Below are 144,179 nucleotides of genomic sequence, written 5' to 3'. Positions count from 1 at the left end.
TGTTTGATCAGGTCCTGGTGCTTTCTCAGGTCCTGGTGCTTTCTCAGGTCCTGGTGTTTGATCAGGTCCTGGTGCTTTCTCAGGTCCTGGTGTTTGATCAGGTCCTGGTGTTTGATCAGGTCCTGGTGCTTTCTCAGGTCCTGGTGCTTTCTCAGGTCCTGGTGTTTGATCAGGTCCTGGTGTTTGATCAGGTCCTGGTATTTGATCAGGTCCTGGTATTTGATCAGGTCCTGGTGCTTTCTCAGGTCCTGGTGCTTTCTCAGGTCCTGGTGTTTGATCAGGTCCTGGTGTTTGATCAGGTCCTGGTGCTTTCTCAGGTCCTGGTGCTTTCTCAGGTCCTGGTGTTTGATCAGGTCCTGGTGCTTTCTCAGGTCCTGGTGTTTGATCAGGTCCTGGTGTTTGATCAGGTCCTGGTGCTTTCTCAGGTCCTGGTGCTTTCTCAGGTCCTGGTGTTTGATCAGGTCCTGGTGTTTGATCAGGTCCTGGTATTTGATCAGGTCCTGGTGCTTTCTCAGGTCCTGGTGCTTTCTCAGGTCCTGGTGTTTGATCAGGTCCTGGTGTTTGATCAGGTCCTGGTGTTTGATCAGGTCCTGGTGCTTTCTCAGGTTCTGGTGCTTTCTCAGGTCCTGGTGCTTTCTCAGGTCCTGGTGTTTGATCAGGTCCTGGTGCTTTCTCAGGTCCTGGTGTTTGATCAGGTCCTGGTGCTTTCTCAGGTCCTGGTGTTTGATCAGGTGCTGGTGTTTGATCAGGTCCTGGTGCTTTCTCAGGTCCTGGTGTTTGATCAGGTCCTGGTGCTTTCTCAGGTCCTGGTGTTTGATCAGGTCCTGGTGCTTTCTCAGGTCCTGGTGTTTGATCAGGTCTTGGTGTTTGATCCGGTCATGGTATTTGATCAGGTCCTGGTGTTTGATCAGGTCCTGGTGCTTTCTCAGGTCCTGGTTCTTTCTCAGGTCCTGGTGTTTGATCAGGTCCTGGTGTTTGATCAGGTCCTGGTGCTTTCTCAGGTTCTGGTGCTTTCTCAGGTCCTGGTGTTTGATCAGGTCCTGGTGTTTGATCAGGTCCTGTTGTTTGATCAGGTCCTGGTGCTTTCTCAGGTTCTGGTGTTTGATCAGGTCCTGGTGCTTTCTCAGGTCCTGGTGTTTTCTCAGGTCCTGGTGTTTGATCAGCTCCTGGTGTTTGATCAGGTCGTGGTGCTTTCTCAGGTCCTGGTGTTTGATCAGGTCCTGGTGCTTTCTCAGGTCCTGGTGCTGGATCAGGTCCTGGTGCTTTCTCAGGTCCTTTTGTTTGATCAGGTCCTTGTGTTTGATCAGGTCCTGGTGCTTTCTCAGGTCCTGGTGTTTGATCAGGTCCTGGTGCTTTCTCAGGTCCTGGTGTTTGATCAGGTCCTGGTGTTTGATCAGGTCCTGGTGCTTTCTCAGGTCCTGGTGTTTGATCAGGTCCTGGTGCTTTCTCAGGTCCTGGTGCTTTCTCAGGTCCTGGTGTTTGATCAGGTCCTGTTGCTTTCTCAGGTCCTGGTGTTTCATCAGGTCCTGGTGCTTTCTCAGGTCCTGGTGTTTGATCAGGTCCTGGTGCTTTCTCAGGTCCTGGTGCTTTCACAGGTCCTGGTGTTTGATCAGGTCCTGGTGCTTTCTCAGGTCCTGGTGCTTTCTCAGGTCCTGGTGTTTGATCAGGTCCTGGTGCTTTCTCAGGTCCTGGTGTTTGATCAGGTCCTGGTGCTTTCTCAGGTCCTGGTGTTTGATCAGGTCCTGGTGCTTTCTCAGGTCCTTTTGTTTGATCAGGTCCTTGTGTTTGATCAGGTCCTGGTGCTTTCTCAGGTCCTGGTGTTTGATCAGGTCCTGGTGCTTTCTCAGGTCCTGGTGTTTGATCAGGTCCTGGTGTTTGATCAGGTCCTGGTGCTTTCTCAGGTCCTGGTGTTTGATCAGGTCCTTGTGCTTTCTCAGGTCCTGGTGCTTTCTCAGGTCCTGGTGTTTGATCAGGTCCTGTTGCTTTCTCAGGTCCTGGTGTTTCATCAGGTCCTGGTGCTTTCTCAGGTCCTGGTGCTTTCACAGGTCCTGGTGTTTGATCAGGTCCTGGTGCTTTCTCAGGTCCTTTTGCTTTCTCAGGTCCTGGTGTTTGATCAGGTCCTGGTGCTTTCTCAGGTCCTGGTGTTTGATCAGGTCCTGGTGCTTTCTCAGGTCCTGGTGCTTTCTCAGGTCCTGGTGTTTGATCAGGTCCTGGTGTTTGATCAGGTCCTGGTGCTTTCTCAGGTCCTGGTGTTTGATCAGGTCCTGGTGTTTGATCAGGTCCTGGTGCTTTCTCTGGTCCTGGTGTTTGATCAGGTCCTGGTGCTTTCTCAGGTCCTGGTGTTTGATCAGGTCCTGGTGCTTTCTCAGGTCCTGGTGTTTGATCAGGTCCTGGTGTTTGATCAGGTCCTGGTGCTTTCTCAGGTCCTGGTGCTTTCTCAGGTCCTGGTGTTTGATCAGGTCCTGGTGTTTGATCAGGTCCTGGTGCTTTCTCAGGTCCTGGTGTTTGATCAGGTCCTGGTGCTTTCTCAGGTCCTGGTGCTTTCTCAGGTCCTGGTGTTTGATCAGGTCCTGGTGCTTTCTCAGGCCCTGGTGTTTGATCAGGTCCTGGTGCTTTCTCAGGTCCTTGTGCTTTCTCAGGTCCTGGTATTTTATCAGGTCCTGGTGTTTGATCAGGTCCTGGTGCTTTCTCAGGTCCTGGTATTTGATCAGGTCCTGGTCTTTGATCAGGTCCTCGTGCTTTCTCAGGTCCTGGTGTTTGATCAGGTCCTGCTGCTTTCTCAGGTCCTGGTGCTTTCTCAGGTCCTGGTGTTTGATCAGGTCCTGGTATTTGATCAGGTCCTGGTGCTTTCTCAGGTCCTGGTGTTTGATCAGTTCCTGGTGCTTTCTCAGGTCCTGGTGCTTTCTCAGGTCCTGGTGTTTGATCAGGTCCTGGTGCTTTCTCAGGTCCTGGTGTTTGATCAGGTCCTGGTGTTTGATCAGGTCCTGGTGCTTTCTCAGGTCCTGGTGTTTGATCAGGTCCTGGTGCATTCTCAGGTCCTGGTGTTTGATCAGGTCCTGATGTTTGATCAGGTCCTGGTGCTTTCTCAGGTCCTGGTGTTTGATCAGGTCCTGGTGCTCTCTCAGCTCCTGGTGCTTTCTCTGGTCATGGAGTTTGATCAGGTCCTGGTGTTTGATCAGGTCCTGGTGCTTTCTCAGGTCCTGGTGCTTTCTCAGGTCCTGGTGTTTGATCAGGTCCTGGTGCTTTCTCAGGTCCTGGTGTTTGATCAGGTCCTGGTGTTTGATCAGGTCCTGGTGCTTTCTCAGGTCCTGGTGCTTTCTCAGGTCCTGGTGTTTGATCAGGTCCTGGTGTTTGATCAGGTCCTGGTATTTGATCAGGTCCTGGTATTTGATCAGGTCCTGGTGCTTTCTCAGGTCCTGGTGCTTTCTCAGGTCCTGGTGTTTGATCAGGTCCTGGTGTTTGATCAGGTCCTGGTGCTTTCTCAGGTTCTGGTGCTTTCTCAGGTCCTGGTGCTTTCTCAGGTCCTGGTGTTTGATCAGGTCCTGGTGCTTACTCAGGTCCTGGTGTTTGATCAGGTCCTGGTGCTTTCTCAGGTCCTGGTGTTTGATCAGGTCCTGGTGTTTGATCAGGTCCTGGTGCTTTCTCAGGTCCTGGTGTTTGATCAGGTCCTGGTGCTTTCTCAGGTCCTGGTGTTTGATCAGGTCCTGGTGCTTTCTCAGGTCCTGGTGTTTGATCAGGTCTTGGTGTTTGATCAGGTCCTGGTATTTGATCAGGTCCTGGTGTTTGATCAGGTCCTGGTGCTTTCTCAGGTCCTGGTGCTTTCTCAGGTCCTGGTGTTTGATCAGGTCCTGGTGTTTGATCAGGTCCTGGTGTTTGATCAGGTCCTGGTGCTTTCTCAGGTTCTGGTGCTTTCTCAGGTCCTGGTGTTTGATCAGGTCCTGGTGTTTGATCAGGTCCTGTTGTTTGATCAGGTCCTGGTGCTTTCTCAGGTCCTGGTGTTTGATCAGGTCCTGGTGCTTTCTCAGGTCCTGGTGTTTTCTCAGGTCCTGGTGTTTGATCAGCTCCTGGTGTTTGATCAGGTCCTGGTGCTTTCTCAGGTCCTGGTGTTTGATCAGGTCCTGGTGCTTTCTCAGGTCCTGGTGTTTGATCAGGTCCTGGTGCTTTCTCAGGTCCTTTTGTTTGATCAGGTCCTTGTGTTTGATCAGGTCCTGGTGCTTTCTCAGGTCCTGGTGTTTGATCAGGTCCTGGTGCTTTCTCAGGTCCTGGTGTTTGATCAGGTCCTGGTGTTTGATCAGGTCCTGGTGCTTTCTCAGGTCCTGGTGTTTGATCAGGTCCTGCTGCTTTCTCAGGTCCTGCTGCTTTCTCAGGTCCTGGTGTTTGATCAGGTCCTGTTGCTTTCTCAGGTCCTGGTGTTTCATCAGGTCCTGGTGCTTTCTCAGGTCCTGGTGTTTGATCAGGTCCTGGTGTTTGATCAGGTCCTGGTGCTTTCTCAGGTCCTGGTGCTTTCTCAGGTCCTGGTGTTTGATCAGGTCCTGGTGCTTTCTCAGGTCCTGGTGCTTTCTCAGGTCCTGGTGTTTGATCAGGTCCTGGTGCTTTCTCAGGTCCTGGTGTTTGATCAGGTCCTGGTGCTTTCTCAGGTCCTGGTGTTTGATCAGGTCTTGGTGCTTTCTCAGGTCCTTTTGTTTGATCAGGTCCTTGTGTTTGATCAGGTCCTGGTGCTTTCTCAGGTCCTGGTGTTTGATCAGGTCCTGGTGCTTTCTCAGGTCCTGGTGTTTGATCAGGTCCTGGTGTTTGATCAGGTCCTGGTGCTTTCTCAGGTCCTGGTGTTTGATCAGGTCCTTGTGCTTTCTCAGGTCCTGGTGCTTTCTCAGGTCCTGGTGTTTGATCAGGTCCTGTTGCTTTCTCAGGTCCTGGTGTTTCATCAGGTCCTGGTGCTTTCTCAGGTCCTGGTGTTTGATCAGGTCCTGGTGCTTTCTCAGGTCCTGGTGTTTGATCAGGTCCTGGTGCTTTCTCAGGTCCTGGTGTTTGATCAGGTCCTGGTGCTTTCTCAGGTCCTGGTGTTTGATCAGGTCCTGGTGCTTTCTCAGGTCCTGGTGCTTTCTCAGGTCCTGGTGTTTGATCAGGTCCTGGTGTTTGATCAGGTCCTGTTGCTTTCTCAGGTCCTGCTGCTTTCTCAGGTCCTGGTGTTTGATCAGGTCCTGTTGCTTTCTCAGGTCCTGGTGTTTCATCAGGTCCTGGTGTTTGATCAGGTCCTGGTGTTTGATCAGGTCCTGGTGCTTTCTCAGGTCCTGGTGTTTGATCAGGTCCTTGTGCTTTCTCAGGTCCTGGTGCTTTCTCAGGTCCTGGTGTTTGATCAGGTCCTGTTGCTTTCTCAGGTCCTGGTGTTTCATCAGGTCCTGGTGCTTTCTCAGGTCCTGGTGTTTGATCAGGTCCTGATGCTTTCTCAGGTCCTGGTGTTTGATCAGGTCCTGGTGCTTTCTCAGGTCCTGGTGTTTGATCAGGTCCTGGTGCTTTCTCAGGTCCTGGTGTTTGATCAGGTCCTGGTGCTTTCTCAGGTCCTGGTGCTTTCTCAGGTCCTGGTGTTTGATCAGGTCCTGGTGTTTGATCAGGTCCTGGTGCTTTCTCAGGTCCTGGTGTTTGATCAGGTCCTGGTGTTTGATCAGGTCCTGGTGCTTTCTCTGGTCCTGGTGTTTGATCAGGTCCTGGTGCTTTCTCAGGTCCTGGTGTTTGATCAGGTCCTGGTGCTTTCTCAGGTCCTGGTGTTTGATCAGGTCCTGGTGTTTGATCAGGTCCTGGTGCTTTCTCAGGTCCTGGTGCTTTCTCAGGTCCTGGTGTTTGATCAGGTCCTGGTGTTTGATCAGGTCCTGGTGCTTTCTCAGGTCCTGGTGTTTGATCAGGTCCTGGTGCTTTCTCAGGTCCTGGTGCTTTCTCAGGTCCTGGTGTTTGATCAGGTCCTGGTGCTTTCTCAGGCCCTGGTGTTTGATCAGGTCCTGGTGCTTTCTCAGGTCCTTGTGCTTTCTCAGGTCCTGGTATTTTATCAGGTCCTGGTGTTTGATCAGGTCCTGGTGCTTTCTCAGGTCCTGGTATTTGATCAGGTCCTGGTCTTTGATCAGGTCCTGGTGCTTTCTCAGGTCCTGGTGTTTGATCAGGTCCTGCTGCTTTCTCAGGTCCTGGTGCTTTCTCAGGTCCTGGTGTTTGATCAGGTCCTGGTATTTGATCAGGTCCTGGTGCTTTCTCAGGTCCTGGTGTTTGATCAGTTCCTGGTGCTTTCTCAGGTCCTGGTGCTTTCTCAGGTCCTGGTGTTTGATCAGGTCCTGGTGCTTTCTCAGGTCCTGGTGTTTGATCAGGTCCTGGTGTTTGATCAGGTCCTGGTGCTTTCTCAGGTCCTGGTGTTTGATCAGGTCCTGGTGCATTCTCAGGTCCTGGTGTTTGATCAGGTCCTGATGTTTGATCAGGTCCTGGTGCTTTCTCAGGTCCTGGTGTTTGATCAGGTCCTGGTGCTCTCTCAGCTCCTGGTGCTTTCTCTGGTCATGGAGTTTGATCAGGTCCTGGTGTTTGATCAGGTCCTGGTGCTTTCTCAGGTCCTGGTGCTTTCTCAGGTCCTGGTGTTTGATCAGGTCCTGGTGCTTTCTCAGGTCCTGGTGTTTGATCAGGTCCTGGTGTTTGATCAGGTCCTGGTGCTTTCTCAGGTCCTGGTGCTTTCTCAGGTCCTGGTGTTTGATCAGGTCCTGGTGTTTGATCAGGTCCTGGTATTTGATCAGGTCCTGGTATTTGATCAGGTCCTGGTGCTTTCTCAGGTCCTGGTGCTTTCTCAGGTCCTGGTGTTTGATCAGGTCCTGGTGTTTGATCAGGTCCTGGTGCTTTCTCAGGTTCTGGTGCTTTCTCAGGTCCTGGTGCTTTCTCAGGTCCTGGTGTTTGATCAGGTCCTGGTGCTTTCTCAGGTCCTGGTGTTTGATCAGATCCTGGTGCTTTCTCAGGTCCTGGTGTTTGATCAGGTCCTGGTGCTTTCTCAGGTCCTGGTGTTTGATCAGGTCCTGGTGCTTTCTCAGGTCCTGGTGTTTGATCAGGTCCTGGTGCTTTCTCAGGTCCTGGTGTTTGATCAGGTCTTGGTGTTTGATCAGGTCCTGGTATTTGATCAGGTCCTGGTGTTTGATCAGGTCCTGGTGCTTTCTCAGGTCCTGGTGCTTTCTCAGGTCCTGGTGTTTGATCAGGTCCTGGTGTTTGATCAGGTCCTGGTGTTTGATCAGGTCCTGGTGCTTTCTCAGGTTCTGGTGCTTTCTCAGGTCCTGGTGTTTGATCAGGTCCTGGTGTTTGATCAGGTCCTGTTGTTTGATCAGGTCCTGGTGCTTTCTCAGGTCCTGGTGTTTGATCAGGTCCTGGTGCTTTCTCAGGTCCTGGTGTTTTCTCAGGTCCTGGTGTTTGATCAGCTCCTGGTGTTTGATCAGGTCCTGGTGCTTTCTCAGGTCCTGGTGTTTGATCAGGTCCTGGTGCTTTCTCAGGTCCTGGTGTTTGATCAGGTCCTGGTGCTTTCTCAGGTCCTTTTGTTTGATCAGGTCCTTGTGTTTGATCAGGTCCTGGTGCTTTCTCAGGTCCTGGTGTTTGATCAGGTCCTGGTGCTTTCTCAGGTCCTGGTGTTTGATCAGGTCCTGGTGTTTGATCAGGTCCTGGTGCTTTCTCAGGTCCTGGTGTTTGATCAGGTCCTGCTGCTTTCTCAGGTCCTGCTGCTTTCTCAGGTCCTGGTGTTTGATCAGGTCCTGTTGCTTTCTCAGGTCCTGGTGTTTCATCAGGTCCTGGTGCTTTCTCAGGTCCTGGTGTTTGATCAGGTCCTGGTGTTTGATCAGGTCCTGGTGCTTTCTCAGGTCCTGGTGCTTTCTCAGGTCCTGGTGTTTGATCAGGTCCTGGTGCTTTCTCAGGTCCTGGTGCTTTCTCAGGTCCTGGTGTTTGATCAGGTCCTGGTGCTTTCTCAGGTCCTGGTGTTTGATCAGGTCCTGGTGCTTTCTCAGGTCCTGGTGTTTGATCAGGTCTTGGTGCTTTCTCAGGTCCTTTTGTTTGATCAGGTCCTTGTGTTTGATCAGGTCCTGGTGCTTTCTCAGGTCCTGGTGTTTGATCAGGTCCTGGTGCTTTCTCAGGTCCTGGTGTTTGATCAGGTCCTGGTGTTTGATCAGGTCCTGGTGCTTTCTCAGGTCCTGGTGTTTGATCAGGTCCTTGTGCTTTCTCAGGTCCTGGTGCTTTCTCAGGTCCTGGTGTTTGATCAGGTCCTGTTGCTTTCTCAGGTCCTGGTGTTTCATCAGGTCCTGGTGCTTTCTCAGGTCCTGGTGTTTGATCAGGTCCTGGTGCTTTCTCAGGTCCTGGTGTTTGATCAGGTCCTGGTGCTTTCTCAGGTCCTGGTGTTTGATCAGGTCCTGGTGCTTTCTCAGGTCCTGGTGTTTGATCAGGTCCTGGTGCTTTCTCAGGTCCTGGTGCTTTCTCAGGTCCTGGTGTTTGATCAGGTCCTGGTGTTTGATCAGGTCCTGTTGCTTTCTCAGGTCCTGCTGCTTTCTCAGGTCCTGGTGTTTGATCAGGTCCTGTTGCTTTCTCAGGTCCTGGTGTTTCATCAGGTCCTGGTGCTTTCTCAGGTCCTGGTGTTTGATCAGGTCCTGGTGTTTGATCAGGTCCTGGTGCATTCTCAGGTCCTGGTACTTTCTCAGGTCCTGTAGTTTGATCAGGTCCTGTTGCTTTCTCAGGTCCTGGTGTTTCATCAGGTCCTGGTGCTTTCTCAGGTCCTGGTGTTTGATCAGGTCCTGGTTTTTGATCAGGTCCTGGTGCTTTCTCAGGTCCTGGTGCTTTCTCAGGTCCTGGTGTTTGATCAGGTCCTGGTGCTTTCTCAGGTCCTGGTGCTTTCTCAGGTCCTGGTGTTTGATCAGGTCCTGGTGCTTTCTCAGGTCCTGGTGTTTGATCAGTTCCTGGTGCTTTCTCAGGTCCTGGTGTTTGATCAGGTCCTGGTGCTTTCTCAGGTCCTTTTGTTTGATCAGGTCCTTGTGTTTGATCAGGTCCTGGTGCTTTCTCAGGTCCTGGTGTTTGATCAGGTCCTGGTGCTTTCTCAGGTCCTGGTGTTTGATCAGGTCCTGGTGTTTGATCAGGTCCTGGTGCTTTCTCAGGTCCTGGTGTTTGATCAGGTCCTTGTGCTTTCTCAGGTCCTGGTGCTTTCTCAGGTCCTGGTGTTTGATCAGGTCCTGTTGCTTTCTCAGGTCCTGGTGTTTCATCAGGTCCTGGTGCTTTCTCAGGTCCTGGTGTTTGATCAGGTCCTGGTGCTTTATCAGGTCCTGGTGTTTGATCAGGTCCTGGTGCTTTCTCAGGTCCTGGTGTTTGATCAGGTCCTGGTGCTTTCTCAGGTCCTGGTGTTTGATCAGGTCCTGGTGCTTTCTCAGGTCCTGGTGCTTTCTCAGGTCCTGGTGTTTGATCAGGTCCTGGTGTTTGATCAGGTCCTGTTGCTTTCTCAGGTCCTGGTGCTTTCTCAGGTCCTGTTGTTTGATCAGGTCCTGGTGTTTGATCAGGTCCTGGTGCTTTCTCAGGTCCTGGTGTTTGATCAGGTCCTGGTGCTTTCTCAGGTCCTGGTGTTTGATCAGGTCCTGGTGCTTTCTCAGGTCCTGGTGTTTGATCAGGTCCTGGTGTTTGATCAGGTCCTGGTGCTTTCTCAGGTCCTGGTGCTTTCTCAGGTCCTGGTGCTTTCTCAGGTCCTGGTGTTTGATCAGGTCCTGGTGTTTGATCAGGTCCTGGTGCTTTCACAGGTCCTGGTGTTTGATCAGGTCCTGGTGCTTTCTCAGGTCCTGGTGCTTTCTCAGGTCCTGGTGTTTGATCAGGTCCTGGTCTTTGATCAGGTCCTGGTGCTTTCTCAGGTCCTGGTGTTTGATCAGGTCCTGGTGCTTTCTCAGGTCCTGGTGCATTCTCAGGTCCTGGTACTTTCTCAGGTCCTGTTGTTTGATTAGGTCCTGGTGTTTGATCAGGTCCTGTTGTTTGATCAGGTCCTGGTGCTTTCTCAGGTCCTGGTGTTTGATTAGGTCCTGGTGTTTGATCAGGTCCTGGTGTTTGATCAGGTCCTGGTGCTTGCTCAGGTCCTGGTGCTTTCTCAGGTCCTGGTGCTTTCTCAGGTCCTGGTGTTTGATCAGGTCCTGGTGCTTTCTCAGGTCCTGGTGTTTGATCAGGTCCTTGTGCTTTCTCAGGTCCTGGTGCTTTCTCAGGTCCTGGTGTTTGATCAGGTCCTGTTGCTTTCTCAGGTCCTGGTGTTTCATCAGGTCCTGGTGCTTTCTCAGGTCCTGGTGTTTGATCAGGTCCTGGTGCTTTCTCAGGTCCTGGTGTTTGATCAGGTCCTGGTGCTTTCTCAGGTCCTGGTGTTTGATCAGGTCCTGGTGCTTTCTCAGGTCCTGGTGTTTGATCAGGTCCTGGTGCTTTCTCAGGTCCTGGTGCTTTCTCAGGTCCTGGTGTTTGATCAGGTCCTGGTGTTTGATCAGGTCCTGTTGCTTTCTCAGGTCCTGCTGCTTTCTCAGGTCCTGGTGTTTGATCAGGTCCTGTTGCTTTCTCAGGTCCTGGTGTTTCATCAGGTCCTGGTGCTTTCTCAGGTCCTGTTGTTTGATCAGGTCCTGGTGTTTGATCAGGTCCTGGTGCTTTCTCAGGTCCTGGTGTTTGATCAGGTCCTGGTGCTTTCTCAGGTCCTGGTGTTTGATCAGGTCCTGGTGCTTTCTCAGGTCCTGGTGTTTGATCAGGTCCTGGTGTTTGATCAGGTCCTGGTGCTTTCTCAGGTCCTGGTGCTTTCTCAGGTCCTGGTGCTTTCTCAGGTCCTGGTGTTTGATCAGGTCCTGGTGTTTGATCAGGTCCTGGTGCTTTCACAGGTCCTGGTGTTTGATCAGGTCCTGGTGCTTTCTCAGGTCCTGGTGCTTTCTCAGGTCCTGGTGCTTTCTCAGGTCCTGGTGTTTGATCAGGTCCTGGTTCTTTCTCAGGTCCTGGTACTTTCTCAGGTCCTGTTGTTTGATTAGGTCCTGGTGTTTGATCAGGTCCTGTTGTTTGATCAGGTCCTGGTGCTTTCTCAGGTCCTGGTGTTTGATTAGGTCCTGGTGTTTGATCAGGTCCTGGTGTTTGATCAGGTCCTGGTGCTTGCTCAGGTCCTGGTGCTTTCTCAGGTCCTGGTGCTTTCTCAGGTCCTGGTGTTTGATCAGGTCCTGGTGCTTTCTCAGGTCCTGGTGTTTGATCAGGTCCTTGTGCTTTCTCAGGTCCTGGTGCTTTCTCAGGTCCTGGTACTTTCTCAGGTCCTGTTGTTTGATTAGGTCCTGGTGTTTGATCAGGTCCTGTTGTTTGATCAGGTCCTGGTGCTTTCTCAGGTCCTGGTGTTTGATTAGGTCCTGGTGTTTGATCAGGTCCTGGTGTTTGATCAGGTCCTGGTGCTTGCTCAGGTCCTGGTGCTTTCTCAGGTCCTGGTGCTTTCTCAGGTCCTGGTGTTTGATCAGGTCCTGGTGCTTTCTCAGGTCCTGGTGTTTGATCAGGTCCTTGTGCTTTCTCAGGTCCTGGTGCTTTCTCAGGTCCTGGTGTTTGATCAGGTCCTGTTGCTTTCTCAGGTCCTGGTGTTTCATCAGGTCCTGGTGCTTTCTCAGGTCCTGGTGTTTGATCAGGTCCTGGTGCTTTCTCAGGTCCTGGTGTTTGATCAGGTCCTGGTGCTTTCTCAGGTCCTGGTGTTTGATCAGGTCCTGGTGCTTTCTCAGGTCCTGGTGTTTGATCAGGTCCTGGTGCTTTCTCAGGTCCTGGTGCTTTCTCAGGTCCTGGTGTTTGATCAGGTCCTGGTGTTTGATCAGGTCCTGTTGCTTTCTCAGGTCCTGCTGCTTTCTCAGGTCCTGGTGTTTGATCAGGTCCTGTTGCTTTCTCAGGTCCTGGTGTTTCATCAGGTCCTGGTGCTTTCTCAGGTCCTGTTGTTTGATCAGGTCCTGGTGTTTTCTCAGATCCTGGTGCTTTCTCAGGTCCTGGTCTTTGATCAGGTGCTGGTGCTTTCTCAGGTCCTGGTGCTTTCTCAGGCCCTGGTGCTTTCTCAGGTCCTGGTGTATGTCAGGTCCTGGTGCTTTCTCAGATCCTGGTGCTTTCTCAGGTCCTGGTCTTTGATCAGGTGCTGGTGCTTTCTCAGGTCCTGGTGTTTGATCAGGTGCTGGTGCTTTCTCAGGTCCTGGTGTTTGATCAGGTCCTGGTGCTTTCTCAGGTCCTGGTGTTTGATCAGGTCCTGGTGCTTTCTCAGGTCCTGGTGTTTGATCAGGTCCTGGTGCTTTCTCAGGTCCTGGTGTTTGATCATGTCCTGGTGTTTGATCAGGTCCTGGTGCTTTCTCAGGTCCTGGTGTTTGATCAGATCCTGGTGCTTTCTCAGGTCCTGGTCTTTGATCAGGTGCTGGTGCTTTCTCAGGTCCTGGTGTTTGATCAGGTCCTGGTGCTTTCTCAGGTCCTGGTGTTTGATCAGGTCCTGGTGCTTTCTCAGGTCCTGGTGCTTTCTCAGGTCCTGGTCTTTGATCAGGTCCTGGTGCTTTCTCAGGTCCTGGTGTTTGATCAGGTCCTGGTGTTTGATCAGGTCCTGGTGCTTTCTCAGGTCCTGGTGTTTGATCAGGTCCTGGTGCTTTCTCAGGTCCTGGTGTTTGATCATGTCCTGGTGCCTTCTCAGGTCCTGGTGCTTTCTCAGGTCCTGGTCTTTGATCAGGTCCTGGTGTTTGATCAGGTCCTGGTGCTTTCTCAGGTCCTGGTGTTTGATCAGGTCCTGGGCTTTGATCAGGTCCTGGTGCTTTCTCAGGTCCTGGTGCTTTCTCAGGTCCTGGTCTTTGCTCAGGTGATGGTGCTTTCTCAGTTCCTGTGTTTGATCAGGTCCTGGTGCTTTCTCAGATCCTGGTGCTTTCTCAGGTCCTGGTGTTTGATCAGGTGCTGGTGCTTTCTCAGGTCCTGGTGTTTGATCAGGTCCTGATGCTTTCTCAGGTCCTGGTGCTTTCTCAGGTCCTGATCTTTGATCAGGTCCTGGTGCTTTCTCAGGTCCTGGTGTTTGATCTGGTCCTGGTGCTTTCTCAGGTCCTGGTCTTTGATCAGGTGCTGGTGCTTTCTCAGGTCCTAGTGCTTTCTCAGGCCCTGGTGCTTTCTCAGGTCCTGGTGTTTGTCAGGTCCTGGTGCTTTCTCAGATCCTGGTGCTTTCTCAGGTCCTGGTCTTTGATCAGGTGCTGGTGCTTTCTCAGGTCCTGGTGTTTGATCAGGTCCTGGTGTTTGATTAGGTCCTGGTGCTTTCTCAGGTCCTGGTGCTTTCTCAGGTCCTGGTGTTTGATCAGGTCCTGGTGCTTTCTCAGGTCCTGGTGTTTGATCAGGTCCTGGTGCCTTCTCAGGTCCTGGTGCTTTCTCAGGTCCTGGTCTTTGATCAGGTCCTGGTGCTTTCTCAGGTCCTGGTGTTTGATCAGGTCCTGGTGTTTGATCAGGTCCTGGTGCTTTCTCAGGTCCTGGTGTTTGATCAGGTCCTGGTGCTTTCTCAGGTCCTTTTGTTTGATCAGGCCCTGGTGTTTGATCAGGTCCTGGTGTTTGATCAGGTCCTGGTGCTTTCTCAGGTCCTGGTGTTTGATCAGGTCCTGGTGCTTTCTCAGGTCCTGGTGTTTGATCAGGTCCTGGTGTTTGATCAGGTCCTGGTGCTTTCTCAGGTCCTGGTGCTTTCTCAGGTCCTGGTGTTTGATCAGGTCCTGGTGCTTTCTCAGGTCCTGGTGTTTGATCAGGTCCTGGTGCTTTCTCAGGTCCTGGTGCTTTCTCAGGTCCTGGTGCTTTCTCAGGTCCTGGTGTTTGATCAGGTCCTGGTGCTTTCTCAGGTCCTGGTGCTTTCTCAGGTCCTGGTGTTTGATCAGGTCCTGGTGCTTTCTCAGGTCCTGGTGTTTGATCAGGTCCTGGTGTTTGATCAGGTCCTGGTGCTTTCTCAGGTCCTGGTGCTTTCTCAGGTCCTGGTGTTTGATCAGGTCCTGGTGCTTTCTCAGGTCCTGGTGTTTGATCAGGTCCTGGTGCTTTCTCAGGTCCTGGTGTTTGATCAGGTCCTGGTGTTTGATCAGGTCCTGATGCTTTCTCAGGTCCTGGTGCTTTCTCAGGTCCTGGTGTTTGATCAGGTCCTGGTGCTTTCTCAGGTCCTGGTGTTTGATCAGGTCCTGGTGTTTGATCAGGTCCTGATGTTTGATCAGGTCCTGGTGCTTTCTCAGGTCCTGGTGCTTTCTCAGGTCCTGGTGTTTGATCAGGTCCTGGTGCTTTCTCAGGTCCTGGTGTTTGATCAGGTCCTGGTGTTTGATCAGGTCCTGATGCTTTCTCAGGTCCTGGTGCTTTCTCAGGTCCTGGTGTTTGATCAGGTCCTGGTGCTTTCTCAGGTCCTGGTGTTTGATCAGGTCCTGGTGCTTTCTCAGGTCCTGGTGTTTAATCAGGTCCTGGTGTTTGATCAGGTCCTGGTCTTTGATCAGGTCCTGGTGCTTTCTCAGGTCCTGGTGCTTTCTCAGGTCCTGGTCTTTGCTCAGGTGCTGGTGCTTTCTCAGTTCCTGGTGTTTGATCAGGTCCTGGTGCTTTCTCAGGTCCTGGTGCTTTCTCAGGTCCTGGTGTTTGATCAGGTGCTGGTGCTTTCTCAGGTCCTGGTGTTTGATTAGGTCCTGGTGCTTTCTCAGGTCCTGGTGTTTTCTCAGGTCCCGATCTTTGATCAGGTCCTGGTGCTTTCTCAGGTCCTGGTGTTTGATCAGGTCCTGGTGCTTTCTCAGGTCCTGGTCTTTGATCAGGTGCTGGTGCTTTCTCAGGTCCTGGTGCTTTCTCAGGCCCTGGTGCTTTCTCAGGTCCTGGTGCTTTCTCAGATCCTGGTGCTTTCTCAGGTCCTGGTCTTTGATCAGGTGCTGGTGCTTTCTCAGGTCCTGGTGTTTGATCAGGTGCTGGTGCTTTCTCAGGTCCTGGTGTTTGATCAGGTCCTGGTGCTTTCTCAGGTCCTGGTGTTTGATCAGGTCCTGGTGCTTTCTCAGGTCCTGGTGTTTGATCATGTCCTGGTGTTTGATCAGGTCCTGGTGCTTTCTCAGGTCCTGGTGTTTGATCAGATCCTGGTGCTTTCTCAGGTCCTGGTCTTTGATCAGGTGCTGGTGCTTTCTCAGGTCCTGGTGTTTGATCAGGTCCTGGTGCTTTCTCAGGTCCTGGTGTTTGATCAGGTCCTGGTGCTTTCTCAGGTCCTGGTGCTTTCTCAGGTCCTGGTCTTTGATCAGGTCCTGGTGCTTTCTCAGGTCCTGGTGTTTGATCAGGTCCTGGTGTTTGATCAGGTCCTGGTGCTTTCTCAGGTCCTGGTGTTTGATCAGGTCCTGGTGCTTTCTCAGGTCCTGGTGTTTGATCATGTCCTGGTGCCTTCTCAGGTCCTGGTGCTTTCTCAGGTCCTGGTCTTTGATCAGGTCCTGGTGTTTGATCAGGTCCTGGTGCTTTCTCAGGTCCTGGTGTTTGATCAGGTCCTGGTCTTTGATCAGGTCCTGGTGCTTTCTCAGGTCCTGGTGCTTTCTCAGGTCCTGGTCTTTGCTCAGGTGATGGTGCTTTCTCAGTTCCTGTGTTTGATCAGGTCCTGGTGCTTTCTCAGATCCTGGTGCTTTCTCAGGTCCTGGTGTTTGATCAGGTGCTGGTGCTTTCTCAGGTCCTGGTGTTTGATCAGGTCCTGATGCTTTCTCAGGTCCTGGTGCTTTCTCAGGTCCTGATCTTTGATCAGGTCCTGGTGCTTTCTCAGGTCCTGGTGTTTGATCAGGTCCTGGTGCTTTCTCAGGTCCTTGTCTTTGATCAGGTGCTGGTGCTTTCTCAGGTCCTAGTGCTTTCTCAGGCCCTGGTGCTTTCTCAGGTCCTGGTGTTTGTCAGGTCCTGGTGCTTTCTCAGATCCTGGTGCTTTCTCAGGTCCTGGTCTTTGATCAGGTGCTGGTGCTTTCTCAGGTCCTGGTGTTTGATCAGGTCCTGGTGTTTGATTAGGTCCTGGTGCTTTCTCAGGTCCTGGTGCTTTCTCAGGTCCTGGTGTTTGATCAGGTCCTGGTGCTTTCTCAGGTCCTGGTGTTTGATCAGGTCCTGGTGCCTTCTCAGTTCCTGGTGCTTTCTCAGGTCCTGGTCTTTGATCAGGTCCTGGTGCTTTCTCAGGTCCTGGTGTTTGATCAGGTCCTGGTGTTTGATCAGGTCCTGGTGCTTTCTCAGGTCCTGGTGTTTGATCAGGTCCTGGTGCTTTCTCAGGTCCTGGTCTTTGATCAGGCCCTGGTGTTTGATCAGGTCCTGGTGTTTGATCAGGTCCTGGTGCTTTCTCAGGTCCTGGTGTTTGATCAGGTCCTGGTGCTTTCTCAGGTCCTGGTGTTTGATCAGGTCCTGGTGTTTGATCAGGTCCTGGTGCTTTCTCAGGTCCTGGTGCTTTCTCAGGTCCTGGTGTTTGATCAGGTCCTGGTGCTTTCTCAGGTCCTGGTGTTTGATCAGGTCCTGGTGCTTTCTCAGGTCCTGGTGCTTTCTCAGGTCCTGGTGCTTTCTCAGGTCCTGGTGTTTGATCAGGTCCTGGTGCTTTCTCAGGTCCTGGTGCTTTCTCAGGTCCTGGTGTTTGATCAGGTCCTGGTGCTTTCTCAGGTCCTGGTGTTTGATCAGGTCCTGGTGTTTGATCAGGTCCTGGTGCTTTCTCAGGTCCTGGTGCTTTCTCAGGTCCTGGTGTTTGATCAGGTCCTGGTGCTTTCTCAGGTCCTGGTGTTTGATCAGGTCCTGGTGCTTTCTCAGGTCCTGGTGTTTGATCAGGTCCTGGTGTTTGATCAGGTCCTGATGCTTTCTCAGGTCCTGGTGCTTACTCAGGTCCTGGTGTTTGATCAGGTCCTGGTGCTTTCTCAGGTCCTGGTGTTTGATCAGGTCCTGGTGTTTGATCAGGTCCTGATGTTTGATCAGGTCCTGGTGCTTTCTCAGGTCCTGGTGCTTTCTCAGGTCCTGGTGTTTGATCAGGTCCTGGTGCTTTCTCAGGTCCTGGTGTTTGATCAGGTCCTGGTGTTTGATCAGGTCCTGATGCTTTCTCAGGTCCTGGTGCTTTCTCAGGTCCTGGTGTTTGATCAGGTCCTGGTGTTTGATCAGGTCCTGGTGTTTGATCAGGTCCTGATGCTTTCTCAGGTCCTGGTGCTTTCTCAGGTCCTGGTGTTTGATCAGGTCCTGGTGCTTTCTCAGGTCCTGGTGTTTGATCAGGTCCTGGTGTTTGATCAGGTCCTGGTGTTTGATCAGGTCCTGATGTTTGATCAGGTCCTGATGTTTGATCAGGTCCTGGTGTTTGATCAGGTCCTGGTATTTGATCAGGTCCTGGTGTTTGATCAGTTCCTGGTGCTTTCTCAGGCTGTAATTCCTCAATTAGCTTCTTAACCCTGTTACAGTTAGAATGAGATCTGGCAAGTCTGGGATATTGCTGGGGTCTAAAGTGGGGAGCTCATTCAAATTTTCCCTTGTAAGCACACAGCAAAACTGCTGGTTAAGTGCCTGTGCTTTGTCTTCAGCAAGAGATACAACGTGAACCCTGGATGACAGAGAAGAAATTCCAAAAACTTCTTGCCTTGTAGATTTAATAAAACTCCAGAAGGGTTTGGCGCTGTCACTCTTTAAGCTCTCACCTATTACCTCATTAACGTACTGATGGTGAGCTTTCCTGATGTTTATATCAGTAAGTCGACACGAGGATTTGAACTTTTGCCGGTCTTCACTATGACCGGATTTCCTAGTTTTATTACAGAGTCTTTGTTTTCTACGCATTGCACGCTGGGTGGGCTGGTTTACCCCTGGTAAGTTGAACCTGGAAGAGCTCATTTTAGTGGGGACATACTTGTCAATTGCTGCTTGAAGGACCTCTTGGAAGTTAGACCAAGGAATATTAATACTGACCGATGCTAGATATTCCTTAGCTAGTGACTAGTCGAAATCACTAACAAGTTTTGCAATTCCATTAAAATCTGCTTTCCTGTACAAAAATATTTTCCTTTTGGGGGGGGGGGTTTAATTAATTTCACAGTGAGCTTTGCATTCACAACAACAACATCATGCTCGCTAATCCCTGCAGTGACATGGTGATTTACAACTAAAGCTGGATTTTGACACAAAACATAAGCCCAGTATGGTACTTCCTCTAGTTGGATGTCTAACAATTTGTGTCAAATTAAAATCAGCTACAATATCAAGCATTATTTTACTGACTGCTACATAACTTCCCCCTTGGCGGACAATACTGCTGTCCCAATCCACACTAGGCAGATTAAAATCTCCAAGAAGCCAAATAGATGCTGATTGAGGGATTTTTGAAAGACACAAATCCAGTTCCTTTAAATAATCAACATCAGATGATGGAGGGCTATAGAATGCTCCAACATACACCGGTTTTAGGCCTTACTATGTGAGTATTTTACACTGCAATAAACACTCCACCATGGGAGCTAGACTTCCTGTCTTTCCTAAAAACCTGGAAGTAGGAGGGAAAGATTTCTCCCGAAACAATATTGTTGTTGACTCAGTACCAACTATTATGTCAGGGTTTTCATCGTCAATCAAGGCTTGAAAATTAGCTTTCTTTGCTTTCAAGCTCTGACAATTTATGTTTACAATTTTTAAAGTCTTAAACTTCTGTCTTTGTAGATCTGAGCCACTTCCCTTTAGTTTTAAAGTTTGGTGTGGATGCCTTGGTAGGGGATCCAATATCTGGGGAGATATTTAAGTCCGACTCTGACTTTGAGGGATCTGAAGACTGAGATGTGAGCAAATCGATTCTATTACGAGTTTCACTATTATCACCTGTGAAGAGGGAGTCAAAGTTGGCGAGACCACAGTTACAACAGGTCCAGGAGTAAGATGGATGCTCTACTAAAATCTTATAAATCTGTTCATTCATTTCAATGCATGCACGATGAAACCAAAAATGACAAGTTTCACACTCAATTGCTTGCTGCCCATCCTTAGCAGCTTTGTTACAAACCATACAAGGAAATTTTGGCTGATACGGCCCTGGATTTAAATTGATGTAATTTGCGAGAATGAGTATATAAAGCACATAAGCCTTTGGTCTAGAAGTCAGAAGCATGTTGTTCATCTTATTAATGCAAATAGCATTGATAGTAAAATGGAACGAACTCACCTGATCCACCGGGTTGGTGATTGTAGTCAGTAGTGGTTTAGCCCAGTGTTCAGCAAAATGTATGTGTGGCACTGACAGTGATGTGTAGTTTAGAGTTCTATTCAAAAGCAAAATTCCGATCCCGGTAAGCAAGGAAAGTAGAAATTCTCCACGACCACGGTTTCTCATCACACTATCCAGATTTTCCACTGCACATGCTAAATCCATGAATCCACAATAATACACACAAGGCACGGTATCCAAGATGGCTTTCAGAAGTGTGAAAAATGCGAAATCAAGTCCAAAAATTTCTACCAAAAATACAGCTAAAAGTGCAAAAATGCACAACTCAGCTAATGCTACAGTTAATAAAAACATCTAAATGACTAAAAATCATAATAAAAGTCATGAATCAAAGTTAAAAAAACAGGAATAATCCTGAAAAATGGAGAGCCGAAACAAAACACATCCGTTCACACCGGTGTGGTGTGGGCTTCTGACGGGGATGGTTCTGAGGAGGCGATAGGTGAAGATAGGTGAAGATTAGGTGTTGCTCATTGATTAGAGAGTTTAGGGTAAAGGAATTCTTGGGAGGTAGTGTGGTGAACTACATATACCTGTCTGGACACGCCCCCCCTGCTGACTGCTCCTGTGGCTCCTCCCACAGACCCCTGTATGAAGGCGATTGGAGGCACTGCTCCTCCCTCAGTCTCCAGGATGTTGTGTGATGGTCTCTTGCTGCTGATAGTGCACTCTTCCAGCTAATAAAAGCCTATCTCTCACCTCATGTCTCCAAGAGTTATTGATGGTGCATCAGGTAGTGATCTAATATGATAGAATTCACCCTAAAGTCAGATGTATCAGTGTCATATGGAGGAATAGGAATTAAAGAGGACTGAAAGGGGAGCTGGCCAAAATAGATTGGAAAATAATCCAATCCAATCAAGGATGATGCCAAAGCCGCAATAGCTGGAATTTCTGGGAGTAATTCAGAAAGCACTTGGGATATATATCCCAAAGAGAAAGAAGTATTTCAAGACAAGATGACACAAGTGAAGTCAAAAGCTACGTAAAAACCAAAGAAACAACACATAATAGAGCAAAAATTAGTGGGAAGTTGGAGGATTAGGAAACTTTTAAAAATTAATAAAAGGCAAGTCATAAGACCATAAGGCATAGGAGCAGAGTGAGGTCATTCAGCCCATCGAGTCTACTTCGCCATTTCATAATGGTTGATCCCAGATCCCACTCAACCCCATAAATCTGCCTTCTTAATATACCCTTTGATGCTCTGACCTGTTAGGAAACTATCAACTTCCACCTTAAATATACCCACAGACTTGGCCTCCTCTGAGGCCTGTAGCAGAGTATTCCACAGATTCACTACTCCCTTGCTAAAAAAACCTCTTTACCTCTGTTCTAAAAAGTCATCCCTCAATTATGAAGCTATGCCCTGTAGTTCTGGAAACCCTCAATCATAGGAAACATTCTCTCCACATTCACCATACCTAGTCCTTTCAAAACTTTGTAGGTTTCAATGAGATTCCTCCGCATTCTTCTAAATTCCAGTGAATACAGGCCTAAAACTGCCAATGCTCCTCAAAAGCTAACCCTTTCATTTCAGGAATCATCCTCGTGAACCTCCTCTGGACTCTCTCCAATGACAACACATCCTTTCTGAGATATGGGGCCCAGAACTGTTGACAATATTCCAAGTGCAGCCTGACTAGCATCTTATAGCATCATCTCCTTGATTTTATGTTCTATTCCCCTTGAAATAGATGCCAGCATTGCATTTGCCTTCTTTACCACAGACTCAAACTGTAAATTAACCTTCTGGAAGTCTTGCACGAGGACTCCCACATCCCTCTACACCTCTGATGTTTGAACCTTCTCCCCATTTAGATAGTTGTCTGTACTATTGTTCCTTTTACCAAAATGCATTATCATACATTTTCCAACATTGTTTTGTCCATAAATCTGCCACATTTTCACCCATTGTTCCAATTTGTCTAAGTCATGCTGCAATTGCATTGCTTCCTCAGCACTACCTACCCCTCCGCCCATCTTTGTATCATCTACAAACTTTGCCACAAAGCCAATAATTCCATTATCCAAATCACTGACAACAATGTGAGAAGTAGTGGTCTCAATACTGACTCCTGAGGAACAGTTCTAGTCACCGGCAGCCAACCAGAAAAAGCCCTCTTTATTTCCGCTCTCTGCCTCCTGCCTGTCAGCCATTCCTCTATCCATGCCAGTATCTCTCCTGTAACGCCATAGGAATTTATCTTGCTAAGCGGCCTCAGGTGTGATACCTTATCAAATGCCTTCTGGAAATCTAAGTAAATGACATCCACTACCTCTCCTTTGTCCACCCTGCTTGTTACTTCCTCAAAGATCTCTAACAGATTTGACAGGCAAGATTCCCCTTCATAAAAACCATGCTGACTTTGACTTATCTTATCAGGTAGGTGGAAAGACAGGTAGTTTTGAGGAAGTAAAGAGGCTTCAAAAGGACTTAGACAGATTAAGAGAATGGCTGACAATGTAGCAGATGGAAAACAGTTTTGGGAAACATCTGGTCATGCACTTTGGTAGAAGAAATAAAAAGTAAGACTATTTTCTAAATGGTAAGAAAATTCAAAAATCTGAGGTGCAAATGGACTTGGGAGACCATGTGCAGGATTCTCTAAAGGTTAATTTGCAGGTTGACTTGATGGTGAGGAAGGCAAATACAATGTTAGCATTGATATCAAGAGGACTAGAATATAAAAGCAAGGATGTAATGTTGAAGTTTTATAAAGCACCTTTGAGTTCTCAGTTGGAGTATTGTGAGCAGATTTGGGCCCCTCATCTAAGAAAAGATGTGCTGACATTAGAGAGGGTTCAAAGAAATTTCAGGAAAATGAACCTGGGATTGAAAGGCTTGTCACATGAAGAGCATTCAATGGCTCTGGGACTGTATTCACTGGAATTCAGAAGAATGACAATTGACCTCATTGAAACCTATCGAATGTTGAAAGACCTTGATGGAGTAGATGAAGAGAGGATGTTTCTTATGGTGGGGGAGTCTAAGAACAGAGGACACAGCCTCAGAATAGAGGTGCGTACTTTTAGAACAGAGATAAGGAATAATTTCTTCAGCTGGAGAGTGGTGAATCTGTGGAATTTGTTCCCACAGGTGGCTGAGGGGGCCAAGTTAATGGGTATATTTAAGGCAGAGGATGACAGATTATTGATTAATCAGGGGATGAAGGGATACTGGGAGAAGGTAGGAGATTGGGACTGAGACGGAAAATGGATCAGCCATGATGAAATGCGGAGCAGAATCAATGGGCCAAATGGCCTAATTCTGCTCCTATATCTTATGATCCAACTGAAATAACTGGGTCCAGAACACACATACTATTATGACTCAAGTATTCCTTTTATTTTACTTGTACCAAGCAGAACAGCATGGTGTCTGTCACCCACACTGTTCTGAACAGCAAACTGCTATTTTTATACAGAATTGGCTTATCAGTTACGGATATTGACCATTTAGTAAATTTCACTGTATGTGTTTGAATTCCTTACTTGCAAGATCAATTCCCTTTCACAACAGAGGTGTTAAAATCATGAAAGTTCAAGCTGACAACCAAAGATATTTTGAAGTTAGTAAAACGATTGCTCCTTAGTTGTTAGGTATGTTTCACATCCTTTTGTTATTTCTATCTCATCTTTCTCCAGCAGCCCTATTGTGTAAAGGAACACCATGTTTTAGGATGGCCTTTCTCAAAAAATCTCACTGCAGAGGTCTCCATTGTCTGGCATGAGTCCATATTGTCGCACTCAGCCCCATGTATCTAATTTGTAGTAAACAGAGGTGCTTAAAGTAATCTCACTTCTAAGATCTCACTTGACTACAACTGCCCTAGGGTATCCTTGCCTGGACTTGTGTTTAACCGCAAACGAGAAAACCTGCAAATGCTAGTAATCTCAGCAGTCTTGCAGAAAGGGTTTCGGCCTGAAACATCATCTGCACTCTTTTCCATAGATGCTGCCTGGCTTGCTGAGTTCCTCCAGCATTTTGTGTGTGTTGCACCATGTTTAACTTTTGCCTTAATGAAGCCTCCATACCTAGCCACCCAGTTATTCTTAATATACCTATATCCTGCCTGCTATCCCTCCCAATTTCCCTCTTAAGTGTCCTCCTACACTTATAGTTATTGAGGGACTTGCTTGCTCATGATTGCATAAACCCAATGCATGCCTCCTTTTTCTTGACCAGAACATCAATATCTCTTGCAAACCATGGTTATTTTAATTTGCCAGCCTTGCCCTTCACCCTATCAGGAACATACTGCCAGTTAAATCTTATTATAACACTTTTAAAAGCCTTCCATTTGCCAGTCATGGCTGGTCTCACCCAATTAACCTCTGCAAATTCCTGCCTTACGCCTCCAAAATTGACCTTTTTCCAGACACATCCTATTTATTTCCATAACTTTCTAAAAACTGGTAAAAATATGATCACTGGACCCAAAATGCTCCCCACTGACACTTGTCAGTTGTCCTAGCTCTTTCCCTAAGAGGGAAATTGCACCTTCTCTAGTAGGACCCTCTTCATTATATTTTAGTAGGAAAGTTTCTTGGACAAAAATTCCACCTTTCCATGCCTTTTGCACTATGGGACTCAGCACAGGAATAGGTACTTGAGCCCACTATGTTATGCCAAAGTAATTAAATTAGTAATAAAAAACCCAACTCAACTCATCTCTCTTGCTTGCTGAAGTCCATTTCCCTCCATCCTCTGCATATCCAAGTGTCTGTCTAAGAGCCTCTTGAATGGTTCTATCATATCTGCCTCCACCCCGGACACCCCCACTCTCTGTAAAAAATTACTTGCCCTACTTCTCCTCTGAATTAACCCCTTTCACTTTAAATGTATGCTCTCTAATATTAGACAATTCAACTTTCAGAATAAGATGCCTATCTGTACCTTTCATAATCTTATAAACCTCTATCAGATTTACCCAGTCTATTAAACAAAGCAAGTCTTGTTCACATAACCTCTAAAGCAGGCAGCATCTCAGTAAACTCTTCAGCACCCTTTGCAAAGCCTCCACATCCACACTATAATAGGGAGATAAGAACTGACTGTAATATTCCAGATGTGGCCTAAATAGAGTTTTATGAAGCTGCAACATAATTTCCTGACTCTTGAACTCAATTCCTTGACCAATAAAGGCATACATGCAACATGCCTTCTTAATCACCTTACCAGCCTGTGGAGGGCCCTTCATGAAGCCATGGACTTGGAGTCCAAGATCCGTCTGCACATCAATACAGCCATTACAATCCGTTCTCTCTTGATGTTTGATCACTCAGTTCAATTTATTCATTTATTATCACATTTGAAACATACAGTGAAATGTGTCATTTGCATTAACAACCAAAACACCCAAGGATGTGCTAGGGGCAGCCAGCAAGTGTCACCATACAATCCAGAGCCAACACTGACTACCTGTAATGCTTGGCAGAAACACATAGAATGCAATAAAAGAGACTACAACATGCAACAGGACAACAGCAGCAAAACAAGTCTCTTTCTTTCCTCTAACCCACCCACAAGGGCTGTCTTCCAATCCCAGGACCCAGATATCCTTTGTAACCCATCCATACTGCCTTTGAGCTGGAGCAAAGCAAAAAAATCTGCCATTTCTCCATCCATATCCCACTGTGTCCTTTGGCAGTCTTCTATACCTTTCACAACATCACCAAGCTTTGTGATGTCTGCAAACTTACTAACCCACCTATCAGCATTTTCATCCACTTTATCTAAATATATGCCAAACAGCAGACAGCCCCTTACAGATCTCTGCAGAACACTACTAGTTACAAGCCTCCAGTCACAAACTGCACTAAGTGGGAAAAAAGTTAAAGAAACCTTACCATACCTCTGCTTAGCCCTCAGTCACTGAAGATGCCTGAACCAAATTTTCTTCATAGTCATTCCAATACCTTCTTTAAACTTTCCTTCCTCACCTTAAACACATGTTCCCAATAGCATTTTGTTAAGCAGTGATGAAGGGAAAGATGTGGAAAGGTTTAAAGGGAAAGATGTGGAAAGGTTTAAAGGAATAAAAGTATATTGAGTAAAGGTTGCTGCTCAGTGTGGACACTAAATGGACAATATACATAATGAACAGTATTTGCAAAGTTTTTCAGTGAAACCCAATTTCAAATGCAAATTTAACACGTAACATTAGTACAGTAACTCCTAGGCCAAGTTGTTTGTGAAGTGAGAAGACAGGATATTTTTAATTCAATAAAGAATGAAAAAAATCAGGTGACATGAAAAATGAGTCTAAAGGAGTTGAACTTGTCAAGAACAGAATAATCTCTGTATGATCTGAAATCATTCCACTTAAACCTAATGCTGTTTGAGTCACATTTTGAGAGAGTACTCTTGACCCAGATACCTACACACTGGAAGTCCACATTCAAAAGTCATGTCAACTTGGTAACTCCTCTAAACCAGGACTTCTGCACAAATTCCAGACATTTGTGTGAAAGCTGGATTTGTGACATGCACCACATTCTTCTTCTGTGTTAGTTGTTTTAAATTAACATGAAATTGAATTGAGTGTCCAAACAAATTAAAGAGTTGCTGTGGAAATTCCTGCTTTAAAAAAAGTACAACCAGAAACTTGCTAAGCTTCTGCAGTCCGGAGTAACTGAAAGTTGGCAAGAATTTCCAAGGAATATATAGCTACAACATGACATAGCAATCCTCCATTTCTTTATTCCTATTTTGTGCTGAAATCCAAGGAATACAAACATGTCCTAAAGAAAGCATTGGCCCAAAAATATGGACTGTTTATTATTTCCAGTGATGCTGCCCGATCTGCTGAGTTCTTCCAGCACTTTGTGTGTGCTGCTTTGAATTTCCGGGATCTGCAGAATTCTTGTGTTTAATATAAACATGAATTGTAAGTTTTCCAAACTTATTTCTCACAAATAATTAAACTGAAAAAAACAGAACATGTCAAAAACACGTAGCAGATCAGGCAGTTTCTGTACAAAGAACGACTGCAGCTTTCAAGTGAAATGTTAGAATTCTGTTCCTATCTCCACCGATGCTGCTGACAACAACCGGAATTTCTAACCGAAACTACTCAGTTTTCACACGTTGTTGTGTTTGCTGTATTGACGAAAAGTATAACAGGATTCACTCACAGGAGGAAGACTGTCCCCTTTCCTAACTTTTAGGCATTCGGTCTCCTCCGATCGCTGTGGAACCAAGAATTCCTGGTTAAAGGAGATCAGACCACAATGGGTGGAGTTTAATTGGGGTAGAGATCGGTGTGGGAGAATCCGTACTATTCCGAGCAACAGACTGGAGCATATCAACGGGTCGGCCAGGATGCGTGCAGGAAGATTTTTCTCCTTTTAATGCCCAGACGTGCCGATTGCTTGTCCTGCCGCCGGTGAGTAGACACACCCAGGCTGAGGTGCGCTCGCAGGAAACGGCCCATCCCAAGCAGGAAGAACCTTATGCCCGCCGTTTCCGTGGGGTGTTGGAGTCGGACCAGCGCCTAGAGTCGAAGCAACGACCATGCTCGGTGCAGCCGTCTGCCTTTTGCTGTTACTGGCCCGGGCCGTGCCCACAGGTGAGCGAACCCGTGAAACGTGGGTGGGTGTGTTGGGGGTTGTCCTTTGTGACAGTCTCCAGCTGGGCGGTGGGTGAGGGTGGTCACACAACAATGTTTCAGTGCGGGAAGTCGGCCAGGGTGCTGGCCTGGATCTGCAGGTCACGGTCCTGCACTACACACACAGGGACTATGCCATTCGGAGAATGGTTCCGGCTGCCTCTCCCACCCCTCCGAATGGGGGTCCCAAATCCTTCCGTCTGTGTGACGTCTCTTTCCCTTCCTCTGCTCTGCTTTGATGATTTCTCCAATTACTGTGCATTTGTCCGCTGGATCGCGGTCTACCGACGTTTCTTCATCGTTAATACTTACATACACTTCAGTAAAGCTTTACTGGATACATCCCCATACCCCAGGACAGAACCCGTGTTCCAGCGCACGTCCCCATATCCCCAGCTTATCCAATCTTTCTCAATATTCCAGTCCAGGCGACATCTCTTGTAGCTTATGTTGACTCTCTAATGTAGACACATCTTCCTGAAGTTAGGTGAACAGACTTGAACAGTTAGTGGTAGTCCTTCGGATTGGAAGAAGACACGCTGTTTGCAGTTCACCTGTGAACACGGAGGTGGCTCTGCAGTCCCAGTCTGGAAGCGCAGAGTCTAGCGCAAGAGGGGCACTGGAAGTCCGTTGTTGTAATTGTGGCTGCTGTTCTGTGACGCCGCTGACGGTTTTCGGCAACGCATATCTTCAAAACTGGTGTAGGCTTCATAGCACAGGGCTCGCCAGCGGGTTCTGCAGCTTCAAGTTCCCTTGGCTGGATGTCACAGTAGGGTTGGGTTTCCTTCACAGCGTCTTTGCAGCGCTTGCATGGACGACCTTGAGGTCTCTTTCCGGTCTCCAGTTCACCATCGAGCAGCTGGTGAGGCATACGGTGGTCGTCCATTCTCATGACGTGTCCCACCCACCGCATCTGGGCTCTGATGATCAGGGACTCAATGCTGGTGGACTCCGCGCGATCCGAGACCTCGAGGTTGGAGACACGGTTTTGCCAACGAATGCCAAGGATGGAGCAGAGGGCGCGCATGGGAAATTCCTCCCGTTGTTTGATGTGTGTGGGTACAGAGTCCAGGTCTCACATCCATATAGAAGAGAAGGGATGACCACAGCTCTGTAGACTTTCAGCTTTGTGGAGATGCAGACGTTGTGTTGATCGAGCACTCTGGTACCCAGCCTCCCCAGAGCCTGGCTGGCCTTGCTGATCCTGGAGTCAATTTCTTTGTCCAAAGACCCATCACTGGAGATGATGCTCCCCAAGTATTTGAAGGTGTTTACATTTGTCAGCTGGGTGTGGTCAACAGTGATTTTTGGTTCTATGGGGTTGATGTTTGGCACGGGCTGGTGAAGTACTTCAGTCTTGTTCAGACTGATAGTCAGGCCAAAGGGCGTAGCAGCATCTGAGAATTTGTTCAGCATCAACTGTAGATCACTGTCTTTGTGTGCCAGGAGCGCACAGTCATCAGCAAAGAGGGTTTCGTGAATGACTGTATGGAGGCACTTCGTCCGAGCGTTCAAGCAGCGAAGGTCAAAGAGAGAGCTGTCCAATCGGTACCTGATGTACACTCCCTCCTTCAGACCTTGGACAGCATGGACAACATACAAGTGAAGAACAGATTGAACAGGACTGGGGCTAGTACACAGCCCTGCTTCACCCCACTGGAAATGGCAAATGCAGCTGACGTATCACCACTGCAAAGGACCCGTCCTGTCTTTCTGTCGTGGAGAGGCTGAATCATCTTCACGAATTTCCTCAGGCATCTGTACCGTCTCGGGATGATCCAGAGAGCCTTCCTGTTTACAGCGTCAAATGCCTTTGTCAGGTCAATGAAGACAGAGTAAAGAGGCTTGTTCTGCTCGATGACCTTCTCCTGGACTTGCCTCATGGCAAATATCATGTCTACGGTACTCCATTCTGGCCGAAAGCCACACTGCACCTCTGAGAGGTTCCTTTCCGAGACAGTGACAAGTCTGTTCAGGAGAATGCGGGCAAAAATCTTGCCTGCGATGGACAGCAGTGAGATACCCCTGTAGTTTCCGCAGTCTGATTTGCTTCCCTTTTTGCAGAGAGCCACGATGAGGGCATCGCGGAAGTCGTCGGGCATCTCCTCTGTGATCCAGATGTCTCCCAGGATGTCTTGGAATGCCTGTAAGGCGTTTGGGCCTAATGCTTTGTAGATATTGGCAGGAATGCCATCCTGCCCTGTTGCTTTATTTGAGTTCATCTGCGAGATCACTTTCTTGATCTCATCAGGCCTAGGTCATCCAGGACTGGCTGCTGAGGGATCTGATGTAAGACATCAGGATCAACTGTACACGGCCTATTGAATAGGTTCAGCCCAGCGGTTTTTCAGTCCTTCCTGGTCTTCGATCAGGCTCGACCCGTCAGATGACAGCAAGGGGGAGCATCCTGATTTAGAAGGACCATAAACTGAGTTTATGGCACTAAAGAACCCTCTGATGGCATGCAAGTCTGCATCGCATTCCACCTGCTCAGCCTTTCTCTGCATCACTCGTCCTGCATTTCTCGCAGTTCCGCCTGTACTTCGGACTGCAGGTGTTTAAACTTGTCTTTCTTTGAGACAGATGATGGGTCATTCTGCCAGCCTGCAAAGGTCTTGTTCCTGGCCTGAAAGGCTGCTGAAATGGTCTCATGGTTTTCATCAATCCAGTCTTGATGCAGTCGGGTTTTCAGTCCGAGTACAGTTGTTGCAGTCTGCCTGATAACATCTTTGAATTGTGTCCACTTTTCAGAACAGGTTCCCACAAGTGGTGAGTTGCCAGAGAGTTTTTCATTAAGTACATTTTGAAAACGTTGGACTTGACCTGGGTCTTGCCATCAGCCGATGTTGAATGACACTCTGACAGTCTTTGGTTGCTTACGATGCAAAAGAGCTAAGTGCAGGTTGAGGACCGACCGAACCAGCCTGTGATCTGTCCAACATTCAGCACCTGTAGATTTTCAATGTTCTCACATAGAAGATAGAAAACCTACCGCACAATACTGGCCTTTCGGCCCACAATGCTGTGCTGAACATGTACTTACTTCCGAAATTACCTAGGGTTACCCATAGCCCTCTGTTTTTGTAAGCTCCAAATTTCTATCCAGGAGCCTCCTAAAAGACCCTATTATATCCGCCTCCACCGCCGTTGCCGGCAGCCCATTCCACACACTCACCACTCTACGTAAAAAAAACTTACCCCGACATCCCCTCTCTACCTATTTCCAAGCACCTTAAAACTGTGACCTCTCGTGTTAGCCATTTCAGCCCCGGGAAAAAGCCTCTGACTATCCACACGATCAATGCCTCTCATCATCTTGTACACCTCTATCAGGTCACCTCTCATCCTCCATCGCACCAAAGAAAAAAGGCTGAGTTCACTCAACCTATTCTCATAAGGCATGCTCCCCAATCCGGGCAACGTCCTTGTAAATCTCCTCTGCACCTTTTCTATAGTTTCCACATCCTTCCTGTAATGAGGTGACCAGAACTGAGCACAGTACTCCAAGTGGGGCCTGACCAGGGTCCAATATAGCTGCAACATTACCTCTCGGCCCTTGAACTCAATCCCATGGTTGATGAAGGCCAATGCACTGTATGCATTCTTAACCACACAGTCAACCTGCTTAGCAGCTTTGAGTGTCCTATGGACATGGACCCAAAGATCCCTCTGATCCTCCACACTGCCAAGAGTCTTACCATTAATACTATATTCTGCCATCATATTTGATCTACCAAAATGAACAACCTCACACTTATCTGGGTCGAACTCCATCTGCCATTTCTCAGCCCAGTTTTGCATCCTATCTATGTCCCACTGTAACCTCTGACAGCCCTCCATACTATCCACAACACCTCCAACCTTTGTGTCATCAGCAAATTTACTAACCCATCCCTCCACTTCCTCATCCAGGTCATTTATAAAAATCATGAAGCGAAAAGGTCCCAGAACAGATCCCTGAGGCACACCACTGGTCCCCAACCTCCATGCAGAATATGACCCATTACAACCAATCCTTGCCTTCATATTAGCCTCTCCAAATGTTCATAAATCCTGCCTCTCAGGATCTTCTCCATCAACTTGCCAACCACTGAGATAAGACTCACTGGTCTATAATTTCCTGGGCTATCTCTACTCCCTTTCTTGAATAAAGGAACAACATCCACAACCCTCCAACCCTCCGGAACCTCTCCCGTCCCCATTGATGATGCGAAGATCATCTCCAGAGGCTCAGCAATCTCCTCCCTCGCTTCCCACGGTAGCCTGGGGTACATCTCATCCAGTCCCGGAGATTTATCCAACTTGATGCTTTCTAAAAGCTCCAGCACATCCTCTTTCTTAATGTCTACATGCTCAAGCTTTTCAGTCTGCTGCAAGTCATCGCTACAATCGCGAAGTCTTTATCCATAGTGAATTCTGAAGCAAAGTTAAAAAAATTCATTTAGTACCTCCACTATTTCTCCGGTTCCATGCACACTTTCCCATGGTCACACTAGATTGCTCCTATTCATTCACGTCTTATCTTCTTGCTCTTCACATACTTGTTGAATTCCTTGGGGGTTTCCTTAATGCTGCTCACCAAGGCCTTCTCATGGCCTCTTCTGGCTCTCCTAATTTCATTCTTAAGCTCCTTCATGCTAGCCTTATAATCTTCTAGATCTCTATCATTACCTAGTTTTTTGAACCTTTCGTAAGCTTTACTTTTCTTTTTGACTAGATTTTCAACAACCTTTGTACATCATGGTTCCTGTATCCTACTATCCTTTCCCTGTCTTATTGGAGTGTACTTATGCAGACCCCCACACAAATATCCCCTGAACATTTGCTGTATTTCTGCTGTACATTTCCCTGAGAACATCTGTTCCCAATTTATGATTGGAATCTGTAGTGATCAGATTGTGGTCTCAACCATTTTGGCTCTCCTGTTCCCCCTCCCCCCCCCCCCTCACCCACCTCCACCTCCACACCTGGCGTAAGTTACAGCATATCTGGGGATATTAGAGGAAATCCATCCATTCACAGGGAGAATGTGGAAACTCCGCATGGACAATGCCGGAGGCCAGGAATGTACTTTGTTCTCTGAAAGCTGTGGCTCTCCCTGCTGCACCACTATGTCACGTAGTAAACCTCAACCCAAACTGAGACAATCTGTTCTGGCTGTAGTGAGTCACACCCCAATGAGGGAGTGGTCTTGGGATAATGGATTATCCACATTGACAGATAAGAACCTCCTTTGCTCAGGATTGTGAGACTTTGGAACAAATGAGTTGAAGCTATTTTTGTTGTTCAGTGCACCCAAGGCTGGGCTGGATGGATTCTTGGTTGAAGAATATCAAGAGATGAAGGATCAGACAGAGATGTGGAGGGGTTCAGTAGTCTCTCCTTTGCTCCAGCTTCTCATGTTTGTAATTCAGTAGCTGATTAGAATCATCTTTACAGACATAGGATACCACAGCACAGTAAAAGGCCCTTCGGTCCATCATGGCTGTACTGGAGTTTGCTTATCTTCACTAATCCCAAGTGGTCACATTAGCACATCTGGCATATTTATTTAAACATCTGGCCAAATGTCTCATAAACACGTTGATTGTACGTAATTCCACCACCACCTCTGGCAACATGTTCCAGTTATCAATCTCTGTAAAGAAACTCAAATCTTCTTTAAAACTCCTTCCTTTCACCTTAAATGTGCCTGTTTGGCTTTGATACCGTGCTCTGAGAAAGGCCCTCTCTATGCCTCTCATAGTTTTATAAACCTCAAGAAGATCACATTTCAGTCTTCTTCACTCCAGGGAGAACAATCCCATCATATCCAATGTCTCCTGCTAGCCAAAGTCCTCTAATCCAGGCACCAACCTGGAGAATCTCATCTGCCCTCTTTCCAACTCAACAACATTCTTCCTACAGTATGTACACTTTTCGAGTAGTATCCTGTTCCATTTGTTTGTACTTGGCCCATATTCCTCTAAATACTAATGCTAGTGTGGATTCAGAACTGGCTTGCCCTGGTAGATGGAGCATTTTCTGCCTGGAGGTCAGTTTTGAGTTGAGTTCCACAGGGATCTTTCCTGGGACTCCTGCTTTTTGTGATTTTTATCAATGGCTTGGATGAGGAAGTGAAGGGCAGGCTATAAGTCTGAAGATGACATAATGGTTGCTAGAGTTATGGATAGTATAGAAGGATACTACAGGACTTTGACAAGATGTTGAGCTGGGCTGAGAAGTGGCAGACGGACTTCAATCCAGAAGAGTGTGACGTGATTCACTTTGTCAGTTCAAATTCAAAGGCAAAACACAGGGTTAATGACAGGTTTCTTAGCAATGTGAAAGAGCAGAAAGATCTTGCAGTTAATGACAAATAGGTCCCTCAGAGTTGCCATGCACATTGTTCAGAAGGTCTGTGGTGTGTTGGCCTTCATTAGTTTCGGGATTGAGTTCAAGAGCCATGAGGTAGTATTATAGCTTTCAAACCCTGGTTAGACGACCTTTGGAGTTCTGTTCACCTCATTCATACAGAAACTGCACTGCAGCAGACAGGGAGGCTCTACACATCATTACCATCAAGGGCATGTTTACAGAAAAGTGCCGGAAACAGGCCAGCAATATCATGAAGGATCTCACACATCATGCTCATGGATTGTTTGGCCCACTCCCATCAGGAAGGAGGCTACATAGCATCAACACCAGAACCACCAGACTCTAAAGCAGCTCCCCAAGCTGATCTACACAACCCACCAACAGTGCTTTATCATTTCCTGTCAGTCTCCCTATGTAGAGAGTCTCCTGTACTTGGTGATACTTTATGTACATACAATCAATCTATGTGTATAGTCTATCGTATGTATTTATATTTATTGTGTGTTTGTTGTTGTGTTCATTATCTTCATTGTGTTTTTTGTGCTGCATTGGATCCAGAGTAACAATTATTTTGTTTTACTTTATACCTGTGTACTGGGAAATGCATCAAACAATTTTGAATCTAGCTTTAGAGAGGGAGCCGAGGAGATTTACCAGGATTCTGCCTGTACTAGAGGGCATGTTGAATAAGTGAGGGCTTTTCTATTTGGAGTGAAGGAGTATGAGAGAAAACTTAATAGAGGTGTACAGTGATAAGGGACGTGGATCGAATGGTTAGCCAGCTACTTTTTCCCAGTGCAGAAATGGTTGATACAAGGGGATATAACTTTAAGGTGACTGGAGGGAAATATTGGGGGTTGGGGGAGTGTCAGAGATAGTTTTTTTTAACACAGTGAGTGCTGGCTGCATGGAATGCCTGCCGGGGTGGTGATAGAGGCAGATGCATGAGGGATATTTAAGATGTACACATGGATGATAGAAAAATGGAGGCCTATATGAGAGGGAATGATTATATTGATCTCAGAGTTGGTTGTAAGGTCGGCCCAACATTGTGGGTCAAATGGCATGTACTATGCTGTTCTATATTTTGTCCTCTTAAGGCTATGCAGGACTCTCTTCCGTCAACACAAATCCTGCCAGCTGAGTATCAATACAGAACACCTCAGTCCAGTAATAGATCTCTCAATTCACAATGAAATGAAAGTTCACAATAACTAGACCATAAGATATAGGAGCAAGATTAGGCCATTGGGTCTGCTCTGCCATTCAGTCATGGCTGATTCATTTTTCCTCTCAGCCCCAATCTTCTGCATTCTCTCTGTATCCCTTCATGCCCTGACCAATCAAGAATCTTATAAACCTCTGCCTTAAATTATATGTAAAGACCTGGCCTCCATTGCCACCTGTGGCAATGAATTCCACAGATGCACCATTCTCTTGTTCAAGAAATTCCTCCTCATCTCTATTCTAAAAGGATGCCCCTCCATTCTAAGGTTCTTCCTCTGGTCCTAGACTTTCTCACCACAGGAAACATCTTCTTCACATTCACTCTATCAAAGCCTTTCACCATTTGATAAGTTTCAATTCTTTTGAATTGCAGTGAATTCAGGCCAGAGTCATTAAATGCTCTACTTACGACAAACATTCTATCCTTTTTGTATCATTCAATCATTTTCATAAACCTTCTTACAACCTCTCCAGTGTCAGCACATCCTTTCTAGGATAAGTGGCCCAAAACTGCTCACAATTCTCCAAGTGAGATCTCACAGGTGCTTTATAAAACCTCAACATTACATCCTTACTTTTATATTCTAGTCCTCTTGAAATGATTGCTAACATCGCATTTGCCTTCCTCACCACAGAATCAGCCTTCAAATTAAGCTTTAGGGAACCCTGCTCAAGGACTCCCACATTCCTTTGTGGCTCAGATTTTTGAATTTCCTCTCCATTTAGAAAAAGTCTACACTTTTATTTCTTTTACCAAAGTGCATGGCCGTACACTTCCTAACATGGTATTCAATCTGCCACTTCTGTACCCATTCTCCTAATCTGTCTAACTACTACTGCAGCCTATCTCCTTTCTCAAAATTACCTGCTCCATACCTATATTTGTGTTCTCCACAAAATTTGGAATGAAGCCATCAATTCCATCATCCAAGTCATTGACATAAAACATAAAAAGAAGAATCCCAACACAGATTCCTGTGGAACACCACTAGTCACCAGCAGTCAACCAGTAAAGGCTCCCTTTATTCCCACTCTTTGCCTCCTGCCAATCAGCCACTGCTTTGTCCATACTAGAATCTTTCCTGTAATAACATGGACTCTTGTTAAACAGCCTCATGTGTGGCATCTTGTCAAAGGCCTTCTGAAAATCCAAGTACCCAACATCAGCTGATTCTCCTTTGTCTATCCTGCTTGTTATTTCTTCAAAAAATTCCAACACATTTGTCAGCCAACATTTTCCTTTGAGGAAACCATGCTGATTATGCCCTATTATATCATGATCCTCCAATGCCCCCAAACCACATCCTTAACAATTGACTCCAACATCTTCCCAGCCACTGAGGTCAGACTAACTGGCACCTAGTTTCCTTTCTTCTGCCTCTCTCCTTTCTTGGAGTGACATTTGCAATTTTCCGGTCTTCTGGAACCATTCCCAAATCTAAAAAATGTTTGAAAGATCATTACTAATGTCTCCACAATGTCTTCAGCCACCTCTTTTAGAACCCTGGGTTGTACACCATCTGGTCCAGGTGACATCTAACTGCAGACCTTTCAGTTTCGCAAGAACCCTCTCTCTAGTAATGGCAATTTCACTCTTCTGACCCCTGACATTCTGTAACTTCCACTGTAGTGTCTTCCACAGGGAAGACTGATGCAAAATACTTATTCAGTTTGCCCGTCATTTCCTTGTCCCCCATTACTACCTCTCCAGCGTTGTTTTCCAGGGGTCTGATAGCCACTCTTGCCTCTCTTTTACATTTGTGTATCTGAAGGAACTTTTGGTATCTTCTTTAACATTATTGGCTCGCTTATTTTTGTATTCAATCTTTTTCTTCTTAATGACTTTTTTAGTTGCCTTTGGTTGGTTTTTTAAAGCTTCCCAATCCTCTAACTTCCCACTGATTTTGCTCTATTATGTGCCTTCTCTTTGGCTTTTATGTCAGCTTTGACTTTCTTGTTAGCTAGGGTTGCGTCATCTTACCTTTAGGATGTTTCTTCCTCTTTGGGAGGGATGTATATATCCTATGCCTTCCGAAATGCTTCCAGAAATTCCAGCCATTGCTGTTATGCCGTCATCCCTGCCTGTGTTCTTTTCCAATCATTTCTGACTAACTCCTCTCTCATGCCTCTTTATTTCTCTTTACTCCACTGTAATAATGGTGAATTACTCCATTAGCTTCACCTTCTCAAATTTTAGGGTGAATTTGATCATATTATAATCATTTGCTCCTCAAGGGTTTTTTTAAATCTTAAGCTATCTAATCAATTCTGGTTCATTGCAAAAATCCCAACCCAAAATAGTTGATCCCCTAGTGGGCTCAACCACAGATGCTCTAAAAAGACATCTCATAGGCATTCTACAAATTTCCACTCTTGGGATCCAGCACCAGCCTAATTTTCCCAATCTACCTGCTTATTGAAATCTCCTATGACTATTGTAAAATTGATCTTTTGGCATGCATTTCTCATCTTCTGTTGTAATTTGTGGGCCACATCCTTTCTACTGTTTGGGGGTCTCTATATAACTCTCATCAGGATCTTTTTACCCTTGCAGGACCTTAGCTCTCTCTACCCACAGTGATTCAATACCTTCCTACCCTTTGTCACCTCCTTCTAATGACTTGATTTCTTTTTATAAACCAACAGAGCCACGTCATCCTCTCTGCCTACCTACCTGTCATTTTGATACAATATGTATCCTTGGACATTAAGCTCCCAGCTATAATCTTCTTTCAGCCATGACTCAGTGATGCCTACAACATCATACTTGACAATCTGTAAACATGTAACAAGTTCATCTACCTTTTTCCGTATAGAGCACACATACAAATCCTGTCTGCACCCTTTTCGATTTTGTTTGCCTTTTATTTTGCAACTCATCCTGTTGACTGCAGTTTTACCCTATCATCAGCCTCTCCGTGCTAAGAGTCTCATTACACATTACCTGTTCCTGTAGTCTACTATTCTTTGTTCTATGTTGACTCCGTATCTTCCCAACCACAGAAGTTAGGCTAACTGCGCTTTAATTTCCTATCTTTAGCGTCAGTCTCTTCTTTACACGTTACCTTTGTTTGTAAACCAACTACGTCATCCTCAGCATTATAGAAACATAGAAAACCTACAGCACAATACAAGCCCTTCGGCCCACAAAGCTGTGCCGAACATGTCCTTACCTTAGAAATTACCTAGAGTTACCCATAGCCCTCTATTTTTCTGAGCTCCATGTATCTGTCCAGGAGTCTCTTAAAAGACCCCATCATATCCGCCTCCACCACTGTTGCCAGCAGCCCATTCTACACACTCACCACTCTCTGCATAAAAAACCCCACCCCTGACATCTCCTCTATACCTCCTTCTAAGCACCTTAAAACCGTGTCCTCTCATGTTAGCCATTTCAGCCCTGGGAAAAAGGCTCTGACTATCCACACGATCAATGCCTCTCATTATCTTATACACCTTTAGCAGGTCACCTCTCATCCTCCGTTGCTCCAAGGAAAAAAGGCCGAGTTCACTCAACCTATTCTCATAAGGCATGCTCCCCAATCCGGGCAACGTCCTTGTAAATCTCTTCTGCACTCTTTCTATAGTTTCTACATTCTTCCTGTAGTGAGGCGACTAGAACTGAGCACAGTGCTCCAAGTGGGGTCTGACCAGGGTCCTATATAGCTGCAACATTACCTCTCGGCTCCTAAACTCAATCCCACGATTGATGAAGGCCAATACACCGTATGCCTTCTTAACCACAGAGTCAACCTGCACAGCACCTTTGAGTTTCCTATGGACTCGGACCCCAAGATCCCTCTGATCCTCCACACTGCCAAGATTCTTGCCATTACTACTATTCTCTGCCATCATATTTGACCTACCAAAATGAACTGCCTCATACGTATCTAGGTTGAACCCTAACCCTAACCCTCCACACTACCACAACACCCCCAACCTTTATGTCATCAGCAAATTTAATAACCCATCCCTCCATTTCCTCATCCTGGTCATTTATAAAAATCATGTAGAGTAGGGATCCCAGACAGATTCCTGAGGCACATTATCACTCCGGTTTTCATCCCCCTGCCGTAGTTTAAACCCTCTTAAACAACTCTTGCAAATCTGCCCGTAAGGATATTGGACCCCCTCGGATTAAGGTGTTACCTGTCCCTTTTGTATAGGTCATATCTTCCCCAGAAGAGATCCCAATGATCTATAAATCTGAACTCCTGCTCCCTGCACCAGTTCCTAAGCCACATATTCACCTGCCAGATCATCCTATTCTTACCCTCACTGGTGCGTGGCATGGGCAGCAATCCAGAGATTACTACCCTGGAGGTCCTGTTTCTCAGCTTTCTACCTGGCTCCCTAAAATCTCTCTTCAGGACCTCCTCACCTTGTCTACCTATCACATTGCTGTCCTCATGTACCAAGACTTTGGCTGCTCACTCTCACCCTTGAGTATGCCAAGGACATGATCCGAGATATCCCTGATCCTAGCACCATCCAGGTGTCGCTGTTGCACTCACAGAACATCATTTCAGTTCCTCTGACTAGGGAATCTCCAATCAACACTGCAATTCTCTTCACCTTTCTGCTCTTCTGAGCCTCAGTACTAGACTAAGTGCCAGAGACCTGGTTACTGTGGCTCCCCCCATTAGGTTGTCCCCCTCAATAGTACAGAAGATTGTATACGTATTATTGAGGGGAACAGCTACGGATATACTCCGCTGTGCATTTCCATTCGTTCTCCTGACAGTCACCCAGTTACCTGTCTCCTGTAACCTAAGGGTGACTACTTCCCTGTAGTTCCTCTCTGTCTCCCAGATTTCCCACATCTCTCACACACAGTACAAAACACTGCACTTGGAGCTATTTTCACAACACTACCATGTCCTAACAGTCAAGGAATAAACAAAAAGATAAACTTCCTAGATACTTTACCTTTTTCAAGCCTGATCATGCCTAAGCCTGATGAGTCAAAGCCACTCTAAAACTGGGACACTCACAACACTGGCTGCATGAGTTACTTTTATTTGCCCTTTCTAATGAATCCCCCTCATTGATTGGTTGCTGCCCAACTCAGAGAAACTGCTGTGAAGCTCTGCCTTTTAAATCGTGACCACAGACGTAATTGAAAGGTAGGTCTTCTTACACACTCCCTCTCGTTGATTGATCACACAACTCACTTCTGACTATATGTGGAGACAGAGTCATAGAGTCAAAGATCACTGCAGTCATTTGGCCCATCTAGTCCATGCTGAACTATTACCCTTCTGATTCCATTGACACACACCAACCCTCCATACCCACCCCATTTTTTGTGGGAAACTTCACATAAATATTCCAATCCACCACCTCCACTGGCATGTCATTCCACCACCGTCTGAGTGAAGAAGTTCTCCCTCAAGTTCCCTTGAAATATTTCACCTTTCACCCTTAACCAAAGACCTATAGTTCTAGTTTAACCTGACCTCAGTGGAAAAAGCCTGCTTGCGTAAAATCCATCTATAACCTTCATAATTTTGTATACATCCACAGTGTTAATTTTGTCTCCCCACATTCTCCTACATTCTAGGCAATAAAGTCCCAACCTATTCAACCTTACTCTATCACTCAGTCCTGCAAGATCCCTGTAAACTTTGTCTGTACTCTTTCAATCTTATTTGTTCCTTTCTTTTAGGTAAGTGACCAGAAATGCTCATAATACTCTCACTAACATTGTGTCTCACCAATTTCAACATTACATCCAAACTCATGCATTCAGTACTCTATAAAGGCTTTCTTTACAACCCTATCTACCAGTGACACCGGTTTTAAGGAATTATTGACCTGCATTCCCAGATCTGTTCTACTACATTCATTAGTGCCTTACTGTTCACTGTATAAGTCCTACCCTGGTCTATCCTACCAAACTATAACAACTCACACATGTCTGCATTTTCTCAGCCCATATTTCTAGCTGGTCCAGATTCCATTGCAAGCTTTGATAACCCATCTTACTGCCCATTATGCTGTCAACCTTGGTGTCATTCACAAATTTAACCACATTATTATCCAGATCGTTAATATAAATGACGAACAATGGACCCAGCACTGATCCCTGTGGTACACCACCAGTCACAGGCCTCTAGTCAGTGGTATCTACTACCGCTGTCTGGCTTCTCATGCTTAGCCAATGTTGAATTCAGTTTACTACTTCATTTTGAATACGAAGTGACTGAAACATCTGGACCAACCTACCTTGCGGGGGTTTGTCAAAAGCTTTGCTAAAGTCTCTGTAAACGGCTACTGCTTTTCCTTCATCAGCCTTCCTGGTAACTTCTTTGAAATACTCTATAATATTGGTTAAACACAATCTACCACATTGACTATCCCTAATCAGACCTTATTTATCTAAATGCTTATATTCAATTAACTTAGCCTCTAATCATGTCAGGCTCACTGGCTTATCATTTCTCAGAAGATTCTTCCTTGTTGTTGAACATTAGCTGCGCTCCAGCAACTCACCTATGGCTAAGAGCTGCTTAAATACCCCTACCGGGGCCACTGCAATTTCTGCATTAGCCTTCCACAAGGCCTGCAGGGACACTTTGTCAGTCCAAGGGGACTTGCTGTGTTAATTTGCCTCAGCATCGTCTTTTCTTTAATCTGGATACAGTCCATGACCTCACTGCTGTTTTGTCCCAGTTCTATAGACTTTAAGTCCATCTCCTGAATAAATACTCCTAACACGTCTGTAGAAGCCCTTTTGGGTTTCTCCTTCACCTTATATGCTAGAGCAATCTATACCTTCTTTTAGCCTTCCTGATTTCCCTCTTATGTTCTCTTGCATTTCTTATACACCTCATGTCTGATTTGTTTCTTGTTGCCTGTACCTATCATTCACTTCCTTTGTCTTAAGCAGAAGACAAAACCCCTTAAAAACCAACCTGTCCCTTAGAATACCTTCAAATAATTTGCCCACTATTCACATCAGGCTCACTGGCTTATAATTTCTCAGTTCATTCTTAGAGCTTTTGTTGAACAGTGGAACATTAGTTGTCCTCCAGCACCTCACTGATGGCTAAGAACAGTTTAAATACCCCTGCCAGGTATACCTTGGATTTTACTCTAACAAGAATATACTGTACTCTCAATATTTCCATCTTACCAAACATCCCTTTGCCAGAAAACAACCTATCCCAGTCCATCCCTTTGCCAGAAAACAACCTATCCCAGTCCATGCCCGCCAGAACCTTTGCCAGAAAACAACCTATCCCAGTCCATCCCTTTGCCAGAAAACAACCTATCCCAGTCCATCCCTTTGCCAGAAAACAACCTATCCCAGTCCATCCCTTTGCCAGAAAACAACCTATCCCAGTCCATGCCCGCCAGAACCTTTGCCAGAAAACAACCTATCCCAGTCCATCCCTTTGCCAGAAAACAACCTATCCCAGTCCATCCCTTTGCCAGAAAACAACCTATCCCAGTCCATCCCTTTGCCAGAAAACAACCTATCCCAGTCCATCGCTTTGCCAGAAAACAACCTATCCCAGTCCATGCCCGCCAGAACCTTTGTGCTGCCATTAGCATTGGCCTTTCTTCAGTTTACAATCCCCGCCTGAGGACCAGTCCTATCCATTTCCATATTTATCTTGAAACTGATGAAATTAAGAACACTAGATCCAAAGTTGTTCCCCTACACATACTTAATATCATTTGCTCTGATTCATTGCCAAACAGGAGATCTAGTGCCACACTCTCTAGATGGGACCACTATATTTTGTTAAAGGAAACTTTCCTAAACGCATTTGAGAAACTCTATCCTATCTAGCCCTTTTACAGAATGGAAGTTCCAGTCAATATGTGGAAAGTTAAATCACCTACTATCATAACCTTTTGTTTGTTGCAACTATCTGCCATTTCTCACCAAAACTGCTTCTCTAAATCCTGCTGATGATTAGGTGACAATCTCATTAACATGGTCATAACCTTTTTATTTCACAGTTCCACCCATCTAGCTTCAGTAGATATGCCCTCTAATCAGTACTGTCATGAAATTTTCCTGACCAGTAATGCCACCCCTCCCACTTTAATACCAACCCTTCTATCCTCTGTAAAACAATGGAGCTCTGGGACAGTGAGCTGCTAGTCATACCACTCCTTTAACAAGTCTCATTAATGGCTACAATGTCATAGAAACATTGAAATCTACATTATATTACAGGCCCTTCGGCCCACAACGTGGTGCCGACTATGTAACCCACTCTCGAGGCTGCCTAGAATTTCCCTAGCGCATAGCCCTCCACTTTTCTAAGCTCCATGTTCCTATCTAAGACTCTCTTAAAAGATCCTATAGAATCCATCATAATTTCATGTTCTGATCCATGCTCTAAGCTAATCTGCTTTACATACATAAAAACACAAAATGCTGGCAGAACTCAGCAGGCCAGACAGCATCTATGGGAGGAGGTAGTGACGACGTTTCGGGCCGAAACCCTTCATGGGGAGTGTGTTTTTATTTATTTCCAGCATCTGCAGATTCACTCGTGCTGCTTTACATACGGTATACTTTGTACTAAAATAGACACAACTCAGAACATTGCTCCCACCCTCCTCAACATTTTGTTTCCTATCTTTGTATGTAGGCTTAATATTTACTTTCCCCACAAACATAGCACTAGCTGCCCTAGTATTCTGGTTCCCACCCCCTTGCAATTCTAGCTTAAATCCCCCAAAGTAGCAATAGCAAACCTTCCTGCAAGGATATTGCCCGCCCCCCCAAATGAGGTGTAAGCCATATTGTTTCTATAACCCAGGTAAGTGTGAGGTGGTTCATTTTGTAGGTCACATATGATGGCAGAATATAGTATTAATGGTAAGACTCTTGGCAGTGTGGAGGATCAGAGGGATCTTGGGGTCTGAGTCCATAGGACACTCAAAGCAGCTGTGCAGGTTGACTGTGTGGTTAAGAAGATATATGGTGCATTGACCTTCATCAATTGAGGGATTAAATTCAAGAGCCGAGAGGTAATTTTGCAGCTATATAGGACCCTGGTCAGACCCCACTTGGAGTACTGTGCTCAGTTCTGGTCACCTCACTACAGGAAGGATGTGGAAAGGGTGCAGAGGAGATTTACAAGGATGTTGCCTAGATTGGGGAGCATGCCTTATGAGAATAGGTTGAGTGAACTCGGCCTTTTCTCCTTGGAGCGACGGAGGATGAGAGGTGACCTGATAGAGGTGTATAAGATGATGAAAGGCATTGATCGTGTGGATAGTCAGAGGCTTTTCCTAGGGCCAAAGTGGCTAACATGAGAGGGCACAGTTTTAAGGTGCTTGGAATTAGGTACAGAGGGGATGTCAGGGATAAGCTACATGGAGCTTAGAAAAATAGAGGGCTATGGGTAACCCTAGGTAATTTCTGAAGTAAGTGCATGTTCGGCACAGCATTGTGGGCCGAAGGGCCTGTATCGTGCTGTAGGTTTTCTATGTTCTGTGTTCTATAGTTTCCACCTTCCTGGGAAGAGGGAAAAATCTGAAGCCCTCCATTCTTCATCCTCTAGTGATCAATGTGTTAAATGGTATTGTTTTTCCATTTCTAGCCACAGTAACACATGGGATGGGTAGCAATCCTGCGATTATCGCCCTGGAGTTCCAGTCCTTTACCCTGAACTCCTGTCTACATAATTGGTACTGACACGGAGCATGACCTCAGTAACACATGGGATGAGTAGCAATCCTGCGATTATCGCCCTGGAGTTCCAGTCCTTTACCCTGAAGGATCTCCTGCCTACATAATTGGTACTGACACGGAGCATGACCTCAGTAACACATGGGATGAGTAGCAATCCTGCGATTATCGCCCTGGAGTTCCAGTCCTTTACCCTGAAGGATCTCCTGCCTACATAATTGGTACTGACACGGAGCATGACCTCAGTAACACATGGGATGAGTAGCAATCCTGCGATTATCGCCCTGGAGTTCCAGTCCTTTACCCTGAAGGATCTCCTGCCTACACAATTGGTACTGACACGGAGCATGACCTCAGTAACACATGGGATGAGTAGCAATCCTGCGATTATCGCCCTGGAGTTCCAGTCCTTTACCCTGAAGGATCTCCTGCCTACATAATTGGTACTGACACGGAGCATGACCTCAGTAACACATGGGATGAGTAACAATCCTGCGATTATCGCCCTGGAGTTCCAGTCCTTTACCCTGAAGGATCTCCTGCCTACACAATTGGTACTGACACGGAGCATGACCTCAGTAACACATGGGATGAGTAGCAATCCTGCGATTATCGCCCTGGAGTTCCAGTCCTTTACCCTGAAGGATCTCCTGCCTACACAATTGGTACTGACACGGAGCATGACCTCAGTAACACATGGGATGAGTAACAATCCTGCGATTATCGCCCTGGAGTTCCAGTCCTTTACCCTGAAGGATCTCCTGCCTACATAATTGGTACTGACACGGAGCATGACCTCAGTAACACATGGGATGAGTAGCAATCCTGCGATTATCGCCCTGGAGTTCCAGTCCTTTACCCTGAAGGATCTCCTGCCTACACAATTGGTACTGACATGGAGCATGACCACAGGCTGCCCCTAAAAAATGCTAGGGACTCGATCCAAGATATTTTTATTTAACAACACAACATGGGGTAGACCCTTTCAGCCTTTCGAGCCGTGCTGCCCCAGAAACCACTGACAAATCCGATTAATCTCAGGACAAGTTACAATGACCATTTAACCTACTGGTACATCTTTGGACTGTGGGAAGAAACCGGAGGAACTGGGGAGGATGACCAGAGACACCTTACAGAACGGCACCAGAATTGAATTCCAAACTCTGGAATGCCTTGAGCTGTAAGAGCAAAGCACTTACTGCTACAGTACCTGAGATGCCCCTGTCTCTTTCACTTGGGAGGCAACATACCACTTAGGAATCACATTCTCATCCACAGAACCTCTACTAGCTAGAGTCTGTTCCCCTAACCTATCAGTACTGCTCACCTCTTTTCCTCCCTTTACAGAACCAGACTCAGTGCCAAAGACCTGCCTACAATGGCTTTCCTCTGCTAAGTTTTCCCACCACCCGCCCCCCAGTAGTATCCAACACAATAGACACTGGGCCACTTTGCAATGGCTATTCACTCTCCCCTTCAGAATATCCTGCAGTCACTCTGATACATCCTGGATCCAAACACCCACGAGACAACACACCATCCTGGTGTCCTCTTTTGCTGACATAGAATTTCCTGTCTGTCCCCAGTAACTATGGAGTCCCTTATAACTACCTCGCTGCCTAACCTGAACTTACCTGCAGAGCATCAGAGCTGATCACAGTGCACCACCCTGGCTGCTGCTTCCGTTATCTGATGGGTCATTTTAAACCCTCCCTACCCCCAGCAGCAGTATCCAAAGAGGTATACTTGTTACTGAGGGAATGACCACAGGGGAACCCTACATTGACTTCTTAATCCCCTTACTTCTCCTGGTGGTCACCCATCTACTGTCTGAAGCCTGTACTCCGGGTACGACCACCTCTTCAAAAGTCTGATCTATGCTATCTCCAGCCTCCCGAGAGATCCACCAGTCAGGAGCTGAAGTTGGGTGCACTTTCACTTGACTTTGACCCTGCCTTTGTTTCATTTGTTGCTGAGTTTAGGCTTCTGACGCTGACACTTACCACACCTGTGCAGCTGAAAAAGTGCCTGTCTAAAAGCCTCTAATGTATTTGCCTCTACCACCATACCAGGCAGCGCATTCCAGGACACACTAATCTCTGAGTACAAAAACTCACCCCTCACACCCCCTCACCTTCAATGCATGCCCTCTGGTACTGGACTTTAACACCCTGGGAAAAGATACTCCCTGTCTACTCCATCTATGCCTCTCATAATCTTGTAAACCTCCATAAGACCTCCACTCAGCCTGAATTGCTCTACTGAAAACAACCCAAGTTTGTCCAGCCTCTCGTGACAGCACATGCCCTCTAAAAGAGGCAGCATCCTGGTAAACCTCTTCTGCACTCTCTCCAAAGACTCAACTTCCTTCCTGTAGTGAGGTACCTCTAAACCAGGCAGCATCCTGGTAAACCTCTTCTGCACTCTCTCCAAAGACTCAACTTCCTTCCTGTAGTGAGGTACCTCTGAACCAGGCAGCGTCCTGGTAAACCTCTTCTGCACTCTCTCCAAAGACTCAACTTCCTTCCTGTAGTGAGGTACCTCTGAACCAGGCAGCGTCCTGGTAAACCTCTTCTGCACTCTCTCCAAAGACTCAACTTCCTTCCTGTAGTGAAGTACCTCTAAACCAGGCAGCATCCTGGTAAACCTCTTCTGCACTCTCTCCAAAGACTCAACTTCCTTCCTGTAGTGAGGTACCTCTAAACCAGGCAGCGTCCTGGTAAACCTCTTCTGCACTCTCTCCAAAGACTCAACTTCCTTCCTGTAGTGAGGTACCTCTAAACCAGGCAGCGTCCTGGTAAACCTCTTCTGCACTCTCTCCAAAGACTCAACTTCCTTCCTGTAGTGAGGTACCTCTAAACCAGGCAACATCCTGGTAAACCTCTTCTGCACTCTCTCCAAAGACTCATCTTCCTTCCTGTAGTGAGGTACCTCTAAACCAGGCAGCATCCTGGTAAACCTCTTCTGCACTCTCTCCAAAGACTCAACTTCCTTCCTGTAGTGAGGTACCTCTAAACCAGGCAGCATCCTGGTAAACCTCTTCTGCACTCTCTCCAAAGACTCAACTTCCTTCCTGTAGTGAGGTACCTCTAAACCAGGCAGCATCCTGGTAAACCTCTTCTGCACTCTCTCCAAAGACTCAACTTCCTTCCTGTAGTGAGGTACCTCTGAACCAGGCAGCGTCCGGGTAAACCTCTTCTGCACTCTCTCCAAAGACTCAACTTCCTTCCTGTAGTGAGGTACCTCTGAACCAGGCAGCGTCCGGGTAAACCTCTTCTGCACTCTCTCCAAAGACTCAACTTCCTTCCTGTAGTGAGGTACCTCTGAACCAGGCAGCGTCCTGGTAAACCTCTTCTGCACTCTCTCCAAAGACTCAACTTCCTTCCTGTAGTGAAGTACCTCTAAACCAGGCAGCATCCTGGTAAACCTCTTCTGCACTCTCTCCAAAGACTCAACTTCCTTCCTGTAGTGAGGTACCTCTAAACCAGGCAGCGTCCTGGTAAATCTCTTCTGCACTCTCTCCAAAGACTCAACTTCCTTCCTGTAGTGAGGTACCTCTAAACCAGGCAGCATCCTGGTAAACCTCTTCTGCACTCTCTCCAAAGACTCATCTTCCTTCCTGTAGTGAGGTACCTCTAAACCAGGCAGCATCCTGGTAAACCTCTTCTGCACTCTCTCCAAAGACTCAACTTCCTTCCTGTAGTGAGGTACCTCTAAACCAGGCAGCGTCCTGGTAAACCTCTTCTGCACTCTCTCCAAAGACTCACCTTCCTTCCTTTAGTGAGGTACCTCTAAACCAGGCAGCGTCCTGGTAAACCTCTTCTGCACTCTCTCCAAAGACTCACCTTCCTTCCTTTAGTGAGGTACCTCTGAACCAGGCAGCATCCTGGTAAACCTCTTCTGCACTCTCTCCAAAGACTCAACTTCCTTCCTGTAGTGAGGTACCTCTAAACCAGGCAGCATCCTGGTAAACCTCTTCTGCACTCTCTCCAAAGACTCAACTTCCTTCCTGTAGTGAGGTACCTCTGAACCAGGCAGCATCCTGGTAAACCTCTTCTGCACTCTCTCCAAAGACTCAACTTCCTTCCTGTAGTGAGGTACCTCTAAACCAGGCAGCGTCCTGGTAAACCTCTTCTGCACTCTCTCCAAAGACTCAACTTCCTTCCTGTAGTGAGGTACCTCTAAACCAGGCAGCGTCCGGGTAAACCTCTTCTGCACTCTCTCCAAAGACTCAACTTCCTTCCTGTAGTGAGGTACCTCTGAACCAGGCAGCGTCCAGGTAAACCTCTTCTGCTCCCTCTCCAAAGACTCAACTTCCTTCCTGTAGTGAGGTACCTCTGAACCAGGCAGCGTCCTGGTAAACCTCTTCTGCACTCTCTCCAAAGACTCAACTTCCTTCCTGTAGTGAGGTACCTCTAAACCAGGCAGCGTCCTGGTAAACCTCTTCTGCACTCTCTCCAAAGACTCAACTTCCTTCCTGTAGTGAGGTACCTCTAAACCAGGCAGCATCCTGGTAAACCTCTTCTGCACTCTCTCCAAAGACTCAACTTCCTTCCTGTAGTGAGGTACCTCTAAACCAGGCAGCATCCTGGTAAACCTCTTCTGCACTCTCTCCAAAGACTCAACTTCCTTCCTGTAGTGAGGTACCTCTAAACCAGGCAGCATCCTGGTAAACCTCTTCTGCACTCTCTCCAAAGACTCAACTTCCTTCCTGTAGTGAGGTACCTCTAAACCAGGCAGCATCCTGGTAAACCTCTTCTGCACTCTCTCCAAAGACTCAACTTCCTTCCTGTAGTGAGGTACCTCTGAACCAGGCAGCATCCTGGTAAACCTCTTCTGCACTCTCTCCAAAGACTCAACTTCCTTCCTGTAGTGAGGTACCTCTGAACCAGGCAGCATCCTGGTAAACCTCTTCTGCACTCTCTCCAAAGACTCAACTTCCTTCCTGTAGTGAGGTACCTCTGAACCAGGCAGCATCCTGGTAAACCTCTTCTGCACTCTCTCCAAAGACTCAACTTCCTTCCTGTAGTGAGGTACCTCTAAACCAGGCAGCATCCTGGTAAATCTCTTCTGCACTCTCTCCAAAGACTCAACTTCCTTCCTGTAGTGAGGTACCTCTAAACCAGGCAGCATCCTGGTAAATCTCTTCTGCACTCTCTCCAAAGACTCAACTTCCTTCCTGTAGTGAGGTACCTCTAAACCAGGCAGCATCCTGGTAAACCTCTCCAAAGCCTCAACATCTTTCCTTTAGTTGGATGGCCAGAAGTGTACACAATACTCCAGATGTGGTCTAACCAGAGTTTCATAAAGTTGCATTACAACCGCCTGACTTTTGAACTCAATGCCTCAGCTACTAAAATTAAACATTCCATAAGCCACCTTAACCATACGATTGACCTGTGTAGCCACTAACAAGGAGCTATGAACCTGGATCCATTGATCTGCCCACTCAGCAACACTGTTAAAGGGCTTGCTCTTAACAATGTACAGTCTCCTTGCATTTGCAACACCTCACCAAGGTGCAACACCTCACATTTATCTGGGTTAAACTATACCTGCCATTTCTCAGCCCATATCTGCAAATAATCTATATTGTGCTGTATTCTTTGGCAGTCTTCTACACAATCAACAACTCCGCCAATCTTGGTATCATCCGTAAATTTACTCACCCACCCATCTACATTTTCATCAAGGTCATTTATATATACCACAAGCGGATTTCCCTTATCAGCTCCCTGCAGAAATAATCCACTAATTACAGATCACCAGGTCAATAGAAGTCCCTTCAACCACGACCCTCTGTCTTCTGTGGGTGTATTTCTGAATCCAAACAGTCAATTCACCACAGACCTCATGCATTCTAATCTTCTGGATTAGCTTCCCATGAGGGACATTGTCAAACACCTTACTAAAATCTTTGTGGACAATATCTACTGCTCTACCTTCATCAATCTTAGATGAATATAAGGAAGGACAAGCCAATGATTGGGTACAATTGCAGACACAGTAAAGAGTTAAATTGTACCACAGAGGCAAAATTCAAAAGGGCGAAGAATGTAGGACTGAAAGTGCTGTATTTAAATGTGTATAGCATTAGGACTAAGGTGGACAACTCGTGGCACAATTAGACATTGGTCAGTATGATGTTGTGGGCCTCACTGAGTCTTGGCTGAAAGAAGCCACAGTTGGGAGCTTAACATCAAAAGATATACTTTGTATTGAAAAGCCGGGCAGGACGGCATAGGCAGTGGTGTGGCTCTGTTGGTAAGAGATGGAATTACATCTTTAGAAAGAGGTGACATAGGGTCAGAGAAGATGTGGAGTTGAGTTTGCAAAGGGAGTTGGAAAAGACATGTAATAAGGGTAATGACACAATTGTAATGGGAGACTTCAATATGCAATGGTGTCAGATCACAAGAGAGGGAATTTGTTGAATGCCTACAATTTGGGAAAGGCTATCTTTATTGGGTGTTGTGTGATGCCCAGATCTTATTGGGGAGCTTAATGTAAAGGAACCCTTTACATCAATATGATTGAATTCATATTGCAATTTAAGAGGGAGAAACATAAATTACATGTATCAGTTTTGCAATGGAATAAAAAGAATTACAGAGGCATGAGAGAGGATTGGCAGAGTGTACTGGAGGGGTGATGGAGCAGGATGCCAAAAGTTTTTTCAGTTATATAAAGAGTAAAAGAGAGATGAGAGTTGACATTGGATCACTGGAAAGTGATGCTAGTGAGGTAATGGGGGACAAAGAAATGGCAGATGAACTTAATGGGTAGAACTCAGAAATAGGAAGGGTGTACTCTCACTGATGGAGTTGTAGTACAGACCCCCCCCCCTCCCCAATAGCCACCAGGCATTGAGGAACAGATATGTAAACAGATTAAGGAAATGTGTAAAAATAATAGGGTTGTTGTCATTGGGATTTCAACTTCCCTGATATAAACTGGGACCTTCTTAGTGCAAGGGATTTATATGGGGAAGAACTGGTTAATTGTGTCCAGGCGGGTTTTTGAATCAATAGGTAGAGAGGGTCCAATGAGAGGAGGGACTGATGGGTGATGAGCCTGACCAGGTGACTGACCTTTCAGTGAGTCAGCAGTTGGGAAACAGTGATCACAACTCCTTGACTCTCAGGAAAGCTGTAGGTAAGGATAGTTATGGTCCTTGCAAGAGAGATTTAAATTGGAGTAGGGTAAATTACAAAGCCATTAGGCAGGAACTCAAAAGATTTAATTGGGAACTTCTTTTCTCGGGCAAATCAGTATTGGACATGCAGCTCCAGTTCCTCAGCACATTGTTTGAGGATTTGCAGCTAGGTGCACCTTGTGCAGATGTGGTTATCTGAAAGTGGGGGTGGGGAGAGAGAAATTCTCTTTTCGAATTTGCACATGTCTGCCCTCCCCCCATCTAGCCGCCACCCTACCAGGAATAGTGTTCCTCTTGTCCTCACCTACAACCCCACCGTTCAGCGCATAATGCCCCATAACTTCTGCCATCTCCAAAGGGATCCCACTACCAAGCACATCTTTCCCTCCCCCCCCACCCCCACCCAACTTTCCCACTTTCCGCTTTTCACAGGGATTGGTAACTTCCTTGACCATTCATCCCTCCCCACTGATTTTCCTCCTGGTTTTTACCTTTACAAATGGAACAAGTACAACACCTGCCCCTACACCTCCTCCCTCACTGCCATTCAGGGCCCCAAACTGTCCTTCCAAGTGAGGTGACACTTCATCTGTGAGTCCGTTGGGTTCATCTACTGTATCCGGTGCTCCCGGTGTGGCCTCCTGTATATTGGTGAGGCTCAACATAGACTGGGAGACCTGCTCTGGATCTCTTTATTGCTAATTGCCGACGGGACATCAATCGTCTCGACTTCACCACACCCTGTTCCAATTCCAACCTCACTCCTTCCAAACGCTCTGCTCTCTGCTCCCTCCGCACCAATCCCAACCTCACTATAAAACCTGCCGATAAGGGGGGAGCTGTTGTTGTCTGGCGTAATGACCTCTACCTGGGCGAGGCACAGCGACAACACTCTGATACCTCCTCTTATTTACCCCTTGATCATGACCAGACCATTATCTCCTATACCATCACTAACCTTATCAGCTCTGGGGATCTCCCATCCATTGCCACCAACCTCATAGTTCCCACACCCCGCACTTCCCGTTTCTACCTCCTACCCAAGATCCACAAACCTGCCTGTCCAGGTAGACCTATTGTCTCAGCTTGCTCCTGCCCCACCGAACTCATTTCTGCATACCTAGACACTGTCTTATCCCCCCTTGTTCAATCTCTTCTCACCTATGTTTGTGACACTTCTCACGCTTTGAATTTTTTCAATGATTTTAAGTTCCCTGGCTCCCACTGTCTTATTTTCACCATGGACGTCCAGTCCCTATATACCTCCATCCCCCACCAGGAAGATCTCAAAGCTCTTCGCTTCTTTTTGGATTCCAGACCTAACCAAATCCCCTCTACCACCACTCTCCTCCGTCTAGCGGAATTAGTTCTTACTCTCAATAATTTCTCCTTTGGCTCCTCCCACTTCCTCCAAACCAAAGGTGTAGCCATGGGCACCCGTATGGGTCCCAGTTATGCCTGCCTTTTTGTTGGCTTTGTGGAACAGTCCGTGTTCCAACTTTATGCGGGTATCTGTCCCCCTCTTTTCCTTCGCTACATCGACGACTGCATTGGCGCTGCCTCCTGCATGCATGCTGAGCTCGTTGACTTCATTAACTTTGCCTCCAACTTTCACCCTGCCATCAAATTTACCTGGTCCATTTCCAACACCTCCCTCCCCTTTCTTGATCTTTCTGTCTCCATCTCTGGAGACGGCCTATCTACTGATATCTATTATAAGCCTACAGACTCTCACAGCTACCTGGACTATTCTTCTTCCCACTCTGTCTCTTGCAAAAAGGCTATCCCCTTCTCACAATTCCTTCGTCTCCGCCGCATCTGCTCTCAGGATGAGGCTTTTCATTCCAGGACGAAGGAGATGTCTTCCTTTTTTAAACAAAGGGGCTTCCCTTCTTCCACCATCAACTCTGCTCTCAAACACATCTCTCCCATTTCCCGCACATCTGCCCTCACCCCATCCGCCCACCACCCCACTCGGGATAGGGTTCCCCTTGTCCTCACCTACCACCCCACCAGCCTCCAGGTCCAACGTATAATTGTCCGTAACTTCCGCCACTTCCAACGGGATCCCACTACCAAGCACATCTTTCCCTCCCCCCCACTTTCTGCTTTCCGCAGGGATCGCACCCTACACGACTCCCTTGTCCACTTGTCCCCCCCATCCCTTCCCACCGATCTCCCTCCTGGCACTTATCCTTGTAAATGGAACAAGTGCTACACCTGCCCTTACACTTCCTCCCTCACCACCATTCAGGGCCCCAGACAGTCCTTCCAGGTGAGGCGACACTTCACCTGTGTGTCGGCTGGTTTGGTATACTGTGTCCAGTGCTCCCGGTGTGGCCTTTTATATATTGGTGAGACCAGACGCAGACTGGGAGACCGTTTCGCTGAACACCTACGCTCTGTCTGCCAGAGAAAGCAGGATCTCCTAGTGGCCACACATTTTAATTCCATGTCCCATTCCCATTCTGATATGTCTATCCATGGCCTCCTCTACTGTCAAGATGAAGCCACACTCAGGTTGGAGGAACAACACCTTATATACCGGCTGGGTAGCCTCCAACCTGATGGCATGAACATTGACTTCTCTAATTTCCGTTAATGCCCCTCCTCCCCTTCTTACCCCATCCCTGACATATTTAGTTGTTGTTTATTTTTCTCTCTCTCTGCCCATCACTCAGCCTGTTCTCCATCTCCCTCTGGTGCTCCCCCACTCCTTTCTTTCTCCTGAGGCCTCCCGTCCCATGATCCTTTCCCTTCTCCAGCTCTGTATCACTTTTGCCTATCACCTTTCCAGCTCTTAGCTTCATCCCACCCCCTCCGGTCTACTCCTATCATTTCGCATTTCCCCCTCCCCCCACTACTTTCAAATCTCTTACTATCTTTCCTTTCAGTTAGTCCTGACGAAGGGTCTCGGCCCAAAACATCGACAGTGCTTCTCCCTATAGATGCTGCCTGGCCTGTTGTGTTCCACCAGCATTTTGTGTGTGTTGTTGTTTGAATTTCCAGCATCTGCAGATTTCCTCGTGTGAACATCCACTGACTTTCCTTTGTTTTCCTGCCTCTTATTTCCTCAATGAAATCCAACAGATCTGTCAGGCAAGAATTGCCTTGAAGCAAAATCATGCTGACTTTGGCCCGTTTTATTATGTGCCTCCAAGTTTTCTTAATTCTCATCCTTAATAACGGATTCTAACATCTTCCTAACACAGAGGTCAAACGAACTGGCCTGTAACTTCCTTTCTTCTGCCTCTCTACTTTCTTGAAGAATGGAGTGACATTTGAAATCTTCCAGTCCTCCAGAACCATTCCGGAATTGTGTGATTCTTGAAAGATCACTACTAATGCCCACCACTTCAAGATCATCTACCTTATTCTGCATATTGCAGCATTGAAATACGACATCTTTGATCCTGTATTCATCATTCTTGTTGATGTTTGCCCCATGTTATGCTTTAACTCATCCCACAGACTGGAATTGAGCCCTCTCATCTGCCTATCCTCCCTTAAGGCCAATTTATACTTCTGCGTCGAATCTACGCCGTAGGTATGGCATAGCCACATACCCTATGCTGTACCCTACGCCGTAGCCTGACGCGCACCTCCCCAAAAATGTAACTACGCATCACAGCAATGCAGACCGCAACAACTGTGATTGGTCTGCTTGGTAGCATCGCATTTCCTCCTATGCATTTCCAGTTGCCTCTGAACGCTGAACCAAATCGTCAAATCTACCTCCCGACATCTGAAAATATTTGAAATGCATTTCCTCGTCCATGTCTCTCAGTGGCCGGACAAGCACAGAAAATTCACCCTCCTTCTGCCTCAATCCGTTCAATGGTCATACACACCATCTCCTCTGACGTCTTCTCTCTTTTCTGCGTTGCAGTAATTTCAATAAAATTAACTCTTGTTCAATACCCTAGGGTGTCAATGTTTTAGATGTGACCATAACAGGATCAATGATAGATCAGAGAGAGTGCAGAAGACAACAAACTGTACAAATGCAAATATAAATAAATAGCAATAGATAACAAGAATATGAAATAACAAGATTAAGAGTGCTTAAAATGGGATAATTGGTTGTGGGCAAGTGAGGGTAGTCATCCCCTTTGTTCAACAGCCTGATGGCAGAGGGGTAGTAACTGTTCTTGAACCTGGTGATGTGAGTCCTGAGGTTCTTGTACCTTCAGTAAGTCTGACCTCAGTGGTTGGGAAGATGTTGGAGTCGATTATTAAGGATGAGGTCTCAGGGTACTTGGAGGCATGTGATAAAATAGGCTATAATTAGCATGGTTTCTTCAAAGGAAAACCTTGCCTGACAAATTTGTTGGAATTCTTTGAAGAAATATCAAGCAGGATAGACAAAGGAGAATTAGTTGATATTGGATTTTCAGAAGGCCTTTGACAAGGTGCTACTCGAGGCTGCTTAACAAGCTACAAGCCCATGGTAGTACAAGAAAGATTCAAGCATGGATAAAGTGGTGGCTGATTGTCAGAGGCCAGAGGGAACCTTTTCTGGCTGACTGTCAGTGATTAGTGGTGTTCTACAGGGTTCTGTGTTGGGACTGATTCTTTTTTCATTATATGTCAATGATTTGGATGACGGAATTGATGGCTTTGTTGCAAAGTTTGCAGGCAATATGAAGATAGGTGGAGGGGCAGGTAGTTTTGAGGAAGGAGATAAGATACAGAAGGACTTAGACAGATTAGGAGAATGGGCAAAGAAATGGCAGATAGATACAGTGTCAAAAAGTGTATGATCACGCATTTTGGTAGAAGTGAAAGGGTTGAATATTTTCTAAATGGAGAGAGAATTCAAAAAGCCAGGCACAAAGGGTTCCTTAAAGGTTAATTTGCAGGTTGATTCTATGGTGAGAAAGGCAAGTGCAATGTTAGCATTCATTAGAAGAGGGCTAGAATATTAAAGCAAGGATGTAATGTTGATGATGTATAAAGCACTGGTGAGACCTCACTTGAAGTATTGTGATCCGATTTGTCCTCTTAGAAAGGATGTGATGAAACTGGAGAGGGTTCAAAGAAGATTCACAAAAATTTTTCTAGGATTGAATGGCTTTTCCTATGAAGAGTACTTGATGGCTCTGGGTCTGTGTTCTTTAGAATTCAGAAGATCGAGGGTTGACCTCTGATGCACCATCAATAACTCTCGGAGATGGGAGGTGAACGAAAGGCTTTTATTAGCAGCAAACGAGACCACAACATCCTGGAGACTGAGGGAGGAGGGAGAAGCAGTGCCCCAATCACCTTTATACAGGGGTCTGTGGGAGGAGCCACAGGAGCAGTCAGCAGAGGGGTGTGTCCAGATGGGTATACATAGTTTACCACAACCTCATTGAAACCTATTGAATGGTGAAAGACGTTGAAAAAGTGAATGTGGGGAGGATGTTTCCCATTTTGGGAGAGTCTAAGATCAGAGGACAGTCTTAGAATAGAGGAGCATCGCTTTAGAATGGAGACGGAGAACTTTCTTTAACTATGGTGTGGTGAATCTGTGGAATTTGTTGCCACAAGCAGCTGTGGAGGTCAAGACTTTATGTACACTTAGGGCAGAGGTTACTAGATTCTTTATTTGTCAAGGCATGAAGGGATATGGGGAGAAGGCAGGAAATTGGGGCTCTGAAGAAAATTGGATCAGCTATGATGAAATGCTGAAGCAGACTTGATGGGCCAAATGGCCGAATTCTGCTCCTGTTTTGTATGGTCTTATGGTCTTCTACCTGATGGCAGCAGTGAGAAAAGAACATGGCTTGGGTGATGAAGATCTCTGATGATAGATGCTGCTTTGCTATAACAGCATTTTATGTAAATATGCTGATAGTCGACAGGACTTTACCTGTGATGTACTGGGCTGAATCCAGTCCCTTCTGCAGGGATTTCCAGTCAGAGGCATTGGTGTTTCCATACCAGTCAGTCAATACACTCTCCTTTACACATCAAAGGAACTTCGTCAAAGTTTTAGTTGTCAAGCTGAATCTCCGCATATTCCTAAGGAAGAAGAGGCACTGTTGTGCTTTCTTCGCAATTGTATTTGCATGCTGTGTCCAGGACAGATCTGAAATAGTAACACCCAAGAATTTAAAGTTGCTCACTATCTCCACCTTTGATCCTCTGATCAGGACTGGATCACGGACCTCTGGTTTCCCTCTCCTGAAGTTTACAATCAGTTCCTTGGTCTTTCTGACATTGAGTAAGAGGTGCTGTTATGACACCACTCAGCCGAATTTTCAGTCTTCCTTCTGTATGCTGATTCATTACCACAACAGCGGGGTCATCAGCAAACCTGTATGTGGTTTTAGCCACACTGTCATAGGTGTAAGGCATGCAGAGCAGGTCTAATAAAGTCCTAACCTGTTCAACCTTTCTCTGTAACTCAGTTTCTCAAGTCCCGGCAACATCCTTGTAAACCTTCTCTGCACTCTTTCAACCTTATTAATATCCTTCCTGTAATTAGGTGACCAAAACTGTACACAATGCTCCAAATTCGGCCTCACCAATGCCTTATACAACCTCACCTTAACATTCCAACTCTTATACTCAATACTTTGATTTATAAAGGCCAATATACCAAAAGCTCTCTTTACTATCCTATCTACCTGTGACGCCACTTTTAGGGAATTTTGCATCTGTACTCCCAGATCCCTCTGTTCTACTGCACTCCTCAGTGCCCTACCATTTACATAGAAACATAGAAAATAGGTGCAGGAGTAGGCCATTCGGCCCTTCAAGCCTGCACCGCCATTCAGTATGATCATGGCTGATCATTCAACTCAGAACCCTGTACCTGCTTTCTCCCCATACCCCCTGATCCCTTTAGCCACAAGGGCCATATCTAACTCCCTCTTAAATATAGCCAATGAACCGGCCTCAACTGTTTCCTGTGGCAGAGAATTCCACAGATTCACCACTCTCCGTGTGAAGAAGTTTTTCCTCATCTCGGTCCTAAAAGGCTTCCCCTTTATCCTTAAACTGTGATCCTTCGTTCTGGACTTCCCCAACATCGGGAACAATCTTCCTGCATCTAGCCAGTCCAATCCCTTTAGAATTTTATACGTTTCAATAAGATCCCCCCTCAATCTTTACCTTGTATGTTCTACCTTGGTTTGTCCTTCCAAAGTGCAACACCTCACACTTGTCTGCATTGAACTCCATCTGCCATTTTTCAGCCCATTTGTCCAGCTGGTCCAAATCCCTCTGCAAGCTTTGAAAACCTTCCTCACTGTCCACTACACCTCCAATCTTTGTATTATCAGCAAATTTGCTGATCCAATTTACCATATTATCATCCAGATCATTGATATAGATGACAAATAACAATGGACCCAGCATTAATCCCTGTGGCACACCACTAGTCACAGGCCTCCACTCAGAGAAGCAGTCCTCCACTACCACTGTCTGACTTCTCCCATTCAGCCAATGTCTAATCCAATTTACTACCTCACCATGTATACCTAGTGATTGAATCTTCCTAACTAACCTCCCATGTGGGACCTTGTCAAAGGCCTTACTGAAGTCCATGTAGACAACATCCACTGCCTTCCCTTCATCCACTTTCCTGATAACTTCCTCGAAAAACTCTTAATAGATTGGTTAAACATGACCTACCACGCACAAAGCCATGTTGACTCTCCCTAATAAATCCCTGTCTATCTAAAGACTTGTAGATCCTATCTCTTAGTACTCCTTTCAATAATTTACCTACTACCAATGTCAAACTTACTGGCCTATAATTTCCCAGATTAATTTTAGAGCCTTTTTTAAACAATGGAAAAACATATAACCATATAACAATTACAGCATGGAAACAGGACATCTCGGTCCTTCTTGTTCGTGCTGAACGCTTACTCTCACCTAGTCCCACCGACCTGCACTCAGCCCATAACACTCCATTCCTTTCCTGTCCATATACCTATCCAATTTTACTTTAAATGATAATATCAAACCTGCCTCTACCACTTCTACTGGAAGCTCGTTCCACACAGCTACCACTCTCTCAGTAAAGAAATTCCCCCTCGTGTTACCCCTAAACTTTTGCCCCCTAACTCTCAACTCATATCCTCTTGTTTGAATCTCCCCTACTCTCAATGGAAAAAGCCTATCCACATCAACTCTATCTATCCCCCTCATAATTTTAAATACCTCTGTCAAGTCCCCCCTCAACCTTCTATGCTCCAAAGAATAAAGACCTAACTTGGTCAATCTTTCCCTGTAACTTAGGTGCTGAAACGCAGGTACCATTCTAGTAAATCTTCTCTGTACTCTCTCTATTTTGTTGACATCTTTCCTATAATTCGGTGACCAGAACTGTACACAATACTCCAAATTCGGCCTTACCAATGCCTTGTACAATTTTAACATTATATCCCAACTCCTATATTCAATGCTCTGATTTATAAAGGCCAGCATACCAAAAAATTTCTTCACCACCTGATCCACATGAGATTCCACCTTCAGGGAACTATGCACCATAGATCATGATCATTGGTATTAGATCATGAGCTATCCTCCAATCCTCCGGCACCTCACCCGTAGATACCGACATTTTAAATATTTCTGCCAGGGCCCCTGCAATTTCAACACTAGTTTCAACACTAGTTTCTTTCAAGGTCCGAGGGAATACCCTGTCAGGTCCTGGGGATTTATCTACTTTGATTTGCCTCAAGATAGCAAGCACTTCCTCCTCTTCAATCTGCATAGGTTCCATGACCTCAGTACTTGTTTGCCTTATTTCCATTGGCTCCATGCCAGTTTCCTTCATAAATACAGATGCAAAAAACCCATTTAAGATCTCCCCCATTTCTTTTGGTTCCATACATAGCCGACCACTCTGATCTTCAAGAGGATCAATTTTATCCCTTACTATCCTTTAACTCTTAATATACCTGTAGAAGCTCTTTAGATTATCCTTCACCTTGACTGCCAAAGCTACGTCATGTCTTCTTTTAGCCCTCCTGATTTCTTAAGTTTTTTTTGCACTTTTTATACTCCTCAAGTATACCTTATTTGCTCCGTTTCCTATACATGTTATACATCTCTCTCTTCTTCTTTATCAGAGCTCCAATATCCCTAGAGAACCAAGGTTCCTTATTCTTATTCACTTTGCCTTTAATCCTGACAAGAACATACAAACTCCGCACTCTCAAAATTTCTCCTTTGAAGGCCTCCCACTTACCAATCACATCCCTGCCAGAGAACAACCTGTCCCAATCCACCCTTTTTAGATCCTTTCTCATTTCTTCAAATTTGGCCTTTTTCCAGTTCAGAACCTGAACCCGAGGACCAGATCTATCTTTATCCATGATCAAGTTGAAACTAATGGTGTTATGATCACTGGATCCAAAGTGTTCCCCTACACACACTTCCGTCACCTGTCCTAACTCATTTCCTAATAGGAGATCTAATACTGCATCCTCTCTAGTTGATACCTCTATATATTGATTTAGAAAACTTTCCAGAACACATTTTACAAACTCTAACCCATTTAGACCTTTAACAGTATGGGAGTCCCAATGAATATGTGAAAAATTAAAATCCCCTACTATCACAACTTTATGTTTCCTGCAGTTGTCTGCTATCTCTCTGCAGATTTGCTTCTCCAATTCTCGCTGACTATTGGGTGGTCTATAATACAACCTCATTAATGTGGTCATACCTTTCCTGTTTCTCAGCTCCACCCATATGGCCTCGGTAGACAAGCCCTCTAATCTGTCCTGCCTGAGCACTGCTGTAATATTTTCCCTGACTAGCAATGCCACCCCCACCCCCCACCCTTCATCCCTCTGCCTCTATCATGTCTGAAACATTGGAACCCTGGAACATTAAGCTGCCAGTCCTGACCCTCCTGTAACCAAATTTTAGTAATGGCTACAATGTCATAATCCCACATGTCAATCCATACCCTCAGCTTGTCAGCCTCCCCCACAATACTCCTCGCATTGAAATAGACACACCTCAGAAGATTATTACCACCACACACAACCCTTCTATTTGTGACTTTGCATGAAACTTTAACATCATTTATTTTTACCCCCGCTCCACTATCTAATCTGGCACTCTGGTTCCCATTCCCGTGTAAATCTAGTTTAAACCCACCCCAATAGCACTAACAAACCTCCCTGCAAGGATATTGGTCCCCCTGTAGTTCAGGTGTAACCCGTTTCTCTTGTACAGGTCCCACCTGCCCCAGAAGGGGTCCCAGTGATCCTGAAATCTGAAACCCTGCCCCCTACACCAGTTCCTCAGCCACGTGTTCATCCTCCAGAGCATCCTACTCTTACCCTCACTGGCACGTGGCACAGGTAGCAATCCTGAGATTACCACCCTCGAGGTCCTGCTTTTTAACTTCCTACCAAGATCTTTATACTCACTCTTCAGGACCTCCTCACTCTTTCTTCCTGCGTCATTGGCACCGATGTGTACAATGACGTCCGGCTGCTCACCCTCCCATTTCAGAATGCTGTGCGCGTGATCAGAGACATCCCTGACCCTGGCACCCGGGAGGCAACAAACCATCCGGGAGTCTCTGTCACAACCACAGAACCTGCTGTCTGTACCTCTAACTATCGACACTGGAGGTCTCCCTGACTTCAGACATTCTGTATGAGGAGCATTCCAGCAACCTGCCTGGAATTCTCTCTACTCTAAACAAACGAAACAAAACTTACCGGAACCTGTTGAGCCAAAGCCGTTCCACTCTGACTCAGTCTGCTACGATGATGGATGCTGTATATGGCTGGTTTTTTTTCAAACCTTTGGCGTGCTATGTCATGTCCCTTTGCAGTCTAACCTCTTTTCCCTGATCAGTAAAAAAAAATGGCTTCTCTTGCTTCAATTTAAAAAGGATAAGAAGGATGTGGATATTGTATCAGCTGAACGGGTTCCCTGTACCAATTCACCCATTCTCTGCACCGATGTGAATAGCCCACCATTCTCTGTGCCTATCTACGAGCCTCTTAAGAGCCTCTTTCACACGCCTCCACCCCTCCAATGGCATTCCAGGCATCTCCCACTCTCTGTATAGAAGAACTTGCTCTACACATCTCTTTTGAACTTACACCCACAAACTTAAATGCATGCTCTCTAGTATTACAGTTCAAAGCTAGGGAGCAGATATTAACAGCCTCTCACAGTCTTATACACGTATATCAGGTATCCCCTCAAGAGTAAACAGCCCTCATTCGTCCAACCTCTACTCACTACACATTCCTTTCTAATCACCCTCTCCAAAGTGTCCATGTATTTCTTTTTATAGAGCAATCAGAGCTGAACAGCACTTTGACTTCAAACACCACAGCTAAGACTCAAACCAAACCTCTTTCAAAATGGCTACTCCAGCCTATCTCCCTTTTATGCCAGCAGAACAGGTTTGAAACATAGTAGGCTTTTTCTCTCAATAAGGTAGAGTTAGGATGGGCACATTTTTGGCAGAGTATGTCAGGGTTGTGTGATGTGCTCGGAGTGGGTACAGTCAGTGTTTTGCCCATTGTCCTGCTGAGAAACCTTGTAGTTTTGGTTCCTATTTACTAAGCTGTTTTCCCACTGAAAGCAGAAAACACCAACCTATTACATTGAACGTAGAAAATACATTCCAACACAGTGGTAATGTGGTCCTTTGGTCCTTAATGTTGTGCCAACCTTTTGTTCTACTCTAAGATCAATTTAACCCTTCCCACCAATGTAGCCCTCTATTTTTCTATCATCTATGTGCCTATCTAAGAGTTTCTTAATGCTCCTTATGTATCTGCCTTTACCACCAACCTGGCAAGGAGTTCTACACACCCACCGCTCTCTATGTAAGCATCCTTGTAAATCATTTCTGCATCCTCCATTATAGGAAAGATGTTACTAAACTTCATTCTGCAATTTAATAATATTCTTCCTATAGTAGGAAAACCCTCTGTGGTGGAACATCCTGCATGTAAATTCAAAAATTAACAGATTACTGAGGCTGGTTCACCTCCTGTTTCTCCATTCTCCAGGATCACTTGTGATCCTGTTTTTCATGTTCCAGGTGCAATTGACCTGCCCAGCATTTATTGCCCAACCTTAACTGTTTGAGAGAAGGTGAGGGTGAACCACTGCAGTCCTTCTAGTGAAGGTTCTGTTGGAAAGGGAGTTCCAGGGTTTAGACACAGTGATGATGAAGGACCAGCAATAGTTTGCCAGGTTAGCACAATGTGTGACTCAGAGGGGAATCCTGCACTTGCTGTCCTTGGGGAAGAGCCTGGTTGAAGCACTGCAGTGAATTTTGCAAGCAGTGCATTCACCAGCCATGGGGACCAGTGGATGAGAGGGAGAGTGCTTAAGATGGTGGTGGTGAGGGGGGGATGTCAGTTAAGCAAATCATTTTGTCCTGGATCTGCGGTGCAGAGAAACAGCAAGGTGATGAATCTTTAAAATTCCATGGCCTAGAAGTCTGTTGAAGTTCAATTAATTGTGTTAATTCAAAACAAGAGATTAGTAATTTTTTGAATATAAAATAACCAATGGATAATCCATAAGGTGGCACTGAGATAGAAGATCAGCCATCTTGACAAGTGCAGGGGACCAAGTGGTTGCTTCTTGCTTTTCCCACTTCTAATAGCATAGCCACTTGGACTGGACAGCAAGGTCCCATCTGTGTAGAATCTGTGACTGGTGGGTTTCCCCAGGAAAATCTGATTTCCTTCCACTTCTGAAAGATTGTTGTAAATTGCCCTGATGCATGATGAGTGGATCTGAGGTAGCTAAAGGAAAATAAAACAAGTGCAAATGGCTGCCTTGGTTCTTGTCGCAGTGGATGATATCCAGAACGATTTGGCACGTTGGCCTGATGATCGACGATAGAGGTGATGGGCATGGAAGCTTTTCTGATTGGAAGCCTGTGATTAGTGGTCTGCCACCGGGATCAGTGCCAAGACCCTTAATGTTTGTTACATACATTAATGATTTAGTGAATTTACAGGTGACACACGTATGTTGTAACTTTATAAACATTGGTAAGGTCACACCATGAAGCACTGCATGCAATTATGGTCGTCACTCAATATGAAGGATAAAGAAACAGGAGAGGATACAGAAGGGGTTCGCTGTGTCATTGCCTTTCAGTTTTGCAGCTGAAGAGGCCGGCTTTGTTTTTTTGGAGTGGCAGCAAAGGGGTGACCTGATTGGGTGTACAAAGTTACGAGGGACACATATTTTTACTCCTAGCCTTGGTTTAAGATGAGCAGAAGAGATTCTTAGGGGTAACTATCATCTAGCGGATGGTTGGAACATGGAATATACTGCCTGAAGGGTGGAGACTCTCACAACTTTGAAGAAATACTAAGATATGCACAAATCATCGAAGCAGAGGGGTCTACAGACCAAATGTTGATCTATTGGATGAGTAAAGAATGTTACTTGATGGTCAACATGGAGATAGTGGGCCGAAGGGACTCTTTCTGTGCTGTGTGACTAAGCCCCTCTATCTCCCTTCACTCCTTTAAGGTGCATCTTAAAATGTCTCTGCTAATGTCTTCTGCTCTTTTTGTTTGACTTGGCTCTTATAAAATATATTTGGTCAAAATTTTCAAATAACAATGCCATGTAACTGCAAGTTGCCAATTTTTTAGCATAACGGAGAGTAGAACATATTCTGCCTAATGTATAGAACCTCCGTCAACACTGGAGCACTGCTACCTTTATCTTAAGGAAACTAACTGTTTGGGTCTGATTTTCTGAACAGGTGCTGGAATGATTTCAGTCACTACTGACCAAGGTGTGACAATCAACATCAGACAAGCAACAGGCAACCTGAGCCTTACTGAATGCCAAATGTGTACCAGGGAAGGGGATTGTTCTTCAGAGTATCAGATCCTTCCAGGAGACACCCTGTTCTTCAACTTCACCTGCAGTGATCCCGAGCACCACTTCATCATGGAAGTTAAGAAAGATATTGGTGAGGATGAGATATGTTCAATGACAGTTAACGTCAGCTTCTAATGGAACACAGTGTTGCGAGATACCCAAGGAGACCTAACATCATTAGATCCTTCAAATGCCATGGAACAGTACAAAAAGTAATTAAAGGTCCACCCCCTGTAGCACAGGGGTCAGCTAACAAGGATGAAATTTTGACCAGGAGCAAGGAAACATAGATTTGCCAAAAGTAATCATATATGGAACCAGTGTTAAATTACAGAAGATTAAACAACCCAGGATTGTATTCTCTGAAATGTATACACTCAAGGGATATTTTGATCAAAATTTTCAAGAAAGGGCTGGTAAAAACTGTTTTCATTAATCAGATCATCTAAACTATTGCAATTAGAAAACATTTCTTCACAAATCACTTGCACTATTTAAAATAAAAAAGACTAAAGATGCTGGAAATGCTCCTTCAGAGGAAAAATCTGTCTTTGGAGTGTCATGTCAATCAGTGGTCGCTAGGATGGGTAGGTCGCATCTCTGCAATCTCTTTCCACCTCCAAATTTCCCAAGTGCTGACCTTTCTTCTTCTTCTTCTTAAGCCTGTCACCCCTATGGAACATCGGCCACTGACAGCAGCTTGCCCAAGTCCTCTCTCCTGAGCCAGTCTTTCAAGTTTTCCTGGGTGTAGCCCATCCTCTTGGTGTATCGTTCTTCTCCCAGGGATGAGGTCTTTGGAGCTTCTGTTGGCATTTCTTTAGCACTATTATTTTATGGCTCAATGCCAACCCTCCACCTTTCTCAAATGGGCTTGGGACCACCCATGGCGGAGTTAGGACAACATTAAGTTAACATTTTTAAAATCTTCTATCATGGGCAGCCAAGACTGCAAGCTCTGGAATTCTCAACATAAGTCCTCCACCTCACCCTCATCCTTTAAATATTACTTAAAACCCAACTCTAAGTTTTTGGTTACCTGTATTTGTGAAGCTCTGCATAAAAGTTTTTGCTGCAAACCTAGGAAAAGTTTGTTCTGGTTTGAGTCTGCAGATCTACAGAGGTGAGGGGGGAAATCAGTAGTTATATTCTCCTTCACCTCTCCCACCTTCCGTCATACAGTTTAGATAAAATGAGCCTGTCATTTCCAAAGCTGAGTGTTTACTTTTTCTTGTAACAGCTAAAGCTGATGACCTTGAAGATCTTCTACCTCAAAATCTCCCGAGGTTGAACACTACATACATCTGGGCCATCAATGTGCCTTACAACGTTGGAGTGTGGATGAGGTTTCCTCAGAATCGCCTGCAACAGATGGTCTCTGGCCATTGTCCAGACTTGGTGAAGTACACAATTAAAGGACATGTCAGTTATGACAATAAAAAGGAAGTACTTGTTGGTACCTTTTGTAAGAATGGGACTATTTACAATCTGAAGATTCAAGGCAGAACACTGATAGCCCTTGAGGTTCCTTGGTCCACAATGATTGATGATCCAGGATTTGAACTTTCTTTTGTATCACCTATAAAAAGTACGTACATATTGCTTTTACGCCTTGAAATAAGTTTTATAACAAGTCTTTCTGGTTTTGTTGTCTGTCTGTCTGTTTCTTCCTGTTCCTTCCAAGCTGGTGAGCATTCCTGTCTATTTTAATAGAGTCTTGGAGGGAAATGGAGAGTTAATTTGACCAAGTCTTCATATCATACACCATGGTAAAAGCAGAAAAGAAATAAGCATTGAGATTTTTGTCCATCTCTAATGGCTCCCTTACTGATTTCCATTTTATTCTTTGAGAGGCTCTATTTTCTCCCTGGTCACTCTTTTCCCCTTTCTATACTTTAAAAAAAAAACTATTTTCTCTGCCAAAAACTATCTCATGCCCCTCTAGGCTCTCCTAATTTCCTTCTTGAGTATACATCACCCTCTGTAACTTCATTGACTCACTTGATCCCAACTGCCCATATCTGAGCCAAGCCTCCTTTTTCTTGATTAAAGTTACAATATCTAGGGTTCCCACACCCAGCAGCTTTGCCTTTTACTTTAACAGGAATATTGAGTTCTTGAAAACTAGCTATCTTACCTTTTTAAAAACCTCCCATTTGCTAGATGCCCCTTTACCTGCAAGTATCCAGGCCCAAATCAACCACTGCAACCTCTTGTCTAAATTTAACTTGCCCCAATTCAGTAGTCAAACACATGATCCAGTTCTGCTCCTTGCATAAGTATTGTAAAACTAATGGAAATATTGTCACTAGCCCTAAAATGCTTCCTTACTATTACCTCAGTCACTTGCCCTTCCCAGGAGAGATGAAGCCTTGCCCCTTCCCTGGTAGGTCCCTCTATATGCTGCCTGAGGAAGTTTTCCTGAATACACTGGATAAATTCCACCTCATCTAGACCTTTAGCACTTTGGCAATCCCAGTCAATGTTAGGCAAGTTAAAGTCTTGTAATATGACATCTTTATTCTTAAACTCTCTGCAGTCTCCCTGCAAATTTGTTCCTTTCATTCCCAAAGACTACTTGGGGATCTATATCACAATTCCAAAAGGGTAATCATCCCCTTCCTGTTTCTGAGCTCTATCCATAAAGCCTTACCGGCTGATCCTGCAGTAATCTCTGCTGTAGTATTCCTTGTAATCAAAAAAGCAACTCCTCATCCTCTCTTCACTCCTTCTTCTTTAGACCATAAGACATAGGAGCAGAATTGGGCCATTCAGCCCATCGTCTGCTCTGCCATTCTATCATGGATGATCTTGGATCCCACTCAACCCCGTACACCTGCCTTCTCGCCATATCCTTTGATGCCCTGACTGATCAGGAAACGAATAGCTTCCACCTTAAATATACGCACAGACTTGACCTCCACCACAGTCTGTAGCAGAGCATTCTACTCCCTGGCTAAAAAATTCCTCCTTACCTCTGTTTTAAAGGGTTACCCCTCAGTTTTGAACTATGCCCTTTAGTTCTAGATACCTCCACCGTAGGAAACCCTATCTATTCCTTTCAGCAGTCAATAGGTTTCAATGAGATCCTCTCATATGCTTCTAAGTTCCAGTGAGTACAGACCCAAAGCTGCCAAAAACTCTTCATAAGTTAACCCATTCATTTCCAGAATCATCCTCTTGAACCTCCTCTGGACTGTCTCCAATGACAACACATCCTTTCTGAGATATGGGGTCCAAAGCTGTTGACAATAGTCCAAGTATGACCTGACTAGTGTCTTATAAAAGCTCAGCATTATATCCTTGCTTTAGTATTTAATTTCCCCTTGAAATAAATGCCAACATTGCATTTGCTTTCTTTACCACAGATTCAACCTGTAAATTAACCTTCTGAGGGTCTTGCACGAGGACTCCTAAGTCCCTCTGTACTCCTGATGTTTGAACCTTCTCCCCATTTAGATAATAGTCAATACTATTGTTCCCTTTACCAAAATGTATTATCTTATCTTTCCCAACATTGTATTCCATCTGCCACCTTTTTGCCCATTCTTCCAGTTCGTCTTAGTCTTGCTGCAATTGCATTGCTTCCTCAGCACTACCTACCCCTCCACCTATCTTTGTATCATCTACAAACTTTGCAACAAAACCATCAAATCTTAATCATTGACAATGTGAAAAGTAGCTGTCCCAATAGTGACCCCCTGAGGAACACCTCTAGTCACTGGCAGCCAACCAGAAAAGGCCCCTCTTATTTCCAATCGCTGCCACCTGGCTGTCAGCCATTCCTTTATTGATGCCAGTACCTTTCCTGCAATGCCATAGGGTTTTATCTTGCTAAACAGCCTCGTGTGGCACCTCATCAAATGACTTCTGAAAATCCAAGTAAATGACATCCACTCTCCAAGTAAATGACATCCTCTCCTTTGTCCACCCTGCTTGCTACTTCCTCGAAGAACACGAACAGATTTGACAGGCAGGATTTTCCTTTACAGAAACCATGCCTACTTTGGCTTATTTCATCATTAGTCTCCAAGTACCCCAAAACCTCATCCTTACTACCAACACTTTCCCAATCATTGAGGTTAGGCTAACTGGCCTATAATTTCCTATCTTTTGCCTTTCTCTCTTCTTAAAGAGTGGAGTGACATTTGTAATCTTCCAGTCCTCCGGGACCATGCCAGAATCAAGTGATTCTTGAAAGTTCATGACCAATGCATCCACTATCTCTTCAGCAACCTCTCTCAGGACTCTGGGATGTGGTCCACCTGGTCCAGGTGACTTGTCCACCTGAAGACCTTTGAGTTTGCCCAGCACTTTTTCCTTTGTAATAGTAATGACACTCCCCATCACTCATGGACCTCTGGCACGCTGCTAGTGTCTTCCACAGTGGAGACTGATGCAAAGTACCCATTAAGTTCATATGCCATTTCTTTGTCCCCCTAATACTACCTCACCAGCATCATTTTCCAGTGGTCCAATATCAACTCTCACCTTCCTTTTACTCTTTATATAATAAAAAAAGGTGTCCTGCTTTATATTATTTGGCTAGTCTGCCCTCACATTTAATCTTTCCCCTTCTTACAGCTTTTTAGTTGCCTTTTGTTGGATTTTATGTTTCTCAATCATCCAACTTGCCACTCATTTTTGCTACCTTACATGCCTTTTCCTTGGCTTTTATGTAGTCCTTAACTTCCCTTGTCAGCCATGGTGCCTACTCCTACCATCTGATAACTTCTGCCTCTGTGGGACATACCTATCCTGCACTATTCCCAAGATCTTCAGCCATCTCTGCTCTGCTGTAATTCCTGCCAGTATCTTTCTCCAATCCACCTGGGCAAGCTCCTCTCTCATGCCTCTGTAATTCCCTTTATTCCACTGTGATACATTATTCATTTCTGCCTTGAGCACCTTTATCCTGGAACATTATGCTTCTACGCCTACCCTTCCCTCAGCCATGTTTCTGTAATATCACAAATCAACATACAGTACCTATCTATGCCTTACCTGCCTTACCTGTCAGATTGCTTGATTGAAGAAATTGCAATTTAATCCAACCAACTTTCCTCACTCATAGTCCTGCTCACTGTTTAATTTGTTTTAGTGTCTTCTCTATCACTATCCTGCCTACAGTCCCATCCCATGACACTCTAGTTTAAAAGAACCTTAGGAGCATAAGCAAATCTGCCTTCTAGGATATTGGTCCCCTTCCTATTTAGGAGCACCTGTCTGTCATTGCCCCAGAAGAGACCCAATAGTTCATAAATCTGAACCTCAGCCCCCTGCAACATTTTTGCACCCATTTGCCATATTCTTCTGTTGTTACCTTATTGGTGAGTGGCACAGTTAGCAATTCAGAGATTACTGCCCTGGAGATCATGCTTCTTAACCTCTTCCTTAACTCCCTGTGTCCATTCCTCAGAACCTCACCCCCCTTTCTACCTGTGTCATTAATGCCAACGTACACTTCTGACTGCTCACCCTCCCCCTTGTGGCCACTCTGAGACATCCCTGACCTCATCACCAGAGTGACAACACACCATCCTGAATTCCCATTTGAGGCTACTGAACTTCTAATCTTTATTCCCCCTCCAAACTATTGAGTCCTTTATCACTATAGTCCTGGTTGTCTTCACCCTTCCTCACTATGCCACAGTTGCTGTGCCATGTTCTTGGCTACAGCTGCCTCCTCCTCAACAGTCATCACCCTAACAGTATCAAAACAACATAAATATTTTAAAAGGATTGGCCACAAGAGATTCTTCCATTCTCTGCCAACTGACTTAATTGACCTGATTGAAAATGCAGAAGTCACTTAGTAAGTTCTGAGACAATGTAAAGATAAGTGGTGCTCTGGATAGTATATAAATTGCCGAAGGATACAATAGGATGTAGAACAGTTATGGGCAGAGAAATGGCAGATGGAGTCTAATCCGGTAAAGTGTGAGGTGCAGCACTTTGAGAGATGCAAAGTAAAGGGACGTTGCACTGCTAATGGCAAGAAGCTTAACAATATTGATGTCCAGAGGAGTTCCATATCCTGTACACATCCATGGAACATACTGAGGTCTATCTGTCAAGTAGTCCACTATCCAATCCACCATGTGAGAGTCTACTCCCATCTCCGTTAGCTTGTGCCTTAAGATCTTGGGCTGGATGGTGTTAAAGGCACTAGAGAAGTCAAGGAATGTAATCCTCACAGCACAACTGACCCCATGTAGGTGAGAGAGTGATTTGTGCAGCAAATACGTCCATGGGGATGAATAAAGTATCTATCTATCTATCTATCTATCTATCTATCTATACATCCCTGGAAGTGGCTGGCAGGTTGAAAGAGTAGTAAAGAAGGCATATGCGTGTTTGCCTTCATTGGTCGAGGCACTGAGCTCAAGAGTCAGTATGTTGCAGCTTTATAAAACTCTAGATAGGCTGCATCTAGAGTACTGCATTGAATTCTCGTCGGCCCATTATAGAAAGGATGTTGAGGGTTTGGAGAGGGTGTAGAAGAGGTTTACTAGGATTAGGGAGCATGTTCTGTGGAGAGAGGTTTGCCAAAATTGGATTATTTTCTCTGGAACAGCATAGACTAAGGAGAATCCTGACAGAAACTTATAGGATTATGAGAGGTATAGATGGAGTCGATGACTGGTAACCTTTCGCCAGGATTTAAATATCGATCTAATTCGAGAGGGCATGCATTTAAGGTGAGTGACAGTATTTTCAAAGGGGATGTACGGGGCAAGTTTTTTTTTTAAAGACAAAAACTGGTGGTTGTCTGGAATGCACTGTCTGAATGGTTGTGGAGGCAAACACAATAGAGGAGTTTATGAGGCTCTTAATGTGCAGAGAATAGAGGGGTATAAATACTGTATATGCAGGAGTGACTAGATAGGCATTTACTTGCTAGTTTACTTAGTTTGGCATAACATTATGGCCAAAGGGTCTGTCAGTGTTGTACTCTTGCACATTCTATGGTCTATGCACACCCTTTGATCTTCCTGGTGTTCACTCAACTATCTTTGAAGTAACCATCTCACTAAAGCTCATGTTTGTGATGCTCTCAACATCCTAGAAGATCGCAGTTTTATCTCCTGTTCCTTGAGCCAGTCCCTCAGGAGTTGCAGCTGGGCACACCTCCCATGGGTGTAAACCTCAAGCCTGCCTGATTTCCCACATGCTCCATGAGGAACACTCCACTGTCCTGATCACCAGACTGTCTGCTTCAAAATGCAAAAAGCTTGAAGTGACCAACCTTACCTGTTTTTAATTGTCACTCTTCTTGACGGGCCAAACTCTCAAATACCTCTAAACACAAATTACAACTGCAGATGCTGTGGATCAAAGAATACGTACACGACGCTGGAAGAACTCAGCAGGTCAGGCAGCATCCGTGAGAAAAGAGTAGCCAACGTTTCGGGCCGAGAATCGGGCGTCAGATTCCCGATGAAGGGTCTCGGCCCGAAACGTTGGCTACTCTTTTCTCACGGATGCTGCCTGACCTGCTGAGTTCTTCCAGCGTCGTGTTCGTATTCTCAAATACCTCTGTCCTGGCCCTGGTCACTGCAAAAATGGCCAAGCCACTTGCCTTTTCACTATGCCTCTCATTTAGCCAATGAGAACTATTTCTCTCTGCTGGCTCCTCCATTGTGGGTGGTCAGTGATGAGGTGTGGTAAAGGGATGATAGAACTTGGAACAGTACAGCACAGGAACAAGCCTTTTGGCCCACAATGTTGTGCTGAAACAGCAAAAAAGTTATCAAAAACCCTCAAAGAGTATTCACTCCTACCTACACAATGTCCATATCCCTCCATCTTCCTCACATCTTAACCCACCCATCTATATTTTCACCCAGGTCATTTATATACATCACAAAGAGCAGATGTCCCAGCCCATATCCCTATAGAACACCATTAATTACAGATGTCCAGTTCAAATAAATCGTTTCAACCATTACCCTCTGTTTTCTATGCACAAGCCAGTTCTGAATCCAAACAGCCAATGTGCTGCGGACCCCATGTATCTCAATCTTCTGGATTAGCCTCCCATGAGGGACTTCCACAAATGGCATACTAAAATCCATGTTGGTAACATCCACTGCCCTATCTTCATCAATCTCTCTTGTCACCTTATCTCAAAAAACTCAATCAAGTTGGTAAGACTTAACCTGCCCCGCAGAAAGCCATTCTGGTTCTCCTTAATAATGCCACGGGTTTCCAAATGCTTTTGTATCTTGTTCCTAAGCATGTCTTCCAACAATTTCCCTATGACTGACATGAGACTCATTAGTCTGTAGATCCCAGGAGATTCCCTTCTTCCCTTCTTAATTAGAGCTACATCATTAGCCATTCACCAGTCCTCTGGGTCCTTGCCTATGCCTAGAAGAGACACAAAAATACTGGACAAGGCCTCAGCAATCTTCTTTCTTGCTTCCTTCAATAACCTGGGGTAAATCCCATCAGGTCCTGGAGACTTAGCGACCTCCATACTAATTAGGAGGCCCTACACTTCCTCCTCCTTGACCTCTAAATGCCCCAACATATTTATGCAGTTAGCATTGACCTCCTGGTCCTCTATGTCCTTCTCCTTGGTAAATACTGAAACAATGTAGTCATTAAACACCACACTCACATTCTCCGCATACAAGCAAATGTTCTCTCTTTATCCTTGAGTGGTCCTACCTGCTTTCTAGTCTTCCTCTTGCTCTTGATGTATGTATAAAATGCCTTGGGATTCACCTTAATCCTACTTACCAAGGACTTTTCGTGGCCCCTGCTGGCTTTCCTAATTCTGTTCTTTAGTTCTTTTCTAGATACTTGTGACCTGTTTGATAATAACTTCCGAAGCTTTACATACATTTCCTTTTTCTTCTTGACTAAATTCATCACCACTTTGAACATCCAAGGTCCACTAATCTTTCCATCTCCATCCTTCCTTCTAACAGGAACATACCTTTCCTGTATTCTCTGCAATTGATCGTTAAACACCCTCCACATATCTGATGTGGACTTGCAAGAAAAAAGGTTTCCCTATTAATTCTTCTTAGTTCCTGCTTAATACTCCCATAATTTGCCCTACTCCAATTTAAAACTCTCCCGCAAGAACCATATCTATCCTTATCTATAGCTATTCTAAAAGTTAAGAAGTTCTGGTCACTGCTCCCTAACTGCTAACTGTTCAGTCACTTGGCCAGGCTCATTACCGAACACCAGGTCCAGTACAGCCTCTCCTCTCGTTGGACCGCCCACGTATTGATTTAAGAAGCCTTCCTGGATACACATAACAAATTCTGCCCCATCTAAACTCCTTGCACTGAGAAGATCCCATTTTATATTGGGGAAGTTGAAATTCCTTCATGACAACAACTCTATTATTTTTATGCATTTCCTTAATTTGTTTACATATCTGTTGCTTAATGTCCCAGTGACTATTGAGGAGTGTGTAGTGCAATCCCATCACCCTCTCTATTCCTGAGTTCCACCCAAATGGACAGTGCCTGAGCCATCCATTATGGCTGTGATACTGTCCCTGATTAATAGTGCAACTCTCTTCCCCCCCCCCCCCCCACCCCACTTATGCCTCTTTCTCTATCTTTTCTAAAACTTCAAAAGACTTGGTACATTAATCACCTGTTCCTTCCACTCTCTCAGCCAAGTTTCTGTAATGGCCACAATGTCATAGCTCCATATACTGATCCATGCTCTAAGTTCATCACCTTTACCCATAATTCTCTTAGCATTAAAATGTATACTCTTCAAACTATCCGATCCATCATACCTGTTATTTCAATTTTGCCTTCCAATACTTTCCCTGACATCTACCTTCTTGTCTAATCCTTCACTTACTGACCTGGGGCTCTGGTTTCCAGACCCCTGCAAAACTAATTTAAACCTTCCTGAGTAGCATTATCAAACCTCCCAGAAGTGGTCAGTGATGTTGTGGTCACAGAGTCATAGACACAGAAACAGGCCCCTAGGTCCATGTAGCCCATGCTGAAACTGTTATTCTCCCTCCTTCCATCAGCCTGCATCTGGACTATAGCACTCCATAACCCAACCATCCAAGTACTTATCCAAACTCCTCTTAAATGTTGCAACTGAACCTGCATTCACCAGCTTTAGATAACTAGGCAGAAATCTGAGAAGCAGGACCTCCAGGGTGGTAATTTCAGGATTGCTGCCCCAGCCACGCACCAGTGAGGGTAGAAACAGTATTATTTAGCAAATTAATGCACAGCTGAGAGACTGGTGCAGGGGGCAGGACTTCAGATTCTTGGATCGTTGGGATCTCTTCTGGGGGAGGTATGACCTATACGAGAGTGACAGGTTGCACTTAAACCCAAGAGGGACCAATATTTTCCTGGGCAGGTTTGTTAGAGCTGTTGGGGAGCGTTTAAACTAATTTGGGAGGGTTTAAACTAATTTGGCAGCAGGGTGGAAACCAGGGTGAAGAGACACAGGATAGGACAGATGTTTAAAAAAGCAAAGACAGCATGCAGTCAGGCTGTCAGGAAGAGCAGGCAGATGATGGCAGCCTGCTATAGATTTCCATAGGTTTCAGTAGGTACATTTAATGTCAGAGAAATGTATACAATATATATCCTGAAATTCTTTTCCTTCGCAACCATCCACGAAAACAGAGGAGTGCCCCAGAGGATGAATGACAGTTAAATGTTAGAACCCCAAAGCCCCCCCTCCAGCTCCCCCTCACATACATAAGCAGCAGGAAAGCAACGACTACCCCTCCCACCAGCAAAAAAGGATCGGCACTCCCCCCCCCCCCCACTGAGTACTCAAGCATGCAGGAAAGTATCAATAAATACACAGACTTGGAGTGCCCCAAAGACTACTCGTTCACCCGGTAATTCGACATATCACAGGCTCTCTCTCCCTAATAAGAGAAAAAGAGGTGTCTCCGTTTCACAGTGAGAGGGGAGACATAACAAAGCAACTCACTGATTTATGGTGTTAAAAGTCTGTTGCGTCGCTTTTTCCGAGCCCTGTGCTCAAAGAACTTGGGTCTGTGGGCTCACAGCCAGCAGCCCAAAATAAAAGTGAGTGAGTACCAGTGCATTACGGATGCAGGATCAAAAAGGGAAGCAAACACATTACTCGACGTGTTGTATCTCAATGCACAGAGTATAAGAAATAAGGTGGATGTTCTTGTTGCACAATTACAGATTGCCAAGTATGATGTTGTGGCCATCACTGAATTGTGTCTGAAAGATGGTTGTAGTTGGGAGTGAATGTCCAAGGTTACATGTATCGGAGGGATAATAAGGTCGGCAGAGGGGGTGGCTTGACTCTGCAGGTAAAGAATGGTGTCAAATCAGTAGAAAGATGTGACGTAGGATTGGAAGGTGTTGAATCCTTGTGGGTTGAATTAAGAAGCTGCAAAGGTAAAAGGACCCTGTTGGCAGTTATATACAGGCCTCCCAACAGCAGCTGGGATGTAGGCCACAGATTACAATGGGAAATAGAAAAGGTGTGTCAGAAGGGCACTGTTATAATAGTCATGGCAGATTTCAACATGCAAGTCAATTGAGAAAATCAGGTTGATAATGGATTTCAAGAGAGTGACTTTGTTGAATGCCTACGAGATGGCTTTTGAGAGCAGTTTGTCGTTGAGCCTACTAGGGGATCAGCTATACTGGACTAGGTGTTGTGTAATGAACTTGAGGTGATTAGGGAGTTTAAGGTAAAAGAACTCTTGGGAGTTCAACTTGAAATTTGATCAGGAGACAGTACAGTCTGACACAGCAGAATTTCAGTAGAGTAAAGGAAATTACAGAGGTATAGGAGAGGAGCTGGCCAAGGAAGTTGGAAGGAGCCACTGGCAGGGATGACAGCAGAGCAGCAATGGTGTGGGTTTCTGGGGAAAATGAGGAAGGTGCAGGAGAGATGTAATCTAAAAATAAAATATATTCCAATGGCAAAATAGTACAACCGCGGCTGACAAGGGTTTTACAAAGCCAATGTAAAAGCAAAAGAGAGGGCATACAACAAAGCAAAAATTAGCTGGAAGGTGGAGGACTGGAAAGCTTTTAAAATCTACTAAGAGCAACTAAAAGAATCATTAGAAGGGAAAAGATGAAATATGAAAGCAAGCTAGCAAACAATATCAAAGTGGATAGTAAAAGCTTTTTCAACTATGTAAGAAATAGAAGAAAGATGAGAGTCTATATAGGACCTCTAGAAGATGAGGCTGGAAAAATAATAACGGGACAAGATGAACTAAGTGAGTATTTTACATCAGTCTTTACTGTGGAAGCCACTAGCAATGTGCCAAATGTTAAAGGCTATGAGGGAAGAGAAGTTAGTACAGTTGTTATTAGAGGGAGAAGATGCTCAAAAAGCTGAGAGACCTGAGGGTACGTAAATCACCCGGACCAGATGAACTTCACCCTAGGGTGCTGAAAGAGGTGGCAGTAGAGATTGTGGGAGCATTACTAATGATCTTCCAAAAATCATTGGATTCTGGCATAGTGTCAGAGGACTGGAAAATTGCAAATATCACTCCACTCTTTAAGAAAGGAAGAAGACAGCAAAAAGGAATTTATAGACTATTTAGCCTGACCTCAGTGTTTAGAAAAATGTTGGAGTCAATTGTTAAGAATGAGGTTATGGAGTACTTGATGACATAGACCAAGATAGGACAAAGTCAGCATGGTTTCCTTAAGGGAAAATCTTGCTTGTTGGAAATATTTGTGGAGATTACAAATATGATAGATAAAGGGGTTGCAGTGGATGTTCTAGTTTTGGACCATCAGAAAGCCTTTGACAAAGTGCCACACATGAGACTGCTTACCAAGTTAAGAGCCTATGGTATTACACAAAAGTTACTGGCATGATTACAGCATTGGCTGATTGGCAGGAGCTAGCGAGTGGGAATAAAGGGACTTTTTTCTGGTTGGCTGCCAGTGACTAGTGGTGTTAGGCAATACTTTTTATGCTGTATTTCAGTGATTTAGATGATGGAATGATGGCTTTGTTGCCAAGTTTGCAGATGATGTAAAGACTGGTGGAGGAGGAGGTAGTGTTGTGGAAACAGGTAGGCTGCAGAAGAGGTTAGGCAGATTAGGAGAAAGGGTAAGAAAGTGGCAACTGAAATACAATGTTGGAAAATACATGCTCATGTATTTTGGTAGTAGAAATAAATGTGCAGACTATTTTCTAAGCAGGGAGAAAAATCCAAAAATCTGAGATGCAAAGGGACTTGTGAGTCCTTGTGCAGAACACTGTGACGGTTAACTTACCGGTACAGTCGGTGGTGAGGAAGGCACATGCCAAGTTAGCATTAATTTCAAGAGGTCTAGAATACAAGAGCAGGGATGTGATGCTGAGGCTTTATAAGGCACTGGTGAGACCTCACTTTGTGTATTATGGACAGTTTTGAGCTCCTCATTTAAGAAAAGATGTGCTGACATTGGAGAGGGTTCAGAGGCGGTTCACAAGGATAATTCCAGGATTGAAAGGGCTATCATACGAGAAGCATTTGATAGCTCTGGGTCTGTACTTGCTGGAATTTAGAAGGATGAGGGAGAATTTCATTGAAACCTTTTGAAAGTTGAAAGGCCTGGACAGAGTTGATGTGGAAAGGATGTTTCCCATGGTGGGGGAGTCTAGGACAAGAGGGCACAGCCTCAGTATAGAGGGATGTCCAACAGAAATGCGGAGAAATTTCTTTAGCCAGAGGGTGGTGAATTTGTGGTATTTGTTACCACAGGCAGCTGTGGAGGCCAGGTGATTGGGTGTATTTAAGGCAGAGATTGATAGGTTCTTGATTGGACATAGGGAGAAGGTTGGGGAGTGGGGCTGAGGAGGGTGGGTATAAAAGGATCAGCCATATTTGAATAATGGAGCAGACTTGATGGGTCAAACAGCCTAATTCTGCTCTTATGTCTTGTTGTCTTATATCCACAGGTGGTGGTGTTCCCATGTGCCTGCCTCCTTTGTAAAAATCTTGGCATTGGAAGATAGTGTAGAAGAAATTATGAAGATTCATTGTGCCTTATAGATATAGGCCTAGCTCAGGAGTGGTGGATGTGGGCCGTCAAACTCCTTCCTGGTACCAATAGTTACATGCCATTCTTTTTTGTTCCAGGGTTCAGTATTGTTGATGTGGTGCTACAGCCAAATTCTTCAGTTCACTTCATGTCAGCCAACTGGCCCCAGGGTTTTCCAAATGATGAACTAATGACATGGACTTTCGCCGTACCTTCCAACCACCATGCCAACGTTACAGTGGAGAGCTCCACCTTCCCCAGCTGTGTGAAAAGGGAGGCAGGCTGGTTTTTTGGCCCATCTGTGCTCAGAAAGAAGTTAAACCAATTTCACAAAAATTTTGTGCTGACTTTGCAGAACTGTGACATGGATAGTTCAAGTGCCACTGGACTGACATTGCACTTTAAAGTTGAGGTCTTTACTGACTATAGGGGTGAGTATTGTTTCATTTCCAATGGTGAAACTCCTTTGAACAGATTTGTGCAGTGATAGTGGGAGCCCACTAGCTGAACTGGCCTGGGACAGATACCATCTTCAGTAGGGAGTTTAAAGTTGGCTCCTTTACTAGCTTCTGGAAGATAAAGCTACATCAATACTGATGGAGCTACAGGAGGGCTCTGTTACCCAATCATTCCCCAGGGTCTTGGCATTGTTGCCTCATTCCCCATGAACTATATGGCTCTAACAATGCAGTTAACTACCCTGTGTATGTGGGGTCAGGAGCAGGTCAAACCTGCTAAGGTGGCATATTCTCTTCCCCAAAAGACCTTCAAGATCCATGTGGGTTTGAACAGCATCCAGTAATCTTGACCTCACGTTTATTAATAAACTGCTTGATCTTAAATCCCACACCATTCTTAGCTTAATTCGGGTCCTACATTTCCTACAGTCCAGGACCCTGAATTGGCAATATTCAGTGTTGTCTCAAACTCTATGGTCACTACTGTCCTTCAGGAAGGGGTCTAGCATCTTTTAGGGATGGGGCCCCTGTCTGTTAGAATGGATGGTGTCTGTTGTCCTTTCTCGTCTGCCCCCTCCTTCCTTTTGTAGACCACTCAACATGTAAAGACATGTGCATCTTCTCCACAATGGCCAAGCAAAGTTCAAAATTCAAAGTGTGTGTGTGTGTGTGTGTGTGTGTGTGTGTGTGTGTGTGTGTGTGTGTGTGTGTGTGTGTGTGTGTGTGTGTGTGTGTGTGTGTGTGTGTATATGTATATATATATATATAATAATATATATATATATATATATATATCACCATATACTACCAAGAATCATTTTCTTACGGGCATTCACAGTAAGTACAAAGAAACACAATAGAATCAATGAAAAAGGGCACAAAAGAGGGACAAACAAATCATGTGTAAAAGACAACAAATTGTACAGATAAAAAAGAGAAAACAAAATTGTAATATTAAATGAGTAATATATAATGAGAATATAGGTTATAGAGTCCTTGAAAGTGAATCCATAGGTTGTGGAATCAGTTCAGTGTTGGGGTGACAGAAGATACCCCCTCTGGTTCAGGAGCCTGATATTTGAGGGGTAATAAATGTTCATGATCCTGATAGAGTGGAACTTAAGGCTTCTGTACATCCTTCCCGATGGCAGCGAGGGAGCATGGCCTCAATGGTGAGGGTCCTTGATGATGGATGTTGTTTTCCTGCAACAGCGTTCCTTCTAAATGTGTTCCATGGTGGGGAGGGCTTGACCAGTGATGGACTGGCCTATACTTTCCTGTTCAAGGGCATTGACATTTCCATATAGGGCATATGCGACCAGTCAGTTTGCTCTCCATTGTGCATCTATTTTTGTTGAAGTTTTAGATGATATGCAGAATCCTCACAAACAAAGTTTGAGATGTTCTTCCATGTCTTCTTTGTAATGGCACTTAAGTGCTTGGCACAGGACAGATCCCCTGAAATGATAATGCCAAGGTTACTGACCCACTCCCTTGCAAACATCCGATTAATCACTAATAAAATGAATGAAATGAGACTGAGACTTGCCACGCAAAGGAATTTGCTAGACTGCTGTGGAACGTTCTTCACTGAAACCTGGCTGGATCATAACGTACCTGGCACAGCTATTGAGCTAGCAGGCTGTACGGCCTACCAGGCTGACAGAATGCAAGATTCCAGTAAGAAATTAGGTGGAGGTTTCTCCATCCGTGTTAACAATCCGACGCAAGAACTCTAATCGTTGAAAGTCATTGATCTCCCAACCTGGAATATCTCATGCTAAAGTGCAGGCCTTTCCGGCTGCTGAGAGAATTCTCAGTTGTTTACATACCACCATAAGCCAACACTCAGCTTTAACACGACTGTATGAAGTTATAATAAGTAACTGTCTGCCCACCCTGTAGGTGCCCTCATCATAACTGGTGACTTCAATCAAACCAGCCTTAAGGCAGTCCTCCCTAAATTTTGCCAGAATGTGAAATGCCCCACAAGAGGCAACCAGGTTCACACCAATATTGTGGGCACACACAAGGCTTATCCATGCCCTCAGCTGGGCCTGTCCTCATTTCTAACTCCAGCTTACAGACCAGTGACAAGGAAGGCAAAACCAATTGCCAAGTCAGTGACAGTATGACCTGAGGGCGTTGTCTCACATCTTCAAGACTGCTTTGAGTTCATAGAATGGAATCTCTTTGCATGCCAGGCAACACATGATTGGGGAATTGACCTAGAGGAATACACCACCACAGTCATGGACTGTATCAAGTACCAGCAATAATAACATCTGAGTGTCACTGAATCGGAAACCATGGATGAACAACAAAGTATGGAAATGTACAGTAAGTCTTTGTGGGCACACACTCATCCACACAGGTTTTAATGAAGTCAGTAATAACTGCAGCATACTCATCCAGATTCAAAGATGAATCCCTGAATACAGTCTAGTCCACCGACTCAAAGCAGTCCTGTAGGCACTCCTGCACTTCCCTTGTCCAAACCTTCTTGGTCCTCACTACTGGTGCTGCAGTCTTCAGTCTCTGCCTGTACTCAGGGAGCAGAAGTACAGCCAGGTGATCAGACTTCCCGAAGTGAGGGCGTGGAACAGCACGGTAGGCATTCTTGATAGTGGTGTGGCAGTGGTCCAGTGTGTTGCTTCCTCTGGTATTGCAAGTGATCTGTTGATGGTAATTGCTTAGTGATTTTTTCAGACTGGCCTTGTTAAAATCTCCCAAAACGATGGTTAAGGCGCTAGGGTGTGCTGTTTCATGGATGTTGATCCCATTGCTCAGATTATCTAAAGCCTGCTTGACATTGGCCTGAGGTGGAATGTAAACTGCTACCAGAATGACCCCAGAGAACTCCTGTGGTAAGTAAAAAGGATGACACTTTACTGCTAGATATTCCAGGTCTGGTGAGCAGAATTGGGACAGCACTGATATATTTGTGCTCCAAGGAGAGATGATCATGAGGCGTACTCCTCCACCTCTGCTTTTGAGAGACTCTATAGATCTATCCTGACGGTGTATAGTAAACCCGTCGATCTGATTTGCTGCATCCGGTACGGAAGGGGTTAACCAGGATTCCATGAAACAAAGGACACGCACACAGTCCTAATGTATCTAAGGGATCCTAAGGGATTCCACAGATATGTTAAGAACAAAAGGATTGACAGGGACAAAATTGGTCCTCTGGAGGATCAGAATGGTAATCTATGCAATCAGCCAAAAGAGATAGGGTAGGTCTTAAATGGATTTTTTGCATCTTTATTTACTTGGGAGACAGACATGGGATCTGTAGTAATGAGGCAAAGTGACAGTGACGTCGTGGATCCGATACAGTTTTCAGAGGAGGAGTTATTTGCTATCTTGAGGAAAATTAGGATGGATAAATCTCTAGGGCCTGACAAGATATTCCATCAGAACCCATGGGAGGCAAGTACAGAAATGCCCTAGCAGAGATATTTAAATCATCTTTAGTGACAGGTGAGATTCCAGAGGAGTGGAGGATAACTAATGTTGTTCTGCTGTTTAAGAAAGGCTCTAAAAATAAACCAGGAAATTATTGGCCAGTGAGCCTGACCAGTAGTGGGTAAATTATTCTAATGGACAGGATATGTGAGTATTTGGATAGACAGGGACTGATTAGGGATAGTCAGCATGGCTTTGTATGTGACAGGTTGTATCTAACCAATCTTAGAGTTAACAGGAGATTTGATGAAGGCAAGGCAGTGTATGTTGCCTACATGGACTTTAACAAGGTGTTTGACAAGGTCCCACACACTCATTAGTCAGGAAGGTTCAATCACATGGTGTTCAAGATGAGGTAGAAATTGGACTAAACATTAGCTTTGTGGGAGAAGTCAGAGAGTGCCAGTAGATGGTTGCCTCTCTGACTGGAGGCCTATGACCATTGGAGTGCCTCGGGATTGGTGTAGAGTCTGCTGCTGTGTGCCATCTATATCAACAATCTGGAAGATAATATGTTAAACTGGGTCAGCAGATTTGCAGATAGATAGATAGATAGATAGATACTTTATTCATCCCCATGGGGAAATTCAACTTTTTTCCAATGTCCCATACACTTGTTGTAGCAAAACTAATTACATACAATACTTAACTCAGTAAAAAATATGATATGCATCTAAATCACCATCTCAAAAAGCATTAATAATAGCTTTAAAAAGTTCTTAAGTCCTGGCGGTAGAATTGTAAAGCCTAATGGCATTGGGGAGTATTGACCTCTTCATCCTGTCTGAGGAGCATTGCATCGATAGTAACCTGTCGCTGAAACTGCTTCTCTGTCTCTGGATGGTGCTATGTAGAGGATGTTCAGAGTTATCCATAATTGACCGTAGCCTACTCAGCGCCCTTCGCTCAGCTACCGATGTTAAACTCTCCAGTACTTTGCCCACGACAGAGCCCGCCTTCCTTACCAGCTTATTAAGACGTGAGGCGTCCCTCTTCTTAATGCTTCCTCCCCAACACGCCACCACAAAGAAGAGGGCGCTCTCCACAACTGACCTATAGAACATCTTCAGCATCTCACTACAGACATTGAATGACGCCAACCTTCTTAGGAAGTACATTCGACTCTGTGCCTTCCTGCACAAGGCATCTGTGTTGGCAGTCCAGTCTAGCTTCTTGTCTAACTGTACTCCCAGATACTTGTAGGTCTTAACCTGCTCCACACATTCTCCATTAATGATCACTGGCTCCATATGAGGCCTAGATCTCCTAAAGTCCACCACCATCTCCTTGGTCTTGGTGATATTGAGACGCAGGTAGTTTGAGTTGCACCATATCACAAAGTCCTGTATCAGTTTCCTATACTCCTCCTCCTGTCCATTCCTGACACACCCCACTATGGCCGTGTCATCAGCGAACTTCTGCACATGGCAGGACTCTGAGTTATATTGGAAGTCTGATGTGTACAGGGTGAACAGGACCAGAGAGAGTACGGTTCCCTGCGGCGCCCCTGTGCTGCTGACCACCGTGTCAGACCTACAGTCTCCCAACCGCACATACTGAGGTCTATCTGTCAAGTAGTCCACTATCCAATCCACCATGTGAGAGTCTACTCCCATCTCCGTTAGTTTGTGCCTTAAGATCTTGGGCTGGATGGTGTTAAAGGCACTAGAGAAGTCAAGGAATGACGCTGAGATTGGAGTGTAATGGACAGCAAGGACACTATGCAGCAGGATAGGTTATTCCTTGTAATGTAGGAGATTTGATAGGGGTATACAAAATTATGAGGGGTATAGATGGGGTAAATATAAGCAGGCATTTTCCGCTGAGATTGGGTGGGACTACAACTAGAGATCATGGATTAAGAGTGAAAGATGAAAAGTTTAAGGGGAAGATGAGGGGGAACTTCTTCACTCGGAGGGTGGTGAGAGTGTGGCACGTGCTGCCAGTGCAAGTAGTGCATGCGAGCTCGATTTCAACATTTAAGAAAAGTTTGGATTTCAGCATTGTCATCATGAGCGATCATTTGTGGTCGAGCATGATTCTTCTCCTGGTGGTTGATCTGGTCACTTTTGGGTCTTGAGGTGACTGAAGAGGCCGATCCGTGATCCAGAAGACCTATTGCAGTGTTGGCAGATGCAGATCACTGAAGTGGTAGTGGATGTAGCTGGTTGGGCCTTTTCCGGTGTCTCCTTGCGTTGAAGCCACTTAGTCTCCGCAGCACAGTAGAGGCATTCTTCCAGTGTGCAGTCCCCTCACAGTAGAGGCATTCTTCCAGTGTGCAGTCCCCTCACAGTAGAGGCATTCTTCCAGTGTGCAGTCCCCTCATAGTAGAGGCATTCTTCCAGTGTGCAGTCCCCTCACAGTAGAGGCATTCTTCCAGTGTGCAGTCCCCTCACAGTAGAGGCATTCTTCCAGTGTGCAGTCCCCTCATAGTAGAGGCATTCTTCCAGTGTGCAGTCCCCTCACAGTAGAGGCATTCTTCCAGTGTGCAGTCCCCTCACAGTAGAGGCATTCTTCCAGTGTGCAGTCCCCTCATAGTAGAGGCATTCTTCCAGTGTGCAGTCCCCTCATAGTAGAGGCATTCTTCCAGTGTGCAGTCCCCTCACAGTAGAGGCATTCTTCCAGTGTGCAGTCCCCTCACAGTCCTTCTCCAGTTTTTCCTAACCTCTACTCAGCAAGGACCTGGACCTGCTGCCACAATAGGTCTGCAGCAGATATAATCTCATTGGCTCTCCATTTGGCCTTGGATCACCTGGACAATAGCAATTTCCACTGAGTGGCCTAACAGGTACACCATCAGGGCTTGGCGCCTTGAAGGGTTCACCTCTCTCAAAAAAAATTCTGATGTCAGCCTCCAAGACAGATCACAGGGTCACCAGATGCTGCTGGGTGTCACATAGATGTAGTTCTATTCTCCCTTACAAAGCATGCATAAAAGGTTCTGAGCTCATATGGGAGTGAACATCTTAGCTATTCATAATGTTAGACTTGTAAGAAGTTATTTATTTATTGATTTGGAGATACAAATAAGCACAGAATATGCTATTCTGGCCCTTTGAGCCATGATGCTAGGGTAGTTCAATCCCAGCATCCTCTGTAAGGCTATTGTATGTCCTCCTTGAGGAATAAGTGAGTTTCTCCAGGTGCTCGCATTTCCTCCCACTGTCCAAAAAGGTGAATTGGTCATTGTGATCAGGCTAATCAGGCCTCTCTAAATCCTGCAGGGTAACCTGCAAGAAGTGTTTTTTTCCGTGCACATTTTGCCCTTGGTTACAGAGTTTGTGGGTCTGAGAGGTGCTGCTATGAGAAGCTTGTTCTGTAACTGGTCCACACTGCAGTCACTCTGGAAGGAATCAATATCTAGAGGCTGGATAGATCCCAGTCAAGCAGCTGATATGTCTTGGATGTTGTGGAGCTTCCTGCAAGTTTCTGGAGCTGCACTCATCCCACCAAATGGAAAGTGCTCCACCTCATCTTATAAATGGTGCAAAGGTTTGCAAAGTGACATATTTGTTTATTTATTTATTAGAGATACAGCATGGTAAAAAGCCCGTCCAGCTTAACAAGACTGTACCATCCAATTACGCCCGTGTGAACTATTACCATAATAACATGGAATATGGGAGAAAATGGGAACACTCAGGGAAAACACACTTGGTCACGGGGAGAATGTACAAACTCCTTTTGGAGAGCAGGGCAATTGAACCCAGGTTGCTGGCTCTGCAATGGTATTACACTACCGGTTGGTAACTTGCTGCAGGATACCGGGCCCTATTGCCATGTTGCTTACATAAATGGTCCGGTTGAGTTTCTGATCAATAGTGACATCCAGTTTGCTAATAGTGCGGAAGATGGTGAGGCGAATCTAACTTGTCACATCAGCACATGCTTGGATGTTGTCCAGAGGCAAAGGAGGGTAAGGTGACAGTGGGTAAAAGATCCAGCCGTGAACTGCTGAGGAGCTGCACAGGGAACTAAAGGAGATGTGTGATTAGGTAGAGTTCAGGCAAATAGAGTATAATGTGGGCAAAAATTATAGTATCAAATGTGGCAGAGTTACAGAGCTCTGGAACGCTGAGAATGGGAAGTCCAAGTGACAAATGTGCACATACAGCATTTAATTGGGAAAGCTCACAGAATGTTATTGTATATTGATTGGGAAATGAATACATTGGTGAGTCCATACTTGGAGAAGTGTGGACAATGTTTGTCTCCTCACTTGGAAGGACGTGAATGTTTGAAATGTTGTGGATTATTGGTGGGGAATATGTGAATGTGTTGGAGCAGTTCAGAGAAGGTTTGTGAGACTGAAAGCAGAATAGATGCACTGGACTTGTACCATCACCTGATGGAGTTTGGAAGAATGAGAAATAACTCATAAGATCTGAGGAGGAATTGTAGGGATGGAGTGGATTGTAGAGTTTATTCTCTCATGGGAGTACTCAGAACTAGAGGTATAGAACTAACCAGAAGAACTCACCATTTTGGACAATGATGAGGAAAAGATTTTCTGACTCAGGGGAATAAGTGTTTGAACATTAGAAGCAGAATCATATTGTCAGTAGGTAAGGACGTGCAAAGTGTTTTAGGGTGGAGAAGCAGCTCACGGAGGATCTTATTGAATAGTGGATCATGTTTAGGGTTGGATGGGCCACTGCTTCTGATGCATGTTCCTGCACATTATCATGCTAGCGGTCTAAAACTAAATCACTGTGATCACAAGCTCACAAGAATCCTCTGCTATTGCATCTCTGCTATTTCCAGGATTTATCAGATCATCTCTTCCTATCAGAACAATAGATTTTCTTTCTTTCTTTTCGTACTTTAGTCACTGATGACCACACCTACAGTGTAGATTTGGATAAGTGCCAGTGATAATATTGGATGCCAGAGGCTTTGCAATGGACTTTGTTCAAACCTCTAGGAAGAGCCCACCAGTCAGGAAATCCTCAAGACTAATAATACATTGGCATTGGTAGAGTGAAAGAATTCATTGAATACACTCCTTCACTTTATTAAAGCAGTTCATTCTAACTGCTTTTCAATCCTCTGGCAGGTTGACATCTCGGATGGTTTAAGTTGCCACATGTGCAGTTCCTTATCTCTCTCACCTGTGTCAATGGCAGGAGGTACATGGGAGTATCATCACCTTCAGGTTGCCCACCATTCCTAACTGGGAAATGCATCACTGTTCCTTCATCACTACTGGATTTAATTCCTAGAGCTTCCTTTACCATAAGGACTACAGAGGATCACTCCCTCCTTCTATTTGCTGTCTTCAACACTCAGTAAAACATAGCACAGAAAGAAAAAAATCAGAAAGAAAAAAGATCTCAGTGTAAATCCTCCATGGATGCTGCCTGAACTACTGAGTTCCCTCAGCACTTTGAGTGGGTGCTCAAGATTTCCAGCATCTGCAGAATCTCTTGTGATTTTTATTCCTGTTCCACTCCCCCTTGTCTCCAGCTTCTTTCAGAACATCTCAAAACACTTTATAGTCAATGAAGTTTGCTTCAAACTGAATGCTTCTAAAATGCAGGGAAAACTGCAGCTAGCCGTCACCGAACAAGCTGTCGGGTGTGACAAATCACTGTTGTAGTGATGGTAGTTGAGTGCCTGGGATACATGAAGAGCTGACTGTCTGGAGGCTGGAGCTGCTCAGAGCAGGCAACACAGCACAAATGACTGTGTTCACAATGAACTGAGCGGGGATGGAAGCAATCTGTTTTACTGTTGTTTGTGGTGTCTTAATGTGCACTTCATTAGTGACTTCAGATACACCATAAAAACATAATGCCAGCAAGTACAGGAGCAGAATTCGGCTATTCAACCATCAAGTCTGTTCCACCATTCAAACATAGCTTATTTTCCTACTCAACCTTGTTCTCCTGCCTATGGCAAAGAATTCCACAGCTTCACCACCCTCTAGCTAAAGAAATTCCTCTTCATCTCTGTTCTAAAGGGGTGTCTTTCTACTTTGAGGGTGTGACTCTCGCACTATTGAAAACATCATCTCCACTCTATCTAAAACTTTAAATATTCAGTAGGATTCACTGAGATCCCATCCTCCCATTCTTTTAAAGCCCTGTGAGTATAAGCCTAGTCATCAAATGCTCCTCATTCTTGGGATCATCCTCATAAACCTCTTCTGACTCTCTTCAATGTAGCACATCCTTTCATAGGTATGGGCCTGAAAATGCTTACAGTACTGCAAATGCAGTCTGATCAATACCTCATAAAGTCTCAGCATCCGATCCTTGTTTTTATATTCTAGTCCTCTCAAAATTGACCCTAACATTGTTTACTAACTTTCCTTACTACCGACGCAACCAGCAAGTTAACCAGCATTAGGACTCCCCAGTCCTTTTGCACCTCTGATTTCTGAATTCACTCCCTATTTAGAAAATAGTGTTTGCCTTTATTCCTTCTACCAAAGTGCATGACCATACACTTCTCTGTGCTGTGTTCCATCTGTCATTTCTTTGTCCATTCTCCTAATTTATCTAAGTCCTTCTGCAGACTCCCTGCTTTCTCAACACTCCTTGACCCTCCACCTATCTTTGTACCATCCACAAACTTGGCCAGAAAGCCATTAATTCCATCATCTACATTATTAACATATAATGTGAAAAACGGTGGAACACATTAGAATGTTTGGCAGGTCTCAGGTTGTGTAAAGTCCTGCCAAAGTACAAGTCTGTTTGCTAATTGATTCTGGCGCATCTTTTGACATATCTGGATGTTGTTTTTAAATCTACAGAGAGGTTTGAAATTAAATTGAGGAAGGAAGATGATGTTTTGGTGAAATTTAAACAGCTGTTGGAAGACAGCAATGGCTTGTTCTGCATCTGCAAGTTCCCTGTTGCATCTGACTGTGCCTCTGAGCTGCAACTCAATCCGGGTGACCACCTCAATATCTCTTTCCACTTCCAGTGTAACATGGCAAAGGACATTGCTGTGGAAGCTACCAGGAACATATGTAAGTACTCCTACCACCGTTGATGTAGAGCATGCTGCGTAGTTTGGAGTACTGTTTCCTTTGCTTTATCATTAGAGCCAGGGTAGGTTTGACATGACTGCAGCTTTAGTGAAATGCCAGGGTGGATCTCTTTAACTAGCTCCCTGTTGTATGCAGAGGTAAAGATGCAAGCCAAAAATCTGCAGATGCTGGCAATCTGAAACAAAGCCTGGGAAAGCTCAGCTGGTCAGGCAGCATCTGTGAAGGCAGGCCTGCCAACAAGATAGAGGAGTTTCACAGAGTCTTTTACAGCTGCCAACAGCATCTTTCCTATACATGTAGAGCAGAGAGGTAACTGTTCCAGCTTTTTGAAGGAGCTGACTGATTAGTCATAAATCTCGATTCTTCCCATGAAGCCCTGAATTACCACTCCTTATGAAGTACACTTTAGTTCATCTGCTTGGAGTGCCTTTTCAGGTAATGGCCTCCGGGGACCAGCAATGTGTCTTATCACACAGTAAATTCTTAGTTTCCGATTCCCTCCACTTGTCTTTGCTCAGTAATGCCCTAACAGCAGAGTTTAGACAACTGCCTGTTGCTAGGCTCTGTACTCTCTGGAGTTAGTATCATCACTCACAACTGAGGGCATGTTGGCCAGGCCAGCACTTTGTACTCATCCCCAACTGACAGATGACCTCTTCAATTATATCAGAGGGCATCCAAGAGCCACTCATATTCTTGTGGTCAGCAATCAGTTACTTACCAGGTCTGGGCAGCAGATTCCTGTCCAAAGTACATCAATGAACCAGGCAAGTTTGTACAACCACCCTATGACCACAAGACCATCACTGAGGTTATTCTTCTGAGGTGCCACAGTTGATGTTGCTGGAGGCTTCTGGGTCTTAGAATGAATATGCTGTGTTTGAAGAGGTGGTTACTGCTATTGCACTAATGAATACTCAGTTTTGGATAGACACGGGTGCTTTCTGGTCCATCCCAAGGTTAGTGGCTGGCTGGAGAATGTTGCATTTGGTGCTGGGGTTCTTTCTCATCAGATCACTCCTTGTGACATTGGTGGGGTGAAATTGTACCAGTTCCTTCCAAAATTCCTGTAGCAGTCAATGTTACCCTCTCTTTGCCCTTGTTTTCTCATGTGAAGCCTGTAAAGACCAGGACAAGTGCTCAGTGAAGAATGTGGATCTCGTCCTGCCGTCTGAAATTACCTCCTTGCCAGTACTTCAACAAACATTCAAGTGGGTCCTTGAAGCTCCACCTGAGATGACGATAGAGTTAGCTGCCAAAAGGCTAAAGCTCCAACAACTTCTTCCAGGCCAAAGCTGTGATGGCAACTTGACTTACAACATGAGTACGTTCTGTGAGAATGGGGCCAGGTCCACAGTGGGTCTCTTCTGTCCTGGTGGAGCAATGGAACTGATTCAGACCACTGACAGTGTGTCATTGGAACTTCTGACATCGGATGGGTGGAGCTCCAGTGACGTAGACATCAGCCTGTCCTTCATTCCACATGTCACAGGTAATACGCTAAGCTTGTGGTAAAAGGATGGTTGACTTCTGATTAACAGTAAAAAAAAATAGAGACTGAACTACAGCTTCAAGGAATTCAGTGTGGGTCAAAGATGTTGTTCAATAGTAATTATACTTTAAACAATAGATGTCAGTTAACCCAAATTGTATCACTTGTTCAGTGCCAAATTAAAGGATATCATCCTATATGCCTGCCATTGTATGTTGGGTCGGCTAGCAGCTGTATCTGCGTTCCATTATATAACTATGTCTGGAATTGTGCTGTGGTAGCCCCAAGCACTCTCAGCCTGCCCATAGTGATGTATAACACCACGGGCTTCTATCCTTACCCAGCAAGCTTATGGAAATTTCTCTTTAATTCCCATGCCATTATCCTGTGACTCCTTTGAATATTCTTGGTTAGCGTCCAGCTCTCAGCCATCTGTCACTGGGACTTAATACTTGTATACTATGTTCCAGGTGTAGGGATGGTCCCAATCAAACCTGGAGTTGTACTTCCCCAAATCTAGATCGCCTTCATTATTAACTGATAGCAGTATTATTAACAACATTTAAAAGACGCCTCGACAGATACATGGATAGGAAGGACTTGGAGGAGTATCAATCAAACGCTGCCAAATTGGATTAGTTTGGGATTTGGGCATTCTGATCTGCCTGGATCTCTTTGGATCAAAGTGTTTGTTTCCATGTTGTGTGACTTGAAGGGCTTGCTACATTGTTGGTTGAGATATTGAACCAAAGTGGTGCCTGTTCATTCAACTGAAATTTTGAAGGGGATAGGAAAAGTTCTCCCTATCATCCTACTGCAACTTTTACCCTATAGTCAAGCCACAAAACAGTGAGCCTGGACATTATTATATGGCTGTGTGTGGCAGCGTGATGAACATAAATTGCTTGTGGCGTATGTCTCTTTCTGGCACATCCACTCTTTTCCAGCCAGTATCCAGATAAACCTCTTCTGTACCATTACTTAAGCCTCCACATCCTTCCTATAATAAGGTGACCAGAACTGAATACAATGCTGCAGATGCAGCCTGACTAAAATTTTATAAAGTTGCAACAAAATCTCCTTACTCTTGGACTCAGTTCCTCAACTAATAAAGGCAATTATTTCACATGATTTTTTGACCACTATCAATTTGCATAGCCAGTTTCAGGGAGCTATGGACTTGGACCCCAAGATCCATCAGTAAATCAACAGTTAAGAACTCTATCATTATCTATATACATTCCCCTTTACACTTGATCTCTACAAGTGCAACATCCACATTTACCCAGATTAAACTGCCATTTGTCCGCCTATATCTAAAACTGACTTATATCATGCTGTGTTTTTGGAATCTTTACACTCTCCACAACACCACCAATCTTTGTATCATCTGGGAATTTACTTGGCCATCTATCCAAATTTCACCCAAGGCATTTATATGCAGATCCCTGCAGAACACTACTAGTCACAGACCTCCAGCCCATTAACAACTGCCAAGCCTCTTCTGACTCCAAGTTACCATGTACTCCATGCAGTACATCCTATATCCTCTAATCAGTTGCTAATGAACATCTGAAAATTTCACTCAACTGTGTCCAGTTTCCTCCCTTGCGTCTTTATGCAGTCTGGGATATATCTCACTGGGCTCTGGGGATGTAGCCTCCTTGATATGCACATGGAATATAAAATACAGTACAGTAGAGCCCAGAAACAGACCTCTCGGCCACCATGTCTGCGCTGACCATGATACCAAATTAAACCAATGCCATCAACGTTCATACAAAGTCCACAGCCCCCTCCCCCATTCCTTGCATGTTCAGGTGCCTAAATTAAAACCTCTTAAACACTGCGATCGTATCTGCCCCAATCACCCAATCTGGCAGTACGTTTTCAGCACCAACATTAGCGTGAATAAACATCTTTGTCAGCATTGGCACCAGGGTCTTTTCTTATGTTGTACAATTCTATGACTTTATTTGCCCCCCAAAATGCAACATCTCACACTTACCTAGATTAAACTCGATCTGCTCTTTCTCCTCCCACATTTCCAGCTGGTCTGAATCCTTTGACAACTTCCTCACTATCCAAAGTTCCATCAATTTTGATCTGCCTAATAGCTCCTCCCTTTAAAGACTATCACCTGGTCCCTTTCTGAAATCTCCACTAGCAGCATACTTCTCCTTTCTGAATATAGAAGTTCCTATTTAAGACCTTGCCCAATTCTTGTGCCTCCATACAGCGATTATAACTTGGGTCACAAATGAGCCCAACTCTTTCCCTTCTATTCTTAATATACAAGGGGTGATTGATAAGTTTGTGGCCTAAGGTAGAAGGAGTCAATTTTAGAAAATCTGGAACATTTCAGGCCAAATTTCAGTTAGAGGAACAACATCTCATATACCATCTGGGTAGTCTCCAGCCCCTTGGCATGAACATCAAATTCTCCAACTTCTGGTAATTCCCTCCCTCTCCCTTCCCCCATCCCACCTTCACTCCATCTCCTCTTCTAGCTGCCTATCACCTCTCATGACTCTGCCTTCTTCTACTACCCATAGTGCTTTCCCCTTAGATTCCTTCTTCACCTTTCCTGCCTATCCCCTCCCTGCTTCCCCTCCCCCACCCCACCCCTTGATCTTTCCTCTGATTGGTTTTCCACCCTCCCCCCACCCTCTTTATAGGGCCCCTGCCCCCTCCTTCTTTAGTCCTGACGAAGGGTCTCGATCCGACACGGTGACTGCTTCTTTTCAAAGGATGCTGCCTGACCTGCTGAGTTCATCCAGCTTTTTTGTACGTCTTGATTTGACCACAGCATCTGCAGTGTACATTGTGTTTAGCCGTATAACTCATCTCCTTCTACCCTAGGCCACGAACTTATCAATCACCCTTGCTGTGGACACTTTCTGGAGGTCCAAGATCCGTATGCTCCACGACCGCTGGACTAAGTGTGTAAATGTAGGAGGGGACTATGTTGATAAATAAATATGCCAGGTTTTCTAAAGTTTACTCCTTCTACCCTAGGCCACAAACTTATCAATCACCCCTCGTATTTATGGAATACATTGGGATTTTCATTAGTCTATCTCCATGAGATATTTTACCACTCTCCTAACTAATTTTTGAAGCAACAAATACAAAATGCTACAAGAGCTCCACAGGTCAGGCAGCTTGTATCGAAATGAGAGGGAAGTGGAAAGCCAGAATAAGAAGGTGGGCGGTAGGTGAAGCCAAACGGATCGAGGAAGGGTTGCAGTGAGAAGCTGGGAGGTGATAGACGGAAAAGGTAAAGGGCTGAAGAGGTAGAAATCTGATAAGAGGGGAGAGTAGATCATGGGAGAAAGGCAAGGAGGAAAGGCACCAGGAAGGAGGTGACAGGTAGGTGAGGAGAAGAGAAGAGTTAAAAGGGGAGCCAGTTTTGGAATGGAAGGAGGGAAGGGTTAGGGGGAAAAATTACCAGAAGTTAGAGTAATCGATGTTCATGCCATCAAGTTGGAGGTGCCCAAGACAGAATATGAGGTTGCTCCCCCAAAATGAGAGCGGTCTCATCATGTCAATAGATGTAGGAATGAGAATAGGGATGGGATTAAAATGGTTGGCCACCAGGAAATCCTATCAATGTAGAGGGGGCCGCAACAGCGCACTGGATACAGTATACGACCCCAACAGATTCACAGATGAATTGTTGACTCACCTGGAATGACTGTTTGGGGTCTGTACTCACTGGAATTGAGAAGGATGAGGGGGATTCTCATTAAAAGCTTTCAAATGTTGAAAGGCCTAGACAGAGTAGATATGGAAAGGGCATTTCCCACGGTAGGAGAGTCTAGGACAAGAGGGCACAGCTTCAGGATAGAGGGGTGTCCATTTAAAACATTGATGCGGAGAAATTTCTATAGCCAGAGTGTGGTGAATTTGTGGATTTGTTACCACAGGCAGCTGTGGAGAACAGGTCGGGTATATTTAAAGCAGAGATTGATAGGTTCTTGATTGGACACGGCTTCAAAGCTTACAAGGAGAAGGCTGGGGAGTGGGGCTGAGGAGGAGAGAAAAGGATCAGCTGTGATTAAATGGTGGAGCAGACTCGATGGGCCAAATGGCCTAATATTGCCCTATGTCTTATGGTCTAGTGGAGGTGAGGGAAGAGATGTAGCACTTTTTCCGCTTGCAGGTAAGCTATTGTCTCCCACGTCATCTCCTATCCACTGTCATCAACCTCATAGTTCCCTTTCTCCACACTGGTTGTTTTTAACCACCTACCCAGGATCAACAGCCCAAAGTTTCTGCCACTTCTGCACCACTGACCAGTGTCTGCAAACCTCAGCTCCATTCTATCCTGTTTATTCCCTTCCCACCTACATCAGCAACACTTCATATGCTCTCCATGTCCTCAATGGCTTTCAATTCCCTGGCCCTGATAGCCTTACTTTGAAGATAAATGTCCAGTCCCTATACACTTCTATCCCCATCAAGAAGGTCTTAAAGATCTCCGCTTCTTTCTTGACAACAGACCCGACCAGTTTCCCTTCTCCATCGGGCGGAACTCAGGAATATCTCTGTCAGCTCCTCCTGTGTTTTCCAAACCTACAGTGTAGCTATGGGCACCTGCCTGAGCCCCAGCTGGGCTTACCTCTTTATTGGCTACATGAAACAGACCACGTTCCAAACTTTCACTGGTAATGTTCCCCAACTCCTACTGTGCTACACTGGTGACCACATTGGTGCTGCTTCATGCACCCATGCCGAGCTCATCAATTTCATCAACTTTGTCCCCAACTTCCACCATGCCCTTAAATTCACTTGGTCTATTTCTGACACCTCTCTCCCCTTTCTCAATCTTTCTTACAGCATCTTTGTGGACAAGCTGACTGCCGATATCTTTTATAAACTTACAAATTCCCATAGCTATCTTGATGAGACGTGTTCCCACCCTATCTCCTGTAAAAAAAAATGTCAATTCTTTTTTCTCAGTTCCTTCACCTCTGCTGCATCTGTTCCCAGGGTGTGGCTTTCCTATCCAGAACATCAGAGAAGTCCTCCTCCTTCAAAGCATTGTTTCCGTTCCTCCACCATCGATGCTGCCCTCACCCTCATCTCCTCCATTTTCAGACATCCCATCTCACCCCATGAGCTGCAGCCATCTTCAACAGTATCCTATCACCAACCACATCTCTACTTCCTCCCCACCACCCCAGTCTCCACTTTCCACATTGATTAGTCCTTCCACCATTCATTTATCCAATTGTCACTCACCACTAATCTCCCTCCCTACAAGCAATAGAAGTGCCGATTCACCTCCATTCGGTGCCTGAAACAGTCCTTCCAAGCGAGGCAATACTTCACCAGCAAATTTGTTGGGGTTTACTATTGTATGTGGTGCTCCCAATGTTTCCTCCTCTTCACTGGTAAGACCCGATGTAGATAGGGGGTCCATTTTATTGAACACTTTCAAAAGCAGGATTTCCCAATGGCCATTCATTTTAATTCCAATCCCCCTTCCCGTTCTGACACACTGGTCCACGGTCTCCTCTACTGCCAAGAAAAGGCCACTCTCACGTTGGATGAGCAACACCTCATTCCATCAGGGTAGTCTCTAATCTGATGCCATGAACAGTGATTTCTCTGAACTTCAGCTAATTTTCCCCCTCCCTCTCCTACTTGGACATTTGGCAGCTGGCATCCCTCATCACATTATAAAGCTCGTTTGAAGATTCCCCCATAGCATGAAAACAAGGATGCTGGTTCCATTCTGAGTCAGCTGTGATACATCCAGGGGGTACAGGTCCTTCTGCCCAAGAAGTCACAGTGATCTGGAAACCTGATGCTCTTCGTGCTGTAGCACCCCTGGAGCTATACATCTGATGAGAGATTTGGGATATTAACAGCTTGCAAACAAAAGAAGGGAGGCAAAAAACAGGAGTCATTGAATCAGACAAACTGCCCCAGCATGTCCATGCCAACTATCACATACCCATCTATGTTAATTCCATTCCCCAGCACTTGTCCTGTAGCCTCCAGTGCCATGGTAATTTAAGAACTGATGTTAGATGCTGTAAGAGAGTCTGCCTCCACCACCCTCTCAGGAAATGCTGTCCACATTCCAACTACCCAATGTGTTAAGGACTTTCTTCCTCAGATTCTCTCCTGTCTTAATAGAACAGAGAATAGTACAGCACAGTACAGGCCCTTCAGCCCACAATGTTGTGCCGACCCTTAAACCCTGCCTCCCATATAACCCTCCACCTTAAATTCCTCCATATACCTGTCTAGTATTCTCTTAAACTTCACTAGTGTATCTGCCTCCACCACTGACTCAGGCAGTGCATTCCACGCACCAACCACTCTCTGAGTGAAAAACCTTCCTCTAATCTCCCCCTTGAACTTCCCTCCCCTTACCTTAAAGCCATGTCCTCTTGTACTGAGCAGTGGTGCCCTGGGGAAGAGGCACTGGTTGTCCACTCTATCTATTCCTCTTAATATCTTATATACCTCTATCATGTCTCCTCTCATCCTCCTTCTCTCCAGAGAGTAAAGTCCTAGCTCCCTTAATCTCTGATCATAATGCATACTCTCTAAACCAGGCAGCATTCTGGTAAATCTCCTCTGTACCCTTTCCAATGCTTTCACATCCTTCCTATAGTAAGGCGACCAGAACTGGATACAGTACTCCAAGCAACACACACAAAATGCTGGTGGAACACAGCAGGCTAGGCAGCATCTATAGGAAGAAGCAATGTCGATGTTTCGGGCTGAGACCCTTCGTCAGGAACTAACTGAAAAGAAAGATAGTAAGAGATTTGAAAGTAGGAGGGGGAGGGGAAAATGTGAAATGATAGGAGAAGACCGGAGGGGGTGGGGTGAAGCTGAGAGCCAGACAGGTGATTGGCAAAAGGGATACAGAGCTGGAGAAGGGAGAGGATCATGGGACAGGAGGCCTCGGGAGAAAGAAAGGGGGAGGGGAGCACCAGAGGGAGATGGAGAACAGGCAGAGTGATGGGCAGAGAGAGAAAGAAAAAAATAGGGAGGGGAAAAAAAACAAAAAAAACTAGGAAGGAGAGGAGGGGCATTAACGGAAGTTAGAGAAGTCAATGTTCATGCCATCTTCCAGTGGCCACACATTTTAATTCCACATCCCATTCCCATTCTGATATGTCTATCCATGGCCTCCTCTATTGTCTAGATGAAGCCACACTCAGGTTGGAGGAACAACACCTTATATACTGGCTGGGTAGCCTCCAACCTGATGGCATGAACATTGACTACAGAAAGTAATGCCAGAAATGACCAGTAATGGTCCCTGACCAGTAATGCCATCCCTCCTCCCCTTTTCCCCCCTCTCTATCCCTTTTAAAGCACTGAAATCCAGGAATATTGAAAATCCATTCCTGTCCTGGTGCCAGCCAAGTCTCTGTAACGGTCACTACATCATAATTCCATGTATGTATCCAAGCTCTCAGTTCATCACCTTTGTTCCTGATGCTTCTTGCATTGAAGTACACGCACTTTAGCCCTTCTACCTTACTACCTTTACACCCTTTATTCTGCTTCTCTTTCCTCAAAGCCTCTTTATATGTTAGATCTGGCTTTACTCCATGCACTATACTTGCAGTTCTCGCATGACCTTCATCCTCCTCCACCTCACTATCTGCTCTAATACTCTGGATCCCCTCCCCCTGCAAATCTAGTTTAAACCCCCCGGAGCAGCACTAGCAAACCTTCCCGCAAGGATATTAGACCTTTCCAGTTCAGGTGGAACAGGTCCCACCTTCCCTGGAACAAGGCCCAATTGTCCAGAAACATGAAGCCCTCCTTCCTGCACCAACTCCTTAGCCACGTATTTAGCTGCATTATCTTCCTATTTCTAGCCTCACTAGCACGTGGCATGGGGAGCAATCCTGAGATTGCAACCCTGGAGGTCCTGTCCTTCAACTTTGCACCTAACTCCCTAAACTCTCTTTGCAGGACCTCATCCTTCTCCCTATCCACGTCATTGGTCCCTACATGGACCACGACATCTGGCTGCTCACCCTCCCTCTTGAGAATACTGAGAACTGGATCCGAGATATCGCGGACCCTGGCACCAGGGAGGCGACAGACCATCTGAGATTCTCGATCTCTCCCACAGAACTTCTTATCTGTCCCCCTAACTATTGAATCCCCTATTGCTACTGCTCTCCTCTTTTCCCTCCTTCCCTTCTGAGCTGAGGGTCCAGTCTCGGTGCCAGAGATGCAACCACTGCAACTTGTCTCTGGTAGGTCGTCCCCACCAACAGTATCCAAAACGGTATACTTATTGTTGATGGGAATGGCCACAGGGGTGCTCTGCTCTTCCTGTCTATTCTCCTTCCCTCTCCTGACAGTCACCCAACTACCTGTCTCCTGACTCTTAGGGGTGACTATCTCCCTGAAACTCCTGTCTATTTCTGCCTCTGCCTCCCGAATGATCTGAAGTTCATCCAGCCCCAGCTCCAGTTCCCTACCACGGTTTATCAGGAGCTGCAGCTGGATGCACCTTTTGCAGGTGTAGTCATCAGGGACAATTGTGCTCGCCCTGACTTCCCACGTACTGTAAACGGAGCACTCAACTGCCCTAACTGCTGCCTCCATTACCTACTCCTAATCTAATTAGATTAATTAAAGGAGCTTACCCAGCCTTACCTCACCGGGAGCAAGCTCATTCTCAGCCTCTGCTCACCGAAATCTCTCGAGCCAAAGCCTTCCTACTTTGTCTTCCACGCTCCATTAATCTGCTCGCTTTTTAAACTCTCCCGCTGTCTCAGAGGCCGACTTTCACAGTTGTGCCCCGTTCAAACTGCCTTCTTACTTCTCACCTTAAAATTCACTATTTTCCACTCAGTCTTGGAGAGAGAGTCACTCTGAGGTTTCCTTTCCTCCCTCTCGTTGCCTAATGGTTATCGGTTCCTTCTGGAAATGCCTTTCCGTAGCCTTAAGGATGACCAACTTCATGGAAGGTTCAGCCTCACAGAGACACTGTGGTACCTATACCAGACGCTCATCCGAGCTCCGCACTTTGCATTCAAACTGGTCAAACCGAAGCATCTCCTACAGATGTGGCTATGACTATTTCTGAATGACCATGTACTGCACGTGAGTGAGCTCAATGCAACACTTCTCATGTATTCCAATCACTGTAGTGTAACTCATTGTCCCCTCCTTCATCCACAGAGGACTACATTATGAAAGTCACCCCAGAAGCTGGTTCTTCTATCAATCTTCTAACACCCAACTGGGAATTAGGAATGCCAAATAAGTTGACAGCATCATGGGATATCTCCATTCTGGAAGACCACATGGCTGAACTGAGCTTCCTGAATCACTCAATGCCTCACTGTGAGCACGGACATGTAATTATCAGTGTGGATGAGCAATGGGAGCATTCCAACTTGATCAGTTATCGGGAAACAGATGCTTTGCCCGATTCACCCATTACTCTGGCCCATAGATTCTGGCTTAATGTGTCCAACTGTGAGCCTTCAAGTGGACGACTGAACCTCATGTTCCACATGCTGGTAAAGGAGTATGAAGGTAAGGAACTGGTCTTCTAATATCAATCCAAAGTCCACCTCCCTGCATCAGAATAAGTGTGATAACTTCTGAATGTATGAAATACCACGTTCTTGAGTTTTGGTCTATAGCCAGGCTAGTGATGAGCAGCAGATATCCTTCCAGCCCCTTCTACTGCAGTAGGGCAATCAATCCAACTCTCAAAATCTCTGTTTCCCCCAAACACCTCAAACCAGTGATTTCTGAGAGTGTCGGTCAAAAGCAGGATCTCCTGTGGGACAGTCTAGAGTGGAACCTAGGGCTACTCAGAATAAGTCAGTCATTGAAAACGGAAATAAGGAAGCATCTCCTTGATTTGGGGAATTCTCTACCACACACTTCATTCATGATGGATCAATAAATGTACCCAGGGACAGGATAGACAGATTCATGGATAGTGGGTAGGGTGGTGACGTCATTGGGAACAGAATAGAAATTGGAGATGAGGCCAAGGTCAGATCAGTCACAGTTTCATTAAATTGGAGAGCAGTCTGGCATTTCTGTCTTATGTTTTGTAACACTGGCTTGGCAAAAGGAATCAGAGGATGGTAGTGAGGGTTGTTACTGAGATTGGAGGCCTGTGCCAAGTGGTGTGCCACAGGAATCTGAGCTGAGTGCAATATAGTTAGTCATCTACATTAACGATTTAAATGAAAGGGGGGACATCCTGAAGAAAGTGAGAACACTGTGGGGGAATTATCAACTGAGTCAATGTGGGCGGAAGTCAAAAACAGGAAGGGAGTAATCACTGTATTGAAAGTAATCTATACTCCGCTCCCACCCCCCACCCCCAGTAGCAATATGGACACCAAGGTACAGATCTGGAGGTAAATTTTGGAAAGTTGCAAAAATAAGTTGGATGATATCAACTTCCTGAATGCTGATTTGCACTCCCTTAGTGCAAAAGGTTCAGATGGGATAGAATTTGTTAGGTGTATCCAGGAACGATTCCTGTCACAATATGTAGACAAGCAAACTGGAGGAAAGGCCATTCTGGATCTGCTACTAAGAAATGAACCTGGTCAGGTATTGGATCTCTCAGTGGGTGAGCTTTTGAGACAGTAATCACAACTCCCTAACCTTTAATATAGCCTTGAAGATGGATAGGAGAAGATGGTTTGAGAAACTGTTGAATTTGGGGAGATGGAATTATGATGCTATTGAGCAGAAATAGGGAACAGATGTACTCAGGGAAATGCACATTGGAAACATAGGGGCTGTTTAGTATGTACTTGCATGGGGTTCTGCTTAGATTTGTCCCATTGAGGCAGGGAAAGGATGGTAGTGTGAAGGAACCATGGTTGAAAAGAGATTTGGAAAATCTAGTCAAGGGGAAGAAAGAAACTTAAGGTTCAAAAGCAAGGAATAGAGAGCTACAAGGTCACCAGGAAGGAGCTTAAGAACAGACTTAGGAAAACTGGAAGGAGACAGGAGATGGCCTTGTTGAGTAGGATTAAGGAAAACCCCAAGGTGTTCTACACGTATCTGAAGAACTGGAGGATAACTAGAATGAGGGTAGGACCGGTCAGGGATAGAAGAGGAAGCATGTGCCTGGAGTCAGAGGAGGTAGGGGAGGTCCTTAATGAACTCTTTGCTTCAGTATTCATTGATGAGAAGGACCTTGATCTTTGTGAGGACAGGGTACAACCGGCTGATATGCTAGAACATGGCAATGTTCAGTAAGTGGATGTGCTGGAATTTTTGATAAACCTAGGACAAGTCCTGGGCCAGGCAGGATAAATCCCAGGTTATTATGGGAAGCGAGGAAAATATTGCTACGCCTTTGAAGATCTTTGTGTCCTATGTGGCCACAAGTGATTAGAAGCTGGCAAGTGTTAGTCAAGAAAGGAAGTGGGAATAACCCTGGGAACTACAGACAACTGAGTCTGACTTCAAATTAAAGACAGGATTTCTGAGCATTTGGAGAAGCATAAAGCAGTCAGATTAGGAATAGTCAGCATGGCTTTGTAAGGGTAGGTCATACCTTACAAGCATCATAGAATTCTTTGAGGATGTAATGATAAAGGTACATACTGTGCAAAAGTCCAAGGCCAACATTTATAGCTAAGGTGTTCAAGAATTTTGCTCAGTACTATACCCTCTGGAGCAGAGAGTGAGTTTGTAAACCTGGAGGGAGCAAAGGATGTTGGGAATGGCGAGGGTGGCGTATCACGGGAGGGGTGTGGGACAGGTGGCAGACGAGAAGTACCAGGGGCAGGCGTTGGTGCAAGTGTAGACACACAATGGTTTGAATCACCAGGCAAGGTCATTTGATTTCAAACAATTGGTGTATTGACAGAATGCCAGAGGGGCATTATAGAATGTCTCTCTGGTGTTTCCCGCTCCGTCCCTTTCCCAACCATGAAACCTAGCTATGTGGACTCAAAATTGGCTTGTCCATTGAAAACAGAATGTGGTTGAGGATGAAATGTATTCTGCCTGGAGACTGGTGACCTGTGGTGTTCTACTGGGATCTATTCTGGTATCTATGTTTCTACGTTTAATAATAGACTCAAACACTTTGCCAGTCACGGAGGTTAGGCTAACTGGCCTATAATTTCTTTTGCCTTCCTCGCTTCTTAAAGAGTTGTGGCGACCCACTTCCCAGCGCACTCGAACCGGCTCACAAAGTGGTGCGTGCCGGCATAGAGGCCGGTCCCAAAGAGGGCGCCAGGCCTGCTTCACCAGCAAGGGGAAAAGCCCGCGCACGGGACGGGACTGTGAATACGCGTTCTCGCCTGGGGAGGGCGGGATCAGGAAGGCTTTAAAGTGAGGCCGCGAAGTTTGAATAAATCTTTTTTTGCAACTGCAGCTCACCGACTCCGTGTCATTATTTCAGCGCTGTGTGTAGCACACCGCTACAACTGGTGACCCCGACGGCCCAAACGATATTTGGGCCAAAGATGAACGACGCCGCATCTGTTCATGCAGTTTCGTTAAAACCGCCAAGCTTCTGGACGCTGCCACCTCACCTATGGTTCCAGCAAGCAGAAGCCCAATTCCACATTCGGCAGATAACCTCGGATGCCACACGTTACTACTACGTGGTGAGCTCCCTCGACCAGGAGACAGCCGCCCAGGTTGAGGAGTTCATACAGTCGCCCCCAGCGGAGGGCAAATACACAGAATTCAAAGCCTTGCTCATAAGGACTTTTGGACTCTCACGTTGCGAGTGAGCTGCCCGTTTACTGCACCTGGATGGTTTGGGGGACAGGCCGCCATCATCGGCTTTGATGAACGAGATGCTGGCCCTGGCTGGAGGTCACAAGCCCTGCCTCATGTTTGAGCAGGCATTCCTGGAGCAGCTGCCTAAGGACATACGCCTGCTGCTGTCCGACGCAGATTTCAGCGACCCCCGGAAGGTGGTGGCCCGGGCGGACGTGCTGTGGAAAGCCAAGAAGGAGAGTGGGGCGTCCATCGCACAGATCACCAGGCCACGCTCCCAGCAGTAAACCAGACCAGGCCCGGCCGCAGAGCCCGCTAGCCCCAGAGGCAGGGGTGAGAAGACCAACGAACAATGGTGCTTCTACCACCAACGGTGGGGCGCAGAAGCCCGCTGCTGTAGCCCGCCCTGCAAATTCCCGGGAAACGCCAGGGCCAGCCGCCGCTAATGGCTATGGCGGCTGGCCATTGGGATAGCCTCCTGTATGTCTGGGACATGCAGTCGGGACGCCGTTTTTTGGTCGACACCGGAGCCAAGATCAGCTTCTTACCTCCGACGAGTTACGACACCCGCAGCAGGGCGCCGGGTCCCCCCCGCGGGTCGCGAACGGCAGCACAGTAAGGACCTACGGCACCCGTACGGTGCAGCTACAGTTCGGCTCCAGCCGGTTCACATGGGACTTCACACTGGCCGCCGTAGCCCAACCACTCCTGGGAGCGGATTTTTTGCGGGCTCACAGCCTACTGGTCGACCTGCCAAGGAAGAGACTGGTCCACGCCGAGACTTTTCAGACGTTCTCCCTGGGTGAAGCCCAGTTGCCGGCCCCACACCTAGACTCCATCACGCTGTCCGACAACAAGTTCACCAGAGTCCTGGCGGATTTCCCATCGGTTCTGGCACCGCAGTTCACGGCAGCCATGCCCCAACACAGCGTACAGCACCACATCCTGACCCAGGGACCACCCCTCCACGCCCGTGCTCGAAGGCTTCCCCCGGACAAGCTCCAACTGGCGAAGGAGGAGTTCAAGAGGATGGAGGAATTGGGGATCATCCGGCGGTCCGACAGCCCATGGGCCTCCCCCCTGCACATGGTGCCCAAAGTGACAGGGGGCTGGAGACCGTGCGGCGACTACCACAGGCTGAACGAGGCTACAACATCGGACCGCTACCCTGTGCTGCACATTCAGGACTTTGCAGCAAACCTGCACGGCGCACGGATCTTCTCCAAGGTAGACCTCGTTCGGGGATACCATCAAATCCCGATGCATCCGGACGACGTCCCCAAAACGGCACTCATCACCCCGTTTGGCCTTTTCGAGGTCCTCCGCATGCCGTTCAGCCTGAAGAATGCCGCACAGATGTTCCAGCGGTTAATGGACGCGGTGGGACGCGACCTGGACTTCGCATTCATCTATTTAGACAACATCCTCATAGCCAGCAGCAGTGGTCAGGAGCATCTGTCCCACCTCCATCAACTCTATGCCTGGCTCAGTGACTACGGTCTAACAATCAACCCGGCCAAATGCCAGTTCGGGCTCGACACCATCGACTTCCTGGGCCACAGGATTACCACAGACGGGGCAATCTGTGGTACCTCTGCCCGCCAAGGTAGACGCAGTCCGCCATTTCCCCCGACCCAACACAATCAAAGGCCTTCAGGAATTCGTGGTATGGTGAACTTCTACCACCACTTCCTCCCTTCAGCTGCCCAAATCATGCGCCCCCTGTTCGCCCCGATGTCAGGTAAGGGCAAGGACATTACCTGGGACGAGGAGTCTGCCGCTGCTTTCATTAAAACCAAAGAAGCCTTAGCAAACGCCGCGATGCTAGTGCACCCCAGAATGGACGTCCTTACCGCCCTCACAGTGGACGCATCTAACACGGCAGTCGGTGGGGTGCTGGAACAACTCATCGAGGGTCGCTGGCAACCCCTGGCATTCTTCAGCAAACACCTACGACCACCCGAGCTCAAATACAGTGCTTTCAACCGGGAGCTGTTGGCGCTATACCTGGCAATCCGGCATTTCAGGTACTTCTTAGAAGGTAGGCCCTTCACCGCGTTCACGGACCACAAACCTCTTACCGTTGCGTTCACAAAAGCATCCGACCCCTGGTCGTCCGGCCAGCAGCGCCATCTGTCCTACATCTCTGAATACACGACGGAGAGCATCCGGCAAGTCTCAGGTAAGGACAATATCGTGGCGGATGCGCTCTCTCGCCCTAACATTCACGCCCTGTCCCAGGGGGTAGACTATGAAGCACTGGCAGAGGCGCAGCAGGCAGACGAGGAGATCCCTAGTTACAGGACTGCAGTCTCCGGTTTGCAGCTCCAGGACCTCCCCGTAGGCCCAGGTGAGAGGACCCTACTCTGTGATGTCACCACTGGCCAACCCCGTCCCGTCATCCCGGCAAACTGGCGGCGACGTGTTTTCAACTCCATTCATAACTTGGCCCACCCCTCCATCCGCACTACTGTCCGGATGGTAGCCAGCAGGTTCGTTTGGCACGGACTCCACAAGCAGGTCAGTGAATGGGCCAGAACGTGCATGCACTGCCAGACGGCCAAGGTGCAGCGACACACCAAGGCCCCGCCGCAGCAGTTCCACCCCACCCACCGGCGTTTCGACCACATTCATGTGGATATCATGGGCCCCCTGCCAGTGTCGCGAGGAGCGTGGCACCTCCTGACTATCGTGGACCGGTTCACAAGATGGCCAGAGGCGGTCCCGCTCACCGACACCACCTCTGAATCTTGTGCCCGGGGACTGATTGCCACCTGGGTATCCCGCTTTGGTGTACCGGCCCACATTACCTCCGACAGAGGCACCCAGTTCACCTCCAGCCTGTGGTCAGCTATGGCCAGCCTTTTGGGGACACAGCTACACCACACAGCTGCCTACCACCCACAGTCGAACGGACTAGTGGAGCGTTTCCACCGTCACCTGAAGTCGGCTCTCATGGCCCGCCTCAAAGAGCCTAACTGGGCAGACGAGCTCCCCTGGGTCCTGCTCGGAATCCGCACGGCGCCCGAAGAGGATCTGCACACCTCGTCGGCCGAGTTGGTGTACGGCGCACCCCTGGTCGTCCCCGGGGAGTTCATACCAGCCCCAAGGGGGCGAGAGGCAGTCCTGGACAGACTACGCGAGAGGCTCAGTGCCCTGGCCCCCATACCCACTTCGCAGCATGGGCAGAACCCGACCTGCGTACCCAAAGACCTGCAAAACTGTAAGTTCGTTTTTGTATGACAGGGCGGACACTGGACACCGGTACAACGGCCCTACGAGGGGCCGTTTATGGTGATCAGAAACAATGGGTCCACATTCGTGCTGGACATTGGGGGGAAAGAGGAAGTTTTCACAGTGGACGGACTCAAACCAGCCCATGTGGACTTGGCACAGCCGGTCGAGATTCAGGCACCGCGGCGCCGAGGCAGACCTCCCAAACAGATTCCGACCCAGACTGTGGACATTGGGGGGTGTATCGCCGGTTTTGGAGGGGGGTTATGTGGCGACCCACTTCCCAGCGCACTCGAACCGGCTCACAAAGTGGCGCGCGCCGGCATTGAGGCCGGTCCCAAAGAGGGTGCCAAGTCTGCTTCACCAGCAAGGGGAAAAGCCCGCACACAGGACGGGACTGTGAATATACACCCCCTACAGCATTAGGAAGGCTTTAAAGCGAGGCCGCGAAGTTTGAATAAATCTTTTTTTGCAACTGCAGCTCACTGACTCCGTGTCGTTATTTCAGCGCTGCGTGTAGCACACCGCTACAGAGTGACATTTGCAATCTTCCAGTCCTCTGGGATCAATTCAGTGTCAAGTGATTCTTGAAGATAATGACTAATGCATTCGTTATCTCTTGAGCAACCTCTGGGATGTAGTCCATCTGGTCCAGGTGACTTATCCACCTGAAGACCTTTCAGATTGCCACTCTGCTACTGTCTTCCACAGTGAAGACTGATGCAAAGTATTCATTAAGTTCATCTGCCATTTCTTTGTCCCCCATTTCTACCTCACCAGCAACATTTTCCAGTGGTCCAGTATCAACTCTCACCTGTCTTTTACTCTTTAGATAACTGGAAAAAGCATTTAGTATACTGCTCTTTATTTTTAGTTTTTGGCCATCATATTCCATCATTTCCCTTCTTATAACTTTTTTAGTTGCCTTTTGTTGGATTTTAAAGTTTCCTAATAATCCAACTTCCCACTCACTTTTGCTATCTTATATGCCCTTTCCTTGGCTTTTATGCAGTCTATAACTTCCCTTGTCAGCAATGGTTGCCTCCCCTGCCATTTGAGAACTTCTTTCTCTGTGGGGCATATATATCCTGCGCCTTGAAAACTATTCCCAGAAACTTCAACCATCTCTGCTCTGCTGTCATCCCTGCCAGTATCCTCCTCCAATTCACCTGGGCAAGCTCCTCTCCCATGCCCCTGTAATTCCCTTTATTCCATTGTGATAGTGATACATCTGACTTATGCTCCTCCCTCTCAAATTGCAGTATGAATTTTATCATATTATGATCAATTTTTCCTAAGGGTTCCTTTATATTAAGCTCCCTAATAAGATCTGGGTTATTACACAACACCCAATATAAGGTAGTCTTTCCCCGAGTAGGGTCTAGCACAAGCTGCTTTAAAAAGCCAACTCATGGGCATTCAACAAATCTCCTCTCTTGCGATCTGATAGCAACCTGATTTTCCCAATCCCCTTGCATATTGAAGTACCCCATTACAATTGTGTCATTACCCTTATTAATGCCTTTTCCAGCTTCCTTTGCAATCTCCACCCCACATCTTGGCTACTATTTGGAGGCCTATATATGATTCCCATAATGGTTTTTTTACCTTTGCCGTTTCTTAACTCCAACCACAAAGATTCGATATTCTCTGACCCTATGTCACCTCTTACCAATAATTCCTATCTCACACCACCACCTATGCTTTCCTGCTTGTCTTTTCAATACAAAGTATACCCTTTGATGTTCAGCTCCCACTACGGCGTTCTTTCAGCCACGACTCAGTGATGCCCACAACGTCGTACTGACCAATCTATAATCGGTGCCACAAGTTTACCCACCTTATTCTGACGTTTAAATACAGCACCTTCAGTTCGGCATTCTTCACCTATTTGAATTTTGCCTCTGTGATACAATTCAACTCTTAGCTGGGTCTGCACTTGTACCCGATCATTGGCTTGTCTTTCTTTACATTCATGTTACACCCATCAACCTGCAGGATCATACTCAACTCTATCTTATTGGCTCCCATCCCCTGCCATAGTTTAAATATTGGGGCATTTAAGAAACTCTTAGATAGGCACGTGGATTAAAATAGTAGTGGAAATCTCTGTGAGAGGAAATGATTGGATTGATCTTAGAACAGGTTAAAAGGTTGAGGCAAATGGTGGGCTGAGGGGCCAGTACTGTGCTGTGATTTTCTATGTTCTATAAAAATGTAGGCGGCAGTAAATTTATAGAAGACACCTGGATTGCTGGTGAAATGGACAGTGAAGAAGGTGCCTAAGGTTACAACAGGATCTAGATCAACTGGTAAAGTGGCAAATGGAATTTAACTCAGACAAGTATGAAGTGATACAATGGGAAATTAAGCCAGGACAGGACATAGACAGTCTGCGAGGGAATATTACAGAACAGTGTGTTACGAACCCCGTAACTGGGTATCTTACCAGCAAGGATAGGAGTATCTGTTGGAGTCTGGTGATACTATAAGCTCTATCGTTGTCTAGGGGATAATGAATTGTCAGATGGAAATATAAAGTTCAGTTCAGTTCATGCAGGCTGCGGTAGTTGTTGGTCGCTGTGTTGCAATTGTTAGAGAGAGAGAGAGAGAGAGAGAGAGAGAGAGAGAGAGAGAGAGAGAGAGAGAGAACAGTAACAGCTATTGACTTGCCGACTTTCCTTTACGATCTTGATCCGTCGATGCGTTGTTGTTGTGGTCGTTCACATATGACCCCTCCGTCCTTTAGCTAGACCGTTCCGTGGAGGACTCGTCACCCAGGCAAGGGTGGACACACACACAAGCCCCACCGGTCTCGTAGCGTCTCTCCTGGTGCGTCTGAGGGGTGTTTCCCCAGACCCTACTTTTATCCCCACTCACGGGGTCTCAGGTGTCAATCAGGTTGGGATGATGCAACCCATCAAACCCGCCCCCTCTGGTTGCCCCCTGAGGGGTTTCAATGAATAGAACAGTACTCAATACACAATCCTTCTCCAAGAGACAATAGCAGTTATCAGTGGTTCCGTTCCGCTTTTGTTAGGAGGAGACATTCCACTTTGTGTATCTCTGCGTTGTCTCTCTCTCATTAACTGACATGAGCTTTTTATCTCTCTCATTGTCTTGGTATCAGACCTGAAATAATAGCGATTTTGCGATTCTCAAAGGGGGGGGGGGGCGACTTTGCTCCCTTCTGCCCATCAGAGTTGCTCCTCATTCGGAACAAGTGAGACTGAGGAGAACAGATATATGGTTCCCCATACGTGGGAGAAAAGTAGTCAGTGTAGTGAAGAATACATTTGTTGCATTTGCGTACATCAGTTGGGATAAGACCATAAGACATGAGAGCAGAATTAGGTGACTCAGCCCATCGAGTCTGCTCTGCCATTCCATCATGGCTGATCCTGGATCCCACTCAACCTGCCTTCTTGCCATATCCTTTGATGCCCAGACCAATTGAGAAGCCTTAAACATGCCCACAGATTTGGCCCCCACAGAGTACCTCTGTTCTAAAAGGTCGCCCCTCAATTTTGAAGCTATACCCTCTAAATCTGGATACCCCCACCATAGGAAACACCCTCTGCACATCCACCATATCTTGTCCTTTCAACACTTGGTAGGTATCAATGAGATCCCTACGTATTCTTCTAGATTCCCAAAGCTGCCAAACGCTCCTCATATGTTAACCCCTTCGTTCCCAGAAACATCGTCATGCACCGCCTCTGGACTCTGTCCAATGACAACACATCCTTTCTGAGATACGGGGCCCAGAACTGTTGACAACATTCCAAGTGCAGCCTGACTAGTGTCTTATAAAAGCCTCAGCATTATCCCTTGCTTTGAAACTCTGTTCCCCTTGAAATAGATGCCAACATTTCATTTGCCTTCTTTACCACAGACTCAACCTGTAAATTAACATTCTGGAAGTCTTGCACGAGGACTCCCACATCCCTCTGCACCTCTGATATTTGAACCTTCTCCCCAGTTAGATAATAGTTCCTATTACAAAAATGTGTTATCATACATTTCCCAGCACTGTATTCCCTCTGCCCCTTTTATTTCCATTCTTCCATTTTGTCCAACTTTTGCTGCAATTGTATTGCTTCATCAGCACTACCTATCTTCACATCATCCACAAACTTTCCCACAATACCATCAATTCCATGATCCAAATCATTGACAAACAATGTGAAAAGTAATGGTCCCAATACTGCTTCCTGAGGAACACCACTAGTCACTGGCAGCCAACCAGAAAAGGCCCCCCTTTATTCCCACTCGCTGTCTTCTGACTGTCAGAAGACACTGGAATATTTTAAGTCTTTCTAGATGTGGTAAGCTGTGGGTGGGCGGATTCAGGAAAGGTGCAGCAAAATGTTACTGGGACTGGAAGGCTCTGGTTATAAGGAGAGATCAGATAGGCTGGGAAGGTCTTCCATGATGTAGGAAGTTGAGGGATGATCTTGCATATAAAATCATAAGGGGCACAAATAAGATGAATGTTCCAAGTCCTTTTTCCCAGGGTAGCAGAGTCAAATAATAGAGGGTATCGTTTTAAAGTGAAAGGGGAAATATTTAAAAGGGACTGAGGGGCTACTTATGTGTGGGAGGTATATGGAACAGCCTGTTAGAGGGAGAGGCAGAGGTGGAAACAATAGACAATAGGTGCAGAAGTAGACCATTTGGCCCTTTGAGCCTGCACCACCATTTTGAGATCATGGCTGATCAATTACTATCAATACCCGGTTCCTGCCTTGTCCCCATATCCCTTGATTCCCCTATCCATAAGATACCTATCTAGCTCCTTCTTGAAAGCATCCAGAGAATTGGCCTCCACTACCTTCCGAGGCAGTGCATTCCAGACCCCCACAACTCTCTGGGAGAAGAAGTTTTTCCTTAACTCCATCCTAAATGACCTACTCCTTATTCTCAAACCATGCCCTCTGGTACTGGACTCTCCCAGCATCTGGAACATATTTCCTGCCTCTATCTTGTCCAATCCCTTAATAATCTTATATGTTTCAATCAGATCCCCTCTCAATCTCCTTAATTCCAGCGTGTACAAGCCCAGTCTCTCTAACCTCTCTGCGTAAGACAGTCCAGACATCCCAGGAATTAACCTCGTGAATCTACGCTGCACTTCCTCTACAGCCAGGATGTCCTTCCTTAACCCTGGAGACCAAAACTGTACACAATACTCCAGGTGTGGTCTCACCAGGGCTCTGTACAAATGCAGGAGGATTTCCTTGCTCTTGTACTCAATTCCCTTTGTAATAAAGGCCAACATTCCATTAGCCTTCTTCACTGCCTGCTGCACTTGCTCATTCACCTTCAGTGACTGATGAACAAGGACTCCTAAATCTCTTTGTATTTCTCCCTTACCTAACTCTACACTGTTCAGATAATAATCTGCCTTCCTGTTCTTACTCCCAAAGTGAATAACCTCACACTTATTCACATTAAATGTCATCTGCCAAGTATCTGCCCACTCACCCAGCCTATCCAAGTCACCCTGAATTCTCCTAACATCCTCATCACATGTCACACTGCCACCCAGCTTAGTATCATCAGCAAATTTGCTGATGTTATTCTCAATGCCTTCATCTAAATCGTTAACGTAAATGGTAAACAGCTGTGGTCCCAATGTCGAGCCCTGTGGCACCCCACTAGTCACCACCTGCCATTCCGAGAAACACCCATTCACCGCTACCCTTTGCTTTCTATCTGCCAACCAGTTTTCTATCCATGTCAATGTCTTCCCCCCAATGCCATGAGCTTTGATTTTACCCACCAATCTCCTATGTGGGACGTTATCAAATGCCTTTTGAAAATCGAGGTACACTACATCCACTGGATCTCCTCCATCTAACTTCCTGGTTACATCCTCGAAAAACTCCAATAAATTAGTCAAGCATGATTTACCCTTGGTAAATCCATGCTGGCTCGGCCCAATCCTATCACTGCTATCTAGATATGCCACTATTTCATCTTTAATAATGGACTCTAGCATCTTCCCCACCACCAATGTCAGGCTGACAGGTCGATAGTTCTCTGTTTTCTCCCTCCCTCTTTTCTTGAAAAGTGGGATAACATTAGCCATTCTCCAATCCTCAGGAACTGTTCCTGAATCTAAGGAACATTGGAAAATGATTACCAATGCATCCACAATTTCCAGGGCCACCTCCTTTGGTACCCTAGGGTGCAGACCATCTGGCCCTGGGGATTTGTCAGCCTTCAGTCCCATCAGTCTACTCATCACCGTTTCCCTCCTAATGTCAATCTGTTTCATTTCCTCTGTTACCCTATGTCCTTGGCCCATCCATACATCTGGGAGATTGCTTGTGTCTTCCTTAGTGAAGACAGATCTAAAGTACTTATTAGATTCTTCTGCTGTTTCTCTGTTTCCCATAACAATTTCACCCAATTCATTCTACAAGGGCCCAACGTTGTTCTTAACTATCTTCTTTCTCTTCACATACCTAAAAAAGCTTTTGCTATCCTCCTTTATATTCCTGTCTAGCTTGCGTTCGTACCTCATTTTTTCTCCCCGTATTGCCTTTTTAGTTAAGTTCTGTTGTTCCTTAAAAACTTCCCAATCATCTGTCCTCCCACTCACCATAGCTCTGTCATACTTCCTTTTTTTTAATGCTATGCAATCTCTGACTTTCTTTGTCAACCACTGTGGCCCCTTTCCCCCCTTTGAATCCTTCCTTCTCGGGGGGATGAACTGATTTTGCACCTTGTGCATTATTCCCAAGAATACCTGCCATTGCTGTTCCACTGTCTTTTCTGCTAGGATATCCGTCCAGTCAACTTTGGCCAGCTCCTCCCTCATGGCTCCATAGTTTCCCCTGTTCATCTGCAACACTGACACCTCCGAGCTGCCCTTATCCTTCTCAAATTGCAGATAAAAACTTATCATATTATGATCACTACCTCCTAATGGCTCCTTTACTTCAAGATCGCTTATCAAATCCTGTTCATTACATAACACTAAATCCAGAATAGTCTTGTCCATGGTCGGCTCTCGTACAAGCTGTTCCAAGAATGCATCCCGTAGGCACTCTACAAACTCCCTATCCTGGGGTCCAGCATCAACCTGATTCTCCCAGTTCACCTGCATGTTGAAATCCCCCATAACTACTGCGACATTACCTTTGCCACATGCCAATGTTAACTCCCTGTTCAACTTGCACCCAATATCCATGCTACTGTTTGGGGGCCTGTAGACAACACCCATTAGGGTCTTTTTGCCCTTACTGTTCCTCAGTTCTATCCACACAGACTCTACTTCTCCTGACCCTATGCCCCCCCTTGCAAAGGACTGAATCTCCTTCCTCACCAACAGGGCCACCCCACCCCCTCTGCCCACATTTTCTGTCCCTACGATAGCACATATACCCTTGTACATTCATTTCCCAGGTCTGATCTCCCTGCAGCCATGTCTCTGTTATCCCAACAACATCATAGTTACTCATTCGCACCTGGGCTTCAAGCTCATCCGCCTTATTTCTGACACTTCGTGCATTCAGATATAGAGTTTTTAGCCCATTTCTCCTCTCTCTGTTTGAATCGCTGTCTATTGTGCTTAACCCAGCTCCCCGAACTCCCATCGGGCTATACACCCCTAGAATTTTGTTGTCCTTCCTAAATTTACTTATTCTTTCTGCACATTTAACTCCATGTTCTGTCAGACCATCCCTCTGTACATGTGTCCTCCTTATCACTTGTTCCGCCTCACCTTTCTCTACTACACACTTAATATTCCGGAACCGTGTAGTCCCCACCTGTCCTTTATTCTTCCTCTCGCTATCCTCTCTCACATTCTGGATCCCTTCCCCCTGCAAATTTAGTTTAAACCCCACCAAGAAGCACTAGCAAACTTCCCTGCAAGAATGTTAGTACCGCTCCAGTTCAGGTGTAAACCGTCCCTTTGGAACAGATCCCACCTTCCCTGGAACAAAGCCCAATTATCTACAAACCTGAAGCCCTCCCTCCTGCACCATCCTCTCAGCCACGTATTAATCTTTATAATCCTCCTGTTCCTTGCCTCACTCGCACGTGGCACAGGTAGCAATCCTGAGATTGTTACCCTGGAGGTCCTGCTCTTCAGCTTCGCACCTAACTCCCTGAACTCCCTACACAGTACCCCCTCACTCATCCTCCCACGTCATTGGTCCCTACATGGACCACAACATCTGGATTCTTGCCCTCCCTTGAGAATAACCTGCACCCGATCTGAGATGTCTCAGACCCTGGCACCAGGGAAGCAACAGACCATCCGAGACTCCCGATCTTCCCCACAATATCTCCTATCCGCCCCCCCTGACTATAGAATCCCCTATCACTACCGCTCTCTTCTCTTCCCTCCTCCCCTTCCTAGTCGTGGGTCCAACCTCAGTGCCAGAGACAGGACCACTGCAGCTTGTTCCTGGTAGTTCATCCCCACCAACAGTATCCAAAGCGGTATACTTATTTTTGATGGGAACGGCCACAGGGGTGCTCTGCTCTCTCTGTCTGCTCCCCCTGCCTCTCTTGACTGTCACCCATTTGCCTACCTCCTGTCTTTTCGGTGTGACTACCTCCCGATAACTCTTATCTATCTCTGCCTCTGCCTCCTGAATGATCCGTAGTTCATCCAGCTCCTGCTCCAATTCCCTAACTCGGTCTGATAGGAGCTGCAGCTGGATGCACCTATTGCAGGTGTGGTCATCAGGGACAACTGTGTTGACCCTGACCTCCCACATACTGCATACGGAGCACACCACTGCTCTAACTGTTTCACGATGTTTAGACCATAAGACTATAAGACATAGGAGCAGAATTGGGTTATTTGGCCCATCGAGTTTGCTCCGCCATTTAATCATGGTTGATCCTTTTCTCTCCTCCTCAGCCTCACTCCCTGACCTTCTCCCCGTAACCTTTGATGCCACGTCCAATCAAGAACCTAGCAAGCTCTGCCTTAAATACACCCAATGACCTGGCCTCCACAGCTGCCTGTGGTAACAAATTCCACAAATTCACCACCCTCTGGCTAAAGAAATTTCTCTGCATTTCTGTTTGAAAAGGACACCCCTCTATCCTGAGGCTGTGCCCTCTTGTCCTAGACTCTCCTACCATGAGAAATGTCCTTGCCACATCTACTCTTAGGCCTTTTGACATTCGAAAGGTTTCAATGAGATCCCTTCTCATCCTAGTAAGTTCCAGTGAATACAGACCCAGAACTATCAGATGTTGCTCGTATGATAAACCTTTCATTCCCAGAATCATCCTTGTGAACTTCCTCTGAATCTTCTCCAATGCCAGCACATCTTCTCTTAGATGAAGAGCCCAAAACTGTTCACAATACTCAAGGTGAAGCATCACCAATGCCTTATAAAGCCTCAGCATCACATCCCTGCTCTTGTATTCTAGACCTCTTAAAATGAATGCTAACATTGCATTTGCCTCCCTCACCACTGACTGTACCTGCAAGTTAACCTTTAAAAGACATTTGGAGAAGTTTGTGAAAAGGAGCAGTGGTTCACAAAGTAGGTGATATCGCACCACCCCTCTCACACCTACCTGCGGGTGGGGGGAGTTCCAACAGGGCGATTAAAAATAAAAGCAGTGGTGGGTGCGCTTGGTAGCAAGGGACAGCTGGGGGGCTTAACAAGGAATTAATGATGGCACAGTCACCTCACCTCTTGCTAACCGACTGTTCTCTTAAACTTCACTCAAAGCGTGTTATAGTTGTGAGACCGATGTGACTGTTCTGTATTTGGCATATTATCACGGGAAATCTGGACTGAAGAAATTGTGTTACATCCGGGCCCGGCCAGCACATTGTCTTTCACTACTGCGATAACAGTGATTCCCATACTCTAATCACGCAGTAATGCAACTCCTGTAAATTAGGGCTTGGCGTTCAATGGGTCAAAGTTGAAAATCTGCCTTTTCGAATGGTCTTGTCCATATTTCCCTAGTCCAACCAAGGTTTTGCTGTCCTATGTTATTTACCTTCAGGTAGAAAGTCAGGTTTTGCCTGAAGTGTGATGACTACGTAACTTTCCCCTTTATTGATCGTAGGTTGAGGTTAGAGCAGGGGAAGTGTGGTGAAAAGGTTTGAAAGGGTCCATAGAAATGTAAGTGTTTTGTAATGTTTTTGTTCTCTGTTTAATCCCAACAACTTTGCTTTGACACAGATAACATGGAGGTGCTGATGATCTGTGTCGCAGCAGTGGGAGGACTGGCTCTGATTGCCGCTTTTGTTGTGATCGTGTGTTGTTTGCAAAAACGGTAGGTTTCCTCACATCTTCTCCTCCCCCTGCTCTCCCAAATCACTTCTTCCCCTTCCTATTTCCTCTCTCCCCACCTTCAAACCTATCTTCATTCACCCTCCTCTAATTCCTAACCCCTCTTCTACCCCAAATGCCTTCCCCTCCCTATGAGCCCTATCTGCCTATTCCCTCTACTTCCACCTCACTTTGTCCTCCCAAAAAGTCTTTATCTCTTCTCCCCTCCACTCCATCTGTAGCTCTCCTCCCTTTCCCTCTTCCTTCCTACCACTCTATTTTCCTTCCTCCTTTCATATTATCTGCCCTTCCTTCAGCTCCCTGCCTTCCCAAGTCCCTACACTTCTTCCTGAAAGATCTTCACCTCAGTGCTATCTCCTCCATTAGGATTGGTGGAGAGATTTGTGCAGGAGGTGGTGGCAGTTCCGACACAAGAGAATGCAGGTGCTGGGAACAAAAAATCACAGTGGTTGAGCAGCATATGTTGAGGAACAGAGGTGGTCAATGTTTTGCGTTGAGACCTTGCAGTTGGATTAGGAACTAAGGTTGACAATTTTTGTCCATTGTCAGATATAATCACTGATAAATCCACTGTGAATTCCCTACTCCTTAACCAACAGGTGTTGGAACTGTGAGACCCTTCTGATAGAATGGCCAGTGGAAATGCGTCAAGGAAAAGCATCTGAAAGATACACACAGAATACTGGAGGAACTCAGCAAGTCAGGCAGCTACTGTGGAGGGGAGGAATCAGATGACGTTTCAGGCTGAGGTCCTTCATCAGGACTGGAAGGGAAGGGGGCTGAAGCCAGAATAATGGGAAAAGAATAGAAGCTGGTGGGTGATAGATGAATGAGAAGGGGAATGGCGCGGGAGAGGTGATAAAGTGAGAAACAAAACAAAGTGGAAGAAGTAAAGGGCTGAAGAAGAAGCACTCTGATAGAAGAGGACAGTGGGGCATGGGAGAAAGGAAAGCAGGGTTACTAGAGGGAGGAGGTTGGCAGGTGAGAAGAGAACAGGTGAAGGGGAACTAGAATGGAAAAAGAGAGAATGGGAGGACAGAGAAATTACTATGTATTAGAGAAATTGATGTTCATGCCTTCAAGTTTGAGGCTACCAGAAGGAATATGAGGCTTTGCTCATCCACCTTGAGTGTGGCCTCATCGTGGAAGTAGAGAAGGCCATGAATCGACATCAGAATGGGAGTGGGAAGTTGAATTGAAATAGGTGGCCACCAGGAATTCCCGCCTTCTGTAGCAGAAGGAGCAAAGCAGTCCCCCAAACAATGTCAGGTTTCACTGATACGGAGGAGGCCACGCCGGGAGCCCTGATCACAATAGATGACTCTGACAGACTTTCAGGTGAAGTGTTGTTTCACCTGGAAGGACTGTTTGGGACCGTGAACCAGGGAGAGGGAGGAGGTGTAGAAGCAGGTGTAGCACGTGTACCACTTACAGGGAGAATTGCCAGGAGATAGATCAGACAAGTGGCTAAGGGGTCTGTATAGAGACCGTTCCCTGTGGGAAGCAGGAAATGGAGAAAGAGAGCATGTGCAGAATCCCATTACAGATGGCGGTAGTTATGGAGAATGATATGCTGGAAACGAGGCTCATTGGGTGGTAACCTATCCCTGTAATAGCGACAGGAGGATGGAGTGAGAGCAGATGTGTGGGAAATGGAAGAGATTTGAGTGATGGTGGTGGAAGGGAAGCTCTGTTGTTTGGAGAAGGATGGTATCTCGGATATCCTAGAATGGAAACCCTCACCCTGAGAGCAATTGTGGTGGAGGAAGAGCAACTGAGAAAAGTGACAGAGTGGGAAGAGGTATCATCAAGGTAGCTGTGGGAAGATGATCAGTAAGATTTGGATTGCACCCAATCAGTGAGCAGGAGCACCAAAAGAAGGTACATTCTCATGAGGTTCACGGCTAGAGATTAAAAAGGCATCTCTCTTTGTGGTAGTTCTTTGGAGCTGGACTGCACCCGATCCGTGAACAGGATTCATTAGAAAGGGTGATTAATAACAAGGCAGGGGCACACAGAGCCACTGTTGTCTTGGTTGGCCAGTGTTGGAGTGGCTTTGACTTATGAGGATTGGGTGAGGTAAGTATTTGGTAAGTTTCTTCTTTCTCATCTTTATTCTTCATTCCTCCAGAATCCCAGATAACCACAAGTGCACAGACTGCAGTTCCTCAGAGAGCGTGTTAAGGAACTGGAGCTGCAGCTCGATGACCTTTGGCTCATGCGTGAGACTGAGGAAGTGATAAACAGGAGCTACAAGAAGGTAGTCACCCCTAGGTTGCAGGAGGCAGGTAACTGGGTGACTGTGAGGAGAAGGAAGGAAAACGGGCAGCCAGTACAAAATACTGCATGGCCGTTCCCCTCAATAATAAGTATACCACTTTGGATACTGTTTGCCTGGGTTAGCTGCAGTGATCAGGTCTCTGGCATTTAGTCTGCTGCTGTGGCTCAGAAGAGATCAGAGGTGAAGATGGCTGCAGTGGTGATAGGGGATTCCATAGTCAAAGTAATAGACATGAGATTCTGTGGGTGTGGTACGGACAACCAGATGGTATGTTGCTGATGCCAGGGTCAGGGTCGGGTCTACGGCATTCTAAAGGGGGAGTGTGAGCTGCCTGGACTCCTGGTGCATATTGGCACCAATGACTTTGGTAGGAAAGGTGAGGAAGTCCTGACAAGAGATTTTAGGGAGCTGGGTAGAAAGCTGAAAAGCAGGACCTCCAGGCTAATAATCTCTGGATTGCTGCCTGTGCCACGTGCCAGTGAAGGTAAAACCAGGATGATTTGGTAGAGGAATGTGAGGCTGAGGAACTGGCACAAAATGGACAGTGCACTCGAACCGGAGGGGGACCCCGATCTTTCTAGGCAGGCTTGCTCAAGCTTGTGGGGAGGGTTTAAACAAATTTGGCAGGAGTATAGGAAATGGAGTGATAGGGCTGAGGAGGAGGTAGTTGGTTTAGAAAAAGGGTAGTGTGTAATGAGGCCTCTAGCAAACAGAGGCTGATGATAGGGTAAAGTTGCAGGATGAATTGCAGTGTAAGGTGATGAATACAGGACTGAAGGGTATATTTGAATTCAAGAAGTATATGGAATAAGGTAGATGAACTTGTAGAACAGCTACAGATTGCCATGTATTACATTATGGGAAACACTGAATCGTGACTGAAACATATTAGCTGGGAGCCTAACATCCAAGGATACAGAAGGACAGGTAGATAAGCCATGGGGATGGGGTGACCCTGCTGGTTAAAAATAATGAAATTAACTCATTAGAAAGAGGTGACATAGGTTCAGAAGGTGTGGAGAGGAAGGTTCTGGGTAGAGCAAAGGGTAAAAAAACCCCTGACAGGAGCTATATACAGGCCACCAAATAGTAGTAAAGATGTCTGAATTAGAATGAGAGATAGAAAATGCATATCAAAATGGCAATGTTATGGGGGATATCAATATGCAAGTAAATCAGGTTGGTGCTTGATCCTCAGAAGGGGAATTGTAGAATGCCTACAAGATGGCATTTTAGATCAGCTTGTGGTTGAGCCCACTAGGAGATCAGCGATTCTGGATTGGGTGTTGTGCAATTGAACCAGAACTAATTAGAGAGATTAAGGTAAAGGAACCCTTAGGGGTACAGTGATCATAATATGGTAGAATTCACCCTGCAATTTGAGAAGAAGAAGATAAAGTCAGATGTATCAGTAGTGTAAAGGAGCTGGCGAAAATTGATTGGAAGGGCCAACTAACATGTATGATGGCAGAGCAGCAATGACTGGAATTTCTGGGAGCAATTTTGATAGATCCCAAAGAAGAAGTGTTCTAAAGGCAAGATTTTGCAACCATGGCTGACAAGAGAAGTCAAAGCCAACATAAAAGCCAAAGAGAGGGCATATAACAGAGCAAAAATTAGTAGAAAGTTAGAAGATTGGGAAGCTTTTTAAAACCAACAGAAGGATACTAAAAAAGTCATAAAGAAGGAAAAGATGGAATGCAAAGATAAGCTAACCAATAATATTAAAGAGGATACCAAAAGTTTCATCAGATATATAAAGTGTAAATGAGAGGTGAGAGTGGATATCGAACCACTGGAAATCGATGCTGGAGAGGTAGTTATGTGGGACAAGGAAATGGTGGATGAACTGAATAAGTATCTTGCATCTGTTTTCACTGTGGAAGATACTAGCAGTATACTGGAAGTTCGAGAGCATCAGGGGGCAGAAGTGTGTGAAGTTACCATTACTAGGAGAAGGTGCTTGAGGACCTGAAAGGTTTGAAGATAGGTAAGTCATCTAGATCAAATGGTCTACACCACTTGCTTCTAAAAGAGGTATCTGAAAAGATTGTGGAGGCATTAGTAAAGATCATTCAAAAAACACTGGATTCTGGCATAGTTCCAGAGAACTAGAAAATTGCAAATGTCAATCCACTCTTCCAGAAGAAAGGAGGCTAAAGGTGGTTAGTGGTTGGGAAGATGTTGGAGTCAATTGTTAAGATTGTGGCTTTGAGGTACTTGGATGCACTTTATAAAATAGGCTGTTGACTAGACGGACTACAACCCACAGTTCTGAACAAAGTAGCTAAAGAGATTGTGCAGTCATTAGTAATGCTCTTTCAAGAACTAATAGATTCTAGCATAGTTCTAGAGGGGAAATAATTGCAAATATCTCTTCAAGCTTCAAGAGGTAGAGAGGGAGGAATTATAGCCACGTTAGCCTGACCTCAGTGGTTGAAAAGATGTTGGAGTTGATTGTTAAGGATATGGTTTAGGGTACATGGAGGCACATGATAAAATAAGCAAAAAATCAGCATGGTTTCCTTAACAGAAAATCTTGCCTCAGAAATATGTTGGAAATCTTTGAAGAAATAACAAGCAGGATAGACAAAAGAGAATCAATGGATCTTGGGTACTTGGATTTGCAGAAGGCCTTTGACAAGGAGCCACTCATGAGGCTGCTTATGAGCCCATGGATTTACTGAAGAGATACTAGCATGGATAAAGCAGTGGCTGATTGGCAGGAGGCAAAGAGTGGGAATAAAGGGAGCCTTTTCTGGTTGGCTGCCGGTGACTCGTGGTGCTTCATGATAGTCTGTGTTAGGACAGCATCTTTTTACATTATATGTCAATAATTTGGATGATGAAACTGATGGCTTTGTGGCAAGTTTTCAGGCACAAAGATAGGTGGAGGTGGAGGTTGGTAGTTTTGGTAAAGCAGAGAGGCTACAGAGGACTTAAATAGATTAGGAGAATGGGTGAAGAAATGGCAGATGGAATACAATATCAGGAAGGGTATGGTCATGCACTTTGATAGAAAAAAATAAAAGTGTGGACTATTTTCTAAATGGAGAGAAAATTCAAAAAATCTGAGGTCCAAGGGGACTTGGGAATCCTTGTGCAGGACTCCCTAAAGGTTAACTTGCACGTTGAGCCGGTGAGGAAGGCAATGTTAGCATTCATTTCAAAAGGACTAGAATAGAAAAGCAAGGATGTAACGTTGAGGCTTTATAAAGCACAGGTGAGGCCTCATTTGGAGAACTGTGAGCGATTTTGGCTTCCTTATCTAAGAAAGGATGTGCTGAAACTAGAGAGGGTTCAAACGAGGGTTCGCAAGAATGTTTCCTGGATTGAAAGGCTTATCATACAAGGAGTGCTTGACAGCTGTGGGCCTGTACTCGTTGGAATTCTGAAGAATGAAGGGGGATCTCATTGAAAGCTGTCAAATGTTGAAAGGCCTCGATGTATGTGTAGGCCTCAGTTAGTCTCAACAGACCATGGATTTGCGCCTTGGAAAGTTTCCAGCAAGCCTGGGCAAGGTTTATTTTATGGAAGACCAAGCTGCAAGTCTCCCCTCTCCACGCCACCGATGTTGTCCAAGGGAAGGCCTCAATAGAGTGGATGTAGAGAGGATGTTTCCTAGGGTGGGGGAGTCTAAGACCAGAGAACACAGTCTCAGAATCAGAGGGACATCCATTTAGAACAGAGATGAGGAGGAATTTCTTTAGCCAGAATGGTGAATCTTTGCAATTCATTGCCGTAGATGGCCATGGAAGCCAAGACATTGGTTATATTTAAGGCAGAGGTTAATAGATTCTTGATTAGTCAGGGCATGAAGGAATACGGGGAGAAGGCAGGTGGGGGCTGAGAGGGAAATGGGTCAGCCATGATGAAATGATGGAGCAGACTTGATGGGCCAAATGGCCTAATTAAGCTCCTATATCTTATGATCATGGATTATAAAAGTTATAAGTAGATCATCTGTCTCCATTAACTGAGGCAGAGAGATCGAGAAAGGGGAGAAAAGTGTCAGAGATGAGCCAAGTAAATTTGAAGGCAGGGTGGAAGTTGGTTGTAAAGTTGATTAAATTGACAAGCTCAGCATGAGAGCAGGAAGCAGCACCAGAGCAGACATTAGTGAGGCATAGAAAGTGTTCTGGGATTGTTTCCAGTGCAGGCTTGCAACATTGTCTGTTCCACATAGCTGACAAAAAGTCCGACATAGCTGGGGCGCATGCAGGTGTCCACAGCTACACCTTTGGTGTGGAGTGAGTGGGAGAACCCAGAAGAGAAATTGTTGAGGGTGAGAATCAGCTCCATCAAATGGAGGAAGATGAAAGTGGAGGGGAGTTCATTAGGTCTGCTGTTCAGAAAGAAACAGAGAACTTCAAAGCATTACTGATGTGGTAGAGACGTGTACAAAGACTGGACATCCACAGAGAAAATGAGCAATTAAGGCCAGGGAACTTAAAGTGATAGAGCGCGGGTGAAGTGTCATGGAAGGGGCTGAACTAAGGAGGAAACATAGAGTTGAAGCATGTTGATTCAAGTGTAGTGGGACAGGAGCAGACAGAACCTACTGGAGAGTCAGGTTTTGGAACTTGGGTACGAGGTAGAAATGAGCAAATCGGGGTCAGGGAATTATAAGGTTGGTGGTGGTAGTGGATGGCACATTGAGGTTGGTGATGGTGGTTGGGACATTGAGGTTGGTGATGGTGGATGGGACATTGAGGTTGGTGATGGTGGATGGGACATTGAGGTTGGTGATGGAGGTTGGGACATTGAGGTTGGTGATGGTGGTTGGGACATTGAGGTTGGTGGTAGTGGATGGGACATTGAGGTTGGTGATGGTGGTTGGGACATTGAGGTTGGTGATGGTGGATGGGACATTGAGGTTGGTGGTAGTGGATGGGACATTGAGGTTGGTGGTAGTGGATGGGACATTGAGGTTGGTGATGGTGGTTGGGACATTGAGGTTGGTGATGGTGGTTGGGACATTGAGGTTGGTGATGGTGGATGGGACATTGAGGTTGGTGGTAGTGGATGGGACATTGAGGTTGGTGATGGTGGTTGGGACATTGAGGTTGGTGATGGTGGTTGGGACATTGAGGTTGGTGATGGTGGATGGGACATTGAGGTTGGTGGTAGTGGATGGGACATTGAGGTTGGTGGTAGTGGATGGGACATTGAGGTTGGTGATGGTGGTTGGGACATTGAGGTTGGTGATGGTGGTTGGGACATTGAGGTTGGTGATGGTGGATGGGACTGAGGTTGGTGATGGTGGATGGGACATTGAGGTTGGTGGTAGTGGATGGGACATTGAGGTTGGTGATGGTGGTTGGGACATTGAGGTTGGTGATGGTGGTTGGGACATTGAGGTTGGTGATGGTGGATGGGACATTGAGGTTGGTGGTAGTGGATGGGACATTGAGGTTGGTGATGGTGGTTGGGACATTGAGGTTGGTGATGGTGGATGGGACATTGAGGTTGGTGGTGGTGGATGGGACATTGAGGTTGGTGGTAGTGGATGGGACATTGAGGTTGGTGATGGTGGTTGGGACATTGAGGTTGGTGATGGTGTGGGAGACAATGGCCTTATGCTCCTTAGTGAGTTCCTCTTCAAGAGAAATATAAGAGGAAGTGTCTGAGAGATGTTTCCTGACCTCAGCAAGGTAGAGGTCAATCTGCCAGACTACAACAGCACACTTCCCGTCTGGGATTTGATGGTGAGGTTGGGATTGGTGCAGAGAGAGTTAATGACAGTTTGTTCAGAGGGTAAGAAGTTCAAGAAGGTGAGGAGTGCTGAAGTTGAGATGATTGATATCTCATCAGCAGATGAAAAGATCCAGAGCAAACGGCAAGCTAGTGCGAGGTGTCAAGAAGAGGAGGAAGGGTGAAGATTGGTGAAGGGGTTATCAGTGTGGGATGGGTATCCTTGCTAAAGAAGGAGACTTGGAGATGGAGTTGATGGAAGAAGATCTCAGCGTGGTGGCTGGTGCAGGACTCAGTGAAGTGCAGGCATGGTGGGGGGGCAAAGTTTGGAGGGGCTAGTAAAGACACAGCATGGATTAGGGCTGGGGTCAGGAGAGGGTAGAGAGTTGAAGGGGTCAGATAAGAGAGTAGAGTTGGGATGTTCAGGTAACGTCGCATGGAACAAATGGTACATCATAGGAATGAAGGTAGATGAGGAGTAGAGGGGAGCCTGAGTGACCTGGGGTTGGTGGGGAGTAGTGATGGAAGAACAGGAGCCACAGGACCATGTGGCAGTCAGAAAGGCAAATGAGAAAATCTACATATACTGGAAAGCAAAGTAATACACACAAAATGCTGGAGGATCTCAACAGGCCTGGCAGTATCTATGAAAAGGAGTAAACAATGTTTTTGGCCAAGACCCGTCATCGTCTTGAGAAAAGAGATTGGAAGTCAGAGTAAGGAGGTGGGGAGAGGGGAGAAAGAAATACTAGGAGTAGATGATAGGTGAATCTGGGAGAAGGGGAAGGGTGAAGTAAAGAGCTGGGAAGTCAATTTGTGAAAGAGATGAAGAGCTGGAGAAGGGAAATCTGATAGGAGAGGACAGAAGTCCATGGAAGAAAGGAAAAGGGAGAAGAGCACCAGAGAGAGGTGATGGGCAAATAAGGAAATGGGAATGGTGAAGGAGAAAGGGGCAGGGCAGTTATCAGAAGTTAGAGAAATCGATGTGCATGCATTTAGATTGGAGGTTACCCAGGCAGAATATAAGGTGTTGTCCTCCAACCTGAGGTGTGGCCTCATCGCAGCAGTAGAAGAGGCGATGGACTGACATGTCAGAATGGGACTGAGAATTGGAATTGAAATAACTACTACCAGGTGCACCTGCTTTTTCTGGCAGTCAAAGCATAGGTGCTCGGTGAAACAGTCTCCCAGTCTACATTGGGTCTCACCAATATACAGGACGCCACATCAGGAGCACCAGGTACAGTGGAAGATGAATGTCAGAGAGGTCGATGGCAAGCAGTAGAGAATAAGGCCTGGAGCTGTGGCAAAGGAAGAGACAGGGCTTTCAGGTACTATTGCATGGTGGCATGTAGAATCCTGGGGGGGAAGCAGTCCATCAGATGCATGTACTTAGGATCCTTGCTGGGTCTAAATTGAGAGGCCTGGACAGATAGCTGGAAGCTAGGTGGTACAGGATGGTGGCAGAGACAATTTCCCAGAAAGGAAACATGGCTGTGGTAGTGAGTCTTGATTGAAGAACCTATCCCTACATCTCCTCCCTCATCACCAATCATGGCCCCAAATAGTCCTTTCAGGTGAAGCAGCACTATGTGATGCTCCTGGTGTGCCACCTCTACATCAGTGAGACCTGACATAGATGAAGGACCATTTCATTGAGCACCTGCTACCACAAAAGGCAGGGTTCCCCAGTTGACACCCATTTCAATTCAGCTTCCTTTTCCCATCCCAACACATCGGTGTATGTCCTCCTCCATTGCCACAATGAGGCCACACTGAAGATGGAGGAGTAACACCTTATATTCTGCCTGGATAACCTCCAACCTGATGGCATGAACAATTGGTTTCTCTCATTTCCAGTATTGTTAAACCACTGTTTATTACTTGAATAGTAATTTTTTTCTGAGTTTACTAGCTTTTTCTACTGGATTCTATTCACATTTACTTTTTCAATATCAGTGACTGTGCAAAGGTCAACAGTGGGAGAAAGGATCACAATTGGCACCAGAGCTCGTTTGTGCTGTGTCACACTGAGAAGTACCTAAAACCTGATATTATTTGAATTATATGCATTTTGACAAGAATGTAAACAGTGTAATCAGAGAGCTTTCAAAACTCACTGTCAGATTTGATGGAAAGTAGGTAAATAGGAATTGTTGAGTCCATAAACCTCTCCATGCATGCCACAATGTATCTAAGGGTATAATAATATGCTGTCTCTGTTTGGTTTTGCTCTTTCCGTATTTTGACGATTATGTATTTTTTAAATCCAAGCTGTAGCTGCTCCTGAACCACAAAACATTCTTGGTATTCTCCTAGTGAGAAAGACGGGCATGATGTTCTGTTCTCTAGTGTTTGATAAAACAAAGTCATTTGTTACCAGTGCAAGTATCACCTTCAACACTGGCAGAACTGAGATATAATCCAGAAAGTTGCCTCCTGTATAGTAACACCTAGATGTGAATGAAGCAGTTTGCAGATATCAAGTCAACCACTAATTCATCTTACTTTGATTTGCACAGGAGAAGACAGCAAAGCCAGCCTTCTGTTGGCATCTACAATCCCAGTGTGAACACTCACAGACCCAGGCACCAGCGGAAGTTTGGCAAAACTAGGCAGGAGAATGAGTCTCATATTTACGCTGTTATTGACGAAGACCGTGTTTATACTGATTATTTTAACAACACACAGTTTCTGTCCATTCCGGAGGTGGACGTGTATCGGCCTTTCCAAGGCCCCATGGGCAATGTCCTGCCTACTCTCCCACCTCCACGTGGTGCCGTGCCTAAGGGGTCCAGTCCAGAGACTGTGCCCATGGTGTCCAATGACCTATATACATTTTCAGTCAAGAAGGCGGATGTAGAAAACAATGGGGAGACAGTGGCTTTCCTTGGGAATGGTGAAAAGGATTCTAGCTCATAGCAAAGCATGTTTACTAGTATGTGTAACAGTCTAAATGTGTAAATAGCTGGCATCTGTCCAAACAACTCATTGCTTTTCATGGACTGATTTTACCAGTGAATACAGCAGTGTTTAGTTTCCAGGTAACATTTTTTCAGTGAGGGTTCAGCTTCCCTGCCACTGAGCCAGGAGCTCCTGAGCAGGTATTTTCCAGAACCTCCAGCCCGATCTCAGTTTGTAGTGCAGTATTTTGACCATGGAATGAATGTTGGTGCCAGATAGGGTGGTTTGAGTATCTCAAAACCTGCTAATCTCCTGGGATTTTTCACTCACAACAGTTTACAGAAAATAGTGTATAAACCAAAAAACATCTTGTGAGTGGCAGTTCTGTGGGCAAAAATGCTTTGTTAATGAGAGAGGTCAGAGGAGAATTACCAGATTGGTTCAAGCTGACAGGAAGGTAACAGTAACACAGATAAACACATGTTACAACAGTGGTGGGCAGAAGAGCATCTCTGAATGCACAGCGTGTTGAACCTCGAAGCCGATGGGCTACAGCAGCAGAAGACCATGAACATACACTCAGTAGCTTCTTTGTTAGATACAGAAGGTATCTAATAAAGTGGCCACTGAGTATATATAGGCAACTGGGAGCAAGGGGGTCTCTTGAAGAAGAGGGTGTAAGAAAGGGGTAAACTATGTGTGAAGTCAGGGGACATGGGTTAGGTCCCAAAGTGAATACTTCTCTGTATCCACCAAGCAGAATTAAGGGGATGATAGTGGATTCAGAGAAGAATATGTTGATGGTCTCGAGAATCTCAGTATTAAGAAAGTGGAAGATGTCCTAGAAAACATAAAGGCTCATAAATCCTCAGGGCCACATGAGATTTATCTCAGAATGTTATGGAAAACAAAGTAGGAGGTTGCTGGGGTCCTGATGGACATTTTTACATCTTTGTCATTCATGAATGAGGTACCATAAGATTGAAGGATAGTGAATGTTGTTCCTTTATTTAAGAAGAGCAATAGGGATAAGCCAGGTATCTACAGGTGGATGAACTTTATATTAGTAGTAGTAAAATTATTTGAGGAAGTTCTAAGATATAGGATTTATGTACATTTTGAAAGGCAGGGGTTGATCATGGCTTTGCTTATGGAGTGGTTGTCATTGTCTCAGTAATTTGGCTGTTCTTTGAGGAGATAACTAAGAAAGTGATGAAGTGCAGTAATATCTATAAGGCATTTGACAAGGTGTTACATGCTAGGCTAGTCCAGAGCACAAGAAAGTAGGAGAAGGAGTAGAGCACTCAGCCCGCAGACCTGTTCCACCATTCATTATGATCAATGCTGGACTCAACTCCCCTTCAGTACCATTTCTTCATACCTCTCGATTCCCCCATCTGTCAAATCATGTGATCCAGCTTCCCCCACCCCCTCCTCCACCTAAGGATAGAAAATTACAGAGATTTTTCCACCCTCTAAGAAAAGAACTTTCTACACATATCAACTGTAAATAGCCAGCCCTTAATTGTTTTAGAATATTAGAGCGTTTTTGACAAGAACAGGCGATTTGGCTCAACACAGCTTGCCAAATTCCTAGTGTGTTAAAGTAACTATCAAGTTTAGATTTGAAAGTCTCTAAGGTACAACTCTCAACTACATAACTAGGTAGTTTGTTCCATATGTCCTTAACTCGCTGTGTAAAGAAATGCTTCCTGATGTGAGTCTGAAATCTCCCTTTAACCAGTCTCCACCTCTGGCCCCGTGTCCTTGATGATGGATTAATTCTGAAGTAGCAGCTGGCATCCACCTTACTTATACCTTGAATGATTTTGAACACTTCGGTCATTTCTCCTCTCTTTCTATGTCTGCTTAGGCTAAGAAGATTTACTTCTTTCAATCTTTCCTCATAACTCGTACTCTGCAGACCTGAAATGGGTCTCATCACCCTTCTCTGAACTCTCTCCAGTGCCTTTACCTCCCCCACACAATTTGGAGACCAAAACTGTACACAGTTCACAAGGCATGGCCTCACAAGTACATCAAACAGCTTAAGGAGAACTTCTCTAGACTTGAACTTCACTGAGCGCATTATATAGTCCAACATTCTATTACCCTTCCTAATGGCTTCTGTGCATTGTCTAGATGTTGATAGTGATGAGTCTACCAGGACACCCAAATCCTCATACAATGCACTCAAGACCTCACATGTATATTTATATCTAATATTTCTGCTTTTTGTATGTAATACTTTAACATTCACTTACATTAAATTTCATCTGTCATTTATCTGCCCACATCTGAAGTTTGTTTAGATCTAACTTTATTGATTCTGCTGTCTGAATATTATCAGTCTGTCCCCCTAATTTTGTGTCATCAGTAAACTTTATTAGTAAACTTAACATATTTTTGTTATGTGCTTATCCAAATCATTCATGTAAATTAAAAACAGCAGCGACCCTAAACTTGATTCCTGCAGAGCCCCCTTTTAACATCTTCTAGGTGTTGAAATGATCCTCTCACCATAACTTGGTGCTTTCTTGTTTCTCAGCTAACTCTGCATCCATTTGCACACCTTATCCTGAATCCCCACCTCCTGTAATTTGATTGTTAACCTCTCATTGGGTACCTTGTCAAAAGCCTTCTGAAAGTCCAAGCATCATCCACTCTATTGTTATCGTAAATTTTAGTTTCTTCTTCATTGAATTCCAGCATATTAGTTAAGCATGATTTCCCCTTTACTTTCTGCTAACATGTCTGTACTTATCATCTGCTTTTCCATCTCATTCTTTATTACAATACATGCTAAGCTTACTAGTCTATAGTTACCAGGGTCAGTGTGGTCACCCTCCTTGTATACCGGGATAATGTTAGCCCATTTCCAGTCCTTAAGGATTTCACCAGTCTTCAATGACTTTTTAAAAATACATGTTCAGGGTTTGTACATATAACCACAGACCTCTATAAGTTGGATATATGTTGTCTTGCCCTGGAGATTTTCAGCTAAAGCAGGACCTCACTTTCTAAGATCTGTAAGTCACTTAAAACAACTTTATTTTTCTCTACACTTATTGGCATGTTGTGAACATCTTTGCAGGTGAATACTTCAGCAAAATATGAGTTACAAGTATCCACTATGTCCTTCTCTGCATAATTTAATACCCTACTATTATTCCTAATACATTAACCTTTCTCTTTGACTTTTCTTTTACTACTAAAGTATTGAAAAAAATCTCTTGGGGTCAATCTTAGTATTATCAGCAACATCCTTATCAACCTGTCTTTTGGCAATCCAAATTTCCATCTTGACTATAGTGTTCATAATTGCATATGCCCTATGGTAAACATCATTACTATTTTCTGTATTCCTTATATAGCTGTCTTCAATATTTTGTATGTACCTTATGATCACTTGTTCCTAAAGGATCAACAACTTACATACACAAAATTCTATCCTGATCGTTACAGAGTATCAGATCTAAGCAGGCCTTCCTTCCTGTTGGTACATTAACATACTGGGTCAAAAAAACAATCATTTAATATTTCAATCCTGCAGTTATGTTCCATGGTTTGTGACTGTCATTGGTGAAAACCTCTTCATACCTACCTTGTCAAACACCCTTAGGATTTGAAGCTTAAATAAGATTGCCTCACGTTCTTCTAAGCTCCTGGGAATTGAAACCCAAACTGTTTAATCTTCCATTACAGTACCTCAAACTAATTTGAAGAATTCTCTTTATCTTAAGCTAAACCGTACCTCCAGTATGTCATTTAACTGGAGAAGGTGCAAAATGAGTCATAAGGATGTGCCTGGACAAGAGGGATTGAGCTGTAAGGAGAAGCTAGATAAACCTGGAGTGGTTTCTGTAGATCTTAAGAAACTGTGGATGACCTTATAGTGGTTTATGAAAGCATGAGGGACATAGATAAGGTCTAAAAAGCTAAAGTCTTTTTCACAGAATAGGGAAGTCTAAAACCACAGGGTATGGGGTTACAGTGAGAAGGGAAAGATTTAAAACAGCCTTGAGGGGCACGTTTCTTTACCCGGAAAATGGTGGGGAAATTGAACAAGCTGCTAAAGAAGATGACAAGCATTGTTAGAATTATTACATATAAAAGGCATTTGAACAGACAGGCATGAAAGTTTTAGAAAGATATGAGCCAAACACGGGCACATTGGTCGGCATGGAGGAGTAAGGTCTTGAAGATCCTGTTTCCGTGCTCTATATCTTAATAGCTCCATGGTAAAATCCTGAGAGAAAGAGACAATCTGATTGAAATTAGCAGTTTGGAGTTTGACTGGGATCCCCAAAATATGGTAAATTCAGCCAGATTTTATGGTGTGCATTATGCTGTAGAATTAACAATGCAGCCTGCCACATGCACACAGATCTGCTTGTGGCCAAAGCGTGATTTGAACATGGAGCTTAGAAAAGTGTAGCACAGCAACAGGCTCTTTGACTGAGTTAATTAAGAATCAAGATTGCTTAATGTCATTTTCAGTGCTCAAGTTTAAAAGAGTCAAAATCTGATGAAGCACAAAAAAACCTCAATAAGGTAAAGAACACAATAATAACAAAAACATAATAAATATAAATACAACACACACAAAATGCTGGTGGAACACAGCAGGCCAGGCAGCATCTATAGGGAGAAGCGCTGTTGACGTTTCGGGCCGAGACCCTTCGTCAGGACTAACTGAAAGGAAAGATAGTAAGAGATTTGAAAGTAGTGGGGGGAGGGGGAAATGCGAAATGATAGGAGACCGGAGGGGGTGGGATGAAGCTAAGAGCTGGAAAGGTGATTGGCGAAAGTGATACAGAGCTGGAGAAGGGAAAGGATCATGGGACAGGAGGCCTTGGGAGAAAGAAAGGAAGTGGGGGGAACACCAGAGGGAGATGGAGAACAGGCAAACAACTAAATATGTCAGGGATGGGGTAAGAAGGGGTGGAGGGGCATTAACGGAAGTTAGAGAAGTCAATGTTCACGCCATCAGGTTGGAGGCTACCCAGCCAGTATATAAGGTGTTGTTCCTCCAACCTGAGTTTGGATTCATTTTGACAATAGAGGAGGCCATGGATAGACATATCAGAATGGGAATGGGACGTGGAATTAAAATGTGTGGCCACTGGAAGATCCATTACTTTTGCCAATCACCTTTCCAGCTCTTAGCTTCATCCCACCCCCTCCTGTCTTCTCCTATCATTTTGTATTTCCCCCTCCCCCCACTACTTTCAAATCTCTTACTATCTTTCCTTTCGGTTAGTCCTGACGAAGGGTCTCGGCCCGAAACGTCGACAGTGCTTCTCCCTATAGATGCTGCCTGGCCTGCTGCGTTCCACCTGCATTTTGTGTGTGTTGCTTGTATTTCCAGCATCTGCAGATTTCCTCGTGTTTGCTCTATAAATATAAATACATAGGCTAGCTAATAAAAGCATAAGGTATAGTAGCAGATTTAAGACATTTGGCCCTTTGAGTCTGCTCCACTATTTCACCATGGCTGATCCAATTTTCCTCTCAGCCCAATCCCCTACGCTCCCCCCACCCTCCCCCATATCCCTTCATGCCCTGACCAAACAAGAATCTGTCAACTTATGCCTAAATATCATAATTAACCACAGGCCTCCACAGCTGCCTGTGGTAACAAATTCCACAGACTCACTACCCTCTGGCTGAAGAAATACTTCCTCATCTCCATTTTAAAAGGACACACCTCTATTTTGAGGTTGTGTCCTCCGGTCTTAGACTCTCCCGCCAAAGGAAACATCCTCGCCACATACACTCCATCAAGAGCTTTCACCATTCACTAAGTTTCAATTAAGTCACCCCTCATTCTTCTAAATTCCAGAGAATACAGGCCCAGAGCCATCAAAACCTCTTCACATGACAAGCCATTTAATCCTGGAATCATTTTCGTGAATGGCCTTTGAACCCTCTCCAGTTTCAGCACATCCTTTCTAAGATAAGTGGCCCAAAACTGCTCACAATACTCCAAGTCTCACCAGTGCTTTATAAATTTTCAACATTACATCCTTGCCTTTATATTCTAGTCCTCTTGAAATGAATGCTAACATTGCATTTGCCTTCCTCACCACAGATTCAACCTGCAAATTAACCTTTAGGGAACCCTGCACAAGGACGCCCAACTCCCTTTGTGCCTCAGAGTTTTGTATTTTCTCTCCATTTAGAATATAGTCGACCCTTTCATTGCTTCTTCCAAAGTGCATGATCATACACTTCCCGACACTGTATTCCATCTGTCACTTTGCTCATTCTCCTAATCTGTGTAAGTCCTTCTGTAGCCTCCCTATTTCCTCAAAACTACCTGCCCCTCCAACTGTCTTCATATTGATTGCAAACTTTGCAACAAAGCCATCAATTCCAACATCTAAATCATCAATATATAACATTTTTAAGAATTGGTCCCAACACAGGCCCCTGTGAAAAACTACTAGTCACTGGCAGCCAACCAGGAAAGGCTTCCTTTATTCCCACTTTGCCTTCTGCCAGTCAGACACTGCTAGGATCTTTCCTGTAATATCATGGGTTCATAGCTTATTAAGCAGACTCATTGGTGGCACCTTGCCTTCTGAAAATCCAAGAACACAACATTGACTGATTCTCATTTGTCTATCCTGCTTGTTGCTTCCTCAAAAGAATTCCAACAGATCTGACAGGCAAGATTTTCCCTTGAGGAAATCATGCTGACAGCCTATTTATCATCCTTAAAAATTGACTCCTACATCTTCCCACCCAATGAGGTCAGACTAACTGGCCTTTAATTTCCTTTCTTCTGCCACTCTCCTTTCTCAAGGTGTAGAGTAACATTTCCAACTTTCCTGCCTTCTGGCACCATTCCAGAATCTAGTGATTCTTGAAAGATCATTACTAATGCCTCCACAATCTCTTCAGCCACCTCTTTCAGAACCCTGAGGTATACACTATCAAGTCCGAGTGACTTATCTACCTTCAGACCTTTAATTTTCCCAAGAACCTTCTCTAGTAATGGTAACTTCACACACTTCATGGCCCCCAAACTTCCACCATACTGCTGGTGTCTTCACAGTGAACATTAATGCAAATTAGTTCATCTGCCATTTCCTTTTCCCACATTACTACCTCTCCAGTCTTGTTTTCCAGGATCTCACTTGTGGCTAGAGAATATGTGAAGTTATTGATCAAGGTCCAAGAAATCTCCTCTCTTCCCTCTCTCAATCACCTGAAGTATATTCCATCAAGTCCTCGGGACATCCTCCTTAATGTTCTTTAAAAGACCTGATACTACCTCCTTCTTTATATCATTGATCTCCTTATCTCCTTGGTAAATACAGCCAAAAAATACTAACTTAGGATCTCACCATTATCCACCGCCTTCAAGTACATGTTCCCTCCTTGATTATTGAATAGTTATACCTACTCCCAAGTTATCCTCTTGTTCTTAATGAGTAAACAATGCCTTGAAATACCTTTGATCCTACTTGGCAAAGACATTTCATGGCCCCTCCTATCCCTCCCAATTCCCTTCTTGAGTTCTTTTCTAGTGTCTTTATAATTCTCAAGGGCACTGTTTGATTTTTGCTTCCTTTATTTTCTTAATTAAATTCACTATCTGATAGTTTTACTTTCCCTTCATTGTTCTTCCTTCTTGCTAGAAGATACTGTTCTGTACGCTGTACCTTTAGTCTTTAAACACAGTCCACAGATCAGATGTGAGTTTTCCTACAAATCAAGGGTCCCTCACATATTTATGAAATGGACCCCTACCATTAACCGAGAGGTTTGTGGACCTCAGGTCAGAAACTCCTTCTGTAAACAGCTATTCCCAATTAACTATCCCTTGTACCTGTAATTTGCCCTGCTTCAATTTGATATTCATTCACAAGGTCCGCATTTATATAAAGCTATCTTAAAAGTTAACAAATTGTGATCCCTGTTCCCTAACTGTTCTCCACTGAAAGTTCAGCCACCTGGCCAGGCTCATCACTCAACACCAGGTCCAGCATGAGCATTCCTTTTGTTGGACTATCTTCATATTGATTTAAGCGATATTAGTAACGAATTTCAACCCATTTAAACATCTTGCACCAAAGATCCTAGTCTATAAAGGTGAAGTTGAAGTCACCTGCTACAATAACCTTGTCATATTTACCTGCATTTCTGTTCCTTAATGTCCCAATAGTTATTGAGGCATCTGTAGTATAATCTTATTAGAGTGTTGCAGCTTAGTTTTAAGTCCTACCCATATAGACTCAGTGGTGAGCCCTCCATTATGTTCACTGAGCACAACTGTGTCCTAGATAAGAGTGGAACATCTCCCTCCTCCCCTTACCACCTCCTCTATCTTTTCTATACCATCGAAAGTCTGCAACATTAAGCATCCATTCCTTCCCCTCTATCAACCAAGTTTCTTTTGTGGATACAACATATTATGGGTAAGGATGATGAATTTAGAGCATGGATCACTACTGACCCATTCTCAAAGTTTATCATCCTTACCCGTAGCTCTCTCAGCATTAAGATCACACATTTCAACCATTTGTTCTTGTGCTAGGAATGACAGCAAAACCCAGCCTGCAAAGCCATCTCAGCTTTCTTTCGTCACCTGCCTCCCAGCCCCAGTGCTGAAATCCAGGCCTGCCTGTAACCACTGATTTCCTCCCACATTCCAAAGACAAGTTGATAATTATTTACTTGGTGTAAATCCTCAAAGTTTGGTGAATAGCAACAGAAGCATAGTAATGGGCAGGTGTACAGGTAATAAAGGGAAAGGGCCAGGACTGATAAGGTTTACTCTACAGTTACCCTCAATGGACTCCTCTGTGCTGCAGTCAGTGAATAAGGAAGGAATCCTTTTGTTATCCTCTGATCTATTTACAATTTTGTCCACTTGAAGGATCTCAGCCCACTAATGTAAATGACCTGTAGATCTCACACATTTTTCTATGACCACTGAGGTTTTCAATAGGATTTCAAAGCTATCCTGAACATTAAAAAAGTAATATTTGTGGATTGAAACATTATTTCAAAAGATTTCAAGATAATGTATTTCATGTTTTTATTTTTTGTATCTTTATTTATGATCTTTTAGTTTTTATCTTTACATATGTGTTTCTAACAATCGTTCTGTGTCATTTTGTTTTCAAAAAATAAAATTTGTACTTTTTCTTTTGAGTTCTCTGTCTGTGAGAGTTATTTAATAGGATTCAATGTTGGTTCACAATTCCTCTCCCTCACATTCCCTGCTACTTCATCTCCAGGTTTGCCTCCATCTCATTTCCAGTTCTTACAGAGGATCTCTGACCTGAAAAATCGTCTCTGTTTCCCTTCCCAGAAATGCTGTCCAACCTCCTGAGTGTTTCCAGCACTTTGTGTTTTCTTTAAGATTTCCAGCACCTTGAATTGTTATTCACTGGCCTCTGCATGGTGAATGTCTAGGCGATGGGAGGTAGCTTTGTTGTGGTCAACAGTATTCATCTCAGCTTTACCACTGAGTTAATGGCTAAAAAATATTTCAGTGCTCACTGCACCCACTGTATTTCCCATGTCTGAACTACTTCAGAATGAGAATCAGGTTTGTTATCACCGGCATGTGACGTGAAATGTGTTAACAGCAGCAGCAGCAGTTCAATGCAATACATAATCTAGAAGAGAAAAAATAATAATAAATACAATATAACAATAAATAAACAAGTAAATCAATTATGTGTGTTGATAGATTTTTAAACATTTGCAAAAACAGAAATACTGTATATTAAAAAAAGTGAGGTAGTGTCCAAAGCTTCAATGTCCATATTTGATCAGATGGCAGAGGGGAAGAAGCTGAATCGCTGAGTGTGTGCCTTCAGGCTCCTGTACCCCCTCCCTGATGGCAGAGGGGAAGAATCTGTTCCTGAATCGCTGAGTGTGTGCCTTCAGGCTCCTGTACCCCCTCCCTGATGGCAGAGGGGAAGAAGCTGTTCCTGAATCACTGAGTGTGTGTCTTCAGGCTCCTGTACCTCCTCCCTGATGGCGGAGGGGAAGAATCTGTTCCTGAATCGCTGAGTGTGTGCCTTCAGGCTCCTGTACCTCCTCCCTGATGGCAGAGGGGAAGAAGCTGTTCCTGAATCGCTGAGTGTGTGCCTTCAGGCTCCTGTACCCCCTCCCTGATGGCAGAGGGGAAGAAGCTGTTCCTGAATCGTTGAGTGTGTGCCTTCAGGCTCCTGTACCTCCTCCCTGATGGCAGAGGGGAAGAAGCTGTTCCTGAATCGTTGAGTGTGTGTCTTCAGGCTCCTATACCTCCTCCCTGATGGCAGAGGGGAAGAAGCTGTTCCTGAATCGCTGAGTGTGTGCCTTCAGGCTCCTGTACCTCCTCCCTGATGGCAGAGGGGAAGAATCTGTTCCTGAATCGCTGAGTGTGTGCCTTCAGGCTCCTGTACCTCCTCCCTGATGGCAGAGGGGAAGAAGCTGTTCCTGAATCGCTGAGTGTGTGCCTTCAGGCTCCTGTACCTCCTCCCTGATGGCAGAGAGGAAGAAGCTGTTCCTGAATCGCTGAGTGTGTGCCTTCAGGCTCCTGTACCTCCTCCCTGATGGCAGAGGGGAAGAAGCTGTTCCTGAATCGCTGAGTGTGTGCCTTCAGGCTCCTGTACCTCCTCCCTGATGGCAGAGGGGAAGAAGCTGTTCCTGAATCACTGAGTGTGTGCCTTCAGGCTCCTGTACCCACTCCTTGATGGCAGAGGGGAAGAATCTGTTCCTGAATCGCTGAGTGTGTGCCTTCAGGCTCCTGTATCTCCCACCTGATGGCAGAGGGGAAGAAGCTGTTCCTGAATCACTGAGTGTGTGTCTTCAGGCTCCTGTACCTCCTCCCTGATGGCAGAGGGGAAGAAGTTGTTCCTGAATCACTGAGTGTGTGCCTTCAGGATCCTGTACCTCCTCCCTGATGGTAACAGTGAGAAAAGGGCATGCCCTGAGTGCTGAAAGTCCTTAATAATGGACGCTGCCTTTCTGAGACACCACTCCCTGAAGATGCTCTAGGTACTTTGTAGGATAGTGCCCAAGATGGAACTGACTAGATTTACAACCTTCTGCAGCTTCGTTCAGTCCTGTACAGTAGCCCCTCCATACCAGACAGTGATGCAGCCTGTCAGAATGCTCTCCACGGTACAACTATAGAAGTTTTTGAGTGCATTTGTTGACACACTAATTCTCTTCAAACTCCTAATAAAGTATAGTTGCTGTCTTGCTGTCTTCATAACTGCATCGATATGTTGGGACCAGATTAAATCCTCAGAGATCTTGACACCCAGGAACTTGAAACTGCTCACTCTTTCCACTTCTGATCCCTCTATGAGGATTGGTATGTGTTCCTTCATCTTGCCCTTCCTGAAATTCACAATCAGCTCTTTCGTCTTACTGACGTTGAGTGCCAGGTTGTTGCTGCAGCACCATTCCACTAGTTGGTATATCTCACTCCTGTATGCCCTCTTGTCACCACCTGAGATTCTACCAACAATGGTTGTGCCATCAGCAAATTTATAGATGGCATTTGAGCTATGCCTAGCCACACAGTCATGTGTACACTGGTTTGTGGAAAAAGTTTTGAAAATAACTGTGGCGAAGGTTAGAACAAGAAGCCAGAGACTGTTCAGATTACTCAGCCAGTCAGGCAGCAATTTATATAATCGTAAGTGTAAGTGTGGGTGGGGTCACATATTGTTTGAAGCAGTGTACTGCCAGAGTACACAGACACAGTTCTCTTATTCTCCCAGTTATTACTTGACACTCCACAACTTGAAGAGTCTCTTTCCTGGAGAATAAATTTCACGTACTAAATGGCATTGCTTAAGGTGAAAGGCGTAAGTTTAAAAGGAAGCAAGCTATCAGTGATGCTGGACAATACCAGCCAAAACTGAGTCCCAAGCCAGCATCAGTTGTGGCAGGGCATAACACAAAGGGCTACAAAATGAATTGAGGTAGTGTTGTGTTCGATATTGAGAGATAGAGAGAGACATCTAGATGTCGGCCTTGCAGGATATTGACAACACAGCTTGAACAGTTTGTGAACTCCTCCCATGTGGGAGCAGCTATTAAAAAGGCATATGAATACCACCATTAACTACCACCACATCTCCTCTTCTTGGGAAAGCTACGTATGTACTTCTTGTTCATAGGACAATATTGAAATTATCGTCACTGAAATAGAGCGATGGAGATTCTTGAACAGGTGTGATAAGTGATCCTCATCAAAGGATCAGACCACTCTATTTCTCTCTCTTACTTTCGTGGATTTTGAAGGCACACAAATGCACGTCTGTTCCGCCTGATTTAAGACCATAAGATATAGGAGCAGAAGTAGGCTATTCAGCCCATCGAGTCTGCACCACCATTCAATAATGGGCTGATCCAATTCTTCCAGTCATCTCCACTCCCCTGTTTTCTCCCCATACCCTTTGATGCCCTGGCTACTGAAGAGCGTATCCATTTCTGCCTTAAATACACCCAATGACTTGGCCTCCACAGCCGCTCGTGGCAATGAATTCCACAGATTCACCACCCTCTGACTAAAGTAATTTCTCGGCTTCTCTGTTCTAAATGAATGTTCTTCAATCCTGAAGTCGTGCCCTTTTGTCCTAGACTCCTCTACCATGGGAAATAACTTTGCCATATCTGATCTGTTCAGGCCTTTTAACATTTGGAATGTTTCTATGAGATCTCCCCCCATTCTCCTGAACTCCAGGGAATGCAGCTCAAGAGCTGCCAGATGTTCCTCATATAGTAACCCTTTCATTCCTGGAATCATTCTTGTCAATCTTCTCTGAACCCTCTCCTATGTCAGTATATCCTTTCCAAAATAAGGAGCCCAAAACTGCACAAAATACTCCCAAGTGTAATCTCACGAGTGCCTTATAGAGCCTCAACATCACATCCCTGCTCTTATATTCTATACCCCTAGAAATGAATGCCAACATTGCATTTACCTTCCTTACCACCGACTCAACCTGGAGGTTAACTTTCAGGGTATCTTGCACAAGGACTCCCAAGTCCCTTTGCATCTCTGCATTTTGAATTCTCTCCCCACTTAACTAATAGTCTGCCCATTTATTTCTTCCACCAAAGTGCTTGACCATACACTTTCCAATATTGTATTTCATTTGCCACTTCTTTGTCCATTCCCCTAAACTATCTAAGGCTCTCTGTTTCCTCAACACTACCCACTCCTCCACCTAACTTTGTATCATCTGCAAATTTAGCCACAAATCCATTAATCCCTTAGTTGAAATCATTGACAAACATTGTAAAAAGCAGCGGTCCCAACACCGACCCCTGTGGAACTCCACTGGTAACTGGCAGCCAGCCAGAATAGGATCCCTTTATTCCCACTCTCTATTTCCTGCCGACGAGCCAATGCTCCACCCGTGCTGGTAACTCCCCTGTAATTCCATGGGTTCTTATCTTGCTAAGCAGCCCCATGTGCGGCACCTTGTCAAAGGCCTTCTGAAAATCCAAGTACACCACATCTACTGTATCTCCTTTGTCTACCCTGCTTGTAATTTCCTCAAAAAATTGCAGCAGGTTAGTCAGGTAGGAATTTCCTTACAGGAAACCATGCTGGCTTTGGCCTATCTTGTCATGTGCCTCCAGGTACTCTGTAATCACATCCCTAACAATTGATTCCAACCTCTGCTGTCAGGTTAACAGGTCTATAGTTTCCTTTCTGTTGCCTCCCGGTAACATTTGCAATTTTCCAGTCATTTGGTACAATGGCAGAATCTATTGATTCTTGAAAGATCATTGTTAATGCCTCTGCAATCTCTCCAACTACTTTTTTCAGAACCCGAGGGTGCATTCCATCAAATCCAGGAGTTTTATCAACCCTCAGACCATTAAGCTTCCTAAGCACCTTTTCAGTCATAATTTTCACTTCTCATACTTCACTTCCCTGACACTCTTGAATGTCCAGTATGCTGCAGATGTCTTCCGCTGTGAAGACTGATGCAAAATTCACATTCAGTTCCTCTGCCATCTCTGCATCTCATTACAATATCTCCAGCGTCATTTTGTATTGGTCCTATATCTACCCTCGACTCTCTTTTACCCTTTATATACTTAAAAAAGCTTTTAGTATCTTCTTTGATATTAGTCCTTCCTAATGACCTTCTTAGTTTCCTTCTGCAAGTTTTTAAAAGGTTCCTAATCCTCTATCTTCCCATTAGCTTTGGCATCATTGTATGCCCTCCCTTTTGCTTTTACTTTGGCTCTGACTTCTCTTTTCAGCCACGGTAGTGTCTTTCTTCCATAGAAACTTTCTTCTGATTTGGAATATATCTGTCTTGCACTTCCCTCATTTTTCGCAGAAACTCCAGCCATTGCTGCTCTGCTGTCTTTCCCATTAGCGTCCCTTTACTGTCAACTTTGGCCTGTTATATAAAGAATATGAAAGAGGATAGTAAAAGCTTCTTTAGGTATGTGAAGAGTAAAAAATTAGTTAAGACCAAAGTTGGGCCCTTGAAGGCAGAAACGGGTGAATTTATTATGGGAAATGGTAGATGAGTTGAACAGGTACTTTGGATCTGTCTTCACTAGGGAAGACACAGACTATCTCCCAGATGTATTAGTGGCCAGAGGACCTAGGGTAACAGAGGAACTGAAGGAAATTCACATTAGGCAGAAAATGGTGTTGGGTAGACTGATGGGACTGAAGACTGATAAATCCCCAGGGCTTGATGGTCTTCATCCCAGGGTACTTTAAGGAGGTGGCTCTAGAAATCATGGACACATTGCTAATCATTTTTCAATGTTCTATAGATTCAGGATCAGTTCCTGAGGATTGGAGGGTAGCTAATGTTATCCCACTTTTTAAGAAAGGTGGGAGAGAGAAAACGGAATTATAGACCGGTTACCCTGACATCAGTGGTGGGGAATGTACGTATCCCCGTAACTGGGTCACTTACCAGCAAAGATAGAGAGGTCCGCTGAAGTCTGATGGTACCATTTTTAAACGTTTTATTTTTAAAGGGGCACAAAAGTAAGGTTAACACAAACATTCAGATAATATACGTCGTCAATACTCAATCTAAAGCACGGCTATAGTAATAATCAACAATAAGAAGTAGCTCTATCGTTTGTCTAGGGGTAAACTATTGTCCGATGGAAATATAAAAGTCTCGCCAGTTCATGAAAGCTTTTAGCCATTTGAGGGACCGCTGGGTGTTCACGGGTTGGAGAGAGAAAATAAACTTGCCAGCCTTCTGGACTCAAAGCGTGGAATCGAGAACGGGAGTTCCCCATTGTCAGTTTGGAATCCTTTTCGGGGTTATTAGCCACTCGATTCCCTAGCTAGGGGATCCAAATCACACGTGGCTTCCGAACAGCTTCCCGTCCTTACGGGAGCGATGAGCGATGGTGTCTCCGTCTGGTGCGTCGCTGGAGTACCGCCTCCTGCTGTCTCCATTTTATCATGGCTGGCAGATTTGTAAATGTCAATCAAGGTAGGGTGATACAATCCCCACCCCACATTGCCCGAGGGTGCCAATGTCCCTGATAGCTGGCACGTACTATAGAGTTGCAATTCACACAGGTGCCTCTAAGTACAATGGTCAAATCCGTTGCATTGTCTCTCATTTC

General features: G+C 45.5%; 1 protein-coding gene across 1 annotated transcript; it reads left to right on the top strand.

Annotated features, from left to right (window-relative positions):
* The first annotated feature begins 26,434 nt into the window (after window positions 1-26,434).
* On the top strand, window positions 26,435-133,173 carry cdcp1b (CUB domain containing protein 1b). Its single transcript, XM_073072988.1, has 9 exons — window positions 26,435-26,757; window positions 64,921-65,133; window positions 66,280-66,627; window positions 79,138-79,470; window positions 89,726-89,944; window positions 91,083-91,457; window positions 100,638-100,997; window positions 117,593-117,686; window positions 128,201-133,173. The coding sequence occupies exons 1-9, from the start codon at window positions 26,703-26,705 to the stop codon at window positions 128,598-128,600; spliced, it is 2,397 nt and encodes a 798-aa protein (XP_072929089.1). The 5' UTR covers window positions 26,435-26,702; the 3' UTR covers window positions 128,601-133,173.
* Window positions 133,174-144,179: the final 11,006 nt, after the last annotated feature.

Source organism: Hemitrygon akajei, chromosome 20 (genome assembly GCF_048418815.1).
Source record: "Hemitrygon akajei chromosome 20, sHemAka1.3, whole genome shotgun sequence".
Taxonomy (NCBI): Eukaryota; Metazoa; Chordata; class Chondrichthyes; order Myliobatiformes; family Dasyatidae; genus Hemitrygon; species Hemitrygon akajei.
Note: the sequence above shows the minus strand (reverse complement) of the source record. Positions and strands in the feature narration are given on the sequence as shown.

Excerpts from the sequence above, each read along its gene's own strand:
- cdcp1b (XM_073072988.1), top strand. The coding sequence starts at position 26,703 with ATGCTCGGTGCAGCCGTCTGCCTTTTGCTGTTACTGGCCCGGGCCGTG. Across the intron at positions 26,758-64,920 it reads GGCCCGGGCCGTGCCCACAG|GTGCTGGAATGATTTCAGTC; the intron begins GTGAGCGAACCC and ends TTTTCTGAACAG. Across the intron at positions 91,458-100,637 it reads CTTCATTCCACATGTCACAG|AGGACTACATTATGAAAGTC; the intron begins GTAATACGCTAA and ends CTTCATCCACAG.